Genomic DNA, 117,136 nt, shown 5'->3' on the forward strand with positions numbered 1-117,136 from the left:
GCCTCAAGCTCATTATTCTCTTGACTTCTGGGCACACAGGCGTGTGCCACTACACCTCAACAAACTCACTGTGTTTTGATGCAAACTAAAGGCCACCTCCTCTATCTCATTGGAGATCCTGAATATACTTTATAAGAGTGCCCTTGCCTGGATTGTCTACCGTGGGGTGAGAGGCTTCCTTAAATATTTCAGAGCAGGAGTGAGGGAGAGGGTGAGAGGGTGGAGAAGCTGATGAGTCAATCTGCCGTCACACTTTGCATACACTTCATGTAATCCTTGTAGCCTGAACTTTTAAAAATATTTTTATCAGTTCTTTGAGAATTTCATAGTGTTTTGATCATACTCATCCCTACTCCTCCCCCAACTCCTCCCAGATCCACCCATCTCCTCCTCGTCACCTCCTGAGTTCAGTTTGTGCTAGCCATCTACTGCTGCCATCATCACTGGGGTAAGGCAGAGATACCAGGAAAAAACAAAAACAGACTCGCCATTCCCCAGAAGCCGCCAACTGCCAACAGTTCCTCATAGACAGAGACTTCGAACTCCCGCTCCCTCCAGTTCTAATGTTAACTGGGTCAGTGTGGTAGGGCTCTCACGCAGGCAACCACAGCTGCTGTGAGTTCATGAGTTCATGCAGCAGTCCTGCCTCGTCCAGAACACATGGTTTCCACCCAGATCCTCCCTGACTCTGGCTCTGGCGGTCCTCCCCACTGTGATGATCCTGAGCCTTGGTGGGAGATATCCTATGCAATTCCCATTTGTTGCTGAACGTTCCACTGACACTTACTCTCTGCCCTTTGACAAGTTACTGTTTCTTGATTAGTCACAATCCACTGCACAAAGAGACTTCTCTGATAGGGTCTGAGAGATGCGCTAATCTATCGGCATAGACATACAATTTTAGAGGGAACTTTGATCCTGTATCTATTTATCAGAATAACCATCTTAGGTTCATCCTGGAGCCTGTGAGCTCCCTAATATGGGTTCATGGACAGATTTATCATTCCAAGCATATGCTTTCCCTTGTTGAGCAGGCTTTAATTTCAGTCGGAAAGTAGTTGGTTATCCCACAACATGCACGCCACTATTGCACTCACAGGCATATCTTGTCAATATTGTAGTTCACAGGGCTCACAACAGGGCAAGAATATCGATGACTTTTCCCTCCAGAAGCTCACATAGCATCTCTGGAACTATGAAAGCCAACCAGCATGAAGGAAGCATCCTGGTCAATACTAACTTGATTTTTCCCTATCCTATGACCAAAGTGTGTCTTCAGCAGTAGGGTCTTACCAGCAGTTTCTGGAGGGCAAACAAGAGCAATGATGATAATCTGTATTGTTTGGGGCATCTTCTGGTTAGGTTTTGGCCACCTTAACACAAGGTTGGGGGTCATTTGGGAATAGGGAGCCTCAATTGAGAAAATGCCTCCATCATGTTGCATGTAGGCATTTTTAATATGGCATTTTCTTGATTAATGATTGATGTGTGAGGGCCCAGCCCACTGTGTGTGTGGGAATCTCATTCCTGGGCAAGCAGTCCTGAGCTGAATAAAAAAAAAAAAAACAAATTGAGTGAGCCATGAGGAGCAAGCCAGTAAGCAGGATATTTCCATGGCTTCTGCTTCAGTTTCTGCCTTGAGTTTCTTCTCTGACTTTCCTTCATGAAGGACTATAAGCTGTGAATGAAACAAACCCTTTCCTTCCCAGCTTGCTTTTCATCATGGTTTTCATCATAACACAAAAACCACAGAGGCTCTCTGGAAGACACCTGATCAACAACTTGAGTCGGGGGTATCCCACACTGGGCATTAGGCTTTTTATTTGGTCATCTGGGAAGAGCATTATCCCCTATGCATGGTAACTTCAATTACAATTAAACTCTTTTATATAAAGATGATAGGCAGATAGATGATAGATGGATAGATATATAGAGGATAACAGATATAAAGATGGTAGATAGACAGGTAGATTAGATAGATAGATAGATAGATAGACAAAGCTTATAAAATAGGTTTCTATACAGCTTTCTCAAACATCCCTAGTGTTCCTGATCCCACCTCCTCCCCTCTTCTGCCCTGCTCTCTCATCCTTTTTCCCATTGCTATCTCCCTTTTCCTCTTCATATCATGACCCAAGTGTTAATCATCTCAGCTCACTATTTTGGTCCTCTTTCACCCTTCTCCTGAAGACAGCTGGAACTCTACCTCATCAGCATGCCACCTTTGGGATCCATCGAAGTGGAGATGGAGTACAGCAGCTCAGCCTAGGTCAGTTCTGCAGGTGACTGGGCATGCTCCAATTCCTTGTACCTGGCCTTGATGTGCAGTCCACGGCTCAGTGGGTGCAGAAAGACTTCTGTGAGTAACAAAGGCCGTGAGTTTGAAGGCCTCACTTCTCAAGGTAGGCTTTACAACACTAGCCTGTCTGTGACTTTAGTCAAGTAATGTCCTGTCCCCGGGCCTCATATTCTACTTTGTCAAATGAAAACATGAACTATGTTAAGTGTCCTAAAACAAGGTTCCTCAAAACCACCAGAATCTTAGGAACCAAACAAATTGGGGCAAAGGAGAATCTCTCCAATTTCAGCCATCAGTAGAAAGAATTTAGTAGCAGAATAGCTATACAGGGCACACATCCAAAGCACTTGCTGTAGGGGTAACCTTTTTCCTCTATGGGTATCGGTCCAAGCAGCAGTCACAATGTTCTTACAGGGTGGCCTTTAACTGCCTGTTTTCAGATGAGGAAACAGGTTAAGTGACTTATTCTAGGTCATGCATCTAGTAAACAGCAGAGGAAAGATTTGAACCCTTGTAACCTGTACACTTACTTAGCTACACTACTCCCATTTTAGTCACCTACCAGTTTGCTTATCTATCCATCCTCCTACCTGAGTTCCATGTAAGTTTATCTAGCAATGACTAAACATAAAGGAAGGTTGGTAACCATTAGTTTTTACTATGGAAAGTGGAAAAGTCCCTGAGGCGCGGTGCTGGGGCTGCTTCCCACTTCCTAGGTCACCCTTAGGGTGGTTTCTGTGAGTAAGGGTGAGGAAGTGTGGGCAGCACTCAGAACAAGAGAGTATTTTAGAAGAACTTGTCAAACACGCAGCCCACAGAATCTGTGTGCAGACAGATGCGACATGAGAAGCCCAGGCGGCTGGGCTTCTTCTCCCTTCCCTACTTCATACCTCTTCTCAGAAATCAGAGCTAGAGAGGTGGTTTGATGGGCCCTCAGAGGACTGGACTGGGCCCAGCAGAGAACAGAAATGGGAGGGTGATCACAGCTCTATATGCACACACACACACACACACACACACACACACACACACACACACACACACACAATAAGCTTACCATTTGCCAGCCTGAAGTTTGATAATCAGGTGTAAGGGAAATATTTGTTCACCCTGAGAGGTTGTGGGCAGGGTCTGCTAACCAGGGAAATTGAGTGGTTGGCTGAACTGAGGAGGGTGCACAAGAGGACGTGGTTCCTTGCTATTCTGCATGGCTGGATAATGCTGCTCCGGGGAGTCATAGACTTTTTAAAACCTCAGTCCCAGGTCTGGGATAACTTCCTTTTGAGTTGTGACCCGAGTAGTTCCCAAAACAATACACACTATTGCCATTGCTCTTGATTGCCAATCATAACTTGAGTGAAGACCTTACTGCTGAGATCCTACCCACTTGGCTATAGGACACAGAAATCAACCTGGAGCTAAGTTGGGAGTCCCCCCCACCTCCGCTGCTAACATTCTTAGTGCAGGAAAGTACTATCCAGGCTGCTGGAGAGAAAAACTCAACACTTTTACCCAGCCATGGATCCAGCATTCTATAACACTGAGATGCCTGGTGGTGCAATAGTAGCATGGCTATTTAAGGGGTAACCAACCACTTTCTGATTGGATTTGAGGCCCATTCCATGGAAGGGAATACAGGCCTGTAAATTTGGCCAAAGCTCATGGCCAGGGAGGGCATAGTCACTCATGGGGGAACCTACTACTATCATGTTTTGCTAAACATGATGTCAAACTGCCTCCTAAATACTGAGGTTTATCCCAGTGACTAGCACTGCTGTCAGCTTGGGACAGGAAAGCTCCTTTTATCAATGGATGGTGGGTAATGCAGAGACTCATGCCTGGTCAAAGGGAGATGGAGAAGGAAAAACATAAGAACCAGTTGATGGGAAGAAGTGCTATGAAATACTACCCACCAGTTATGCCAAGGCTGTTTCAATCAAGAACACACAGCAGCTGTGGGCACCTGCACAAGACCTACACAAGACTGGGCTCTTCCACATTTCACTATGGTTGGGGGAGAAGCCCATGAGCTCCACACCTTCCTGGGGAGCTATTGGTGGGGTAGGGATTCCTTCAGTAGTTTGGCCATTGGCAAGTTGCCCATGCTCCAGCCCCTTACCCTAACTCATAAACAACCCTAATGAAACTCAGCCAGCAATTAAAAAGATATGAAACTAGGAGGGGGACTAGTTGGGAACCGAGAGGGGTATGGGGTGAGAGGAAGGCAGAAAGGGTAATGGGGATGGCTGATCACAATATGTTGTATATAGGACATTGTAAAAATTAAAGAGGCAATATCTCATGCTTTTTCCCTCTCTGTGACTCACCCACACTGACTCCACAGTGGAACTCCTTAGGCCATGAGAAGGCATACCTTGATTCTAGCACGCATAGCTATGGGGTCAGAGGTCAGGTCTGAGGATTAACTTGGGTTCATTATCCATCTTGTGGCTCTAGCTAGAAGCTTCCTGGATCATATTCAGTGCCATGCCACAGACCCAATGCCACTTCTCCAAGCTCAGCATTAGAGAGGCTGGCAAAGTGTTCCTATACCATCCCACTGCATGGCTCGCTGAGTTTTCAGTGTGTCCTTCTTGGAGGATTCCAGCCTTCTGCAAAGTCAATACAGGCTACCTGCTGGGACAGAAGGTGGGGGTATGGTGGGCAATGGATGTTCCTACCTTTAGCTGATCTGAAGGTTCTGTTAGGATCTGGGTGTACATCCCAAACAATTCATTTGTCATATTCCTGTTCATGTAGAGCAGACACAGATAGGAGCAGAGGGGCTCCCAGATGTGTTCAGAGGCTAGGATGGGTAAACCCCAGATTGTATAACCACAGTAAATTTTCCATTTCAGATCTTTTGTACACTCCCAGCAACCCTGTGACATCAATGGTCCAGGTCAGGACCCTGAGAAAAGTAACATTGTTAGGAAGGGAGGGAGGGAGAATTCCAACTCAGCTGCCTTTCACAGAATTTGTTTCATTTTCCATGATTCTATTCTACCCCCAAATCAAAAAAAAAAAAAAAAAAAAAAAAAAAAAAAAAAAAAAAAAAAAAAAAAAAAAAAACAAGAAATGACAACTTGCACAGAAGAGTATTTTACTCAAGTCAGAGAGCCTGGTTGCTTCAAAATGGACCTGAACCAGGCAACCTGGAGAGTCCCTCCAACTGTGAGATGCATCCTCCAACTGGCACTGGCTGCATGAGATTCAGATCCCTCCCCAGGCTGTGCCTTAGAGAAGCCCCTCCAGGGAAAGGAGGGCACTAGCACAGGTGAGTCACTATTTCCCTCCACCACTCTTCCCTTTTCTGTAAAATGAGATGAATGATAATATTCCATGGACTTTGGGTGAAGAATGAAAGAGGTGCATGCCTGGGAAAGCACTCTACATCAGGACCGCAGTACCCTCTCGGCAGTAAGACAGCTCTCCGCCTGGTACACACTCCATTAGATATTCTTCCAAGTGCTTCACACTCGTGGAATTGCTGATCGCACACACAATTTTGGAGGAATTACTATCCTTCCCCAGGATTCTGTATTAGATTCCCGTTGCTCTAATAAACATCAGAGGTAACCTGGCCGTAAAGGAGACAAGTTTGATCGTTTGTTTGCTTTTGTTTGTTTGTTTATGCACTAAGACCTCCTTCCTACCTTGCCCTCCTGAGTGATGGAATGACAAGTGTGAGCTACACTCTTACTTTATCTTGTGTCAGATCCATAAGCTCCTATCCATGATTGATTGGCTCTGTTGTCTCTGGCCCTGCCCTGTCGCATTGTGGTGGGAACACTTGGTCAAAAGAGCTAGGCACCAGAATAAGGGAGAGTGTCCCGCGCGCTATGTTCTCGCCGGCAAGAATCACACAGGACACTCGGATCCTTCTGCAGGAAAGCTTTAATGCATCTTGAGAGAGGGAGAGCATAAGCTTACCAGAGCGGAGACCCTGAGCCAAGAATCCCGTACCCTAATAAAGGCTGGCTCCCTACAGGAGAGGAAGGTGGCAGGGCCAGTGCTCTAATACCTCTTTCATAGGCATGCCCCAGGCACCTAAGTTCCTCCCACCATGCCCCACTTCTAGAGGTTTCAGGACTAGTGGTGCCATAGGCTGGAGACCAAACACGGGGTGAAATAAATATGCTGACTAGAACCAGTGGCCTTGTTATTATACGCCAGTGAAGCAAATGCCCACAAAAGCAGAGCTAGACATTCCCAGGAAAGGCTGGCTGTTTTATTTCCCCAAAGCTGATAGTCTCATTTATTTCAGCTCAGCCAACAGAATTCATAGGAAGTTGACGAATAACATCAGCCATCGCATGTAAGTATCACAGCTAATGACCTGCTCTCCAGTTTCATTTTTTAAAATTCTTTTAGAATCTCATTCGATCTGTTTATATCATATTCACCCCTACCCCAACTCCTCTCAGGTCCACTCCCCTCCCCTCCCCATCCAACTTTGTGTACCTCCTCCCTGCCCTTTTGATACCCATCAGATTCCATTTGCACTGCCCAAACATTCTTGGATGTGTGACCTTCCACTGGAGCATGGTCAACAACTCACCAGGAGCTACACTCTAGAGGTGTTCCTACCTCTCTCCGAAGTTGCCAATCGCCAATATCTCTCTCTTCTAGGGGAGAGACTTGATGCCAATCTCTCTCTATTATGGGATTTGGCCAGGTTTGAGCATTCACAGGTCATGTGCGTGCATGTGAGTGACTACCAGGGAGAGCCAGAGCAAGCTGATATGGGAATCAGCCAGAAGAAGAGAAATTGGAAGTTACTCATGGCAGAGGGTGCAGAGCCTTGATGGGACAAGATTTGAACATGTAAGGATTTGAGATGAGGAAGAGCACTTTAGAGTATAAAACATCAGAAATATAGAAGATATGTTTGACTTTGGGAAAGAGTAAATGGTCCAATTTGGTTGGAATCATTAGGAGAGATGATAGACTTCTACAATGCTGAAAGTGAAGCTGGCAGAGAAAGACAGAAGAACCACAACACCCAGAGGCCAACGCTCACAGCATGGTCTAGCATGAGGAACCCAAAAATGAGGCTGTCCTTCCAGGCTTCCCTGCTCCTCACAATTGACTGGGGAAGAGTCTGAACATTAGACTCTAAAGCTTTGTGATCCAGTTCCCACAGTGCTGCCTTGCCTGGGGAAGTCAACGCTACATTGAGACTCAAATTTTATGTGGAGGATGATCATGTGGCATGGTGACTGTCTTAGTTAGGGTTTTTGTTGCTGTGAAGAGGCACCACGACCATGGCAACTCATATAAAGGAAAACGTCTTATTGGGGTGGCTCCCAGTTCAGAGATCCAGTCCATTATCATCATGGTGGGACGTGGCAGCCTGCTGGCAGACATGGGGCTGAAGAAGTAGCTGAGAGTCCTACATCTTGCTGGAAACAGGAGTGGACTGAGACACTGGATGGTATCTTGAGCACAGGAAACCTCAAAGCAGGCTCAGCGACACACTTCCTCCAACAACAAAGCCACACCTCCGAATAGTGCCATCCCCCATGAGATTATGGGGCCAATTACATTCAAACTACCACAATGAAAGAACACCTGCTGAGTGTGCATAAAGCCCTGGGTTCTAACCCCAGTACTCTTAAATAAATACATACATAAATAAGTGGGCAGTGCCAACCTGAACAAGTGGTCCTATGTTATATAAGAAAACAGGTTGAGCCAGCCAGTAAATACTATTGCTCCATGGCTTTTGTTTCAGTTCTTGCCTCTAGGTTCCTGCCTTGAGTTCCTGCCTTCATTTTCTTTCTGTCTTAGGGTTTCTATTGCTTTGACAAACACCATAAGCAAAAGGCAAGTTGAGGAGGAAAGGGTTTATTTGACTTATGCTTCAACATTGCTGTTCATTGCTGACAGAAGTCAGGACAGGAATTCAAACAGGACAGGATCCCAGAGGCAGGAGCTGATGTAGAGGCCATAGAGGGGAGCTGCTTACTGTTCCCCATTGTTTGCTCAGCCCACCTTCTTAGAACCCAGGACCAGCAGCCCAGGGATGGAACCATCCACCATGAGCTGGGCCCTCCCCCACTGATCACTAATTGAGAAAATGCCTTACAGCTGGATCTCATGGAGGCATTTCCTCAGCTGAAGCTCCTTCCTTTCTGATGACCCTAACTTGTATCAAGTTGGCACACAAAACCAGCCAGTACACTTTCATAATGTACTATCACTATATTTCCTCCACAAGTTTCTGGTGGTCATGATGTTTATCCCAGCAACAGAAAGAAAACTAGGACAGAAGGTAAGGAAGGACCTCTGGAAACTGAAGCATCCCCTTTGAATCTGCTGCCAAATGTCAAAGGCAGCAGAGACAGAGACACGGCTCCCTGCTGTCACTCATAGCAGCCAGAGGAGGTCATTAGTTGTCTTAGGAAACTCAACTAAAATAAAAACTGATCCTTGTTTTAGATGCAGAAAAGATTTGCAGGACAAAACAGTACAAAGCAGAGTTAGATTTTATTGAAAAGAGCAAGATGCTCAGGGCATACCTGAGAGCATGGGTGTGGTGAGAGCATGGGTGTGGACTTCTTAATGGATGGTTGCAGTTTACTAAAAGACATTTTTACCTTAGATGTTAAGCACAATGGCTAAGAAAGAGAGACATCCAGGTAAAGAATATGATATATTCAAATGGGCATGGGCTATCATCATCATCACCATCATCATTATTGTTATTATTATTATGGTTTTTTGAGACAGGGTTTCTTTGTGTAGGCCTGGAACTTGCACTATAAACCAGGCTGGCCTCAAACTCACAAAGATCCACCTGTCTCTGCCTCCCAAGTGCTGGGATTAAAGGTGTGCACCACAACCACCCATGGGGCATAGACTTTTAAAGGGAAGTAATAGTTAAGTGTCTTAATAGTCACCATATATACCTTGTTGGTAGCTCTCAAGCCACATTTGAAAGGGCTACTCCTTTTGACAAGTGAAATTATAGGGTGGCTCAAGAATTATCTTGGATGGGGCTATAATCTGATAAGGGTGAACCAGGAGTCACTGGGATTGCACAAGGGGATTAGAAGGCACTCCTTAACTATAAAGGGAATTTCTGACAAGATGTCTACAAATGTTCAGGTTTTTATTTGGAAAGAGAGAGGGTACTTTATAAAATGTTGCTCATTGTATTGGAATCCTTGACTCCCAGTTGACAGAAAGCTTCAACATGGTTCCTAGATGAGGGGCCCCTTTCACTGCTTATGTCCCATAATGTTCTGTCTTTCCATTCTGCCTCATGGTTACCAAGCTGAAATGCACAGCATGGATCGCTGTAAGACTAAGCACTGGTGGGCTGTGGGCTAAACTCTTGGGGCTCGTACACTTTGGAGGAAAGAGCGCAGAGATCAGCCCTCATCAGGAAAGATGAGTCAGCCCTAGAGTGGTCACCATCATCCTGCCAAAGTTCAAAACCAAGCCAACCCCCAAGAGACTTTTCTACTGCTAGAACAATGGCCATTAATCTTAAGGGAAAACAACAAAATGTGGACTTAGAGAAATCACAATAAAATGTTAAAAAAAATTACTACACATGCACAGAGACAGGAAAAGGAGAACCCAAAATAGGTGAAAACAAGCATAGTCAACCCAGAACGAAATTGGAAGGGTATTTTTTTAAAAGATGGAATTTATACAGTTGAATCTTCAAACTGTAACATAGAAAATTAAAAAAAAAACTGACGGAAATGACACCAGAGACTCAGTGACCTATAGAGGAGCATGAGCCAATTTAGACAGTTTATGTTAGATCTCACTGACGCTTAAAACTTCCGAATTATCTGTCTGCCAGGAATACCACCCAGAACAAATTTCATTTCAGATATTACATTCTCAGAGGTGAAAACTGCTTAGAAATCCCATTTAGTTATTTTTTAAAATCACATTTCTTGCCTCATTGTGTTCACATATATCCTTAAATCCTTAGACATATTTAGAGCAGCTGTTTCAAAACTCTGCCTGAGAATTCCACGTCCCTGCCATTTACATTGTTTCTATTTTTCTCCATCTTTTGAGTCATAATGGGAATAAGAATGGGTCGTCAGAAAATGCTAGCCAAGGACCCTGGCACAGTGTTTGTAAGAGCTGAAAGAAAATAAAAGTCAACCCAGCACAAAGAAATCCCCAAAAGGAGAAACACCAGAGGCTTCTGCACTGCCACTGAGAACAAAAGCGGCCACTATGAAAAGATCATCAGGAAGTCTCTTCCAAAGCTAAACCTGTATTTCAAACAATCCAGGAATTTCAATTCTAGATTTCTACTCTTGGCAAAACATTCTAAACATGTGTCCACCTGTCCTTTAATAATGTTAGCAACTGATTCTATACCATCAAGGCAAACGTCTACCCAGCTCTTTTCCCTTTGCAGTGCAATCAACAAACTTTTCTTTCTTAAAATGAAAGTGCTAAACAACTAAAATACCCATCAACAGCATCAACAGGTAGATGGGAGAAAGGATTGTGCTATATCTGCTTCTACTCACCCTAAAATAAAAATAAATTAATGGTGCTTGTAGAAGAATGGATGGACCTCAAACACACCAGATGGGAGCAAGTATACATTATGTGATTTCATTAATATTAAATTCCACAACAGGCAAAAACTAATGTGCATTTAGAGGAAGCAGATGAATGCTTAGCTGGGCGGGCGGGGGGAAGGGGGGAAAAGAAGTTGAACAGAGCATAGGGGTGCTTATTACATGTAGCCATTTTGTTTGTAGTGATGAATGATTGGGTATATATTGTCAAAATCCACTGAACTGTGTAGTCAGAATGAGTACAGATTGTTGCATGTGAATTATGACTCCAGGTGCCCTGAGACCTCATTTCTAGAGTAAATCCAGCACTAGCAGCCTCCCTGCTGTAATTTTCCTCCTGGCTGACCTAATATGATGCTACATTCAGTGGGTGTTTTATATGCAAAGACTGAAGAAATGAACAGATCATTGTATGTTGATTCATGTCTCCCGGCTTCCAGGAAAATCCGTCCTTCCTCAGATGTTAACTCTGCCAAGAAACTTCCCAGAAACCCAGACTGGTGGCTCTGACAACACTCTAGTTACAACTCTGTCTTACTGCCACATTTCAATACTAATTATCACCTCTTTTGTCCACTGTTCGTCAGCTATAAGAAGCCAACAAATCCACCCTGGTCTAACCTTGTCATTATACGGTCTCCTAATCCAGCGTTTACTAATTGCATGCACTTCCTAGATGTCTAACGGAATGGTTGCCTCGGAAGGTTCTGGAAGCAGTAGCCACAGAGGCCCTGCTCTATTTAGTTTCTGTTCTAGTACAAAGAGCCATGAGATGTCATTCCAGAGAAAACCCTGTATGAGAGCCTTCCTGCTTTAATTTACACCTGACAGAACTAAGCAACAGCCCACACATGTTTTCCAATCTCTTGACCGTTCATGGACATTCCAGGGCATCCCTAAAAGCATATTGTTGAGCATCAAAGAGGCAGGTGAGTCCCCTCCTCAGAAGGTCTTAAAAATGGTCCCCAGCCTCTGAGATGGCTAGATACAGGAAAACGAGATTGTGACCTTTTAGATGTCTTTCTCTCTTCCTCTGTACCCACCTCCCTTTATTCGTCCTTTCTCTAGTAGTTTCCTTTTTGTCTTTTTCCTGGTCCCATCGCACTTTCCCAGCGCTACTGCTTGGGTTGGCTCTTCCTTCCTAGCCAGTAGGACTGATCTCCATCCTGGGCTCTCATGGAGCATCCCTCATAGTCCAGCCTCTTCCCCACAGCTCCCCACTCTTCCCCCTTCTCTCCTCCCCGCCCTACGGAAAGCAGAGTCCCTCACGAAGCCCAGAGGTGGGAGGTGGGTCCTGGCGCCGGGTCCGCCCCTCAGTGCGTGTGCGAAAGCCTGTGTGGCGGTGACGCGCGCAGGCGGCGGCGGGAAGGGGAGGGAGAGAGCAAGAGAGAGGGAAGGAGGCCGCCGACCGCCGGGGCTGCTGGGCTCCTGCGCGCTCACGCTCCCCGCGCCCGCCGAGGCGCAGGCAGGGTGCAGGCGGCGGCGGCGCGGCGGGCGGGCGGCATGGAGAGCCTGCTGGAGAACCCGGTGCGCGCCGTGCTCTACCTCAAGGAGCTCACGGCCATCGTGCAGAACCAGCAAAGCCTCATCCACACCCAGCGCCAGCGCATCGATGAGCTGGAGCGGCGTCTAGACGAGCTGAGCGCGGAGAACCGCAGCCTGTGGGAACACCAGCAGCTTCTGCAAGCCCAGCCTCCGCCCGGGCTCGTTCCCCCATCGACAGCCCCACTGCCTGCTCCGACAACCACCGCTCCGGCCGCCACTGCGGCCCAGGAGGCTCTTCAGGACCACGGACAGCTCCCACCCGCCACGCCGGAGCCGCCGCTTCAGCACCACGGACAGCTCCTGGCACAGCCCCAGCCGGGCCCCAGCAGCAGGGCTCAGGCTCCCCAGTCGCCCCACCAGCACTCGGTGGTACCCGGGGCGGTAGCCGACAAGGAGAAGGAGCGTCCCCCGAGTTGTTGCGCTGCCGCCGGAGCCCTGCTTCAGCACACATCCCCCGCCGCCCTCGGCAAGGGCGTCCTGAGCAGGAGACCCGAGTGAGTGGGGAAGAGGAGGTGGGAGAGGCAAGAGGGTGTGAGGAGATAGGGGAAATCAGCATGCAAGAGTGAAGGACGGGGCTAATGTGAAGTAAAGCGGATGAAGATGCCTTGGATAGAAATGTGTCAAGGAGATCCCCGCAAAGAAAGGCTTGAGATACACGTTTGAGGGTTTGTGGTGGTTGGAGCAAAAGGAAGTATTTAGACCATCTTTGGGGCAAAAAATTGAGAGACACGAGCTTAAACTGGTTGAGGATATTGGCAACTTCAGGGAATAAAGAGATAAAATTGAGAGGAAATTGGGGGTAAAAATTAATCCAAAGCAGAGGACTACTGAGGGATTTAAGCTAGGAAAAATTCGGAAGGGAGTTTGCATAGTACAACTGTTTAAATAGTGAGACACCAAGAAGACGACTTGATCAGGAGGTTTGTTGAGAGCTTTAAAGGGGCTGGGGTCCAGCACGGAGTTTTAGAGAGGGGGGGATAAAGCTGAAGGACAGGAGGGATGTGAACAGGCAGGGAAGCTGGGTATAGGAAGATGAGGGGTGGGAGACAGCGCTGCCCAGGGGAAAGAGGTGGCTCTTTATCTGAGGCAGGGGGAGTCAAAGCCAGGAGTGGCTCACTTGGGGAAGCTTTCTCCCTGCTGACACAAGTAAGCATCTTCATTCTGAGTCCCTGCAGTGCCCAAGGGGGACACAGGAACAACCTTCCAGACTTGTGGGTGTCTCTGTTACAGCTTGAGGGCTCACCTGGCTCGAGCTCGCCTCTGACTCAGAAGCATAACTGGGTGCAGGGTGGTTGGCAATCACGGGAAGGAAACAATGATGATGGAAACAGTTCCTTGAATGCAATGCCTCTGTAAATTCCTGCTGTAGCTACTTATGGCAAGACCTAGTTCTCTTTGGTTATTTGGAAACCTCATCTTGGATTCCAGGAGAAATGTTAATTGTCGCCGTGCAGTCTAAGGCCTCGAGAATTTTCTTCACTCATGAGGTCCATGGAATAGGAATGTGGGAGGAAGAGTTGAAGGGGGCTGGACTGTGTTCTCTGTGTTGGGGAAGCTTGACAGTCCTGTCAGTATTACTTCTCTCATTAGACAGGGGAGGGAAGAACAGCCCTGTGGCAATTAGTACCTGGTCAATGCGGGCCAGATGATGCGATGCTAAAGGACAGGGAGGGGCCAAGTGGGGAGAGCCGAGCACCTCATCCCTACTCACCTTGTATGTGCTTTACGTCTGGAAGACACTTGCGAAGGTTGGCTGCATTTCTTAAAAAGCTCGCCTCTTCTCTGTCCCCTGCCTCACTGTCTCTCCCATCTCTGTGGAGTTAAGAAGGTGGGTCAGGCATGCTGGATCACAGGGTAGGTATGACCAGAGTCACAGGACTCCAGGGGTGGAGATCTAGGATGACCCAGCTTGATAGACCTAATGCATCTGACTCAACATCTGAGAAAATCCTCCATGGCATATTTGTCTTTCAGTTTTATGGCTGTCTTTTTTTTTTTTTTTTTTGGCATGAAAAGCAGCAAGGCAGTTTTTCCTCAACACCCACATCTCAGATAAGGACAACATTCTTCCCAGGTACTCCACCCCACTTCCTTGGGAGCAGCCATAGCAGCCTGATGTTTAGGATTTTTCACCTGAATTCTCTACTCGTGGCATCTGGCATCTTCCTCCTTACCCACTAATCCCCACTTTCTTTGCATCTCACTGGGAAGCTGTGACCAAGAAGGGTTGGTGACAGAGCTTGGTTCTTGGATGAAGATCTCTCTGCAGCCCCCAGGGGGGTCCTAGAGAGCCCTACCTCTGTACAGATGTTCCTGCTAGGAATTCAGAGATTGAGGTATCACCTGGATTCCTCTTTGGCCTCATATGTCAATACCATGTGACTTCCTTGTCTTCCCTGTCCTGCTTCTGCTTCCTATGGAGCAAAAATAAGAACCAACCATCATGGCGGAGGGGTGTAGAAGCAGCTGGGAACATTTTACCTGGAAAGCTGGCCAGGCACTGAGGGGTTCATCATGTCATTAACTTCTCACTTTCTCTGGACTCTCCAGCTTTCCCCCTTTTCCTCAGGCCTAGATACCCAGAAACGTCAAGAGTGAGAACATACTTACCTCGAAACTTTCTTTCATTCTTTGCAAAATAACTCACACCTTGGGCCCCTGGAATTACATTTCTTTTCCCATGTTTCTGCCTGACTTCAGCCAACATTTCCCCATAGAATTTGGGAATGATTCACTGTTGCTCACTGGGTGTTTAGCCCACTCTAGCCTCTACCGGTGTATCCTCTGTGCATCCTATATTACAGGTCAGGGCTAGATGGAGCCAGCAGGCAGAGAGAGAGAGAGGAGAGAGAGAGAGAGAGAGAGAGAGAGAGAGAGAGAGAGAGAGAGAGAGAGAGAGAGAGCTCCATGTAAAAGGGAAGGGGAGGGGAAGAGAACCAGCACCTGTGCCCCTGGGCCCTACCTGCTCTTTTGCCCATGCAAAAGAGCGAAGTTGGTTCTCTACCATGCAGAGGGGGGAGGGATGCAAGAGAGAGCTTCAGATCATAATTTTGCCGCAAATCTTTGCTTATTCCTCTCTGCCCTCATTACAGAAGAATGTGCCCTAGGTAGGCAGCTACAGATGGGCAAAAAAGTTCAAACAGCCAGGCATTGTTAAATACCATCTACAGCATACACACACACACACACACACACACACACACACACACACACACACACACACACGAATGCGTGCACATGCACAGCACAACACAACAGCCATATAGTGTCTCTCCTCAATTCCTCATCTTGCCCAACACTGGAAGAATCAGGAGCTCAGGGCCTGGGAAATGATGGATCGTTTAGTGGCCATCTGATGGAGATGAGTGTGCAGCCTGGCCTCTCTCACTCCTTCCCCTAGGAGACACACAAAGGGGTTGGTGTTGGGATCCAGGCTAAGAAAGCAGCAATGTGGAGGCGGGTGAGTACAGAAGCGTTACAGAAGCCCTAGGGGTTAACATCCTTTCTCTGCCTGCTTCCTGCTCCTGCAATGCACGAGCCCCCACTGCTTATGCTGCTTAATGAAAGCAGCAAACATAGCTCCTTCCTCTTTTGTTTTTTTTTTTCAATCAAAGCTCACAGCAGCTGCAGAATTGATTATTATCTTTTTCCTGGCTGGAGCCAGGCCTTAGCCTGACTTGGAAAAGACCCCTCTGTGGAAGCACATGACCCTATGCAGCCTTTGTGGCCACAGCTTCTGTTACAGCACACTTGCCCACCTACTCAGTCATGTGTTTAGTTGGGAATCCCTGGGCTTGCCTGCATCTCCAGCCCCAGAGGTAGGTGATTACTCACTTTGAGGTCAGATTTGGGCATTGTGTTTCAAATTCAGCTCTTACTCCAAGCTCCCCAACTCAGAGTAAATGTCCAAGAACCTTAGTATTTACTGTGGCTTTGTTTCTTACTTCCTCACCTTCCTGGAGCACCCTTCACCTTCTTCATTACCTTTCTTCTCTTTTCCCCTCTCTTCTCTCAAATTCTCCCCCCTTCTTCCTCTGGTCCCCATTTCCTTTTCCCAATGGAGATGGAACCCATGACCTTGTACATGCTAAGCTCATGTTCTAGCACTGAGCTCCACCCACTAGCACTACATGAAACAAATCTTGAGTCATCTCTAGTGCTCCGCAGATTAATGCTGGCTAAAGTCTGGGGATGGCTCTTGAGAGGGTGACAGTCTATCAGTGGGCTAAATGCATCAGATGTTCGGTCTGTTGAGAAGCCTGAATTCTGAGGAAGTGGTCCTTCTGTGGCATATAACGAGAAACATCGAGAAGCATTTAAGCAGGTGTGAGAGAGTAGTGCAGCTGCCCAGAGCCATCCTCTCTCCACATTACAGAGTAAAAGAAATGGGCATACACAGAGACTCGGAACCAGACGGAAGAGTTTCTTGGCTAGAGGTGAGAATCTGTGTCAGAAAACAGTAAGAGCCAAGGATAGTCAGAAAGGAAATCGTCTAGCAGATTCAGTCCTGGGAGACATCTGTGTTGAGTGCAGACATTGCTTCCTCTGACAGAACATCCCTGCCTGAGCCACGTCAGTGGGTAGGGACAGTCTCAGCGTGTCCCCAGCCTAGAATGTCTGGTTGCCAAAGTCCACTCATCTGTCTATCCACGTCCACAAACTAGTTAGAAAGTGGGGTCAGAGGAGGGTTCACTTGAGGAGGGAGTGAATTCTGCTCACTCCTGCAAGCTGGCACACAGCAGATCTTTATAAAGATTTGCTGCCCAGACCTTTGCTAAGGCCCAAAACGATCCTCTTTCTGTCCCTTAATACAAGGAGGGGAAAAAAGCACAAAGTTTTAGAGATTGAAGCCATTCCTTAGCCTCTGGGGACCCCCCCCCCATGCATCACATCTCCCTTTCTTCACCCCCAGCCCTTCCCATATCACATAAGCAAAATCACAGGGCCCCCCAGAGGCAACCCAGCTCAGGTTCCTCGTGGCCCCGACCCAAGCAAGAAGCACAGCAGTTGGAGATGGTCATTCAGCAAGTATCTGTGCACCTCAGTTCCAAAGGTCACTTCCTGGGGAGGAGAGGAGCCAGACTGGGTTAGGGCCGGGTGGGGAGGAAGCTAAAAGGTGTACTGAGGAAAAGAAGAGTAAGCAAGGACCCGCAGTTAGACCAAGGTCTAAACGGAGACCCAATTCTTGAGTTTAAATCCCATGTAGAGGTTTTTACACTAACTTCTCTTATTGGGAAGCCAGAACATTTTTTTTTCCCACAGCAGTCTAGACATAAACTCCATGGTCCAGGACACAGAATGGCAGCAGCTTCGTAAGAGGTCCTGGGGACACTCTGGCAGGTTTTCAACCAGGAGAATTCTGGCAGGCTTCCAAGCTCAGGACACTGCAGTCACTTTCTGCTTCACTCTGGAAAAGCACCAAGTACAGGTCCTCTACAGAAGCTGCAAAAAGCTTGTCACCTCCATGCAGGAAGGGGACAGCTGGCTTCATTTCTGGTCCTACCGGCCTTCAAAAAAGAAAAGGACAGGAGTGAAGCGAGCAGACAAGCTGGAGTTCTCAGAAAGAGCTCTGGGAAACCACTGAAGCACAGAACATTTCAGGTCTGAGTGTCCGAGAACCTGGGATCTCAGAAGCACACCCGGGCAGGAGACCTGTCTTAGTGACGACCGGCTGGCCTCACCTTATTCCCATATACAGCCTGCTTTTGCACATAGAAAAAGGAGATGCTTTAAGGAGCTGCTGTGATGTTAGGAACTATGTACTCTCACTTATTTAGCACTATGCTGGGCTCTAATTAAGCACATCATACAACACAGTGCTTCAGTGTGCAAGGAATCCAAGACCAAGTGCATCATCTAGTCTCAGATACCAGCAGCAGACTAGAATCCACTAGGTCTGTTAGGTCCCCTTTGTACATCTGTGCCTTGCTCTTTTGTTCCTCTACACCAGACAGCATGTATCCCAACTATTCCAGAGCTGTGACTTGTAGGCTTGACCTTGTCAAGCGGCCAGGCAGGACAAAGTCACCATGGCCTGTGAGCTCTATGAAATGTGACAACTTCACAGCTGGAAAGCGCATCTCTAACTGCAAGCTCTCCTGCAGCACTTTAAAAGTATTTGCCCTTCTCTTAAGGATATCAAAGACATATGAGTTATCACCCTGCCCTCTGCTGAGAAGAAGGAGCTCTGTGACTTTTTCCCTAAAACGGGAAGCCACAGTGTCCTCAAGGGAAAGGCAAAGTGACCCACAGGGACAACAGTGGCCAGTGAGGCGGATACAGTACCCTGAGAAACAGCTTCCATGTTCATAAAAATCAGGCCCAGTGGTGAGTCCCTTCTGCAGACTGCTCCTCCTGGGGATGAAGGGTGGCCTTTCACTACGCACCACAGGCAGGGGTGGAGGGAATGCAGGGAGAGACCAAAAAGAGAAGAGGTTAAATGATGCTAAATGATGGGAGGGGACTGAGGGGACCCTACTATCTCAGGCCAGCCCTAAAAGATATAAGCCATCTTTCTGATGTTTTTCTTAAACGAGACACTTTTGGGAAAAAGTAAATACATGAAGAGTTTCTCATTCTCACAGGTGCTTGCGGCTACAAAGCCACCATTGGCAAAGACGTGTACAGTGTGTGTGTGTGTGTGTGTGTGTGTGTGTGTATGTGTGTGTAAGTGTGTGTGCCCGAGTGTGTATGTGTGTGCCTGTATGTGTTGGGATTCTGGGAACAGGCTGTTTTGCTGTTGTTCTTTGCTAGAATCAGGAGGGTTATGTAACTAAAAGCAGGGCCGCGCTGAGTGGTACCTGGCCTTTCCCCAGGAAGGCTGCTATGGACAGAGGGTATGCAGGCATCCTTACCAAGTCCCTTCCCAGAGAAGATCCCTGTGCTCAGTGCTGCCATCAGGCTATTCCATCCTGTCCAGAGCTGCAGGGACTAAAGGACTTCATGGATCCCCTGGGAAATCAAGCAAATGTCAGCACTAGAAGGATGCTTTAAGGCCACCTGGTCTGAACTTCTCCTTCTGTGAATGAGAAAATGCAAGTCTGAGGGGGAAGTGACTGAGGCTTCCAAACTAGTTAGTCACAAGACTAGATTTAGAGCTCTAACTCTTCATCCTGTTGCTCTGACTCTCTGTGGTGATGGATTAGAAGATCCCATCAGGATGATTCTACGGTGCTTGAGAGCAAACTGCAGCTACCTACCGGGGTTCAGAGGGCTGGAGAGGGGGAGCCGATCCACAGTCACTCTACGGAGTGTCTTCCCTGTGCCAAAATCCCACAGATTGTTTGGAGCACTTCAGGGTTATCTCTCTTGGTAAAAATGCCACTTTCAGGACTGGATAAAAACCATCCATGCAGCTTTATTAGTCTTTCCCACTTCCCCATAGAAACGTGTTTGTGGACAATCCCCAGGGCAGTGCTCACCAGAAGGGAAGGCTGCCTGACATCACTGGTTGACTGAAGACCAGGGCAGGAGGCGTAGGAGAATAAGGGCTCCAGTAAGGAGGTTGTTGAGAATATTTCCACTAATTTTTTTTAATTGAAACCCCTTGAGAAAAAGAGGAGGGAAAAGACACAAAGCTCACCCACAGGGAGAGTGGGTATGGAAGAACACAAAAGTCACTGTTACTTGGGTTGTAGAAGACAGCCTCCCCAGTGAGCCTCGGCTTTGCTGAAAAGGCCACAAAGGAAGGGCTGAAGAAGCATCAGGGTGCTGGGAAAGCTCTTGCTCTTTTCAATGATCTTGAAATAATGTTTGGGGTGGCAAAATGCCCCATGGCTACATCAGACATTGCTATAAAGCAGCAAGTACAGACTACCAGCAGCAAGGGTTGATGGTCCATGAACTCCAGGATATAGGAGATGAAAGCACAGCTCAGTACTGAGCCAGTACCCGATGAAGGAATGCTAGTTGAGAAATAAATAAATAAATAAATAAATAAATAAATAAATAAATAGATCCGGTGTCTGTGAAGCCAAGAGGGTTCTTAGATTCTGAAGGGGATGGTGTCAGGACTGAGGAAGAGCTGACTAGAAGACAACTCCCTCTCCCTAAGGTTCACCATTAGCTCAACAACACCGAACTTACTTTCTCTCATCGGAGCATATGCAAAGAACAGATGTGGGGGCTCAGCATTTCAGGCTGAATGGTGGACAGTAGAAGAATGTGTCCACCGTAATGGAGCTCACTATGAGCAAGGAGAGTTTGCCTCTACTTCCATTCCCAGCCTCTGACTAATCCCTAGGAAATACACTGATAACAAAGCAGAAAACATTCTAATGAATGTCTTAGTCACACACACACACACTCACACACTCACACACACTCACACACACATACACTCACACACACATACACTCACACACACTCACACACACACACTCACACACACACACACACTCACACACACATACACTCACACACACACATACACTCACACACATACACTCACACACACTCACACACACATACACTCACACACATACACTCACACACACACACACTCACACACACACTCACACACACACTCTCACACACACACACACATACACTCACACACACTCACACACACACACACACACACACACACACACACCCTGGGCAAGTCACAGTAGAAACATGACTACAGGATGGAGCCCTGAATCATGGCCTTATCCCTGGGAGGAGGAAAGGGCTGGCTCATGGCAGAAGGCACACAGGAAGATCTAGGTTCCATCCTTCACCCCAGCAAAAGGGAGGAAGGCAGAGGGAGAACAGAGGTAGGAGATGGGATTGGGATCACCACTCTGCCTGGGAAACAATAGGAACCAGGCTGCCTGCTCTCTAGTCCTGCTTCTTGGCCAGGCATTTCTCAAACTATTCCCTGGGTGATGTTAAGATCCAGGAAATAGTGGAGGGTGGTCGGTGTGCACATGGCATGGGCGTGTTTGTGCCACTAATGTGTTACTGAAATGGGCTTAGAGGTGCATCCAGCTCTATGCAGGCCTGGCAGTGAGGCAGGTCACCTCCCTACCTACCCCACCCGCAGTGAGGCCTGTTTGGTCAATTCATACTATCAGAAGGCCAGTTTTGCTTTTGTTTCTTCCTTCTCTTCATGGCAAGCTTTGTCTCTCTTGGCTAGCTAGTTGTTTCCCATTGCATCTCAGTAATCCTCAGCCAAACTGGATGTCCACACCCACCCTGTTGTCACCAGTATTCTAGCTGAGAAAGGCAGGATTCCTAGGACCTCGGAAAAATGAACCCCTGGGACGAAGCCCCCTAGAAACTGGGTAGAGCTGCAGCTGAGCTGCGCCCCAGGAGTTCTCTGTAGAGATACAGTGCTTCGATGTTACAGTACAACGGCGAAAAATCTGCAGTGGTTTTCTCTGCAGACTCTCCCTGCTTACTGTCCTGTGGCCAGGGCCTGGCACTAGCTGCCTCTCTTTGAACTTGCCAGGTTAAACCAGCCTCCTGCTTCCAGCAGTCAGGAATGCACTCCCATCCCTGGCACAGGCAGGGAACTCCGCAATTTCTTCCGCGATGAATGGTTCCAATCTACCACAATTTTCAATCAGTCCGAAAATGTAACACAATGATTATTTAAAAACAGCAGAAACAAAAACTGCAAAGCAGTTGGGAATTGTTTGGTTGGGTCTAGCTAGCATCAGGATTCCCCTCGCAGAGCCTATGCATATAAGAGGCCCTGCCCTGCAGCCTTGACTATTCCATGCTACCTAGTACACACACACACACACACACACACACACACACACACACACACACACACACACACCAGCAACGTCATCACCTGAACTCTGACCCCCAGGGCTTCTGGAGGCAGGTACAGGCTGACATCATTATCTTTTTAAGCAACTGGATTCTGACCCTACAGCCAAGACTGTGCCCAATTACAGCCTTGGAGCAACCCCTCCCCCGCCCTTGTCTGGACCTCGATTTCCCTCTTACTCCACTGGGCTACTCATTTCCTTCCTTGGCAGCAAGAATAGTGAAGCAGAACCCTTGGTGGGCTGCTTGAAAGACATCTCAAGACCCTGGGAAGTGAGCCTGGGCGAGACTAAACGCTTTCTGGAAGTAGGGCGACAGTGTGACAGTGTGACAGTGAAGCCTCTGAGGGTGGGATGAAGGGGAAATACCGGAAGAGGCTTTTAGAGCTAAGAACCCTGGAAATTTCCACTGGGCCCCCTGTGGCCAGCAAGGAGCTGCAGGAGGGGGCTCTGCAGCCACTCAGTGGCCTCCCTCCCGAGCCTGGGGACTGCTGCCACCGCCTGCATGGGGAAAGTCCTTCCTCTTCCATCCCACTCCAGGGACTCCCGGCTGGGGGCGAGAGCGGAGGACGACGGACTAGGCGTGTGGGCGGCTGGCGAGTTGCTGACGAACAGCACAGGATCTCCCGGCCCACGCGCCCCCTCTGCGCGCCGATGGCGTCACGCTCCCTCGCGGGGGCGGGCACCCCAGGCTCGGGAAAGCCGCGCGCCCCCGCCGCCCCGCGCGCGCCCGCTGCTGAGTCACACGCGTGGGAGAAGCATTGTCCTCCCCTGTGCGCTGTCCCCGCCCAGACCCCCCAGCCTGCAGAGCCTAGATTGCCCCAGGTGTTGGTCCATACTTTCCCCTCTCCCACCTGACAGCCTTCTCTCCCTCCTGCACCCACCTCCACACCCAACCCGGCCCCAGACTCACACTACACCCCTTCACAACCCACACTCACACTACACTCCTTCACAACCCACCCCTTCCACCACTGCATGGTGGCCGCACCTCCTCAGGACTTGCAGTGAGCGTGTGGCCAGGGCTGGGCACCTGATGCTGAGAGCTGTTGAGGTCTGGCCCAGGTTTGCCTGTGGATTCTCTTTGGATGTTGGGGAGTGAAGGAGGGGTTGATAGGGTCTTGGATGAAGATGGTGTCGATTTCTGTTCAACACACACACACACACACACACACACACACACACAGAGTCTTTTTATGCCCAACGTACCTGCAGAGGAGTCCAAGTCTTCTTCCTATACTTGGCTTTGGTAGATTTGCAATCCTAGTATTCCAACGAGCCTCCTGGCTGGGCCTAAAACGTTAAGTGACCGTGGTGCAGAGCCGAATTCGAATCTTGCCTTGGTGATTTACTAACTTTGGGCACAGCCCTGGTATTTCCTTTTGAAGGGGAATGGTGATGTCGTGACAGGCCAGCCGTGCCCTACTGAGGACTCCGAATGTGGTTAGTACCTCCTGTTAACTGGGGACCCTTCTAGTGGCAAGAACAAGTACTTATCCCCACACCTCCTAAATAATCTAGAAGGCTCAGAACAGGACTTCTCCCTTCCTCCCTTTTACATTTGACAGCCCTTCAAATATTTGAGGCCAGCTTCTCCGGGTCCCCGCTGTGCCGTCCAGCCCACCTCACCACTTCATCCACACCGTCACTCATCTTTCAGAATGACTCTATCCTAGGACTTCCTGCTACACGGGACTTTGAGCTGACTCTGACTTGGTTCAGCCCCACTTCTCTACAGAACACTGAGCAAGCCCGGAAACCAGAGTGCATGGGCACACAGCCTAGGCACTAACAGGCCCCTCCTCAGCCTCTGTTCCAAGGGCACACGGTCTGGGAACTGCTAAGCTTGGGCTGTGGGCATGGAACCCACGGACTTTCCCAGCCCTTCCCTGCAGACAATCATCCAACCCCGCTGAAGTGCCAGGGTGCTCACTCTCTAGCTTCGAGTCACCTCTACTTGTGCAAGGCTCCATCACCGCCACCACCACCACCACCAATGCCTGTGGACTCTTCACACAGCCCTGTTGATTTGCATTTCATCAAATCTAATTATGCCCTTTAATTTTTAAAATGTGTTCTCCTCAAATACATAGCACATTGATATAGCAAAAGAAAAAGTCAAGATGCATACACAATGTTTGATGGGGTATCTCCCCCTCCCCCATCACTTTTTAATATAGCCACTTACCCCCACCTCATCTTACCCCCACTCTCCAGCAACCAGTGTGAGCAATTTTCTTATCTTTCAACTGACTTTGTGGGTAAATCCAAGCACTCGGATGTACATCGTTCTTTTTACACAGATTGTAGTAAATAACTGCTGTTCTCTACTTAGATTTTTTTTTTCCACATTTGGTACCAAAAGAGCTGCCTTCTATGGCTGCTCAGCACATTGCATGGCCATGAATCTAGGTTCCTCAGTGCCTCCTGGTAGTTTTGGAAGGCAGGTTCTGGGCAGCCTGCCTCTCTGTAGTCATTTGGGGTATGCTTTCCTGTTAGCAAGAGGGTTGGGAGACAAGCAGACATAATTGAGGGGCTCCATTTGAAATGCCCTCCCATGCTATCATGCTATGAACATTGGTAAATTGCAATTGAAGATCCAGGGAGGATGTTTCTCAGGTGAAAAGAAAACTCTGGCTTAGCATGCCTTTGTTCTCTGGGGCTCCCTTTGCTGTCAAGGTTGCGGAAGCTATGGGTGTTATAATCTCCCAAGCAGGCTGAAGATCCTCCTTCAGGAGGTCTTTCTGAGCTGAGCTGAGCTGAGAAAGCAAACAAAGGTCTCACAGAAAGTAGCTCCCTTCCCTAAAAGTCGCATTTCCACGGTGTCTGCACTCATTTGTTCACACATGTACTGAGTATCTACAAAGTTCCAGTTACTGCTCCAGGCATGGGGATATAGAAGTGAGCCGAAAATTTCCAGACCCCTCCAGGAAGCTTGCAAGTCCCCCAAATAAAATGATGAAAACTCACTGTGTCTGATGGGTTAGCTGAGCTGCTCTGGAGGAAAGACAAGTAGAGAAGAGAGCCTGGCTGGTTAAAAAAAAAAAAGTGGGATACAAACAGATGCTGGGAAGCCCCCACAGGCAAGGTAGTCTCTGACACAGACCTGGAGGAAAGGTTATAGTGTCTGGGCTCCCTGGGGTACAGCTCAGAGCAAGACAGTGTAGTGGTTTCAGCTAGACAAGAGTCTAGGTGCAAAAGGAGCATAGCCTGGGGCAATCAGAGAGCTTGGTGAGTGTCTTAGTCACTGGTGCTGTGATAAAAATACCCTGGCAAAAGCAACTTAGAAGAGCCAGGGTTTTTTGTCAGCTCATAGTTCCAGGTTATGGTCCACCATTGTGGGAAGTCCAGACAGCAAGAAGCAACTCTTAACATTCCATCCACAGTCAAGAAACAGAGAGGAATGAACCAATATATGTGTACTTGTGTTTAGCTTACCTTGTCCAGTCCTACAGAGTGCAAAAATCCTCTGCCTAGGGAATGGCACCACCCAATAGTGGTCTTCCCGCCTTTAACTGAGGTAGGAAATTGTGATGATCCCTTAGTCAGGTTTTTATTGTTGTGAAGATGCACCATGACCATGGAAACTCTTATAAAGGAAAGCATTTAACTGAGGTGGCTTACTTACAGTTTCAGCAGTTCTGCCCATTATCATGGACATGGCGGGGAGCATGGCGGCAGCATGTAGGCAGATGTGGTGCTGAAGCTGAGAGTCCTACATCTTAACTCAGAGGCAACAGGAAGTCAGCTGACAGCCCCACTGAGGGAAGCTTGAGCAGAAGAGACCTCAAGGCCCACCCCCACAGTGACACTTCCTCCATCAAGGCCACACCTCCTAATAGTATGACTCCCTTTGGAGTGGATTTTCTTTCAATCCACCACAGAGGCCAATCTGATCTAAACAATCTGTCACTGAAACTCCCTTCCCAAGTGAACCTAGACTGTGCCAAATTGGCAAAACCAATCATCCAAGTGGGGTGTAGGTAGGGAAGGTGGGAGGGTGCAGGGGTATAGCAGATCTGCTAAGAGAGTCTCAACTGCAATTCTGGTCCACCAGGTAGTTTGGAAATGCATGGGGACATTCCAGAACTCAAAGTGGGTGGCAGACTTGTGGGAAGATGTGTCTCTGCCAACCTTGAGTGGGCCAGGGCCCTGTGGAGAATTCTGCAGTGCCCCGTGCAGCCCACATAATGAAGAGCTCTCCTGCCATCACACCAGTGTTTCTTGTCCAAGGAATTATGGCCTATTGTGAAACGTTAAGAAAAATGGACCCAGAGGATAATTTTGAGTGGAATCCTTGAAAGGGATATTGAATGAGTTGAGTTGAGGATACACTGGGGAGAACACAAGACAGAAGCTGGGAATTTAGGCGGGGGGTTGGCAAAAATATGAGAAGAGCATGGTGGCAGCTAGGACTGGGGCAGCAACATGGCAATGAGCTGAGGAGTGAGTAGACCACCCTCCCTCCCATTCTCCCTCCCTCCCTCCTTACCTCCTGCTTTAGACCAGGAGCCAATGTCCCACAGATGAGCCAAGTCCCCTGCAGCCCCTCTCCAGGCACTGCTGCCATGAGCTGACAGACACTGCTGTGACTCTGGGGTGACAAAGGGTTGCATGAGGTGGGAGGGGAATCACAGGCAACCTTACTGTAGTCACCTAAGTTACTGACTGTGTGGCATTGGATCTTCCCTTTCCTCAGAAACCTCACTTGGTCTGGAGGGACTAAAATCTCTTCAGATCCCCGGCGCTATCAGTCTATGGCATTAGTAACTCTCCCACCCTCTTACGCCAAAATGACATTGCCTTCTTAAACCCAGCCTTACAACATGTGCCTGAGAGAGAGTTTGAGGATGAGTTCAAGGGCTGAGCCAAAGTTATCAGAAGGGCAGGTGTTGAAATTCAAGGTGAAAGTTGAGAGGCCCAGTAGACACTTGCTGGGAATGCTGAGTGGGCCTCTGGGTGAGCTAGAAACACTGAATGACAGTGATGAGAAGGGCAAGGGTAAAAAGGAGGGAGCAGAGCCCTGCCACATGCCAGTGCTGGGAAGTGGGGATAGGAGCTGAGATGCAGTGGCCAAAGGAAGGTGAGAAAACTTGGCAAACCCCAGGAATCGCAGCAGAGGCTATCACCCCAGCAGAGGCTATCACCACAGCAGAGGCTATCACCCCAGCAGAGGCTATCACCCCAGCAGAGGCTATCACCCCAGCAGAGGCTATCACCCCAGCAGAGGCTATCACCCCAGCAGAGGCTATCACCACAGCAGAGGCTATCACCACAGCAGAGGCTATCACCACAGCAGAGGCTATCACCCCAGCAGAGGCTATCACCACAGCAGAGGCTATCACCCCAGCAGAGGCTATCACCCCAGCAGAGGCTATCACCACAGCAGAGGCTATCACCCCAGCAGAGGCTATCACCCCAGCAGAGGCTATCACCCCAGCAGAGGCTATCACCACAGCAGAGGCTATCACCACAGCAGAGGCTATCACCACAGCAGAGGCTATCACCACAGCAGAGGCTATCACCACAGCAGAGGCTATCACTGTGGGCATGCCCATGCCCTCACTCCTGGCATGCCCAGGCATAGTAGGACAATGAGGAACTGCCCAATGCCTTCAGCAATATTTAAGCAATTGTGACCTTGATAAGGGGAGAGTGGTGGAAAGAGTGATTAGGGTGGGCTTGAGGGAGAAAGGAATAGAGCTTAAGAGAAAGTAAACCCAGTGTGTGGACCTGATTTCCTGGTTTAAATTAAGCAACGGGGAAAGACATTTTTAAGGCACCCGGGGAACTTTACATGCAGACAAGGTATTAGGGGAGATTAGAGAATTACTGTTAATTTACGTAGGTGTGATAATGATACTGTTATTATATCTTTTAAAAGTTCCTACCTGTTAGAAATACATGCTGAATAAAGTGATATTATTTCTGGGGTTTGTTTAAAAAATATTCCACAAAAATATAGGGATGTAGATTAGCCGGCGGCAGTGTTTGAAGTTCCCCCAGTGAGAAGTATAAAGGAAGATAGAACGCAGAGGATTGCGTGAAGTGGCTGAAGAAATCTCTTTGATGAATTTTGCCATGAAGAGTGGTGAAAACTGGGGTACTAAGGAGGGGCTGTTCTTTACAATGGAGGGAAAGCATACACTCTATTCAGCAGCATGCCAGCCAAATTCATGTATTGGCCACCCACTGCAGGAAAACTCCTAACCTAAGCACGGCAAGGCAATCAGCAAAGATTCCCGGAGGAAAATAATTGTTTAATCACTTTAAGTGCATGGGAAATGTGAGCATGCACTTACCACGGGGTGGGCACTGTGTAAATGCCCTGCGGCCTTTCTCTCACTATGTCCTAGCAAAGCATAATGAGTAGGCTCCATTCCACAGCCCCAAGCCACAGGGGTTTGCTCCTCAGATGGAAGCCTAGACGGCAGCAGCTGTTCCGTGCTGTTCACAGCTTCTCTTCTCCCTTGCCTCCTATATCGGATGACTGCAGTCACATACATCCAAGGTTCCCAGAGAAGGGAACCTTCCCTTCGCCTGGGTGCCTGGGTGTCTGTCCTGGACAGGATCACCAAGGAGCAGTGGTGGAAGTTGGGGCAGCCATCAGTGCTTCAGACTAAGCCCCCAGATTCTGATGCCCCTCTCTGCTTACAAACCGTTGGGCTGGATCAGTCCGATACATTCATTTGCCAGCACACACCAGCACTTCATGCTCACACTGCACAGAACAAAGCTGGAAACCCAGTGCGTTGCTGCCTAGGTGAGGCTAGTAGAGAGAGAGGGTGGAGAGCGTTTCTGCTGGGGATGGACAATTGTGTTTATGCTCCTCTGGGAGGAGTCAGGGCTCTGTTGACCATATCTGTCGAGCACCTCCCGCATGCCAGGTATTGCTGCCATCATTGGCACTGGGGACTCACAGGCAATCAAAAGCCCCACCATCGTGTATGTGAGGAGATATGCACAATACAATCAGGAAACCTGTGGATGTGCCTTCTAAGCGCTTAAGAACTGAAAGGAAAGTAAAAGGGTGGCTGGGAGGCGAGTTGCGATAGGCGAGACCTCCTCCCTAAGGAGAAGGTATTTGAGCAGAGAAAAATTAAAACCAGTAGGAAAATAGGGGCCGATCCTGGTTGCCAGCGTTGGAATGTCTGGGCTTCAATCTGCACAAACACCTTTCTATAGGTAGATAAGTACATGCAAAGACTCCAGGGCTTTAAGAAAAACCATGTTGCTGCGTGGTGGTGGCGCACACCTTTAAAATCCCATCACTCAGGAGGCACAGACTGGAGGATCTCAGTGAGTTTGAGGCCAGCCTGGTCTACAGACTGAGTTCCAGGACAGTTTCACAGAGAAAACCTGTCTCAAACGCCCCCCCCACACACACACACTGCAAAAAGGAAAATCATGTGTTCTAAGAAAACAAGGAAGGAGGGTAGGGGGACCTACATTGGTGACCGCAAGGAAGGTGGGTGGGGCTGAGGACAGAAAGGGCTTTCCAGAGCAGCTTGTGGGTCTAAGACTGATGGGAAGCCAAGGGTGCCTGAGCAGAGGGATGATGTCATCCACTAGCACATTAAACAGCCCAAGGGCTAAGAGCCAACGAGAGAGGCCTCTCACTGCTATTCCATATTCAGTCGGTATATTTAATTTCTGTTGCGCATGCCAGTTATGGGCATTTATCACCTCGTTTATCCACATAGCCAGGGTGGGAATGATGCATATCCCTACTCCACAGAGGTAGGATTTGATGGACAGAGATTAGGGTGATCTGTCCAACACCATAGAGGAAAAAAAAGAAGAGCCATCTTTTGGCTCGGCACACAAGCTGTAGCCTGCTAAATCCTGACACAGCTGACCCCATCCTAAGCAAGAGTCTCTCTTCCTCAGGCAAAGCCTAGTCTGAGACATAAACCAGTGTTGAGGGACAAAAAAGCTAGCGGCTCCATGCCCATATGATAGTTGTTCATGTTGTCATAGCTGTGAACTTGGCCATTGGCCTGCTCATCTCTAAAATGCCATGCAGGGCTAGACTTCAGGACTAGCAAATGCCACCCAGATGCAGTCACAGGATGGTGGTTTACAGGTCACCACAGAACTTTAAGTCCATGGTCTGTATGGTCAGGAGGGTTCACGTAGTTGATAAAATATCCTTGGTCTGACCTCAGTATACATGCATACAGGTAACGTGTGCACCTACAGTGTTGTGTGTAAAATGTGTACATGTGTGCATGTCCAAGAGTGTATATGTGTGGATATGCTTCTGTGTGCAAGATTGTGCATACATAGGTTTGAGGGGCTAGAAGTTTGGATAAAAACTCTGCATTTTTAAGGGCACTCTGATGTATGTATGAAGTTAGGAATATATTTAAGGACTATGAATATGGATTTTTCTGGACACCAAGAGGTGTGTGTGTGTGTGTGTGTACTTGTGTGTGTGGATATTTGTCTGTTCAAGCAGGTGTGCAAAAGGGTGTTGAATGTTAGGTTTTGGCTGATCCATCAGAAGAAAGTGGGTGTTCTGTGAGCCTACCAGTTGCATGCATACCGTGAGCAGAGTTAGTGCTGGGAGGCTGGTTAAAGCTATGAGACAGGTATTGGCTGGGTGAGGTCCAATGTTTTTGTCTAATTCTAAAGCTTTTGCTATGGAAGGCACAGCCCAGAAGCCACTCACCCCGACCCCTACAGATGCCTGGAGTGGAGGAGTGGAGTATAAGGGACACCAGAGACAGTGTGAAGTAATGCAAGGGTCACAGCTGAAGTCTTAGCCGTGGGTCCTCAGAGGTCATGAGACCTCTCTCAGCTTTAGTTTTCCATCGTCTGAATGACACCAATGCATAGTCATAGTTATTAACATAATGCATTAACCAGGCTGCTCTGTTAAGTATATATAAGCCATGGAGCTCTTTTTAGGGCATTCAGAAATGATTGTGAGGCAGGAGCACTGCACAAATGCAGCACAATTGTCTAGACTTCCTCAGACCATTCTTGGAGACACTGCATGCCCACAACTGAAGAAGGATGAGTTTGTGGTTTGCACTGCTCTGGTTTGAGCTGCAGGGCCGGGGCGGGGGGGGGGGGGGGGCGCAGCCTCTGGAGCTGGCATAGGATTGATGGCCTTGATCCACCCAATTGAGTCGTCTTTGCTCAGCAGCCAGGCTCAAGTCCACCAGGGAATAAAGAGATATCTTCTGAGGGAAGCTGGTGAGACGCACTGAAGGCTCAGCTCTGTAACTAATGTGGTGCTGCCAGCCCGGCACCAGGAGGCCACCTAGCCACTGTCAGATTAAACTAGACTTTGAGCAGGACAACTAACTGGCTGGGCTTGCAAAGCAGAAAAAGAGAAGGCAGCATGATCTCTGCTTGGCCTTTTGGGATTAGGATGGGGGCTGCTAGAGCAGAGAAGGAAAAGGAGCTAAAGCCTTCTGACCCATTCAAGTTGCAAACTGACTTTCTGTTCTAAGTGAATCTCCCCAAAGCCTTTCAGATGGGTGTGAAGTAAGGGTTACACTGAGGTGATATATGGAAAGAGATTGTATGCCTTGCACCTGGGATGGCAGTGATGAATAGATCCGTATGTCTATGGCACGCACCGGTGCCTTTAATTGCATGTATGTGTGTGTTTTGTGTGTGTGCACGCTTGATTCCCCATTGCTTTCCAGCCCCTTAGGAACCAGGATTTATTTATGGATTTGGTGACAGGCAGTGGCTGTTCTATCGTGTGCCACGCCATGTCCTGTACTGGATGTAGAAATGAATTGGCCACAGGAGTGGTTCTGGAAAGCTCATTCTGGTGTAGGGAGCTGTGAGATGCATATAAACACCAGCAATGCACCAGGGAAACTGGATGTTGCAGCCTGTCAGTCATCAGGAAAGCCACTGAGAGCTCACAGGTACGTGCTTCTGGTGTCTCTTTAATGGCTGAGCATCACAGGCTGAAAGAGGTCTGAGAATCTGCTTGCACATCCAAAGCCATGGCAGGAAAAAGACAAGATCTGAAGACAGGTCTCCCCAAATCTACAGCCAACTGCTGTTCTGAGAACCATGCCTTCTGCATGGATTTGAGATGAGGTCTCTGTGAAATCTCTTTCCCCATGAATGGGTGGCTCCTCACAGCGTCACGTAGAGGCACTGGAATGACCAGAAACACACAGCCACACTCATGCTGTGAGAACAGTGTCTTAAAACCCAGCCCCAAACTCAGCATGCAATGAAATGTCTACTTTACTAAGAAATCTGCAACATTCCCAGGCTTATTGGAGACAGTTCTTTTCTGCACTGGAGAGGCCTGGCTGGGGCCCACAAGCCTTGTCTTTAGGATGATTATCAAATGGCTAGCAGATAAGGCTAGTTGGTGGTTCCTTTCTTGGTGGAGCAGCTGCTTGGATTTCCTCCCAGCATGGTGCTGGTTACTTTTTATTGCCACTTTTTCAAGGAGCCACAAGAAAAATGGTTCACTTCTCTACCAAGTGAAGAAACCATGAAGGAAGGATGCCCCTAGGAGTTTTGACCACTAAGTCCTGCCAGAGCTGAATCCACTGGGAACTGGAAAGTTCTCTCATTTGGGCATTAGAATACTTGGAAATCTCCCTGGGGAGATACTGCTGAGGGTCTGAGGAAGACCCCAGAGTCCAGCAGGTAGGCAAGAGAGCAAAGTGGAAGGGGGCTCACCCAGCATTGACTCTTCTGGGAGCTGGCTGAGGAAGGAAGGTGTTAACTCATAGAGAAATCATGGGTTTATGATGGACGACATAAGCAAGTTTAGGTGCCAAATCAGAACAACCTGGGACACTACCAACTTGACGGCACTACCACTTCTTGAAGGCAATCAGGAGATGGGGGCAGAACAGGGGATAGAGGGGACATTACACCTGCTCTTTGAAGACACATGGAGAAGGGAAAGGATGGCCTAAGTCAGGCATATTAATAGCAGCCCCCATTGATGAAGCTAACTCTTATTCAAATGCTTTGTGTTCTAACTCATTTCTTCCTCACGCTACTCTTTAAAGAAGCTCAGTCTTTGCTACAGTTTGGATGTAGTTTGTCCCTGTCCAAATTAATGTTATAGCTTGGTTCCCAATATATAAAATTTGAAGGCGGTGTGACCTCTAACAGGTAGAGCTTAATGGGAAGTGATTGGGTCCTGAGCTTTAAGGGATTATTGCTGGTCTCAGAGCAATAGATTACTCCCCACAAGAGCTGGTTAGGTCCCACGAGGGTGGCCTGTCATAACTTAGCTTGTCCTCTTTCAGTTCTCTGGTCCTCATACCACAGGAGCTCTGTTATACACACACACCTGCCATCTGTGCCAGAAGCCATGACAGTGACATTAGGAAGGACTAATTTCCATAAGGCTTCCCATAGGCCGTGAGAAGGGTGGGCTTCCGAGCTGCACTACAAGCAGCCCCTCTCTGGGAGAGCAGGGCTGAATGAGGTAAGGCTAGGTTCAGCAAAGACAACCAAAAACTTTGGACTAGAATGTTTTTCTCAAGTTTAGGTGTTTGAGACAGTGGGGTTGGCTTTTGAGACAGAGTTTTGAGAGCAAAACTCACTATGTAGGAACTCACTATGTAGTCCAGACTGGCCGTGAACCCATGGCAATCCTCTTACCTCATCCTCAAGAGCAATGGTTCTTAACCTGTGTGTCTTGACCCCTTTGGGAGTTGACTATCAGATACCCTGCGCATCAGATACCCTGCACATCAGATACCCTGCACATCAGATACCCTGCACATCAGATACCCTGCGCATCAGATACCCTGCGCATCAGATACCCTGCACATCAGATACCCTGCACATTAGGATTCTTAACAGTAGCAAAATTACAGTTGTGAAGTAGCAATGAAGTAATTTTATGGTTGGGGGTCACCACAACATGAGGAACTGTATTAAAGGGTCAAAGCATCAGGGAGGTTGGGAACCACTGTTGTGTTCAGATTGCAGGTGTAAGCCTCCCAAATTGCTTTTTATTTGCCCCACGAAGGAAAAACTTTTCCTCAAACTAAACCTAGTAAGCAGCTCTAATGCATAAACAGGCCATGTCATACTTTTGTGAAGTGCAAGTGTTATGATCTTCCTTCCCCACTCTTAACTTTGATGTTCCTGTCCGTGGAGCGGCTGGTGGAGACACACAGCTCTTTAGAGATCAAGAGGAAAACACTGGGTTGCCACAGGACAAACCTCATCGTCATGAGGACATCTGATACACCGCAGTGTGCTTTCAAGAAAGGTCTGGCCAAAGGGGACAGACAGATGCTTCCTACCCAGGACTCAGTCATCCATCTTTCCCCTGGTGGCAGGGGTGGGAAGACCTGAAAAGGCTTCCCCAAAGAAAAGTGAGAAAGCAGTGGAGGCTCCAGGTACAGATGTCAGCTCCTGGCAGGCTCAGGCAGAGCCCTAAACCTGGCTGGGTGGTCACCATTCCCTGAGAATAACCAAATATTGTTTTCTGTGCCGAGAGTGCCAGCTCCGGGAACAGCTGTCATCACTTGCCATGCTGAGGTCTTCCAGAGCCTTCTGTGGAGCTGTGCCTTGTCAGACTGTACAGCCGAGCAGAGGACATCTACATTGACTTCTACAGCACCTGCCGAGTTCCTGGGGCAGAGACTATTAGCTGTAGTCATTTAAAAAGTCCGCCCCTACACAAGGCTTATGTTTCTCTCCTGGTGATTTCCCTTTCAGTCACAACTCATTGAAACAAACAATTCAGGGACAGGAACCTCGCTTACAATGACCAGAATGTCCCAGAGTGAGCTGCAGTGCAAACAGATGTGTATCTGCCACTCAGGTGATCTCTGTCATACATCCCAGGGACTCTCAGCCTGCGGGCCCAGCTCCCAAATTTCTCCCATTCAACTATCCCACCCCAGTTTCCTCAGTGTCCCATTTCCGGCCCTGCACTGCTCTGGCTCAGGAATGAACCATCTGGTCTCTGCAAATGCAATCTAACAGGGGGAAGCAGGACAATACAGCATCTCATCCTACAGCTGGGAAGGAGGTTAATGCTCAAGTGACCCGGGGTAGTGGGCAGAGGGGATTTAAAGATGAAATGGCTTAAAAGCCTTCGGGAAAAATAAGACGGGAGAAGGGAGGAACACAGATTTGGTCTTTTTCTCTTTTACAGTCAGTCCAGTCGGGGTGTGATTATATACAATGAAATCTGCTCAATCTAAGGGCATACATGGTCTGATGTGCTCCGACAGATGTCTGAAGTTGCGTAACTGCTGTCATTAGCAAGATGTAGAGCATTTCCATAGCCCCAGATGACCCATGTTTCCTTCTGTGACAGTCCTTTAGCTCCCCTGTGGCTGACACAGACCCTCCGTCTGGCCCTGTCTCTGCCTCAGTTTACTGGAACATGTTGGAAATCCATCCATGTTGGGGCGTGTGGGCTAGTTCCTCTTTATACAGAGCATGTATCCCATGTATAGATATGTTACAATTTGCTTGTCCCTTTAGCAGATAAATGGTCATTTATACTGTTCCTTTTTGCCCCTACTATGAATATTTGCTGCTATGAATAGTTTTGTGTCCCTCTGTGTTTTTAATCTTAGGTAAGGACAATTGGAGTATGTTTAACAAAATGTCACACTGCCATTTTACCTTCCCACTAGAAATGTAAGAGAGTTCCAAGAGCTGCACAACCATGTCAGCATTTGGCATTGTGGTCAGGAATAAAAGAACCACTGACACGGCCTTCCCTATCGTGGTGTGCCTTTCTATTTACTGTTGTACTTATTCCTCTTAAAAGCCCTCAAATGTCCAGATGTTGATGCTGGCCTAGTGAAACTATTGAGAACATGGAGGCCTTAAAATATAAGTGAGCCATGCATATGGAGGCATGGAGATTGGATCCAGGTGTGGGGACTTACGGTACCTTCAAGCTGTCCTATAAGTCATCCTAGCATAGCACAGTGGCAAGACCTCAGGTCGGGAAGAAAGAATTCATCTGGACAGATGAACTATGCTCACAGACCTTTACCTTTCACACCGGCGGTCCTAGAACAGCCCTGGGCTGGCGCCACCCTAGAAACCCAGGATCCTTCCTCCTGCCTCTCGGATTCCTCACAGCCTCTAGAACACAGTTCCTCCTGGTGGGCACAGTTCTCAGGAAGGGTGGGAAGAGAGGGAGGGAGAGAAAGAGAGGAAGAACCTGTGTCCTACAGATTAGGGAAACAGGCAGAAGTTCTAGGACAATGTCAGGGTAGGTGTCAGACCTGATCAGAAGAGATCGCATGAGGCTGTGATTGTTGGCTTACATGTTCATCGTGACTTCCTTCCCAGCTTCAACTATTCTGGAGTTTCAGTCTTTGTCAATGTACTGGGAGCCAGTCTTGTGCCAGCCATTGATCTCAGTTTCCCAAAAGCCTTGTAAAAAAAAGGGCCAGGCCACGATCCCTCTACCATCCTGTTCAGTTACCATTGTACCTTGGCTACCAGCAGCCTTGTGACTGTAGAAACTACTTTTCCTGTTGTGCTGACCAAAGACTGGTGGAAACTACTTATGAGAGAAAATGCTTAGTTTTACTCGTGCTTTCAGTGTGGGAAGAGCCAGCCCAACATTACAGTGGAAGGATGTAGTGGCAGGACCAGCTCAGTTGGTGTCTATGGGAATGTGTGCTAGAGTTTCTCACATTGCAGCCAGGCCGGGAAGCAGGAAGCAGGGAGTTCTGCTTACAATCAGAACTGAGTAGTCTTCACAGGCCTGCCTGAAGTGACTTCTCTCCACCTGCTGGACTCCATGTCTAAAGGGTCTGCAGATGTCCAAAACAATGGTCAAGCTGACAACAAAGTGATCAAACACATAGCCCCCGGTGGAGGTAAATTACATTCACACTGTAACAACAAGTTTGGGCAAGTCACTTACCTCCTTTCTTTTCTGTACAAAACGGGGCAGACAATGCTCGAGTTGCCACAAGGAGGGAGGTGAACATATAAACTTGATACATCACTGGCAGTTCACCAGCAAAAGGCACCTCAGTTTCCTCTTCTACTGTGGAAGTTGTGTTGGGGTTTTGTAAAAACGAATAATAGTGTTGTAAAATGTTTATAAGTACACACAATAAACAATACAAAGTGATACAGCACAATTATCATTTTCCTTCACATTTTATCATGATTTGTCTGTCATCTGTCACTTGCTTATCATCTACCATCTGTCCTGGTCACCCAACCTTACCCTTTATCTACACTTTCCCAGTTTTTCCACTGATGTCCCTTTTGTGGTCCAGGACACATACCATTATTGTGTCTCCTCAGTGTCCTCTGGCTGTGTCAGATTCCATCTCCTGTGGGTTTTATGTTCTCAGAAGTTTGAGGGAGTATCCCTAATTTGGAACCTAAATTGTCTGCTGTGCTCCTCATGACCACCCTGGGGCTATGAGTTCCAGAGAAAGAAGGGCCACAGAGGAAGAACCTTTCCTGTCACAGATTCCTTCTCATCTCTGACTTTTTTGGTTACTGTCACATCATGAATTGTTTTACCTCTTTTACTTCTGACCTCTTTTTTCCCTGGCTTCATCTGCTGCAGTTGCCGAAGTTAACAGCTTAGTTCGCACTCATCAAACAGGAAGTGCACACATGTAGAATTTACATTCGGGGATGCCCTAGTTTGCATTGTATTGCTGTGGTGAACACCGTGAGCAGAAGCAACTTGAGAAAGAAGGGGTTTGTTTGCCTCATACTTCCACATCACGATCCGCCATTGAGGGAAGTCACAACAGGAACTCAGAAAGGAACCTGGAGGCAGGAACTGAAACAGAGACCATGGAGAAGCAGAGGAGCACTGCGTCCTAGCTTGCTTCTTATGGCTTGCTCAGCTTGCTCTTTTATACAACCCAGCACCCGTCCAAGAGTGGCACTGCCCACAGCATCCTGAGCCCTCCCTCATCGATGATTTTAATTAAGAAAATTCCCCCACAGACTTCCCTACAAGTTAATCAAATGCTAGCATTTTCTCAGTTGAGGCTCCCTCTTCCCAGATGACCCTGGCTTGTGTCAAGTTGACAAAAAACTAAGGAGTCAGTGGGAGAGGTCCCTATTTCCAGATTGTACTCTATGCTGTGTACCCTAAGTGTGAACCTCCATCTACAAACCAAGAGATAAAGTGCTGATTCTTTTGGTCAGGCTTGTAATTATAAGGTATGGATGAAGGTCTCACAGTCTTATCCATTCTTTGCTGCCTGGGGAGTCGTGTTGTTTCTAGCTGTTTTTTCTTCCCAAAAAGCAATGTTTAAACATTTGGAATAAACACCTTTCTGAGAAACACTTGCATTCCTTTAAGTATAAAATCCCACGAGTGGTATTTTTGGATGAGAAGGTATTTCCTTTTTAATTCCCCCAGGCAGCTATAAGAATTCATACCTACTCAGGCAGAGCTGAGGGCCATCCACCCCAATCTCCCACAGACTCACCCACGCTGGGAGTTAGCCATCTTGTTAGTGTTTGCCCATCTATCTCATGGAAGGGCAATGGTATCTCCATGCTACCTTAATCTGCATGGTTACAAGCTATGTGGAATATCTCTTCATATATTTACTGGCTCTTTAGATTTTCTCTTCTGCCCAGGACTGGTTCCACATTTTTTCTCTCTTGGGTTTGTCTTTTCGTGGAGGGTGTACTGGAACTCAGTGTTAGAAGAATATTAACTGACAGAATAGCTGAAAAAAGCAATTTGAAGCCCGAGAGGTTTATCATGGCTCAAAATTATGGAGGTCACAATCCGGCATGGCAGGGAAGACACGGTGGTGAGAACCACTGGTCTGTGGTAGTGTACATTTGCAGTGTGGCTTTAGTCGGACGCTGGAAGCTCTCAGGAAACAGAGATGAGACCAGATGGAGCTCCCAGATACACACCTCCATCAACCATGCCTCCTATCCTAAAGGTTCAACAGCCCTCCCGAACAGCATCACCAGTTAGACCAAGGGTTCAAACACAGAAGACCATGGGGTAACATCATACTCAAGATTTCACACCTTCTGCTCTACACGGTAAAAGACACCTACCTCCCTAGTCTATTGCCTTTGACTTATAATAGTATTGTTTTATAGCAATAGGGTCTCAACTGCATAGCACTGTTATGTAGCCTCACAACGATCCTCCTGCCTCAGCCTCCCATACACCAGCAGTGCCAGCATATCTTTTTCTTAATGGCATTCCTGTTCTCTGTTTTGTTCAAAAACATCTCCCAACTCATAAGCTGTAGTTCCGTTTCCTTCTGATTCGTTTCTTACCTAAACATATTCCCTCTCTGTAATTATGTTTATCTTTTTAAGGTAGGCTCCAGTGTCACTTTCTTTCATGGTCATAGCCAAAATTTGTGCTCTATATAGATCTCTGATGTCAGAAGGTAGGGACTCTTTAGAGGTGACTGGGATTCCAAAACTGGCCCTAGGAGGTCTGTGCAGTAGGACAGTCTCTGCTCCCAGTGACATAACTGTTCCCCCGTTGTTGCCCTACAAAATATGCTTTAAGGAAAGCTTTGGTTTGGACAAGGTACTCTGGACTTGAGGGAATTCTGAAACCCTCTTTCAGATGAGCCAGCATCCTTCTAGAACTGACATTTTCAGACTTAAGAAGGGAGAGTTGGCAAGAGGGCAAGGTAACGTCACCCTGCTGTAAGGGTATCAGAATCACAGTGTGTTAGCAAGGAAGGGACCTTAGCAGCCTGGAGTTTATAAAGAGCTCTTGTGCTTGAACCTCTGCCAGACCAGGTGACTTGGAGTCCCTGGGGCACGGGTGCTAGGCACTGGTATATTCGAAAATCTGGTGGCTCTAACAGGCAGCTAGGGTTGACAGTGGCTCCATCTCCAGCTCAACCCCCTCAGTAAAGTGCAAATTGTCTCAATAGCGCAAATAGATGGAGGCCTACAACGATGAACCGTGAATACAGCTGGCCATCTAGAGTTCCAGCTAGAACCTGTGCTTCCATTTCCTCATTCCCATCAGACATCTTGGTGACATCCCTGAACTTCCAGGAGGTGACCAGGAAAGCTTTGTATGTGACAGGCTTTGTTACCTATGCAGAGTCCTCGTGTCACAGGTATCTAGACCTTGTTCTGCCTCGCAGGACTTCTAAGGAACAGGGTCATAAAGAACTAACTAGGATAAAAGACAGCTCTGTGAACAGAGAATCACAGGTAGGGGCCCCCCTGCAGGGACGCATACTGCAGTACAAGAGCGGGAAACCAGGGGGACTGTGCTCAGGGCCAGCCTTTCAGTTTGTCCCATGAATGATTGAGAAAGCCTGGATGGACAGAAAATGTGTTCTTCACACTCCTCCGGAGCAGTGTTTGGTCGCCTGGGCATTACACTGGGGTTGCAGGCAGGGAAAGGGCAGCCAGGTTTGGGAGCATGAGGGCAGGGGGTGGGAGGGGGTGCTGAGGGGTTTTCGGAGCTGGCTCAGCCTGCCTTACCGTCTCTCCCTCTCTACTTGCAGGAATGAGACTGTGCTGCACCAATTCTGCTGCCCTGCCGCTGACACCGAGCAGAAGCCTGCCTGCTCTGACCTGGCTTCCCAAAGGTGCGATCTGGACCTTCCTCCCTCCCCTGCCGCCCTCCTTCCTCTCTGAGCCCAGCTTCCAACGCCAGCTGCTTTGGCCTCCTGCTAGTAGCCTTGTGTGGTCTGTTTGCTTTTCCTTGCTTCCCATCCTCCTATTCCTCTCTCCTTCCTCTGGTCCTAAGTGAGCGATTCCCACTTGTCAAGGTCATTGTACCCCATTGCTGTAATCCCAGCCATGTTCCGATCAACTTGTGTAAATTATGGAATTGGCAAAGAAGAGAGGTGAATTTGACTTTACATTTATGCGTATTCCTTGGGACAGGGTGGCTGGACTCAGTGGGTGCTCAACCCATGCACACTGCCCGGCCTTCCTGCGGCAGATTCCCTTTTCCTTCCAATCTTTCTCCTTCCAAAAAGGGGGCCAAGGAGACTGTCTTTAATTTTAAGGATTTCTCAGCCCTCTGAGCTGAGCTGGCTGACAAGCAGAGAGGAAGGGCAGTGGTGACACAGCAGGGCTTGGTGTCCCTGCCCTGTGCTGTCCTCATTCTGTCCAGGCCAATCACACTCCCCTCTTGCCTCCCATGGCCTTTCCTTGTGGTCCTTGTGGTCCTTGTCATCATGCTTTCAACACCACCCCCTGCCCCCTCATACTGCCTTGTGCTTGTGTAGTGGCCCTCCTAGTCTACGTGACTGTCACCTCTCTGCCTTTGCTCTTCTCTCAGTCTCTGCTGAGCTCTCTCCTCACATTTCTCTTTCCTTCACATCACGTGTGTTCTGGCCCCATCTCAAATCTCCAGATGCAGGAATTACTTTAAATCTTTAGCACCCCTGGCCCTCGGTTTCCCCGTCTGTCCGTCCGTCCGTTTAGTAAGGGCAGGTCTGTCTAGAAAGTAGCATTTGCATGTAACGTCACTGATCTCTGAGTTGCTCAGTGAGGCCTAATAGGCAGGTGATCTTCCCTGCAGTGGGTGAGTGGTCAGTGAGGTCAGAAGAGTCCCAGACAGTTGTGGAATAAATACCAACACCTGGACTTGAACTTGGGGTCTTGAACTCACCATTTTCACATCTGGGATTCGGTGATTCTATCATTGTGTCCCCGTTCACTCCTTGGGAAGTGATGAGGAATGTAAAAAGGCACGCACACACACACACACATCCCGAAAGGCATTGCTACTCAGGTATCCTCAAGAGCAGGCCACTGGGAAAAGGCAAGACGGAAGCAGAGACGAGGGGAGGTGGGGCCAGGGCAAGTAGGCATAGAGCCCTTAAACCCAAGGCTTAGGAAGAGGTGGGGGAGGGATCCCTGAAGCTGACCAGGCAGGAGAGGGGGTGACAGAAGGGAAGGACCAAGTATACCCTGGTTTGCGTGGTCTCTGCCATGTTTGGGGCTGAGTCCAGGTCATAAGACACACAAGGCTCACTTGGGTGCTTGAGAAGCCTTTGCCTCCATCTAGTAGGGCATTGGGATAAAACCAAAGAGAAAACGGCTCCTCGGGAACTTGGGAAGAAAAGCCGTGGGGGAGACAGGAGCAGGAGAGATGAGGAAAGAGATGAGTGGAGTTCTGGGAGGCACACAGGTGACACTGCTGGAAGAGACAGAGGGCCCTGGCTCCTTCCTGTGGACTGTCACTGTTTGGTCGACAGAGGAGGGGCGGGCCTCCCACCGCAGCAGTCATCTCAGTGTTCGTGAATGTCCTGCTGGCACTGTCTAAGCGCAGGGCCTCTTTGGGGAGGGTGGACAGGGAAGCTGAGGCCCAGGTTGGGCAGATTCTGCCCCTGCCTCCCTTCCACCCTCACACTCTCGGGTGTTCTGCGACATGGCCACCCTGGAGCACCACACCCAACAGCAGCAAGAAGCAGTTCAGTATCCCTCGTTATAAAGGGTGAAGGCTGTTTTCAAGGCTTGGAGTGGATGCTAAGAAAACCCTTTCCTTAGTTCCCAGAAGGTTTTCTGGGTCTTTTCTAGAAGTTCAGGCAATAGACTTAGAGACCGGAAGTGCTGGGGAAGCAGGGCAAGAGGTGGGTGGCTCTCAGGAATGTTCCAGGAGGGCCCTTAGGCCCTGCCCCTTCTGCATGGGACAGACAGTCATCCCAGGCCATCAGTCTGTCTTCAGATTTCAGCTGTACTCCCGTCTGTCTGGTTCATAGTTCCCCATGGTCTGTTTTATCTGTTGGTCTGATGGCAGACAGCTTCTTGAACCCTTTGGGAGGACTGCTCAACGATTCACTTGTCAGTTGGTTACTGCTGCTGGTTTCTGAGAAAACTCCAAATTAAGACAAGTTTTCTCCCACTAGACACCCCCAACAACTATTCCTGACCTTATCACTGACCCCTGTACAGCCCTTTGTCCCTTTCCGGGGACCAGGCATCCCACCTCCACAGACATACTAAACTTCCTGAGAGTTCATAAAGACTGTGTCGGAGAGCCTAGCCCAGGGTGAACAGTCCAGAGCCTCCAGACTACCCCTAAAATCCTTGGCCAGACTGATTTCCTACCAGCTCTGTCAGTCTCCAGGGGACTTCTGGGAGAAAAAGCAACTGGTCTCTACAGAAGACTTGGCATGATAAAGAATCCAAAACCAGCCAGTAAGATCTTTTAGCCAATTCTGAAAGCTTCTCCTCTTCCTCTACTTTTCAGCTGAGGTCAAGGGTCAGCACAAGTTTGTATCGAATCATCACCCCCACCGCCCACCCCCAACCCCATTCCATCCTGCAGGGCTGAGCCAGGGATCAACCTGTTTCTTAATCCCTGGGCTCCTCTCCTACAAATGCCAGAGCAGTTTACCTATCTGCCCAGTTATGTTAGCCTGAGGCTAACACTCTAGAAGGAAAGCCACATGCATCTGGAGGGACCCTGACTGGCTCCCGAATAAGCTAGGAAGCCCAGTCATAGGAAAGGGAGGACAGTCTCCCCAGGTCCCCAGAGAAGCAGCTGGTAGCTGTGTCAGGGGCGACTCTCTCTAGACTTGGAGCCTGCCAGTGGGTGCCTGTTGGAGAGGGGTGACCTGAAAGTGAGGAAATCTTCGAGCTTGTCTGTGAAGGGGAGGCCAGGGTCAGGCACCAGGGAGCCAGGTGCAAAGGGGCAGTTATGGACTGGCAGAGGCTGCTGAAGCAACATGAAGAGGCAGTGTTACAATGGGCACCAACGAGACTGACTCCCACACAGCGCAGGCAGGCAAAAAGCCTGTGCCTGCCAGCGAGGGAAGTGAACCCTCAAGTGGGAGCTTGGGGAGCTAGAGGAGCCCCAACTCAGCATTGCTGTGGCCAGGCAGGAAACAACAGCTCTGTGCCAGGCTCTCTCTCTCCTCCAGCCCTTGGCTGGGGACCTGGTCCTGGCCCCTCCCTCCCTCCCTCCCTCCTCACTACTGTGATGACAGGGCTGTTGTGCTCTGGGAGCTGAATAAGCTTGTAATTGCAGCTACAGGCCCAGTGACATTCAGAACAATGGATGACCCAAGAACTGGCCAGCCGCCTCCCAGCAACTCTCCGAATTGCACTTCTCTCCGTGGGTGGTAATGGGACAAGATGAGGACGATTGGCTTGCATCAGAGTAATGGAAGGTGGGTTGCAGGAGGGGCGGATGGCAGAGGAAACCCAGCAGGAGGAAGAGAGACCCACAGCTGGGGAGCCTGGAGCCCCAACATCCTTAAGGTAGTTCTCTCTTGGTGCCTGCTCCTTCCTCGTGGCTGCACCCTTATTCCAGGCAGTCAACCCTGCATATCAGCATCTGTGAGGCAGAGCGATGTCCAAGGCAGACAAGGACTCTAGCTGTCTTAGCAAAGGGACCCTCCCTGACTAGTGAAATCTGGTAGCTGAGCCAGGTCCAACTCCAAGGCCTAACCTTCTCCCTGGATGCTGACATTGGGATTTTTTCCTTCCTAGAGCTCAAGGAAAATCCATTTAATTTAATCTTAAACAACATATATTTCCTTTTGGAAGTCTAGTGGATTCAGAAGTAAAAAGAAAATTATCCAATCACACAGTATTAATTACTGAGAATAATTGAGTGGACAACCTTTCACTGTTTTGTTTCTCTATGCCTTGGGTTTTACATTTTACTATCATTTTTAAAACAGAAGAAAGAATTTGTAGCCTGCATTCTCCCCTGGTATGCACCATTATAGTGTCCAGAGCTTCCAGCCCTAACCAGGCTCCCCAGGTCCCACCATATATGACTTGGGTCATAACTCACATGCCTTACCTGGTAGCCAGCTGACTAGTGATGCCTACAACATGTTCTAGAGATCTGTAGGATGCTGAACCAGCTTGATACCCTCCAGCAGCATCTTTCTGGAAAAAGTGTCAGGGAGATCCTGCATTGGCCTGGGGAAACCCCTAATCCATCATCTCCATCCTTCACCCAGCTGGCCATAATGGGCCTGAAACAGATGAATGGACCAGCTTGTGTTTACTAGGCAATTACAGTTTTCACATGCCTGTTCCTTGAGTCACTGGGACCCTGAGAGAGGCTTCCTGAAACACCTCCCACCCACTGATTTAGACCAACCAAAGGTTCATCCAGACCACACTGCTGGGACATCTTCCCATGATAACCTTCAAGGTATATGGGGCAGCCCCCTGGCTTGCTAGGCCCCTTGCCATAGGTCCTCAGTGTTCTCACACCAAGGAGCCAATGCATGGCAGAGGAGGCCAAGAAAAATGCTTATCTCTTTCAGGGGTCCTGTGGGTAGGTGGCAGAACCATTTGGGGGTCCCCAGGCTTGTGAAAATCCACCAGTGCCCTACCTAGACATGGCAGAGCTGACCCACTAGTCCTCAGTAGGGATTGAAAGCTCCCACTATGAAATGTGGGTCAGAGTGGCCCCTGCAGAGCAGGGGGTCTAGTCCTGCTCCTCACTGGGGCTTCTGAGTAGCCTAGAGAGAGCATTTATCTGGTCCTGGGAGCCACGTGAAAGCATCAGAAGCACCAGGTCCTAGAGGTGAAGAAATCTGACCCAAGGACCTGTGTGGCCTCTTTCTTTTGGTCCCATAAAAATCCAAGAACTTTCAGAACAGAATGAACAGTGCCCTAAGAGTGCCTTGCTATTCCCACAGTGTTCAACACAGTCTTCCAGTTTTCTGGTGAATCTGTTTAAATTTTATTTGCCAGAACCAATTTGTGCAGATCCTCGGGACACTCTTTTCCGATCCTGCAAGCACCACCCTCTCCTTGAAAGCCTGAAGATTTTCCCACCCACAACTTCTTGAGCTTTGTTTTTATTTTCCCTTCTGAAAGGCTCTCAACTAGTTCATTTATCATTTAACCTATCATAACCCACCCATAAAAATAATTTATAATTTCCACGATGGCACCTAATGTCAGACCAAGAAAAATAAAAATAAAAATAAATTCATTGGTGTGTTTCTTAATCAAACCAACAGTCGGGGAAAGGAGAATAAAAAGAAGAAATAATCTATAGCAAGACCAATTTAGTTGTATCAGGCATCATGAAAGACACCATTGCCTTTATAGAGGCTTGAGATGCCTTAAGATAGGAGGCTTCTGTTGATTTCTTTTGAGATAACTTGAAGGGACAAATAGTAGATGTGGTGGCACATGCCTATAATTCCAACAGAGCAGAGGCTGTGGCAAGGACATCAGTAGTTCAAGGCCAACCTGGGCTACATAGGAAGATGATGTCGAATGAAAAATATAAAAGACAATTGTTGATGAAGAGACCAAGAAGGTCGGTGTGTGTGTGGCTGCCCTTGGTAGGAAGAGGAGCCCAGGGAGTGAAGAAAATGGATCCACCATGTACCAGCACAGGACAGGAGGGGGCGGGACTCTACTGGAAATGCCTTGCCATGTACCTTCCAGCTGGGGAAGTTCTGGCCGATGTACAACTGAGGTCCCCAGAAGCCCAGCACTTTTGCCAGCGCAGTCAGAGAAGGGACATCCCTTCTCTGTGCCTCCGTTTCTCCAGAGGGATGACATGGGGGATGCACTGTCAATCCCAGCCTTTGTCCTGGGCTCGGACACTCTTTCACTCCAGATCCAAGGACACACGCGATTGGAAGATTGGCTCTCACCTTTTACCCTCATGTGAAGTGCCTGGATACATCTTCAGCTACCGCTTCTCAGTACTCACATGAAAGAATCCTGTGTTCCCTCCGAGAAGATAGGCCAGGAGGTAGAAGCTGGCAGAGGTGAAGACCAGGAGTTGTTCAAAGACAGCAGCAGCCACTGGTGGCTGTGAGCCCTGCTTCTTCTGTTCATGTTTGAATATGTTACCTTGGTTGGACCACAGGTACCAGTACCCACAAAGACTGGTAAGCTTTATGTGGCCACCATGCTCTATGGCCATGCCAAAGTTTGGAAAGCATAGGGAGCCAGTCAGGGCTCCTTGGGTCCCCAGGGGAACTATCTTACCAAACATATTTGTAAGAGATTCACGGATCTTGTAGGTATGAGTTGGCTAATTCATGATTTTTAAGATGATTGAGAAGTGTTTAGATCAATAGGAGGGGGTGGACCCAGTGGAAGACAAGCGGGGAACCCATGACCTTATGCTCACTGTGTGAGAAAATCAACTTAAAGGATCAATGGTGTTTTGCTCATAGTCTCAAAGGTTTCAGACCATAGTCATGAGGCTCCATTATTTCTGAGCCCCTAGGTGTACCACATACCATGGAAGGAGCATGTGATGGTGGGAGCCACATGGCAGCCAGGAGGGAGAGAGATAGGAGCAGAGATGAGGTCACAGGGGAGGAAGAGAAAAGAGAAAGGGAGCAAGGGTTGAGATACCATTATCCATCCCTCTAAAGAGCACACCCAGTGCCCTAACTTCCTCCCACCAGACCTCATGTCCTAAACATCCCTCTGCTTCCTAGGGAGGCACAGATTAGCAACAAACACATGGTTTGGGGAGGGCATTTCAGCTCCAAATCGCAACATTCACTGTGCTGGAGTCCTCTGAGAGAGGTCCTCTATTAGGCTTGGCGGGTGACAGGTTCACAAGGAGGAAACCTTATCCAAATAGGTCTGTCCTCACCTGTGGCTAACGGAGTCCTGGCTGAAAAGAATCCATTCACAACAGCCTCTGAATGGAGGACAAATGGAGGCAGAGATCATAAAGGGGGTGTCCCAGATTTACACCAGGCAATTAGAGCAACAGATTGGGGGGTTTTCTAGACCTCGGGCAGGATACGGAGAGGTTAAACCAGACCTGGGATGTCACCACGGAGGCTGGGATGGTAGAGAGAGCCAGGCATTGCATCAGAAAAGTCTGCTTGCCAGCCTGGAGCTTGCCTGTCTGTTCCTCTGAAATGAGAAATCAATTTAATCTCAAGAGTGAAGGGTTTATGGTTCAGTCCAGCCCCACAGCTGCTGAGCAGGCTGGGGTGTCCAAGGCTTCCTCCCAAAGCCAATATGCAGTGAAGAGGCTCTGAACAGTGCTCATTGTCTCAGATTCGCCTGAGGGAAGTAGTGGAGCCAGTCTGATACCTAGCTTGGGAGCAGGAAAGACCGGGCTGGGACACCAGAAAACCTCGAAGGAGGAAAACTAAAAGGAATTCCAGGAACACAGTGGGGAGTCTGGTCCCACAGTTACCGACGGTGCTAAAACCCATGCTCTAGTCTACTGGTGATTGTGCCACATCCAACCCTGAGCCCTGCAGTGATTAATTATCTTGGTGGTGTAACAACCACAGCACCTGATAAAAACGCTTCGGGGAGGGATGATTAATTTTGGCTCACCGTTTCCAGGGTTTTCAGCCCATGGCGGAGGGGACAGCATCGTGGAGCAGCTTAGTTCACCATGGTGGAAACTTGTGGTGGGGGTTGTCTGAATTATGGTGAGCTAGGGAGCAGAGGAGGAGGCAGGAATCAGGGGCCTAAAGCCTGCTCCTAGTGACTCTCCTCTGCAGGACTGCGATTGTAACAAAATACCTGACAACAGCAACACAAAGAAGAAAATTGGCTCCTAATTTGAGGTTTAGGTCTACCATGGTGGGGGAATCACAGCAGCCGAAGATTGAGGCAGCAGGCCACACTGCATCCATAGCTGAGAAGCAGAGAAACATGAAGTGTGCTTGGCTCACCTTCTCCTTTTCATAGTCCAGGAGTCCAGCCCAGAGAATGGTGAGAGAATTCTCGCCTCAGTTGCTCTAATCAAATAATCCCCAATAGGCCTGCACAGAAGTCCATCTCCCAGGTGAGTCCAGATCTCACCACATGGACAACTAAGATCAGCTGGCCATCACAGGTCTACAAGCAGTATCCCGCTGAGGGCTAAGCAGTCAAACCTTGAGTCTGGAGTGTTGTTGGCAAACCAAAGCAGGCACCAGGCTACAGTTTTCAGCAAGTCCCTAAGTCACATCTTCCCTGGTAGGGAGGACTTTCTGTGGCTTGTGGTCATACAGAGCCTGAGAGAAGCTTCCTTCCTTAGAAATAGCTCAAGGACATAGAAGAAGGGGCGAGATGGATGGCCTGTGTTGGAACAGGAAGAAGTCACAAAGAAGGGACTCTACAGGTTGGAGGATACAACCCCTTGCCCTGTCCCATGAACGAGTCATATGCACAAGGTTTGGTAGTCACCCTAACAAGCTCTGTGAGGGCTTCTGATGGGTGGGGCGGTTAAGTCCTCAGCTTCAAAATGCTGGGTTATCACACAGCATGTGCACAGCTGGAAATCTAAGTCTGCTGAACCAGCTGTGGCATAACATCAGGCTGTATGTTCAGGGACAGTTCTGGAGGCTCATAAAGCTCAGGGAGACCAGGGTGTCAGAAGACAGGAACTTCCTCCTCCTGGGATGAGGGAACTAACAGATGAAACGAGACAGAGCCAGGGACGCAGAGTGAGCCTGAGCTGTCCACCAGGCACTGAGAAATATAAGCCTGTGAAGCTGTATTATGTGGTGGCAAAGGGCAGGGGAGGGTCTCAGAAAACCCATCATGTTTATGACACGCTTGGCAGCGTGGAGACTTCAGTGGCAACAAAAAAAGTATGAGACACTGTCCAGAGGAGGCTTCGAAACAAGACACCTGAAGTGTAATGGGACATGGCAGTCACTGCATAGACTAAGCAGGAACTGTCAGCTCACCAGGCTAGCCATTTGCGGCCATCTTGATGAGTGTCCTGGGTATGACAGGCCTGGGTAGGTTGAAGGCTGGAGGCCAGACAAGAAGCTATTACCTTTTTGACAGAAAACCCCAGAGACGAAGCAAACTCACCAACCCCTTGTAGGGCAGGTGTGAGGCCAAAGCTTCCAAGAGGCCAACAGGGAGAGAAAGTAACTTCTCTTTAGGGGCCCTAAGGAGTTGACAGAGGAAGGCTGTCACCACCAGGGGAGTTGTGGCATTCCCTGAAATGGAGGCACCCTCTCTGGGGCTTCTATGGCAGAACTAGCTTCCATCTTGGGTCACGGTGGTCAAGGGGCTATGAGCCAGGGGAGCTTTATTAAATGCTCTAGGGAAGACATAGGAGGCTTCTGCACAGGGATCTGTGGTGAGCTGAGGGTTGGGAGCCTGAGCAGGGATGGAAGATTATGGCCTTTGGTGACACGGTAACTGGGAAGCCAGCCTCTCCTTCCTTCCAGCTATTGAAACACGTTGTCTAAAACACTGCTGCACACTGAGGAAGCAGATTCCACTAAGGGAGGGTGATGTCCCAGTGCCAGAGAACACAGAAGGAAGGGGGAAATCAGCCCTGGCTTTGTTCTGCCCACCTTGGGCAGGATTTCCCAACCTATTCCTGCCTGGGTTCTTGTCTGTCACTAACTCTGGCCTTCCCTTTAATCTCAGGCCTTCCCTGGTCCCATCTGGGGCCAGAGAAGACACTTGGCTTTCTACACTCATTCTGACTGTCTAAAGCAACTCTATTGATTCAGAGAAAGGAGAAAAAAAGATGTGTTTTAGTTAAGGATGAAAAGTCTTGAGGGGATGTGAAGCACATTGTTGGCTTTTGTCTAGAAAATGCTTTGTTTCTTTGTCCCAGAAGAGCTTTGAGGATGAGTGGCAGAGTCGGGAGTAACCTAGTGTGGGTGGCCAGGTTGTCAGGAGGAGCCTCAGCCTGAGGGAGGAGTCCTCCTGCATTCAAAACCCTTCCAGCGAGGTCTCCATAATTACTGATACAGCTACAGCAGTGGTAGAAAAATATCTCGCATCTTGTCCTTCCATAGGCCAACATCTGCTGCCTCCAACCCCTTGAGATCAGCCCTCTTCTCATCACCTTATCCCAACTGTGTGCCAGGCTGCAGGGCAAGCTAGCCTCTAGCTAGCGCGAGGTGGCCCCCTCTCCAAACAGAGCTCCCCTCCCCTCTCCTGTTTTTCAGTTGCCCCTGTTCCCTCCAGCTCCTGACACTGCAAAGTGTGGCATACCAGGGCCCACTAAGGAGGCTAAAGGGGCATACATAACTCCCTGGGAGAGCTATGTGGACACTGTCTGCCAGACTCCCTTTCTTGACTGCTCCCCTATGGAAGGTTTAACTGTGAGGTCACTCCATCTTCAGCTCTCTTGGAAGGGAAGTATTCACAGCCCCACTTTTCAGATGAGAGAATGAGGCACAGAAGCACTAGGCATCTGGCTACTCGGGTGCAGAGGTAGGGGCCTTACCCCTCTCAAGCTCTCTGACCTTTGAATTAGCATTCCACTGGCACCCGAGATAGTAACCAGTCTCTGCAAGCTGTATGGTCCTTCTTCTCCAAGCATCTTCTCTGTGTCTCCAGAGATGCCCACAGCTCTTGACACAAAAATTTCTTCAAGGTCATTGCTCTGAATAAGTGTTCTTCCCTGGGTATGTGCATGAAGTCCCTACAGCATGGATGTAATGGTTAAACACGGCAGGTGTGAGAGTGTAAGCATTTTCCTAGGTAGACAACCAAGAGGTTTTAGCTAAGGCTCTTGGATCTTGGAAATGAGCTATAGGTCTGAGAACAGAAGACAAAGATAACCCTAGCTGTCAAGAAAAGAGGAGGAGCATCAAGCAGGACCTCCACTGTGAGTTTGGTCGGCATACTCTGACCTCAATGTGTGAACTTTTTACTTGCATGCATTGGGTGGTCTCCATGGAAGAGAGATGAGGGACACAGCAGAGGTAAAGTCCTAGTACAAAGCCCGCCAGCCTTGGCCAATTCTCTCATAAACACTGAGTGGGGAGGTTAAAAGGCCATAAAATCTGTCCCAAGGGTTCCAATAGGCTTGTATAACCCTGCTTTAGTTGGTCATGTGGGCACACCTGGGGAGGATGTGACTTGGGGACAGAGAGCTCATGGTAGTGATGAGAGCACCCATAGCCAAAGAGAACCTCCCACACACAGCACTCTCGGCAGATATGCAAGAATACTTCCTCGGGAGACAGTTGGAGGGGTACATACTACCACACACTCCAGTGTTTCACCCTTGGAGAAGCAGTAAAGATTAAGTAATATATATCTATCCACCTGTCCATTCATCCAACCATTTATATTTCTTACACACATCTTAGGACCCAGCCCAATGTAATAAGTACCTGTGATTTAAAAGGGCGTGTGTGTGTGTGTGTGTGTGTAGAAGTCTAGCGGAGAACAGACACACTGATGAATAATTCAAATGTCATTGCTATAAGAGAATCAAGTGTCAAAACTTAGCCATCTAGAGGTAAGTCTCGGGATGTAGAAGGATCAACTCTTCCCACAGTCACTAAATGAGCCCTGAAAGAGTTCACGAGAAAGAGAAAGGTGTGGGTGGAGAAAGAGAGAAGGATCCTGTGAGGTGCACAGTAGTCTAAGAGGGCTCAGCAGACTTGGTGACAATGGGTGGAGTGGAGAGGTCACCCAGTGGGGTGATTGTAAATGAACTTCTTCCTCCAGCCCTGGAATCCTTGAGGAGTTCTGAATAGAGGGTTGGCAGTAAAACACATGCATTTCTGGAAGGTGGCTCTGATAATAGACATGGTGGATGGATGGAGAAGTCACAAAACCCCAAGAAGACTTATATATGCTGTTATATGCCAGGATCAGCATGCACAGCAGGTGTCTAGTGACCCTCAAACCACAGGGCAATTTCCTACCTGAGTGGCCTTCTTCACATATGATGTTTAGTTCCAACATGTGGGTCATCTCCTGTTGGTCATGTGTGATGTCCCTCTGAGCAATTGCCTGTTCCTCAGTCTCTCAAAGACCTTCACTTCCCATATATATATAAATAATGAGCTCTCAAGTATCGGCTAGCCTATTAGTTCCCTGGGCCTTTGTATGCATACGAGCCTAATGGCACATAGGCAGAATTATAATACATACTTCCTGATAGTGAAGGCACATAGGCACTATCAAAACTTTCTCAGAGCCCTTCCTTCGTGTGCTACCCATGTTCTACTCTTTTGCCTTTTCAAGTGGGTGCCCAAGACCAAGGAACAACCTGGTGAGCAGTTCCACTGACATGTTAGCATTGCCCCAGGCAAGTGCATTGTTCCTGGGCTGAAGGGAGCTGAGATCACTTAGACACCTTCTAGACTCTCAGAGACAAGACTGTAATGAAGGGATTTTGTTTGCAGAATGAATGAATGACTCAATTTACAGAACCCCAGTTAAGGCTAGGCTGCCTGACCCGTTAAGGAGCCGCAGAAACACAGCTAGTGTCCTGGAAGAAGCATTACTCTGTGAGCAAGTACAAGGGCTGTGCCCCAAAGATCACGGTCTCTAGGTTAGAGTAGGCAGTCCTCTGCCTTCAATAGTGTAACAGGATGGTTCTAGAATGAAAATTCCAGCATTTGTTAAAATTTTCTGTCTAAACAGGGCACGGAACCCATTCTGTTGCTGCTTAGACACAAAATAAAGGTTCTGAGCATGTAGGACTCTTCTGCTCCCTAACCAAAGGTCCAAAACACAGATTTACACAATGGACTCTGGACAACGCCTATCCAGGGATAGTCACACTGTGATGGGTACAACCAAGGAGTCCTCATGGAGGCAGTGAGCACAGAGAAGCCAACAATCCCATAGGTGACCATACTCAAAACCATGCACAGAACAGGGGTCAGATAAGCCTCAAGGAAGCCATCTGGAGGGCTCACAGAGGCCACGTGTTATATGGGGAACCTTGTTACTCAGTTTTGTGAAGTTTGACAGAAGACCTAATAGGGGAAAATACCTTTTAGTTCAGAATATTTCATGCTGTGTGGTTCTGGCTCAGAAACAAACCATTCCATTTATTTATTTATTTATTTATTTATTTATTTATTTATTTATTAAGGCCCCGGTGTATGCCAGGTGCTGAATATACGCTTTATCTGTTCCTTGTGGCAAGGTACTTATCCATTCTGTAGATGAACAGATAGAGCTACAAAGAAGGTGGCTAAGTGGACCAAGGTCACATAGTGAGGAACAGAGCAGAATTACAATTCATATTTTCTGACAGTGAAGCCATGATCTTCCTCCTCCTCTATCTGATCTTGACCACGTTGGTGAGAGCAGTGCAGGGGACTCATGACCACTTCCCATCATGTTGCTTATCGGTGAGTCCAAGGGAAGGAAGGCAAAGCCAAGACATGCCCATCCACCTACACTGTCATTGGCAGAGCACAGTCAACAGAAGATGGCAGCTTCATGAACATGTGCTTGCCAGGCACACGTCAACAACCAAACCAAGCAAATGGCTCTGTGACCCTGAGAGGTCCTCAGTTCCCTAGAGTCTTGGACACTGGGGATGAAGTGGTGCTGGGTGTCACAGCCAAGACTGAAGCAATGACAGGCTGCAGAAAAGATAATGAGGGAGCCTCAGACCTGGAGGGAAGGTGCCCTATGGGGGAGATGGCCATTTCCATGGATTCGGGAGGAAGGAAAGACATATGCCATAGCAAGAGGAGTTGAAATTGGGTGGTAAGAACTTTCCGGTGACTGTAGTGAGAAAACACATAAGATGTCTAGAGTGCTGTATCCATGGAGCTCGTCTGGCGGCCACACAGGAAGTGGTAAAGCAGAGTGCTATGCTGTAGAGTGAAGCTCCTTTGGGCTGAGACACGCCCGTGAGTTCTTCTTCATCTGTGGGGAGTAAGGAAGGTGGGGTCATCTGGTAGAGATGAGGCCACAAGGGCTCTTCATCCCACCTCTGGGGTTTGGGGCCCTATTAGGAGTATCTCTGCTCCCTAAGGTCAGGGAAAACACAGAAGAGGCCTTCCGACAGGGTTAGGAATACCTTGGCGGTGGGGGGGGGCAGTTTTAAAAGAACTAAGTCCTGAGGTTCCCCAGCTGTCCAGTGCCAGGGACACCTGCCTCACTAACCCCTTGCTCCTCCTCCATAAAAGCTGGGAAGGCTTCTCCGTGGGACCCTCAGGTCTCTTCTAACCCTAACCATCTGTTACAGCCTGCCATACGAGTCATTCCCCAGGCCCTTGGTTCTCTTCAGTAACTACTGGATAGTGAATTTATCATCTGTGCAGTTCTCAGTAGGGAACTAATCAAATAGAATCCAGGCATTGGCCTCTGGGAAGTGACAGTGTAGAAAAAAGTGTATTCAGCACATACCCTGTGCTAAACACCTTATACAGGCAGACTCCTGTGTTCCCTCACTACAACTCGCTGATGTTGTATTGACCCTGGCAGTTGAGGAACCCAAGACTCAGAGGCAAAGCAACATGGCCAGTGCCATGCAGTGGTACGGCCTGAAGCTAGAGCCCAGCTGTTAACTACACTGCTGCTCTCTATTGTTCAGTACACAAGGACTCTCTGAGGATGGCTCTCAGTGTTCTGAGACAGAGCAGGGAAACCACAGTTATCCTGGGGCGGGGGCCTCTTAGAGGAAGGGCTTAGCCCTGGACCTTGAAGTAGGACACAGCTTGGAGGCCAGTGGAGAAAGAAACAGCGCAGGTTACTGATTCCCTGTCTTCTTAGGGTAGGCAAGAGGAAGGCCGTAATAGCTCAACCTGCTGGGGGCTCCCTGGGAGGGTAGGGAAGCCAACCAAGAACAGAGGCCTCTTTGAACCCAACAGTGCAAGCTCCCTCCTCTCCATAGGCCCAGACCCAAAATGAAGATCTGAAGGACCCATAATGGCCACTCCCTCTCCTAGACTCACTAGGGCAGTCTAAAGATGTAGCCAGTTCCATTAAGCCTCCCAACCAGTGGCCATGGAGCCAGACTAGTGACCACTGTAGCGGTTAACACTATATAGCAGTGTCCACAAGCCGGGCAGTTTTAAGATGCCCAGTAACTACACCTCTCCAGTTCCATGAGGCCTGGACAGTTAAGGCGCCCGGGGACGGGTGCCAGGTCATTAAGTAACTTGCCAGGGTAGCATAGCTGCAAAGAGGGCAGATGTGAGGCCAGTCACTCTTTACTGTTCTGCCCCTGTTCTGAGTCCTAGCCCCAGGTGCCCCTTCTACCTGGGTGCCCGCCCCTACTCAGGTTTACCCCTGCCTAGGGCTCTTTCCAGCCCTAAGAGCCTTTCCCTAGAGGGGCAGCAGGAGATATACTTTAGTCCCTCTCATTGGAAAGGACTAGAACCAGGCAGGTCAGGCCACATACACCATGCCCCTCTCCCCCAACCGAGCACCGTTGCCTTCTGTTCACAGTGATGGCTCCTGTGCCCAGGCCGGTGGGGGCATGGAGGACTCCGTGGTGGCAGCCGGCAGACCCAGTGCCCATGCCCCGAAGGCTCAAGCCCAGGAGCTACAGCAGGAGGAGGAGCGGCCGGGGGCGGGGGGCTCCCCACGGGCCGGCCCCCTCCGCGCGGCCTCCCCCGGCCAGCAGCAGCCTGCCCTGGCGACGGCTCTCTGCTCCCACACCCCTGCTGCCTCCGAGTACGAACTCTCCCTTGACCTAAAGAATAAACAGGTACCCAGGGCCTCCTAGGGGGGCGGGGAGGGTGGTGAGGGGCCCTGCCTTTGGGGGCTGTCCACGGTGCCAGGGATCCTCAGGCACACATTCTTTCACTGTTTCTACCCAGCTGAGCTACCTAACTGCCCTTCCCTAGAGCCCAGTTCCTCAGGAGGCCATGCCTAATCCCCATCTGGCCTTTACCTGGCAAGGTTCATGCCCTGTACCACAAGGCCTGTAGCTAGTGTATCCAGGGGCCCTGCCCTTCACAAGGTGCAAGCCTCAGTCCCCACTTGGATTTTATGCAGAGGAAACAGCCTTCTTTCCATTCCTCCCAAGGGTAAGCCCAATGCTAAGGCATACACAAGCAAAATGATGTGCAAAGCCAGTGACTGTGTGTAAATGGGCAGACTTGCCAAGACTGATCCAGATGAAGGCGTTCAGAGCCTCCCTGCTTGAAAAGGGATACCCGTTTAGAGGGAGATGTAATTAGATTCTACCAAGAAACAGATTTGATCTCGGAGAGGTAGATATGGGATCCAATCCTCACTGTTCCTTCAGGAATGCCCGAAAAACACTCTGGGCATTGTTTTCCTCATTAGCAAAATTGGGAATTAGACCTTCATTTACTGCCAATAGCCCTGCTAGCTCCATAATGTGTAGGCCCTAAAGAACCAGTCTTGGCCCGTGAACAAGGCAAATCTCAGGAAGCCAGCAGGACGGAGTAAAGCCAAGCCAAGCTAACCTCATTCCTTTTGGAGGACATTGATGCCAAGCTATCATCCTGGTTTGGGACCAGCAGTGGGCAATGTGTGTGACGTTTAGTGAAGGATTTTGACAAAATCCTTCATGATAGCTATGTGACAAGACAGGATTGTGTGGATTAAATGACTACACAAACAGGTGGGTTTTTCACAAGTAGAATTTGCAAAACAGAAGTAAAACCCGACATCACCAGCGTTTCCTGTCTGGTCTATGGCCAGGGAAAGCTCTGTCCTTGGTTCTGCCCGGTTCCTCATTTTGAGAAGGCACTGGATAAAACCATGGAAGTTATAGGTACCAAACTTTCTCATGAGATAAGGCTGAAGGCAGCATTAAGAACCTTAATAACTGAAGCCAAGATTTGTTTTTTTTTTAAATGCACAGAAAGATGCTTCAAATGAAAATAAGTCAGAGAAAATAGACAGAAAGTAGCTAGAGAAAATTCTGCTTATATAGCTTACAATGCCCAAAGTGGCCATGTTTTGTGTGTTTGATGAGGACACAGCCCTGGAGCAGGAGCCTGGGGCTTTGGTTGAATGTAAGCTCACAGATGTCTGCTGTTAGCGAGGGAGCTGCACACAGCACCCTTGACCTTCAGGATTCTTCAGAGCAGGTCCCATAAAGCCACAGGACAATTGGGTGGCCAGCCAGCCAGCAGTCCTATACCTCACACTCCTCAGGATCTTTGGATCTTCTGCATTCTGGATGGAAAATAAGAACTCTGGGGGTCCCAAAGAAGGAGAACAGAATGGGCTGTGGTCATGTGAAGAAAGCCTAGACCAGAAAGTGAATTTGGAATGTGGAAGGATGGACGAATGGGAAAGTGATGAGCTGCATACTCCCAGGGAAATACAGGGGCACTGATACATGAAAGCTGTGGACGGAGAACATTGTAGCTTAACGATTAAACTGGTAGAAGTGTAGCTGCCTGGCCTGTGTGGTCCTGGGTTCTTTATTACTGGGAGAAGCTCCAGGAGGATCAAGACAGTATAGTCTCTCCACTCCTCTGAGACAGGAATCATCTTTTGCACCTTCCCCCCCCCCCAAATCCAGCAGAGTGTCTTGCATAGAGTGAGTTCTGAGAGTGGGTATTGTTTTTAGTAACTATGATACATGAAGCAACAAGCAGCGGGGCACCGTGGAGAAAAGCCCAGCCTCTTCCCCACCCTGGAGGAGGGATGCGGTCACATCCCATCACCCTAAGAGAACCTGGCTTAAGCAGGAGACGTTAGTAAAGTGCTGACCTGATGGGAAATGGAGATCTGTGATAGACCACTGGTGACCTGTAGTGTTAAGTCCAATTCTAACAGGTTTACATTTCAGGCCATTCAGCCTGAGGAACGCCGCCCTCCCCGAATGTTGTGTCTTTCTAGACTAACCACAGGTAGGGTAGGCAAGAGGAGCAGGGGGCAAAGGAGGACTGAGGCCAGAGCAAGGTGATTGAAACAGCATGGGCTCACAACAGACTGGACTTTCCCCTTCTCTGCTAAGAGCTGTGTGGCCTTGGGCAAGCTGTTTGCCTTCTCTGGGCCTCAGCTACCTCACGGGTGTCTCTGGGTCTTTGCACACTTCCCCTTTGCCTCTGTCTCTGCAGTTCCTCCTCCTCCCAGCACCCCTCCCTTGGCCTCTTACTTTCCAGCTAGTTGGAGGTATTTCCTCCTCTCGGGAAGTTTCTCTGGCCTTTCATCATTACTACCCTCCCCTGTGTCCAGCACAGAGCCTGGTATTAAGATGATGCTCTATGAGAAAATGTTCATGTAGTTTGTGGGGTTCTAGGCTTGGTCCCCAGCACCACAGTGAGGTGGAATTAAACCATGGGGAGGGGGGTCTTCAAATCAATAAAACCATGTTTATTATAGAAGAAAAAAGAAGTATGAAAATTCTACAGTGAAACTCGTTACTTTTTAGGCCAACTTAAAAGTTAATTGAAATGTATGAAAGTATCAGAGATATCAAAAAAAAAACTCAAAAGAAAGAGAAGATGTTCAGAGGATGAAAAGGAGGAAGGCTTTGTGACAAAGAGCAATACGTGAGAGAGAAGCCTCAGCTGCATCCTAACTAGAACTCTTTGAAAGAGGGGGTTTAGTATTCTGACCCGGTGGCCACCCACAATGCTATGGAATCCGCCAGTTCTTAGGCTTGGGGTTGTGGATAACCATGGCCTCCCTGTCCCCCACCTCCCAGGTTTCCCTGTCAGCCAGTCCAAACCCAGAAGCCCTTTTCTGGCTCCTTGTTACCTCATATCATCTCCATCTCCAACCCTTGCTAAGACTGTCCCTAACTTTCCCCAAACCCCGCCCTCTCCACCAGCCCACTTGAAGCCAGGCCTGTCTGCCTCTTGCCAGCACCCCTGGGTCACCTCCTGCCAGCTCCAGCTTCAGCTGTGCCTCTCCCACCTGGCTGCCACAGTGTGGCTGAGTCATCCCTGCAAAGTGCACTTCTAATCACGCAGCTCTCTGCTTGAAACCCTTGATGGCTGCCTTTATGTGCAGTACAAAAGCTTCCCCGGCTCCCCTGCCGTGGGCCCAAGCCCACCCACAACAGGGTCCCCACTGCTCCTATTCACAGCCTTGAGTCCCCTGGCCAGCCTTTTCCTCTGGCCCTTCACACACAATGCTTCCTCTGCTGGAAGCCCTGAGCATGAAGCTGGCTCCACTCTGCTTCTCTGGTGGTTTCAGTTTATACTCAGGGCCCATCCAGAAGCCCCAAGCTGGGCGAGCACTTGTAAAGAGTGCTGTGGCGTATACACTGCCATCTAGTAGCTGCTCCACTCATGCAGACAAGGACCATGTTGTTCTCTGGCTCTTTTAGAGCTGAGCGGATTGTGCTTTGAACACTCGGGGAGGGGGGTTGGGGGGGGGGTGTCAGGGGTTGTACTACATGGTACAATCCACATGGAGAGCTAGTGGCCCCAGAGTGGTTCATAGCTGCCACTCTGCTCTTGGCCATCGCTGTTCTCCTGCACTCAACATGGTCCCTGGATTCCAGGAACTGCTCAGCCTGGCATGAGTGAATGAAAGAAATCTGCCTCAAGCTTCCCTGCATCTCACTGACCCCTTCCCCAAGACCCTGCCTCAGGAAGGCCTCTTACACTCCTCCAACACCCTTTGCCCCATCTTCCCAGGTCTGCTCAGTTCCTCTTGCAATGATCCTTGGGGCTGCAATGTAGGGAGCAGAGAGACAGAAAGTACAAGCATGTATGTTCCATAGGTATTAGGAAAACCGGCCCTTTAGTAAAGCCACTGTGACCAGGATACAGACGCTGTACTATAGAGGGTCCAGTGTGATTCCCAAATCCTCCAGCTCTCCAAAAAACTTATACCCTGCTCTCTCTTGTGGCTGCTGAATAGGCCATCTTGGCTGGCTGTCCAAATTGTAGAACTCCCTAATCAGGCCAAACCTCAGGGCCATAGAGATATGGTCAGCAGCATCCAGGTACTGTTCCCCAATCCAGGATCCATGAATGTCACAGTCTGTCCCCTTTCTTGGCATGTCTTCTAGATTCCAAGCTTCAAAGTTCACCACCTCCCCAGGGGGTGCACCTTGCCAAGAAGCGGTTGAGCCTTTTCTCTCTGAGCCTCAGTTTCAATCATTTGTCAATCTGGGTGCTGTCCTGGAGTGTCCTTAGGCTCCTTCTCACCCCAAAGGTGAGATTCTACCATGAGTAAGAAGGAAACCAGGAGACCAGGCTGATGAGGATGGGAATGAAGACAAGGCTACACAGAAGTGGTACCCCATTTGGCTGAATGCTCTGAGAAGGGTGTCACGCTGTAGTTTTCTGCTCAGTTCTAGTCCTGGTAACACCATAATACAAAACACACAATCATTTTGGTCACAGAATTAGTCTTCCTGTGGTGAACATGTAGGTGCCACCCAGGGCTGTCTGAGCTATCTGTCAGGCATAGTGAAGAGCCTTTGCCATGATGCATTGTTTCCCAGATTTGCATATTGTTACTATACCATACCATGGATGGGAGGGCGAAGACACAGTCCATGGTCTTAACCTGGTACCCTCCCATCTCTGGCCATCACAGTTAACTTTTTGTATTGGTTCCACAGATCAATGCACACAGCCTGGCCTGCTGTGGAGCAGCCCTGCACATGGGGTCTCAAACATCTCAGCCTGATAAGTTTGAGTTTGCTTTGCTAAGTTCCAGAAACGCATAGGATGACTAGCTTTAATGTTCTCAGTTGAGAAACATCAAACCAGAAGAAACCCTCCCTCACTTATGAAAGGCACCCCCACCCAACCGGGACTCCTCAGCATTGTGCCCCTCCCCCATCCACCCTCATATGCTGTCATCTCTAGGGGTCTCATCAGGCTCTGCTGGCCTGGCTCCTGAAAGGGGGGAACATGTTCCAACGACACTGAGAACCCCCAGTGCTGCTCCTGGCAGAAGCTGAGAGATCTCTCTCTTGGGAGCAGTCAGGGCCACAGTTAGTTACCCATGAATCGTAGGACTCAGGGAGAAGTACACAGACTTGCTCCTTGGCTAGTGGGTCCAGCTGCCCCCACTTCCTGGGCACACCAGCCCGTTCGTGCCCCCCAGCTCTCCAGGCCACCTCATCACCTCTCAGCTTTTTACTTGACCCTATTAAGTATTGGGGTGACTGGGTGGGCCTGACCTGGGGCACTGCAGAGCTCCTGAGTCCTTGAAAAATTATCTGGCAATATGGAAGGGGAGGATAGATGGAGAATTTGGCTCCCAGCCTAGATCAGGGAGAAAGTCTGGCTTTTTATTTCCCCCAAGCACAGGAAAGAGTTCATTTTAGCTCATGGCCACAGGCTTTTACTAACCTCCAGCCGTGGGTCTGGCCCAGCACCAGGCATAAGGGATGCCTTTGAGAGGCAGCATGGGAGTGCTGAGAGTTCAGAACAAGCCAGAGGTGTAATCATCGTAGGTGGCTTTAAAGGATGGGAAGGCGGTGCTGGAAACAGCTGGAGCCAGAAGAGATGGCTGTGCAGATGATTGGAGCAGAGGGTGATGAAGTAAAAACTGAATTTCTGTGCTCTCTATGAGCAGCTAGGCCCTGCTTGAGTATTTGGGGTAACTGAGGCATAGCAAATGTCTTGGAATAAATGATATTCCTGTAGAACCTGGGGTGAGAAGAGTAAACAAAGAGAGGGGTGGGTAGTCTAAATATCCCTCCAAATTCATGAAAAAGCAGAGTGTCAAAGACCAGTTTGAACAACATTCTGTGTTGGCTGGCTGGCAGGGAAGACAGCTTTTTGAAAGAGGCACAGTGGAGGCAGGCCTTGAAGAAAGGGAAGACCTAGCACAGAAGACCTAGAAGGGGCTGTTTCTCTATGTGACGTTTGCTCATCAAGCTATTGGAGTGGCTTTCTGATAGTCGGCACAGTATGAAAATAGGCACTGGAGGTTACTTCAGAGTCCTGACAAAGGCTTTCCCTGGGATGCTCCCCTCTTAATTAGTTGCTAATTATCAGCCAGCATAAGTTGCTCTCTTAGGGTTCCAACATGGAAACCACGGAAGAGGCTCTGAAATGGATAGGGAAAAAATTAAAATGTACTCAGGGATTTGGAAATGGTATGCACACAATTCGTGACTGACATGCATAGGGATTCTGCAGCTGGAGTCTAGGGTTGGTAGTCCGACTGGGGACAAGGGTTCTGAGTGTCAAAGAGTTTGACAGGAGGGGCAGCAAGAGTTTCAGAAAGGAGGGGAAAGGACAGGTGAGAGAGGACCAGTAATGGTGGAGCCACATAGCTGGTCTTCTTGAGGATCACTTCAGAGGACCCCAAAGTTGCAGGATGCATTGAAACCAAGAACACAGAGGCAGAGCAGGAAGATGGCTCAGGAGTCTGGCTGTTTGGGAAGGAGGTTGAGAGTTTTCATTAGTCTTCCAAGATGTTCAGTGGAAAATAGAAAGTGAGCTGGTGCCGCATGGGCAGAGGAGTCAAATGAAGTTATATTCAGAGAACCGGGAGAGGGTCTGCAGGCAGGAGATAGAGGGTGGAGTTAGCAATGCAGGTAAGAAACAGAAAGACGAGGGACTGTCCAAAGGAGACAGGTGCTGTGGGATTGATCATTTGCTCTGTGTCAGATGGAGACTTTAAGAGTCACACAGGTAACCTGGGAATTTGTTCTCCCATTTATTCACTACACAGGATGCTGACTGTGTGCTGGAGACTGTCCAAGAACTGGGAACCAGGCAGTGAAAATGGCAAGCAAGGCCTCTGCCTTCACAGCGCTTTGCTTCCCTTTGTTTCCATTATATCTTTGCGTCGCTGTGACCACCCAGCTCTCAGAGACAATTCAGGGGGAAGAAAGAGGTCTGGGGGGGCTCATAGTTCCAATTCCATCATGGCAAGAAAGTCATAGAATGGCAGCTTGCTCCACAGTGGTGAGGTCCTGTGGTAGGGCTCTTCACTACACTGCAGATCAGAGTGTGACACGAACCAGATTCTGGGATAACCTTCAAAGGTCCACCCCTAGTAACTGGCTGGGCTCCACCTCCAAAGAAGGTCCATAATATCCCAAAATGATACCACTGACTCAGAAATAAGCATTTAAAATATGAGCCTGTGGGGGCCACCTTACATTTAAGCCAAACTCTCCATCTATGGTATCTCATAATACAAAATGCATTTAGTTCAAATTTAAACTTATCCAAGTCTTAACAATACCAAAACCATTCACAAGCCCAAGTCTTGGGAGAACAAAAAAGAGGAAGGGAGAGGAAGTGAATACTGCCAAAGTACACAATATATTTGAAAGCAAGCAACTGTCTTTATGAAGCTGAACACTATGATGAATAAATACATGCCCTCAAAAGTTGGGGGAGCTCTAAACTGCAGGGTCTCATTAAGATTAAAAGAAGTCAAAGTATATATGAGTTACATATTTCTGATATGCAATAACACAAAGTAAATATTCCCCTTCCAAAAATGGCTGAGATGAGAATATAGAAAGAAAAGGTTGAACTACAGCAAGACAAAAACTCATTAGAGAATATATCAAGTTTTCTAGCTTTCTGACGATAGTGGCATCATTTGGGCTCCACCAGGCCTGGGCAGACCTGCCATTTGCAATCCACATGACCTCTTTCTTGGGCTGAATCTACCAATGCCTACAGCCTTCCTTAGCAGACAAATATTCCATGTCCCTGGCATCTCTGGCATTCTAAGGTCTTATTGTATCTTGGGTTTTCACCCTCAGAGTTTCATACATTTCCCTTTCAAGGGCTCCCTGAAGTGGGGATAAGATCCCATTGACCTTCCAGCCCCTTCTTAAGAATCTAGGTCCAAGCCTCCATGACTTCATTAACTCTTATATTCTGGATATCTAGAAATCTGGCACCACATAAATGATGTCAAGTTCTGCCAAGAGCACCAGCAGTAGCTAGACCTTTTTAGACCACAGCTACAACAGCCTCGAAGTGCTTGTATGGTTAAACCTGAGAAAATGCTTATCGAGGCAGTCCTTTACAAGTTGAGTGGCCCATGGCATTTTCAAAGGTAAGTCTTTTAAACGAGTTTGCAGTTTTACACCCTGGAGCCTCCAGCCAGTAGCCTTGCCATTTTAAATGTTGGGGTTACTACTGCTGTGATTGAACACCATGACCAAAAGCAACTTGGGGAGTAAAGGGTTTATTTCTCTCTCAGTTCCATATAACAACAGTTCATCATGAACAGTAGGGAGGGCAGGAACTCACACAGGGCAGGAACCCTGAAGTAGGAGCTGATGCAGAGCCCATAGAGTCCTGCTACTTACTGGCTTGCTCCTCAAGGCTTAATCAACCTACTTTCTTATAGAGCCCAGGACCACCAGCCCAGGGATGGTGGTACCTTCAATGAGCTGGGCCCTCCTCCCATCAATCACTAATTAAAAAAATTCTTAACAGACTTGATCTTATGGAGGCATTTGCTTAATTCAGTTTCCCTCTCTTTGGGTGACTTTAGTTTATGGCATTGACATAAAACCAACCAGCACAGCTGCTGTTCTGGACAGTGCTTTTCACATCTTTCTGCATTGTTTTTTGCTCCAAACTGTGACTACATACCTGGCTGAAAGCGCTCAACAATAACCCTATCACAACCTGAGTGCTATGCTGTCTTGAAATTCCCATTACTTTTTAATTCAAGCTCGCTTAAAATTTCAGGGTACAGGCAGGATGAAAACAAACTGTCTGCAGGCTGTATCCAAATGGCTGTAGCCCAGTTCCCAATAGAGTCCTTGTTCCCATCTAAAATCTCATGAGCACAGTCTTTGCTATCCACATCATCACCAGCCTTCCAGCCTCGAAAGCTTCAACCGATTAATCTCTGCTGACAGCGCTCTAGGGATTCACAAACTCATATCTGCAAACTCTTCCAAATTCTTCCTACAAATGAGTTCCAAAGACCTAAGGACCTCATGGTCAGATTTGGTTACAGTGACACGCTCTTCTGTGGCATCCATTTTCTGTACTGGTTAATTGTGTTGCTGTAACCACAATACCTAAGAGAAACAATTTTCAAATCATGTATTTTGGTTCACAGTCTGGGAGGGTTTGGTCCATACCTGCAGAGCAAGCATAGTGTAGCATCTCAGCTCATGGTGGTAGTGGCTGTTCATCAAAAAACAGAGCATGAAGCCAGGTGTTGGTGGCGCACGCCTTTAATCCCAGCACCAGGGAGGCAGAGGCAGGTGGATCTCCGTGAGTTCGAGGCCAGCCTGGTCTCCAGAGCGAGTGCCAGGATAGGCTCAAAAAAAAAAAAAAAAAAAAAAAACAGAGCATGATTTGGGAAGGACTGGCAATCACTTACTATTTCCACCAGATGCTCACCTCCTTAAAAGGCTCTACACTCCCCATCCCACCTCCAAAAAAACCACAGTGCTACAGACTGGAGGCCAAGCATCCAAGTACGAGTCACTAGGAGACACTTCAGATTTGAACCATAGAGGATTAAAGTGTAGGAAGGACTTGGTAGGACAGGAACAGAAATCCAAAGTGTGGCTTTTTTACACAGTGTAGACATTGATCTTGAAGACGTTCCCTCCTGGATTCATCTGGGTGTGATGATAGCTATTGTAGTTTGCTTTTTATTGCTGTGATAAGCATCATGACCAAAGGCAACTTGGGAAAAGGGAGTTTATTTGGCTTAGAAGTCACAGTTCATCACTAAGAGAAGCCAAGGCAGGAAGGAACTCAATGCAGGAACCTAGAGGCAGAAAGTGAAACAGAGGCCTTGATGAATGCTGCTTACTGGCTTTTATTTTTCATGGTTTTCTCAGCTTGCTTTCTTATACAATTCAGGACCATCTACCCAGGGGTGTGACACTATCACACTAGGCTGGACTCTTCCAAATCAAACACTAATCAAGAATATGCACTAAAGAATTGCCTACAGGCCAATCTGATGGAGACTTTTTCTGATTAAGGTTTTCTCTTCCTGGATGACCCTAGATTGTGTCAAATTGACAAAAATCATCAATACAATACCATACCAAGCAGACAGATTCTTCATGTTGGAACTATCTTAGGTAATGGGCTTTGTATCTTCTTTCAGTTGCTTATGGAATCTTATCCCCTGCCAAGATGCTCTTGGGTCTTGGTTTCTCTAGGAAGTAGAAATGGGCCTGTGGGAAAGAGATACAAAGTCTGGATCTTGAGTGAGTTTATCATGGTCCTTGAGAATGGATTAAAAAATGGGGGTCAAAGGGGTATTGTTCATCTAACTCTCCACAACACCGCAGTTTCTCCCTTTGGGTCACACAGGAAATCATCCCCCTTGGGTTTTGTCTTATTTTAAAAGGTTTACCAGCTGCAGCAGGCCCATCAGGACATGAACCAGGCATTTGCTTTTGGGCCACCAACCAACTCCCAAATCACAACACAGAAACTTATTAGTTTTGAATGTTTGGCCCAGCTTAAGCTTGTTTCTGGCTAGCTCTTTTAATTTAAATTAACCTGTTTCTCTTTATCTGCCTTTTGCCTCTGGGATTTTTACCTTTCTTTCCCTATGTCTTACTTTCCTGCTTCCTGCAGTGTTGGGCTGGCTGGTGGCTGCCTGGTTTCTGGCCCCAGGCAAGTCCCTCTCTTTCTCCCTCGTTCTCTTCTTTCTCCTTCCTCTTCTCGTTCTTCCTCCTCTTCTTCTCTCCTATTTATTCTCTCTCCCCAGCCATCCTGCCTATCCCTCATCTGCCTAGCTCTTGGCAATTCAGCTTTTTATTAGACCAATCAGGTGCCTCAGGCAGTCAAGGTGAAACAGATGCAACACATTTTCCCATAATTAAACAAATGCAGCAGAAACAAGTGTGACAACCTTTACACGGTTAAAGTAACATTCCACGGCATAAACAAATGTAACACATCTTTACATAGTTAAATATTCTGCAAGGAGATTTCCCTTTTGTTAACTGACAGTTGATTGGAAATGTGTTTCTAATACACTGGAAACTCATGGGAATAATATCTATAACGTTAATTTAGGCCAGTTCAAACTCAAAGGAAGAGAATTAAGTACAGATAGGTGAGTTCTCATTGGGACATCTTGGAATTCTGCCTACCTCACAGCTGGAGGGCAGCTACTTCATTTCTTTATGTAGTTCCTCATGGGCCTCTAAGAAACCAGGCTCTCTGCCCCAGAGGTTCTGTTCCTGCTCTTGTAGACATCATACTAGACAGAAAAGAATACCATGGCTTCATGGATTCTCAGCGCTGAACTATAGCATATCCACTGAGGCTTAGAGGCTTAGAAGGGTGATGTAGCCTTGCCCCAGATGGAAAAGTCCTCCAATGGTACTGCCCTACACAGAGAACCCAATTGAACTGTGTCCAGACTATTGATGTAAAGAACCTGAGAAAATAAACATGTGTTATTTTAAGCTGCTAAAGTGTTCGGTAATTTGACAGACAACAACATAGGATTCTTTTCAAAGCAGCATCGGGAATGAAGCCCACGGTTTGCACAAATTTGGCAAGGCCTCTGCCTCTGAGCTGTACCTCCATGCTCATCCCGGTTGCTTTTTCATGTCACCTTGAAGACTCCCTTGTAACACAAGAGTCTGATGTCATTGTAGTACTTACTCCTGATGCTTGGAGCCTGTACCAGTCATGTCAGACACGGCCTTTGATGGGCTGAGTAGATCACGAAGCACGTTACAGTGCTTCACAGAACGATGGATTTGCCTTTCCATCTGCTTCCTGGCTATCAAATCTACCGGTGGCGCCCCCATCCGGATTCCTGGAGAACGTGGGACTGTCAGTGCCGTAGTGACTCTCAGTCCACTCAGCCAGATTTGTAGTTACAAAAGGTCAGTGTGTGAGTGGAGGGCAATGATGACTGAAGGGCATGATTTCAGAGTCAAGGTACACATTTTCTTACAGATGAGTCATGATACTAACTAAGCCTATCTTAATAGTTTTAGCCTGACCCTTTGGTTACATTCAAAGCCCTCCAAGGGGCGTGGTTAAATGGTCGGTCACTTCTGGGGGTGTGGTGGGGGATGGACGCAGGAGGTATGTCTCCCTAATCCTTTCTTGAGAAATTTTGATGAAATAGAGAAAGCAATAACAATAGTAACCCAAGCAGGGGGGAGGCAGAGATAAAGGGCAGAGCTGAAGGAAATGAGGCCAAGCCCTGAACACAGGGATGCTGACCAAGCCTGGCCCTTGCTGCACAGCTACTATTGATACAAAGGTGATTTGGATCATGACCTCTGGAGGGGAGCTTACACTCGGGCCATTGTCCATCTCATAATGCTCACGTTTATCGACCGTTTCCCATGTGCTGGAATCTGGACCGGGGACTGATCACACAAAGATGGTCAAACCCAGAGGCCAAGCTGTTGGTGTTCCCAGGGAAACAGAAGCATCCCAGGGCAATGAGAGTTTTGTTTTTTGTTTGATCTTAACATCATTGTTTAATTTTTCATTTTTAATTATGCATCAAGGCAGAAACAATAGTGTAATAAACTCCCCTAAAGCCATCACCAAGCTCCAAACATCTTTATTAATGTTTTATTAATATTAATATCGTGCTAGCTAGTACATTTTACTGTGTTTCAATACAAATTCGGGGTATGTATTTTACTCATAAATACGTCGGCATGCGTTTCTGATGTGTTCTTTAATAATCAAGACATTAGCTAAATGGGACTTCCATTCCAACACCTCTATCCACTGCCACAGGGGACATCACGAATCCCGAGTGTAATCCTCCATCTTGCCTCTAGGAGTCTTGCCAAGGCCTGGGGTCGCTGGATGTGGGCTCCCAGTAAAGCCACTTTGTGCACTGGGGATCCAGAACCTGTGTCCAGTGGTGGCCTGTACTGATCTAATCCACGCTGCCTCCACCCTCCCTAACTGAGCCCTTCTCTGTCCCTGCTGCAGATTGAAATGCTAGAACACAAATACGGAGGCCACCTGGTATCCCGACGCGCTGCGTGCACCATCCAAACCGCTTTCCGCCAGTACCAGCTCAGCAAGAACTTTGAGAAGATCCGTAACTCGCTCCTGGAAAGCCGCCTACCCCGTCGTATCTCGCTGCGCAAAGTGCGGGCGCCCACCGCAGAAAGCCTCGTGGCGGAGAAGGCGCTCCTGGAGGGCTGTGGGCTCTTGGGGCTGCCGCTGGGGCGCTCGCCCACCCTGCCACCCACCTTCGCAGGCTCGCTCACAGAGCTGGAGGACTCCTTCACCGAGCAGGTGCAGTCCCTGGCCAAGTCCATCGACGACGCCCTCAACACCTGGAGCCTCAAGACCATGTGCTCACTGCAGGAGAGTGGCGCGTACCAGCTCCACCAGGCCCTGCACCCTGCTGCAGGACAGCCAGGCCTGGAGGCCGAGGTGCGGGAGCCTGAGAGTGGCCCAGGGTCTGGAGATGAGACAGGCGGCCTGCCTCAGGGTCACAGCAGTACCCTCATGATGGCTTTCCGGGATGTCACGGTGCAGATCGCTAACCAGAACATCTCTGTTTCCTCTTCCACCGCCCTGTCTGTGGCCAACTGTCTGGGCGCACAGACCACCCAGGCCACAACCGAGTCAGAGGCCGGCCAAACCGAGCAGGGGGACGCCGCGGCTCAGCAGGTCTCTGAAACCCCAGCCTCGGAACAGGAACAGGCGGAAGCCCCGGGTGAGAACTCAGAAGCAGCAGCAGAGAGTCGCGCCCAGGGCGCACATGGACCAGTGGTTGCGGAGGCCGTGGTTGAGGAGGCGGTGGCCGTGGAGGCAGAGGAGGAAGAGGAAGAGGCTAGGCAGGCAGGGAAAGGGGCCGAGGCGGGCGACACCTCTGAGCAGTTGAGCAGCAGCAGCGCATCCACCAAGTCCGCCAAATCCGGCTCAGAGGTTTCGGCCGCTGCCTCCAAGGAGGCCCTGCAGGCGGTGATCCTAAGCTTGCCGCGCTATCACTGCGAGAACCCGGCCAGCTGCAGATCCCCCACGCTCTCCACCGACACCCTGCGCAAGAGGCTGTATCGCATCGGCCTCAACCTCTTCAACATGTGAGTGAACTTTGGAAGGTCAGGAGGGAGGGGCCAAGGGGAGACTAGCGGAGTAACCAGTCCTGATAGCATCTTCCCGGGGTCCTTCCAGGCACTTTGTGTTTGCCCTGGTACCCCTCGCCTGAGCTCCCAGGGAATTTAAGAAGTACACATTATATTTTTCCTGATGACCAACAACACATCAAACACAGGTTTTTCACAACAATTGCTTTTTAAGATGAAGTGGTGAGTGGTGATTTGGAAAGTGGAAAATACAGAGGTGAGCACAGGCAATATGAAGACCGAGCAAGATCATTGAGAATAAAAATGAAGTTGGGAACACGGTGTTATTACACTGGAGTCACAAAATGAAATATTGTGGAGACAGCGGAAACTGTAAAAATGAAGTAGAGTCTCGGTTGAGAAGGCTCAGTCAGCAAGGGAAGCTGCCGTGCAAGCCTGGAAACCCGAGTTCTGTCCCCCAGAACAACCATAAAGGTGGAAGGAGAAAGGTGACTCCCCTGAGCTGTCCTCTGACGGCCTGGGTAGACCATTCCCTCTCCCCGCAGCAACAAAGTATTTTTAGATAATTTTAGTGAGATAATAGGTAAGAGGAGAAAAGGGCAGGAAGCAAGTGGATAGAAAAGGAATTAGGAAATGCAAGGAGAGAAATTAATGGCTGTCATAACTCAGAGACCCAAACAAGACTCTGCAACAAGAACACACTGCCCCTTCTCAGTGACACAGAGGAAGTAGACACCTCCCTCCCTGTGAGACACTCATTAACCCTTTCTCGTCCATTCCCTCATAGCTCTCAGAGCAGGGCATGAATCCTTTCCTGGACCCACTTATCCACGCAACTATTATTTATTGCATGCCAGGCCTGTACCTGACAGGTGAGTGAGACACGGCCCCTGGCCTCAAGGTGCTCACTGTCTGCCATTCATAGCTCACCTGCAATACCCTCAACAGTATCTAGAGATAGGGAACATCCTTCTATTTCACAGAATGGCAACCAGGCACATCCAGCCTTTCCCTAGTGAAGAACTGGTTTGGTCACCTCCCCCACATATGGGACAGTACCTTTGCAAAACACAATACAGATGGATTGCTAGGAAAGCAGTCACAGGATAATGTCTTGAAAATGTCAAACACTTGAGGAAAGGTTTCCAGGGCTTATTTATCTCCTCAGAGCCAGTGACCCCCAGCTCCAGGAGCAGCTGGAGCGCAGAGTGGATGAAGTACATCCCCAGACCTCCTGGGGGCGTTTCAGGCTGTCCAGAGCCTTAGGGCAGGGGCAGAGAAGGGAGCCTCTCCTTGCTCTGGATTCTTGTTGAGTCAGACCTTTTCCTGACTCAAGCCCCAAAACTTGCCCCCCACCCCGACTTGGTGTGATGTTCAGGTGAAGGTTGTTCCCATGGGGCGCCCTGGTGGTCCCTGGGAAGTAGATTTCCCAGGTGTGTAGGAGTCAAGACAGCAGCCCTCAACAGCCTTGGCTTCCTCTCTCCTCCCAACTCCAACCCGGCTACAGAAACCCGGACAAGGGCATCCAGTTCCTGATCTCGCGTGGCTTCATCCCTGACACCCCCATCGGTGTGGCCCACTTCCTCCTCCAGCGGAAAGGCCTCAGCCGCCAGATGATTGGAGAGTTCCTGGGCAATAGCAAGAAGCAGTTCAATCGCGATGTGCTGGAGTGAGTGCCCATGACCCATCCATCCCCGCTCTCCCTCCGTCCACACATGCCCTGCACCCAGGAATTCTCAGTATTTCTTGGGTTTCTGGAGGTGGGAATCCTTGGGTTTCTTGGGTTTCTGGAGGTGGGAACCCTTGCTCCAGCTTCCTATAGCCAGCCAAGTGGCCATAGGTGTAGTCATTCATTTGGTGGCAGGATGAGCCTGGAGCCTTTGGACACTCTCAGGACAACCTAGGTCATGAGTGGGGAAGGGATATAAACAATAATTAATGAACTGTGCAGCTCCGGCCCATTTCTGAGAGACAGCCCCTTAACCTACCTTCTCTCTGCACCTGTCCCGGCAGCCCCAGGACACCCCCATGCCAAGGCTCATTTTCATATTGGTAGAGGCAAAATATGGAGAAAATGGGGCTGGGATGAGTATTATTAAAACAGGGAAACACTAAAAGTCCATAAACATGAATGAACCAACAAAATCACCACCGAAGAGCCTATGTTTCAAACTGCTGTAAATGGCTGGGGTGAGGGCTGTGGGGACTGCCTTCGCTGTGCTGGGCTTTGCATTCTCCATCTCGAGAGGACAGGGTGGCACTCCTCTGGCTGAAGATCAGAGCCTTGGAGCTGCCTCTCCCCTGGGAAAGGTGAAAAGTATCCATAAGTTCTACTCTAGGCCATGGGAAAGCCTGTCTGCCTTGTTCTTGCACAATCAAGGGCTATAGAGAGAGGGACAATGGGCTGAGAGGGGGGTCACTGTGACCTTTTCTGGACAATGCTGGGTGGATGGTTAAAGAGTTGACCTCTGTTTATGGAACAGTCATGGCACTCTTGCAAAGTAGACAGCTCTGTGTATTCCATCCTGAGAGAGGGTGAGGGGTTTGGCTACGCCGATGGACCACTTGCTCCCTGAGAATGAGGCAGGGTATCCTGGCATACCTCATGATCTGGGAGAACTTACAGGCCCCGATGGCAGCTCCTTGCACAGTCTGAAGTCACTGATAGTGGTAGGGCAGCAAGGGCTGAGCCGTGCCAGAAGCATCTCAGGCCCCCTGGATAGCATTGGCTAGGCAGAACTAATGTCCTGTCCCCCCTCCCCACCTCTCTGGAAACTGGGGCCGGGGACTGAGATTGCACACCTAAAAGAGTAGTGAGAATTGATAAGCTCCAGCAATTCCCGGTGACTCTCTTTCCTCTCTTTCCTTCTCCTCCCTCCCTCACCCTTTCCTGTTCTGCCAGCCCTGTTAGGTGGTGTGTCCTGAAATGATACCCAGGAAATGATACAGGTACCCAGAGCATACCATGCAATACAGAAGGATGAGCAAGACCACATTGTCCACCTTCCCCACCCCCATGTTCTGTCTCGGGCTTCCTGTCCCTTTCCTTTCCACTAACTCCTTCTGTACAACTGGCCCACACTCCCAGGTGACTCTGATTTGTCTCTCTCCTCTGGGGGGACAAAAGTGACCCTGCTCCCCTTATGGGCTTTGTCTGTTTTCTTCTGCCAACCTATCCCCATGTAACTGGGCCACCATTCTAATACCAAGCCCACAGTTGATCTGGAGCATACAGGACACAGGTTTTGTGCTGAACAACACAGTGAAAACTAATTGTCACCCTTCCCAGGTGACCTGGCATGTTAGGGAATGGATGAGTCACTGTAGGATAAGGGCCTCAGATCTGAGCCTGCTGCTGTAGCCTGCACTGGAGAAGGCCAGGCCAGGGATTAATCTGGCAACTGAAGTATCCAGGCTTGTGCTAGGACTCAGGCATTTGTGAAGTACCCAGGCATTTCTAGTGAGAGGTGGCTGCTGGGTAGATTTTAAGAATCAGCTGCCTCTGCCCCTAGGTGCTAGGTAGCATGCGAAAGGTGTTTGCTTAAGTCCAGTTTTCTTATCTGTAAGATGAGAAATTTGAACTGCATGCTATCACAAGTCCCTCCAAGTCCTGGGAAATATGGGCATCTTTCCCATTCTTCTGTGCATTCAATGGTCAGCAACTGGTTTAGGGCAGAGATTGTCTGCCCTTAATGTGGGGAGCATGCTTTGTCATCCTGCCAGAGACTCTCAGAGCTGCCTTTGGGCTTGAGGGCTGGGGTTTCAGGGAAGAATGAGATGACCATTGTTATTCATTCAACAAACACTAAATGCCATTCTCTGTTAAGAATGGACCTGGACTGTGCATCCTGTGTTTGTATGTGGGAACTAGCATGGCTCATGGTCTCAGGAAATGGTCTCTAACATGCCTGGACATTGATGGGGAGGGATGAGAGCAGAATATAAAAAGGCAATAAGAAGACCAAGACTTTCCTGCTGGCATCGTGGGTGTGGGGAGAAGAGCAGAGGCATGATGCTACCCCCACCAATATCTTATGGCCCATGCTTTATTTTGCAGCACAGAACCCCAGGATCTGCACTCTGACATACTCGGTCCCACAGAACAGAGCTCTATGGTCCAAGTTCAGAACTCCCTAGTTTGTGTACGAGATAGAGTTGCCTCTTCCTGCAAAAAGCCAGGAGGACATAGACAAATAAAGAAAGCCAGGTGTCACCATTAAGAGCCAGTACACTTGGGGCATTGGTCTCTCTCCCTGCCACCATAGCCACCTACCTGGACACATTAATGTGCCCTGGATGGAGAACAGGCAATTACAGCTCTCCAGTGTTGCTTTGCTCAGGCTGGGAAGGCTTTGCCGGGATACTCTACAGGTCCCCTGCTCCTACCTGAAGGCATTCGGCAAATCACGTCCATCCCATACATAGCTGTTTGCCAAACTAAAGGACATAAATCATCCATGCCCTTAGAGACTGAGAAGCAGCAGCAGGAGGGAAGACGGAGGTGGAATGGCTCTCAGAGGGAAATTATTATTTTAGAGACAACATTCAGACGCAGCAAAAGGCTGGGGAACCAGAGCAGAAGTTACCTCAGATGCTTACCCAAGTCTGAGTGTATCATCAAGGGCCCTGATCGAGGAGTGCGATGCTTGGTGCTCTTGGGGGCTGATGGTTGTCTCTGTGCACTGGTCTCCTTTTCACAGAAGGCACACTGAGAAAGGAATGTGTTATGGTTTGAATGTCAAGTGTCACACCCTCATCTGCCTGATCCCCAGCTGCTGGTGGTGTTTTTAGAAGGCTGTAGAACCTTTTGCTATCTGTCCAGTTGGCAGATACAAGGCCAGGCCAGGGAGGGTAGATGATTATAAAGCCCACCCTGGTTCTGACCCAATCTCTCTGCCTTATGACCTGCTGAGATGTGAGCCAAATGCCCAACACTCCCATTGCCTTCAAGCTTCCTGACCAAGCTTTCTCAGCCATGCTGAACTACAGCCCCTGAACTAGAATAAATGCATTCTCATTTAGGTTTCCTTTTGCGAATTTGCTCACAACAATGAGGAAAATAGCTAATACAGAAAATTGGTACTGAGAGGTGGACCATTGCTCTGGTCTGGTAAGACTGACCTTGTGGTTATTGGGTCTTAAGACCTAGTTAAAGGAAGAATATGGAAGGGTTTGGAGCTGTGGGCTAGAGGCATCTTAGAAGGCTTTAAGTAGAGCCTTGTGAGCTGTTAGAGTTTGGAAGAGCAAAATGCTGATTGAAACACAGACAACAAGGGTACAGATCCTGGAGCTGTAAAAGTGATCAAGTACTCTGCAGGGACCTGGACTAGAAGCCATTCGTGTTATATCCTGTCAAAGCATCCATCCTACACAGATTCTAAAGGTATGAGTGTGACTGAATCCAGAAGTAATGGATTCTTGTTTCAAGGCAAAACAGCATTAGAGTGTGGCATTCTTATGACTTCACTGCAAATACAACAAACACAGTCATGACATCATCATGAGCCCTAGATTTGAGATGTGAAGATACAAGGGTTGGTATTTGCCTTGTTGAGCTTCAGTCTTGCTTTCATCTGATCCTTCATTGCCATGCTCCCTTTCCTCCCTTTAGAAACTGGTGTGTTTACTCAATACCATTTAATGCCAGGAATATGAAACTTGTCTTTGGGTTTTGCAGGGTTCCAATTAAGAGACTGTCTTGAATCCCAGAAGTGATTTGGGAGATTTGGGATTTTGAACAGTGTTGGAACCATAAGACTATGGTTGCTTTGGGGATTATGCTGAATGCATTTGGCATTTTGAAAAGGCACCCAAAGGAGGCTGGAGGTGGGGCGTGACGGTCCGAATGTATCGATATGTCTCCTGAAGGCTTACTTGTTTGAACACTTGCTTTGCTCATGGTGCTATTTTGGAATACCATGAAACCTCTTGGACATGCAGCCTAGCTGGAAGACCCAGGTCTCTAAGGGAAGAAATAGTTGGTCATAGCTGATCCTGGTTCCAGCCCAAACTCTCGGCTTCCTAATCCACTAAGATGCGAATATGATGCCCCATGCTCCCATTACCACCAACCTTCCCACTACCATTCCCTACCACAGTGAACTGTGTTCCCTCAAACTGCAAGCCAACATAAATCCTTCCTGCCTTAAATTGCTTCTTGTCAGGTATTTGGTCACAGTGTAAGAAAACAACCTATATAGAATGACTTCTATAGGCTTAGAATCAAATAAGAATAAAAGGTATCAAAGGGCCATGCCCACTCTAGGATGTTGGCTGTCTGTTTGGTGTCCATCTTATTACATATAAGTTGAGGTTTCTACTGAAATACGTATTTTTTTTTCTTGGGACATGGTTTCTCTGTGTAACCTGGCTATCCTGGCACTTACTTTGTAGACCAGGCTGGCCTCAAACTCACAGGGATCCACCTGCCTCTATCTCCCAAGTGCTGGGATTTAAAGGCATGTGCCACCACTGCCTGGTGAATTACATCTTTTTTAAGGTAAAGTTGACTGTGTTGAGCTGCCTGAGACTCAGGAGGGTTTCTATAAATGTTAACTGTTACCATTTTTATTTCTCCTACCTAAAACTGAGAGGCACTGGAACCTCTCTGCTGCTTTTTTTGGTGCAGAAAGCATGAATGTGCCTGTTCTGGTTTGATGTCAGGTCTGCTCACCACATGAGAACTTGCTAGGATTTGTCAGGGAGGGATGGGAAAGAACAGGGAGGGAGGGAGTGGCTCCTTCTGGGGACATCCACAGTCTGGGGCTACCTGAAAACACCCCTTCTGAATGTAGAGAAGAGACCCCTTGCAAGGCCAGGCATATGTAGGAGTCAGGGTTGGGATCTTTTAGAGCTAGTCTCCCCCCCACACACACACACAGTTTTCACATGGCTGGAATTTAGCTCTGCTCTATTTCCTTGCTAAAGTGTTCGCTTCAGCTGGTTTGAAGGCCGGCGAACGGGAGAATGTTCTGCACCGGCTGTAAGCAATCTCTCTTCTAGTGTGGATGATTCTTTCTGTGTGAATCACGTGTGTCATTTCGGTGAAAACGCTGGAAGGGCAGCTTTAGGGTTAAGCCTCCAGCTGGAAACTTTCTGGTTTGTTCCTTCCTTCTTCTAGTTTTCTTGGTCTTTTGTGAAGTTCCAGGACACATTAATTAGCATTTGATGTTGGAGTCAGGTTTTCATGACTTCATTTCCACCAGCATATGTTGACCAGAGTGGAACAGACTTGTTCTTCCTGGGACATTTTGAAATGAAGACAGATTGTCTGTCATACCCAACAGTTTGGAAGGCTGTGTGGCCTTCCTTTCTGGCTAGCAAGAAATCGTTTGAGAACGTTTTGCCCACTGCACATCTTATCCCTGAGGAATTCCCGTGAGAAGAGAAAGGTGAGGCTGGGGTTAGGGAGACCCTGGCAGGGTCTAGAGGAGGAGAGAAAGAACCAAGTAGGAAGAAGACTAGGTGCTATTTCCATGGCTTTGAAAAGTTCTCTGCTACCCCCTAGAGGAGCAAAGATGTCTTGGGGTAATATAGCAATATGGCTAGAATATGGTAAGGCACTTAGCTTGGCATGTGTAAAGCTCCATGGTATCTTTTCGGGTTTACAGCCCTGACCTTCCACCTCAGCAGGTGCTCATCCCTTCCCTAAGGACCCTCTTGAACAGTAAATGGTCACGAAAGCCGAGGAGCCCCTTACTCCCTGACCTGGAGACTTCGGGAGCCTCAAAGATAGGGTGAACATATCCAGGCTTGAGGCTCCCTCTGGCATTACTTGGGGAATTTACACAAATGGACATTTCTCACCCCTGCCCCTTCCTGGTCTCTCAGGGCCCCAGCTCTGGAGGGGTCATTGCCATAACCCGTGTAACATTCAGTTGGGGGCCCCAACCAGCCACTCTACCATGAGACTTCTAGAAGGGACTTCCAGGGAGTCAGCTTGCCCTGAGGTGTTTCTGTGAAGCTTGATAAAGACCAACCCCTGTTTCAAGCATCCAGGAGGTGCCTGAGGGTTGGGCACTGCTCCAGGAATCTCCCATGCAAGGCCTTTTCCATCTCAGCAGCAGCTGTGGGAGTGCTCATTTTAAATAATGACAGAGACATTAGGCTGAGACCAGCAGCCGGGCAGAATGAGCCTGCAGTCCCACGACACACCCGTGCCTGTGCCCCACCCCACGAGAAGCATGATCTGCTGCATTCACGGTTCCCATCCTGTCTGCTTCTGAAACATAGCCCTGGAAAGGCCTGTGGGTGCTCAGCTAGAGCTCGTTCCTCTCACCTTGCTGAGATAGAGCAGGAATCCAGAGAGGAGAAGTGGCTTGTTAACTGGCTGGTGGAATCAGGTACAGCTCCGTCCACCGACTCGCTTTACTGGCTGTGCTCTGATCCTCTCATCTGGGAAAGAGCAGGACAGAGTGAGATTCCCAGGTCTCAAGAGGAACTGCACTGAACTTCTACTTGATGTGCATTTAAAAGCGCTTGCAGATAGCTGGCTGGTGGTGTCATTGGGGCAGTTAGCTGCCCGTGTGGGAACGGGTATTCTCAACACTTCACTTGCGTAGTATGTCAACACGGCTGGATCTCCAGAAATGGTGAAAGCCACTGCTTACTAATCCTACTAATCCAGACCTACCTTTTATGTGCATCATCTTCTTAAAACTCATACCAGCCCTGCCCAGAAGACATGACAGGCATTGTATCCATCCTGTATGAGAGGGAAGTGAGGCACACAAGGGCTTAGTGACTTGAGCCAGACTGCTGCATAGCAGAAAGAAACAAGACTCAAACCCAAAGGCTTGACTTCTTCCCATGCCCTGCATGGCTACCGCACAGTCTTACCTCTCAAACTGTGGTACCCAGCTGGCAACATCAGCATCACCTGGAAACTTACTGGTGATGCTATCTCTGAATGAGAAACTCTGGGGTGAGGCCCAGTAATCCGGGGTCAGTAAGGGCACCAGGGGATTCTGAGACACATTTCAGTTCCATGACCCCTGCCTACCAGGAGGTCACCATGTCAGCAAGAGAAAAAAAAAATGTGTCTGGCATCCACAATGACTTCTAACTTGCATGGGTAGTTAGAACTTAGTACTCGAGTCCTAGGGTCCTTGGTGTGCCTGGCAGGCATCCCTTTGGAGGTGGCCTGAAAGAAGACTTTTTGTGCCCAGGGCCATCACAGGAACCCTAGAAGGTCTCCCTAAGTCAGCATCCTCTCACTCTGTTTCTGGCCCCATTTAGGTTCCTAAAAGGCCTTAACCTTTACAGAGCCTGTTAGTCTAGAGTTCTGACTAGAAAAAAATAACCCTCCAGCGGATGAGGATATTTTTAATTAAATTGTGTAAGCCAAGCACTGCAGAATAAAAGCAGGGTGCCTGCATCCCATGGCCCTTTCCCCTGAGGCGCGGCTACTTGCTTCTTCCCAGGCCTTAGCTGGGCCACGCTGACAATGTCTTTACCATCTCTTCTGGCCAATTAAAAACTCCCTGCTGTTGCTATTACCTATTTTCAGCTCCAGACCAGTTCCTTTGTCTGCCAGACACAGTCTTGCTCTCCTTTCAAAAGAAAAAAAAAAAAAAGAAACTCCCAAGATGACGCAATTCGTTTTGATCACACTTGTGTAGGATGCTTCATTTCCCTGCAACACAAATTGATTGGGCGAACAGATCGGTGTTAACGAGCAATTTGATGCAAGCACATACCTGTTCATACAGATGCAGATGCAGCTGGACCTCGGCCTCCCAACCCTCCTGAGGTGTTTGCTGCAGCCCCCACCCCACCTCACCTCACCCCACCCCCTTGAGACCTGCAGGAAAGGAGGAAGCCCAAGCAAACCCTCTCCTCCCACCCCCACCCTGACTCACTGGCTGACCCATCCACTGTCCTCTTAGGGGCAGGTTCAGGCAGACTCTCTCTGAAAACTGCGCATGTCCTCACACCCTGGCTCTCATCATGCACTCACTCCCTTCTGCAGCTGAAAGAAGCAAGAAGTGTGAGTGACCCATGCTGCTTCAGAACCAGCCAGCATCCGTAGTCCTCCAGGACACTTCCCCGGCAGAGGTCTGGGGTCAGTTTCACATAATTTTGGCAAAGGAGACTCAGTGATCCTAGGCCCCTGGGTGGAGTTTCCGAGGGCTCTTGAGTTTCTTCTCTAGTTGAACTTCAACAGCACAGAGTCTTGTTTCATTCAACCAATCTCTCACTCACTCATTCACTCATCCTACAGTGGGAATTGAAAGTGAGACTAGCTGGCCTATCCTGAAGCAGATGGGGGAAGAAACAGCATGTTCCAACCTTGCAAGGAATTTTTAAAGCAGACAGAAGACAGCTCCAGAGAACCATGGAAGCCAGGGAGGCCAGCAGACCTTCAGGGTTGGGATTAGGTGGCATGAAGGCAAGACTGCAGGAGGGAGCCGGGAAGAAGAGGCAAGAGAATGAGGGTACCAAGGGCCTGCCAGCTTTGCTGGGAACTTGACCTTCGTGTAAGGGATGTGGAAGACTCTGAAGAAAAGCAAACAGGGGAGCCAGCGAAGGCCAGGCAAGCATCCTGGAAAGATGGTTCTCAAAGATGATTTGAAGGCAAAGGGTAAGAAAGGACCAAGCCCAAAGCCCCAGCCCTGGCCGCAGCGGGGAGGGGAGTGGATCCCAGAGCCTGTGGCGGGCGTGGGTGGAGAGCAGAGAACTGTGTCACTGTGAGTGGCCTCCTGAGTGGGTGAGAATTAAGGACACTCATCCTTGCATATAACTAACTGTGCTTGTGTCCTGACTCATTACATTGACGCAGATATCTCCTGATAAATGTGCATATATGTTCAGTTTAAAATGGAGGCCTATGCTGCACCTGAGGACATCTTATCTCTAGAACTGATCAAACTAGACACTGTCAAATGTTCACTTAGGCAAGTCAAACGGTTAACTATCAGGTAAAACAAAAGATGGGCAACAACCTAGCATCTATGCAAGAGAAGTCAGCACATCCTACATTCTCACGGATGTCATCCTAAAAGGACGTTCAGACCTCAGATGACACAAACAGAAAAAAAAAAAAAGTATGCCACTCCAGCTCCAGTGGATGCAGAAGCAATGGTGATACACTCACCCCCAGCTTGGCAGCACTATCATTGACTTTTTATAAGCAATGGAGACCCAGCAATAAGGGGACTCGGTATGAGAGACAACCCTGGCAAACTCTCAGCTACCGTAGCAGTCAGAGCCACTGGAATCAGCGAGGCACCTAAGGAAGGGTTTTTAAGACAGGGAAGAAGGCTTGGGGTCCACCTCTAAGTCAGAGGTCAAGTCTAAGGGGAGCGCCTAGAAAGAGAAAGGGCTCACCCCAGAGAGAGGCAGTGCTCCCCATACCTATTGGGATGACCCCTAGAGTCCATTGAATTTGCTGACATGGTGATCCCGTGGTGGCCTTGACTGAGAACATACACTAGACTGGAACATGAAGAGAAATGAAGAAGCAAGATGGCATGAACAGAGATGCCTTCTTAAAGTCTGGCGCCAAACAGAAGCGGAGACAAAGGAAGTGACTGGAGTAGAGAGGCATCAACACTAGGGTTTTCTTTTGTAAACTAAAGAGACACACGTTGGGTCTTAATTATGGTTTAAGGGGCTGTGGGGTAGAGTTGTTACCCAGTGTGTATAAGGCTGTGTGGTTCTACTCCTGGTTCTGGAAGAGAGAGAGGGGCGGGAGAACAAGTTGGTAAAGGAGAAATAGCAACTCAACGCAACTTCTCACGCAGTGACTCAAGCCACAGCTTCAATCTAGCCTCATGCTCACCTTAAGTACTGGCCCAGGCTCACAATGAGCTGTGGGACTCTTGGGCCATTCTTCTTCATAGCTCCCATCCCCCTCCGTCATTCAGTCCCGATTCCTCTGAGCTGTGTCTCAGGCCCTGCACCTGCATTCACCCTCCTCTACTTCGAACCAGACTCAGCCCAACAGTTCTGGCTTGGACCCCTGCGGTAGTATCTTGACTGGGCTGTCTCCCTGCTCTTGTTCACTGCTCCCTCCCTTTCATTTCTTCTCCCCCAGAAACCAGAGTCATCTTCGAGAAAACTGGACCATATCACTCTACCGTTTCTACCTTGCTGTTGTTTCTTGCTTTGTTCAGGACAAACTCTAGAATCCTCATGACTGGCAAATCTCCAGCAGGTTAAGACCCTATCTACACCAAGCCTCTATGTACTCCAGGCTCCCTTCCTCCTACACTGAAGACTCACCAGCCTTTCTCTAGATCTTTGGAATTCCTGTCTACCACCCAACCTTGACATATACATCAACCTCCCCAGCCTATCTACTTCTCCTCAACAGTAAATTCATTTTTCAGATCTCAGCTGAAATTGCATGTTCCCTAAGAGTTATGGGCACAGCAATACAAAATAAGTCTTCTTCGCCTTTGTATAGAACATGTTCTTTCTCCAGGTAGAACCTGTAATGAACCTGCCCTTGGCCATGTGATCCTCCTGCCCAGCCCCCCAAGTCCTGCGATTATAGGTGTTTGCCACTATACTCCCCTATAACTAAGTAGTTTTGACTCTGCTTTTAGAGCATGGCTCCCTGTCGTTAGGATTTTTATTGCTGTGATAAACACCATAGTCAAAAAAGTTACTTTGCTAGGTGGTGGTGGCACACACCTTAATCCCAGGACTTGGGAGGCAGAGGCAGGTGGATGTCTGTGAGTTTGAGACCATCCTGGTCTACAAGAGCTAGTTCCAGGTAAGGCTCCAGAAGCTATATGGAGAAACCCTGTCTCAAAAAAGATAAAGTAACTTGTGGGGGAAAGGGTTTATTTCAACTTACAGATCCTCATTACAGTCCATCAATGAGAAAAGCCGGAGCAGGAACCCAAACAGGGCAGAAGCCTGGAGGCAAGAGCTGATGCAGGCCATGGAGGGGTGATGCTCACTGACTTGTTCTTCATAGCTTGCTCAGTCTACTTTCTTATAACAACCAGGTTCACCAGCTGTTATAAGTCAAAGGGTGGCACCACCCACAGCCAGCTTGTCTCTCCCATATCAATCAGCAATCAAGAAATGCATTAGAGACTTTCCCACAGGCTAATCTGGTGGGGGCATCTCCTCCATTGAGGGTCCCTCCTTCTAAATGACTCTTGCTCATGTCAAATAGACATAAAACTAGCCAGCCCCTCACCCCAGAATAGAGGCTGTTTGGATTGCTAGTCACTCACAACAGGTCCTTGGCCCAGCCTTGTACTTAGGAGCCATTTAGTGTATGTGTTAAAAGCAAACCAACACAGTCACTCCCAGAGCTCTTGGAAGGCCTCGAAAGGAGAAACTATGAAGCTGGGGATGTGGACTCTCCTATGGGTTTATGCCAGGTGGCCTCTCAGGTGCAAGGACACTGTTGACAATCAAAAGGCTGCTCCAATAGCCATGGTTACTGCCTGTATAAACGTGTCCAAATGTTCTCCAAGGCACTTCCCAGACTCCCACTGTGGATCTGGAGGAGGCAGAATCCCTCAGGGAGGAGAACCACATTGGCACCCATCACTGAGAAGCAGGGAACACTGGGAAGGTGGGGGAAGGTGGCCAGGCTTGCCCAAGAGGTGGTCCTGGAGTGAGGTCTGTGCAGTTCCCATGCAGAACCAGTCTCTTCTATGAACATGTTACAAAACTAGCAGGTGATGGTTAATATCTCATAAAAGCCAGATGATTGGTTTGTTACATAATAGTGAGATACTAGATTAGTTACTTTTCTCATCTCTTGACGAAATACTTGACAGGAGTAACTTAGTAGAGAAGTTTACTTTAGGTCATGGTTTCCAGGGTGCAGCCCATCAAAGCTGGGAAGGCACAGTGATTGGGACAGGACCATCCATCCACAACAGCAGGAGTGTGAGGCATCACCTGCTCGCTTCTTGGGGGAGGGGTGTTATTGGTTGGTTTTTAATCTTAACTCTTTTTAGCTCTTTTGGAGGGCCTGCCACCCAGCTCCCATATAAATCACACAAAGGCTTATTCTTACTTATAAATACCTGGCCTTAGCTTGGCTTATTTCTTGCCAGCTTTTCTTAAATTATCCTGACTACCTTTTGCCTCTGGGCTTTTTCCTTTTCTTACTTCTGCATATCTTACTTTCACTCTTACTCCTTGGCTGGCTGGCTGGCTGGCTGGCTGGCTGGCTGGCTGGCTGGCTGGCCCCTGGCATCCTCGCCTCCTTCTTCTCTTGCTCCTCCTTTCTTCTTGTTTTCCTTTCTCCTTCTGTGTATTCTCTCTGCCTGCCAGCCCCGCCTATCCTTTCTCCTGCCTTGCTCTGGGCTGTTCAGCTCTTTATTAGACCATCAGGCATTTTAGACAGGCAAAGAATCACAGCTTCACAGAGTTAAACAAATGCATCTTTGTTTCATTAAATGTTCTACAGCATAAACAAAAGTAACACACCTTAAAATAATTTTCTACAATGGGGGGGGAGGCGTTTCAGGAAGTATGGGGAGTGAACCAGAAGAAGGTTGCCAGGGGCTTACATCTGCCAGTGAGGTCCTGAGCCCCAAAGGTTTCATAGCCTCCAAAACAGTACCACCATGTGCGGATGCACATGGGATGTGGGAAATGTCCCATACTGAACATGTAACAAGCCCGAAAGTAACCTTCAAAATGCAGGGGTCCAGAGGGAGCCCCTGACTGATGCTCAGAGTCCTGGAGCTGCATGCATACACCAGGAAGCCCCAGAAGAAAGGGGCTTCCCAGAACCAGGACAGGAAAACCCACTCTCCAGGTTGTGGCTGTGTGGGGCAAGTGGCTAGGTGACCCAAGGGGCACTTTGTGTAAAATTGGGAAATGAGAAGACCCAAGAAGACTGTGGGACACTAGTGATGAAAGGGAGGTTACCAACTCTGGGTCCCAGCAGCAGGAAGTTTTGCTAAACTGGTTGACAGTCTGCTCTCTTTAGGGATTCCAGGTGACAAAGAAGATAGGAAGGGGGATTTTAAACACTACCAGATGCTACAAAATAGAAGTATGGAGAAGAAAATGAGGAAAATAAAGGTTGTAGAGATGCCGGTCAAAAGCCATATTGGAGGAACCCATGTTGTTAGGGTCACAGGTGACAATCCTGAAGATGGCTGTCTACTGGAGCACACTGCTGGCAGACAGCACAGTCTGCTGCCTAGTCACCTTCCCCAGGAGGACACAGACCCCACCAGGATAGCAAATAATGGTTCCCAGAGTAGAGGGTGGAATGGCCACTGCTAGTCACAGGGAGATGAATTCCAATGCAGAGAGCTATGACCTTGTCTACCACTGTTGGGGAAATCCGTAGTACCTTTGTAAGACCCCAGAAAGCTCAGGTCTTCAGGATCTCTGCCCAGGACTGAGGTCACCCCTGGTGAGGAGGATTCAAAAACTTGATGCAAACTTCATGAGGCTTTATTGTTGTTTAAGGAGCTAACCCCATGTTAGCTCCAGGCTTCCATCCATCCACCATGGTGGATGGCTAGGAAAAGACCACTCGAACCGGCTGCATAGAGATCTTGTAGGGCAGCGTAAGGGGAGTGTCTAGGGGTACGCACAGGCTCAGGATTGGTGTGCCTCCAGGCTTGGAGGGCTTGCCCTGTGTTGATTGGTCAACTGGTTGTTATGGCCCATAGGCCCTCCCAGGGTGGTTGCTATGCTCTGCGCATCATTGCTGTGCACTTGTCCGTAAAGCACACCAGAGCCGTAAAGCATAGCACCACCAGCTAACTTCTGATTGGTTCCTTGTCATCTGACCTCCTGGTGACCAAGGCAAGGTCAGACAAGCATGTGTTCGGCTGTTATGGCTGCCAAAATGAGGAGCTGGTCCCTTCACCTTCATAGGTGGGCTGTGAGCTCACTCTGCTTCTGTGTCCTGCTTAGGGAATATCAGAGTTGAGATGAGGGTGGGGCAGGTCCTAGGTCTTATATAACCTTGGCTAACCCACAGTTATATAAGAAGTGACTTGCTATTATGGAAGAGTGAGGGCTTTACCATGGCTCAGCCCATTATTTTACCTTCCAGCTGGGGCTTTGTAGCTAGAAAAATATTACGATTCTCTCCAGGATGTCTGGGATTGCACCTGCTATCGAACACTGATGCTGTAGTTGAGAGCACTGACTGCTCTTGCAGAAGACCTGTGTTCAGTTCCCAGCACCCACATGACAGTTCACAACTGCCTGTAACTCCAGGTCCAGGGGATCTGATGCCCTCTTCTGGCTTCTGAGAGAATCGCATAAATATTTTGCCCTTATATACATGCAGGCAAAATACTCGTGCAAATAAAAAAATAAAAATAAAAAATAAACTGCTGATGCCCCAAGGTGCATCCCAGGGAGGCATGTGAGGGGTGGGGGATGCTGCATTTATACATAGTTCCAGCCCTCTGTCCCTTACTACCCAACACAGAGTAACCCTGAATGCCTGGGAGGACAACCCCCCCCCTTCCCAAAGCCTGCTTCCAATGAATGAGCTGAGCTTCCTCCTACCCTTTGCTTCAGCTCAGCCCCCGGTTTCCACATTTCAAGCATCGCTCAGAGAGCTGACAAAAAATGCAGATTCCTAAGCCAGCCTCCAAAAGTTCTAACTCACAGGATCGGGACAGGGTCCAGACAGCTGCATTTTAGCTAACATCCCAGCTCAGGCTGAAAGATGCTGAATGAGAGATTCTCTGGCCCCATGGCTGTCCTCCAACTCCAAACCCTGTCTTCGGATGGGAGCTGTTTCACCTGACTGCTTCCCTGAACTGCTCCTGGTCTCAGGCTCTTGGTTCATTACTGGAGCTCTTAGCCACAGTCCCCAAGCCAGTGAACCGGTGAGCTAGCAGGCTGCATGTCACCTGAGTAGAGGACTCAAAACTAGGCCATTGTGCTTGGCTGGGCAGATCCCATCCCCCCAGCTGCCACTTCCTTCCCTGCCTCCCCCTAGAGCCCTGCTTCCAGCACCCACTTCTTCCGCCATCTAGGAGAGAGACTTGGTCCAGAGCTCTGGGGGGCAGAGGAACATTGAGAGGGGCTTCTGAAGAGACACAGAAAGGGGAAGGGAGTGCTCAGGAGCCCACAGCAGAGGGATGGGGGAGAAGGATAAATGGACTAATGGGCCAGGCCTGGGAAGCCTCCAGATATCAGCCCATTGGGACCAAGGGCCAGCCTGGGCCTTGGAGGAGCCAGGACCTTTTGTCAGTATTGGCCTAGCTGAGCCAACAGCCCTCTTCCTTGACTTTATAAGGCTCCCACTCTGGCATGAGAGGATACACTTTGTTCACCCTCTGCCCCCGCTCGCTCAGGCCCTTTACTGAATACATACAGCCCACTCTGGGGTGAGAGGATACAAAGTGTTCACTCTCTGCTCCCGCCAGCTCAGGCCCTTTACTGAACACATGGTGTCTTCCTCATCCAAGGTCACCTCTACCTGATGTTTCCTGTCTCTATCTCTCTGCCCTCCTCCCTACCCCTTTCTTTTCTTGTCTCTTTTCCTCTTGTTCTCTCCTCTCTTCTCCAACAGTCTCTTCCTTCTTCGTCTCTCTCTTCTGTTCTCTGTTGGCCTTCCCCGGCCCCCTTCTTTGTGGCTCTGGCTACAGGACTCAAACCACACATGCTCTGTCTCCTCGAATCTCTGGCTCTGGCTTGGGTATTGCACGGGCTCTGTCTGTCTGCCTTTGCGCCCCCTGCTGCACAGCTGTCTCCTTCTCCAGGAGAGCAGCACTGTGTGCCTTGATGCCTGGCTACTCTGCCTGGGCTGAGTCATGAGCACCCACAGACACGGACCTCCATGGTGCTCCCTCACAAAGTGCAGGGCAGAAGCTGTTAGACCCCCGAAAACTCAAGTATCCGGGGTCCCAGGCCACGTTCTCGGTCACCCCAATCACCAGGAGGATTCGAGAGCTTGCTGCAAACTGCACGAGGCTTTATTGTAATTTAACGAGCTAACTGGATCTGGCACCCAGGCGTCCTTCACCATCCCAGATCCATGTTAGCTCGGGTCTTTTACCCACCAGCCCTGGCGGATGGCTCGCAAAAGACAGTTTGAAGCCACTGCGCACAGATCTTTATAGGGCAGTGTAAGGGGAGTGGCTAGGGGTACACACAGGCTCACGATTGGTGTGCATCCAGGCTTGGAGGGTTTGCCCTGTGTTGATTGGTCAACTGGTTGTTATGGCCCATAGGCCCTCCCAGGGTGGTTGCTATGCTCTCTACGTCATTGCTGTGTGCTTGTCCGTAAAGCACACCCAGAGTCATAAAGCATAGCGCCACCAGCTAACTTCTGATTGGTTCCTTGTCACGAGACAGACATCTGACTTTCTAGTGTCTAGAACAAGGTCATAGAAGCATGTGTTCGGCCGTTATGGCTGCCAAAAGGGAAGCTGGTCCCTTCAAAGCCACTGAGCAATCTGAGTGCTGCCTGGATATGGTGGACATGGAGGATCTGGCACCCAGGCTTCCTTCACCATCCCAGACTGATTTTCCGGCTTGGCAAGCCTTTTGCCTTCGTGCTCTTCCTGCCCCGTACATGAACCTATTCAGACAAGCTTGAGACAAGCCTTAAAGAGCCCAGTGAACTCAGCTGAGGATGGTTATGGCTTTACCCAGGGCAGGGAGAAAAAAGAGGAAGGGTCCTACTCCCCCTAACCCCTCCCTCCTTCTTAGCACTCTCTGGGGTCTGACCTCTCTTCCTACTCCCCACCTCTCAGAGAGGTGGCAGAGTCCATACACCTCTGTGCCCAGATCACTGCTTTGTGGCACCTCTTTTTGCTTTTGCATGAGAAATGACAATAGAGCTGCAGGGGCGGGGGAGGGGGGTCTCTTGGTCTTCTGAGATCATAGGAGAGGTGGGTCATACTGTTAGACCCCCGAAAACTCAAGTATCCGGGGTCTCAGGCCAGGTTTGCGGTCACCCCAATCACCAGGCAGATTCGAGAGCTTGCTGCAAACTGCACGAGGCTGTATTGTAATTTAACGAGCTAACCCTATGTTAGCTCGGGTCTTTCACCCACCTGCCATGGCGGACGGCTAGAAAAGACGGCTCCTATGGGCTCCCAAAAGATCTTATAGGGCAGCGTAAGGGGAGTGTCTAGGGGTACGCACAGGCTTACGATTGGTGTGCTTCCAGGCTTGGAGGGCTTGCCCTGTGTTGATTGGTCAACTGGTTGTTATGGCCCATAGGCCCTCCCAGGGTGGTTGCTATGCTCTCTACGTCATTGTCGTGCGCTTGTCCGTAAAGCACACCCAGGGTCGTAAAGCATAGCGCCACCAGCTAACTTCTGATTGGTTCCTTGTCACAAGACAGGCATCTGACCTCTAAGTGACTAAGGTTCCTTGTCACGAGACAGGCATCTGACCTCTACGTGACCAAGGCAGGTTTATGGCAAGCACGTGTTCGGCTGTTATGGCTGCCAAAAGGGAAGCCGGTTCCTTCAATACTTAGTGGCCTCAGCTGGCCACTCTGTAGATGTGTGATAAGCCCTTGTTGGGAGTGCTGGGTGCTGAACTATATGAGGGCACCTTTGAAGGGCAAGGTGACTTATGACCACCTGAGGAGACAACAAGGGGCAGGCTGTGAAGGAGCCAATAGGGAGGTAACTAGGATGAGACATGTGATAGAGATGGCAGACTCAGCTCTGAGAGCCTGTGGGCACCCACCAGTCATATCATTGTGGGGGACCAAAATAGTTCTGCTATGGAATATTTTGAGATCCAGCCTTGGGTTTCACTAAACAGGAGCACCCGAAAGCTCCGGCCCACTATTGTATTGCTAATACTAGCAAATCTACTATTGTTTACCATAGCCTCAGTACAGGATGCCTGCGAGTTTGCATCTGGCTTGTGCCTAAGCATCTAAATAGGCCTGTACTTGGGCGGAGGTGTGAGGTGTGTGAGTAACAAGTGAGGAGAGGAGTTCGGGGCAACCAGAGAGGAGAGAAGGACAGAAATGGTTTCCTCTGTGGTCATGGCAGGATGGTTAAGATGGTTAAGAAACAGTCGAAAAGATGGCAAATAAAAAAAAAAAAGACTCTAGTTTTACAACATGGAACTCAGAGCTCTTTAAAGATGACAAGACGCCTGTGTTTGGTCTTTATCGCCGCTGGGTTGCTAGGAGTTTCCAGGTCCACACCCTCCCACTCAGGACAACCTCTTGGGTTAAGACTGAGACATGCCGGGTCACGACGTATCATGATAGGCCTCTCTTGGCAGGAAGGCTTAATGTTGGAAGTGTCAGATCTGATGCATGACCATGCCCAGATTCCCACCACCCCACACAAGACCCTGGGAATAGAGCACCCAAAAAGGAAGTGAGGGGGTGGTCAAACAGGGGGAACACTCTGTGTAGGGTTTGTCCTTTCCAGGCAGCCTGAGGATAAGGGGGTGCTGGAAAGACTCAGCCACTTGGAGACGCCACTGGGTAGAAAGTGACTCCTAAACAGTCTTGATAGGATATATGCTATATAACATTTATCTCCACCCATTTTTTTTCAGAGGTAGGATTATTTATGATCCTTCTGCTTAAACCTTCTAAGGTTTGTCCCATTTACAAGTGCTGTTTGACCTTCAGATCCTACAGGCTGGATCCAGAGCAGAAAGGCTTGAGCTCAGCCTTCCACCACTGATGTGGTACTGGGCACCAGCTCATTGTAGTTGTCATTTTTGGGGGGCTGCTAAGTAGCTCCCAAATAAAGACACAGAGACTTATTATAGAAAGCTTGGCCTTTAGCTTATGTGTGTCCCCTTAGCTCTTATAACTTAATTTAACCTGTTGCTATTCATATACATTTGCCTCCGGGCTTTTTACCTTTCTTTCATTTTGTAGGTCCTGCTTTCCTTCTTCCTCAATGTCTATCTTTCTGGTCCCTGGCATCTCCCTGGTGTCTCCCTCTCTTCCTCTGTCTCCTCTTTTTCCTTCTTTTCTTTCTCCCCAAGCCTAAATTCATCCTCCTATTTGTTCTCCCTGCCTAGAAGCTCTGCTTATATACCTCCCTTGCTATTGGCCATTCTGCTTTTTATTAGACCAATCAGGTAGGTGCCTTTGGCAGGCCAGGTAAAAGAGCAACACATCTTTACATAATTAAGCAAATGCAAGACATCTTTGCATAGTTAAACAAATATTGCACAAAAGCTCATCACTCTAGGCCTCGGGTATTCTGCTGTGAAACAGAATACAGCAGTAGCTTGCCTCCCGAGCTGCTGCATGAGATGAGAGGTGGAAGGAGAATGCTGTCCTCCTGGTGACTTGGAGGAGACCCCAGAGGGATAAGCAAATCTGTAAGACTTCCTCCATTCCTTCCTGGCTAGAAGCCAGCCAGGTCCCCCCACCCCTCCAGGGTGGCTTCACTTCGCCCCTCAGCTCCAGAAGAGTTGAAGGGGACTGGCCTTACTCACAAGCCTCTCCTGCTTGCCCTCAGCTGTGTGGTAGATGAAATGGACTTTTCCAACATGGAGCTGGATGAGGCCCTGAGGAAGTTTCAAGCTCACATCCGCGTGCAGGGAGAAGCCCAGAAGGTAGAGCGACTCATAGAGGCTTTCAGGTGAGAGTCCTTTGCCACCTCATTTCCCCGATGCTCCAAACATCCCCAATTCCTGGGAAGCAGAGGTGGTGAAGAAAAGGTGCCATGATTCTGGGCTCAGAGACACTGAGCTGGGTGAAGCCCTTCTGGGATAGCTGGGAAGGTGAGCTGGAAGAAACAAGAGGAGAATCCTTTAGTGAATCCTCCAAACTGGGAGCCAGATGGGATGCTCCTCACTCAGCTACAGCCAGCCCATTGTACTGAGCATACATGGGAGGTGGGTATTGGGGGGGATGGACAGCCAGTGATCTCCCTGGTACCCAGACTCTTCAAGAGCTGGGGCTGGGGAGCTCATGGTCCTGCCCCATGCCCCCACAGCCAGCGCTATTGCATGTGCAACCCCGAGGTGGTGCAGCAGTTCCACAACCCAGACACTATCTTCATCCTGGCCTTTGCCATCATCCTTCTCAACACTGACATGTACAGCCCCAACATCAAGCCTGACCGGAAGATGATGCTAGAAGACTTTATCCGAAACCTTCGAGGTAAGAAGCTGGGCTGGGTAGGTGGGAGTAAGGATGCTGTTCAATGTGGCCTGGCCTTGTTCATGTTAATTCTGTGAATGTGAGCCCCAACTGTAGACGTTATTTGTTCCTGAGGACCCAGCCACCCCTAGCAGGCTGGGAAAGTCTCCAGGTACCACAGCCCTATTCAAAGCAGCAGGGCCCTACAGCCTTCTGCCTTCTGTCTTCTGTGTACTGTGGACCATCTCCACTGGGTAACCTCCAGGCCATTGGCACTAGACTGGTGTCTGGGTGGGACCAGACCTTCATGACTTAGGAGGAAAGAGACTGGGAATAAGGCTTTCCAGTTCTGAGTTCCTTGAATTCAGCCTTGCATGTCACTTGATAGCACCTGCCAGCGAAACCTTTCAAATTGCTACTATGCACCTCTCACAGGGACTAGATCTAAGCTACCAGCATATAATGTATGTAACATGGATAGCTTTGGGCATTAAAAAAATCCAAGTGCTAGGAGTGATACTGCACACCTATAATCTCAGCACTTGGAAGGATAAAACACGAGGATTGCTGCTTGTTCAAGGCCAGCTTGGGCTACAGAGTGAGTTCAAGGTCAGCCTGGGCTGAGAATGATACCCTGTCTCCAAAAATTAAAACAAAAAATAATCAAAGTTATACACGTATGACCTTAATAAAGTAAAATAATTCTACAAGGTTTGTTGCAAAACAACAGCAAAAAAGAAATAGAACCTGCCCTGTCACCACTGCCATTCCTTCAAGCCACACTTTCAATAGTTTTTAGTTGTTTATTGATTTATTTTATGGTGTTGGGATAGAAACCAGGGACTTCTGAATGCTAGGCCAGCCATCTGCCGCCAAGCTACATCCCCAGCCTGTTGCTATGTGTCTAATGTCCCTTCCATATCAATAAATGACATGCTGTTTCTTTATCCCTATCCCTTGTTATAAACACAGACTATAAAGATGTATAAAAATGACAAGAGTTTATATTCACGGACACACATGTGGTCACCCCTGTGTCTACAAACTGGCCATTTCCATTACTCAGAACCTTCCCTCTCATCCGTCTCACCTTAGACACTTTCCTGAGCTTAGCATCATCTTATCCAATGCTATTGAGGACTCTTATTATCACCCCCTGAGATATAGAAATGGAGTACAAATACTGTGGTATTTTTTTATTTTAAGCATTGTTTAAATTTCAGGTTTTTTTCCATGCACCACCACTAAAAACAGAGCTGGGATAGGAAAGCCCAGTGAACACAGCCCAAAGCTGAATCTTGAGAGTATTATGGCTACAGTTTTTCCAACTTCCTTGGAGTTGGCACTTGCCTTTGCTTTCGATTTGGTTTCCTATGTTTCTACCACTAAAACATCTGACCATATCCTGAGTGTCAGTCTTTCAGATCTTCGTGGTACCCTAGGTGTTTCATCTCCTTCTCAGTGTCACAATGACATCTACCGTGCCACATTCCTGGTTCCTGGACATCACACAGCTTCCACATTTTTAGTTGTTTTCCAAAGAAAGAATACATTGGAGACAAAACCGTAACCTGCATTTTGAATCTACCTTCTTTTGCCTTCCCATGTGCCTGGGAGCTAGATGGGACAGAACCCCAGCCTGGAAATGCATAGGTTAGATGTTAGATGTGGGCATTTGCTCAGCCTTAGCTGAAGTGCTGCTCTGTCATCCAGTTCCTGGCCTTTGGAAGGTTATTTTTCCTCCTTGTCTGAGAGCTTCTGGGATCTTCTGGTTGTCTCTGTGTAGAGAGTTTTCACAATGATATGCTTTTCTTCATCCACTATAGTTTTGAGCCAATCATTGTAGTCTAAAAACACAAGCCCAACTGTGTGAAGTTTTCTGATACGTAGTTATTCTTCCATGTCTGCAAGGAATTGTTTCCAGGACCCTATTGGGTGTTCAAGTTCTCTCTCTCTCTCTCTCTCTCTCTCTCTCTCTCTCTCTGTGTGTGTGTGTGTGTGTGTGTGTGTGTGTGAGAGAGAGAGAGAGAGAGAGTACATATATTGGTATATGTCCTTCACCTTCCTTTATACTCTAAGTTATCTCTAGATGAGTTTTTTAAGGCCCAATACAACTTAAATGCTAGGAAAACAGTTGTTATACTGTATTATTTAGAGAATGAAGACAAGAAAAAACATCTGTACATGTTTGGGACAGATGCAGTTCTCAGAATACTTTGGATTGACAATTGGTTGAAGCAAAGCTTCAGAAGCAGTTCAGTGCATCGCACGGGTCAGTTGCCTTCTCTGTGTTCTTATCACTCTTTCTTGAACTCCTGTAACCTAGGTGTCAGGTTCCTATTTCATTTACTGTGTGTAGGAGTTTTCCATGCAGACATTTTCTTGGCTAGCTTTCTGGAAGACGTTCCTCAGCCTTGCCTCTCACGTCTTCTCCCTCACTCTTTGTTCCCACAATCACACTACTCTTTATTTCCATCCGATAGCCTTTTTGCCCTCCAAATGTTACCACGATGTAACACTGGGGAACAGGCAGAGGGGGTTCACTGTCTGTGCCACCTCAAGGCATCAACCTCCTCTTTGCATCCTGCTCAGCTCTTCCGCTCCCAGTGAGGGAAGACACCTACCGCCAATTCCACCGTTTCACGGTACCCATTCTTGATACCATGTCCCCTGCTGAAGGAGAGGGCAAGTCCCAGAGAGAAAAGACCCCAAAGACGCAAGACAGGTGAACGGCATGCTCGTGGGCGACACTGAGTGAGGTTAAGGTAAATGCACAGAAGACAACAGAAGTGCAGAAACAAGGTTACTCAATGGGAGTGTAGGGACCACAGGAAAGAGGTCTAGGAGGTGAGAACAGAGGACATTAGCAGACATGACTGAAAAATCTATTCCTCCTTTAGTGGGAGGAGGGAACCAACTGTTAAAAGCTTTAGGTCAGAAACAAAACACAACCAATGCCACCTTCCTGGTGCTCCCCTGTAGAGAGAAATCTTGTCCCTCTTGTCTGAGGCTCTGAGCCTTCCTTCCAAATTGGTAGGTGTGGATGATGGTGCTGACATCCCCAGAGAGCTGGTGGTAGGCATCTATGAAAGGATCCAGCAGAAGGAGCTCAAATCCAATGAGGACCACGTCACATATGTCACCAAGGTGGAGAAGTCCATCGTGGGCATGAAGACGGTAAGTACCAATGCAAAGCAGCACTCAGCTCCCCACAGCTCTTAACCTCCTCTCCATGGCAGGCTACCCAACCAGCCATCTCCCGTCTCCTGTCATTTCCTTCTTCCTGACATTTCTCCAATCCTCTTTCTTCCTTTGCATAATCATCTCATCCCTCTTGACACCAGCTGCTATTACTAGGGTGAGGTGTCAGCCAATGATCTAAGGTTGAAGCATGTGGATGACCAGTTAAGAAAGGTTAGGATGCCCCTCATAGGAAGCAGTGGATGGCAGTCATTCCTGGATGGCCCTAGTGGGTAGAAGGCACAAAAATGAGCTACCTAGACTGTAGGTTGTGGCAACCTTGGGTCCAGGCAATGCGTTCTAATGTGCAATGAGTTTTAAAGCTGGCATCTTCTGTGGCACACTGTGCTCCTGGCACCTTACTCTGGGTGTAGGTGAGGCAGGCCGGTTCCTATCCCTCCTACTGGAAAGTGCCTTTGAGCTCTGCTTGTGAACTGTGCAGGAAGGAACTTCACTTCCGAGCCTCTGAAATTGAGGACTCGGCATTTGTCAGCTCTGCAGGCCAGTTGATATCTGAGTTACTAGAGAGGATTCTGGGGTCCTCATAATCCCCTTTCCCTTGCACACTTGTGTTTGGGTGTGCAGTAAAGAAAGGGGTAGTGATTTCACACATGCATGGTCACAGAGGAGGGACAGGCTGACAGATTTTGAAAACTCTGGAGGCCTGTTTCCATTTTGGTTCCCCATCCCGTGATCTCACTACCTAAAAATAATGAATCCCTTCTCTGGATCTGCGGCCCCAGAGTGTGATGAAGGGAACAGAGGCCCCCCGATGAGAGGTTGAGTATCAAGCACTGGCCTTTGCATAGGAGTAGAGCCCATGCCCACTCCCTGGATCTCCATCTCCTCTTCTGGAAAATGGGTGCCATGGGCTGGGAGGAGAGCCCTAGGGTCTCTAGGGCTTCGCTACAGAGCCCTGTCTGGGTTCCAGGTGCTGTCCATGCCACACCGCCGCCTGGTCTGCTGTAGCCGGCTCTTCGAGGTGACCGATGTGAACAAGCTCCAGAAACAGGCTGCACACCAGAGAGAAGTGTTCCTCTTCAATGATCTGCTGGTGGTGAGATACAGGCCCAGGGTTGGGCAGGGGAGAGCTGAGGCTGGTGCTGTCCTGAGTCCCTGTCTACTGGACTGGGCAGGGCAAGGCTAAGCATGGAGGCATTGGGCGGGTAGACCAAGACTGTAGTCATGGGGGATATATTAGTCCCTACTTGATAAGCCATGAATCTGAAGCACAGAGAGAGACAGGTCAAAGTGAAAATGAGCGGGACCCCAGCGACCTGCCTCTCCATGATACAGAAAACTTGGGGCAAGGCACACAGTATTGGCATCACATTCCTATCTGGAAGGTCAGCAGAGGGCCACTGTCCCTGGTCCCAGGGAGAATCTAGAGATAGTGCACATGTATGTATGGTGTATTTCTCTCTGAAAACAAGTGTCCCACAAATAAATCCTTAATCCATCCCACTGTGCCAGGAATTGACCTAAGTGCCAAGAAGCAGGCAGGGTGGTGAGCTCCCACAGGTTTTTACTCTCTGGCCTTCTCTGTAAGTAACATGGAAACCACCGCAGGATCCCCGAGAAGCACCTCTCTCTCCACCTGACATGCTGCCCCAGTGACTCTCAGGTCCTCTTTCTGTAACACAGGAGTACTTGGTGCCTGTCACTGGCAGAGCCAATGAGAAGAGATGGAAAGTGAATCTTAAACCTGCTTTATTCACAGAACTGATAATCTGGAAGACAGTGGATTAGCATCTTAAAAACCTGTCTTCCATCCAGTCTTCTCCCAGCAGGTTATACGGGGAGAGGGGGAACAGAAGAGGCAACAAAGGCAGTGAGTCTTCTTCTGGAGCTCAGTCTTGCCCCCCTGGTCAGGCAGCCCCTGAGGAGGTTGTGGTGTCCCTGCTTCCCCAGTTCCCACCCCTTGGCCCCCTCCCTTACATGGTAAAAGCGCAGGCTCAGGCACTCATTGAAACACTGAGTCTAGTTAGTAACTGTCTGTATAAACCCTGTATTCCTGCAGGTGCATAGGGTTTAGGGGGAGGAGCTTAACTCAGATTCATATATGTGGACAGCCAGTGATAACATGCACATGCTGGCTCCCTTTTGCAGTATGGAGTACAAATGCGTCTGTATAGTACAGGATGTTAAAACGCTAGGTCCCTCCTGTCTCCTGTCATTCCACAGAGCCTCAGTACCTTTCTGGAGTGTGCATCAGGGCCTTCCCTCTACGAGGCTCCAGCCTGATCCTTCGTCACCCAGGCTCCCCCAACCCCAGAGGTCTCTGAGCTCATTTGCTGCACACCCTAGGTTGCTCTAACACCCTGGCCCCAGGAGCTGCCTCCCACTAGCCAGACCTCCTTTCTGGTGGCCTCTTCCCTTCAAAAGCTCCTCTGGGTGTGGTCACCTCCCTCTCTTCAAGCAGGCCTCTAATTGAATGTGGCCTCCCTGGGTGGCCTCTTGTGCAAGCAAGGCAGTCTACCCAAGCACTTTCAATTTCTAATCCTATTTTACTCCCTTCAGAATACTCCCAAGTTTCTGAAATTACCCCATTTGTTCCTTGCCTTGCTTTGATTTTGTTGGGTGGGTAGAAAGGTTGTCTCCTTAGCTGTCTCCCTCCCCTATCACACAACAAAAAGGCTTTCTGTTGCATCTATCCCTCTGCATCTGCGGTGCCCTGCTCGTAAGAGCTACTAAATAAAATATAAGTTTATATATTTGAGCAACTGTTTCTTCCTTTTAGGCTAAAACAAAAACCGAGTAAAAAAAAAAAAAAAAGGAAACAAATGAATGAGACCATACCCAATGGGGGGAATGCTATGAAATCTATGAAGTGCTGATGGAGTCAGCATGGGCAAAGGCTGGATCCGGGAGGACTTGCAAGCCAAGGCTCCTAATGCAGAAGTAATGGTCTCCAGTGGGTTTTAAGCAGGGGTGGCACATGTGTATTGTTCCAAGTGTGTGTGGGGGGGTGACTGTGTCTGATGTGCATAGGTACTGGCATTGCTCACAGTGTCTGTGGGTGTTGGTGCCTGCCTGTGTGCACACGTATTTACAGGAGCCCCTCATCTGTTTCTGTGTCTCCCCTGGGCAGATTCTCAAGCTGTGTCCAAAGAAGAAGAGTTCCTTCACGTACACCTTCTGCAAGGCAGTCGGCCTCTTGGGCATGCGCTTTCACCTCTTTGAAAATGAGTGTGAGTCCAGGGGCCGGGAGGGTGGGAGCTTCTTCCCTGAACCCCGCTGCCCCAGCTTCCCTGCTGTGGTGTACTCACTGCTGGGGTGTGGCTGGGTTCCAGATTACTCCCATGGCATCACGCTGGCAACGCCACTCGCGGGCTCTGAGAAGAAGCAGGTGTTGCATTTCTGCGCCCTCGGCTCCGACGAGATGCAAAAGTTTGTGGAGGACCTGAAGGAGTCCATTGCTGAGGTGACAGAGCTGGAGCAGATCCGGATAGAGTGTAAGGATGGGCCCCAGTTCCTAAGACCGACAGACAGATGGGGTCCAAAAGGTAGAGGAAGCCTGCATACACACCTACCCCTGCCTCGTGAGAACCACCATGCCTGCTGTGCCCCGGCCTGGTCCTCACTCCCACCCACTCCTAACATTGCTGTGGCATCCCATCCCAATGTGGGCTCACTGCTTCACAACTGAACTGAGCCCTGCCTCCCAGGGGACACACATGGATATGCACACCTGCTAGCCATGTGGGATGCACAAGAGCCTCTCTCACCTAGAACACGGCTGCATGGGCCAGAACAGCCCAGGGAGCTGACCCATGAGACCGAGGGGTAAGGTGGTTCAGCTATATTCTGCTTATATTCGCAGTCGCCTGCAAGGTGGCTGTTTTGTCCCCTTTGAGAAGGTATCCAGTGCTAACACAGGCAGGGATGGCATATGCAGTTGAATCTAGTGCTTAGCCTCACGGTCTTTCTACTGTGAGACTGAAATAAGAGGTTCTGTGTATAATCTCCTGAGAAAATAACTCAAAATTGGGCTACAGTGAAACCCAGAACACAGGATGCTGCTTGCCAAGGGGGTGCTAGTCATTGGGTACATGCTGGTTTTGTGTGGTGCTGGTTCATTTGGACTCAGAAATGTTACAGACAGACTCTTTCCAGGGGTTGGACTAGTGGCATAGCGGCCCAGGGCGGCTATTTGTTCTTGAACATTCTCCAAGGTGTGCCTTGAAATGGATTTACTTTTCTCCTGGTCAGAATGTCACAAAGGGCTCCAACTGCTTAGAGAGCCACTGGCCACCTGGTTCAGCTGTACTGAGGGAGAGAACCTTTCTTCTAGCCCCAGGGCATCCTTTCTCAAAGCAGTAGAGGTGCAGATCCGGTCAGAGTCCATTACATTAAGTAAGAGAGAAACCAGCTTCAGTAGCTGCCTGGGAACAAGAAAGCTGAAAGGAACATAGGCAGAGCTGCTGGTTCTCAGTCTTCAGATGACGACAAAATGGAAGAACGGATGACAGAAAGGGCTGCCCATTGAGGCAGACAGGAGAGGAAGTGAGCAGAAGGAGGTAAACAGAGGCCACCAGTAGCCACCGTTTAAGTGCCTGCTACCCACCTGGCACTGGGAGGTGACAGGACCCATCATTTAATCCCTACAACTCCCCATGTGTGCACATTGTTCTCTTCCTCTCAAAAGCAAGGCAACTGAGGCCAGCAGAGCTGTGGAAGGGAGTCCACCGTAAATGGCAATGAGCATCACACCCAGGCTCTCTAGATTCATGTATAATTATGGCACTAAGTCCTCCAAAGCCAGGAGGGACCCTTGGGCCAGTAAGCAAGTAACTCAGTAAGAATGCACTGACGTGATGGATGGTGTGGTTCTGGCAACAAGCACAAACTGCTGGTCTGGACACTTCCTGCTCAGTATCCCTGAATTCTAGACAGCTAGAGAAACAGCAAATGAAACCCAAGTGGATAGTTTTAATAAAGGAAACTTGAGTCATGTCCCACGGAACCAAGAAGCTGAGAGAACACTTTAATAATACCTGTCAAATCTACACGGACAGCAATGAGCAGTTCCCTAGAGCCACTGGGAGAATAAACAGGATAGTGGGTAGTGCAGAGAGGCTCCAGTGGAGGACCAACTGGGGCATCTATTCCAGCCACATGGGCTACGGAATCTACCCCTTGGGGGAACACTGAACACCCTGCAGGAAACTCAGCAGCTGGGGTTGGCAAGGGGACAATCCTGCTAGGATCTCACTAACTGTGCCCAGGGAACTCATGTTGCATTTTCTTGCACACTGTCCTAGTGCTAATGTATGGAACACTTACCCAAGTCAGGCCTTGTTCTGTGTGTCTTACCTCAGATGATCTTCCAAATGGCATTGGGCAGTGGGCCCAGATGTCTCCTCAAGCCAGGCAGAGTATGCTAGGTACCCTACCTAAGAACCATCAGTCTAGGGTGTCAACTCCAGCCATCTGCCTCCCTGTCCCACAGCAGTATCTCAAGGCCCCTCAGGCAGTCAAGCAAATCTTGCCATCACCACTCACAGATACAGCTCCCAGAGAGATTTAACTGGTTCTCAATGCTCGAGCCCAACTTGGAGTCCCTGTCAGCTTGGGCAGGAAAAGGTCCTCCTTTCTCCCTCTTCTGGCTCTCCCCAGGGCTGGGGGTCCATGTGGGGGACACCTCCATTCACAGTTTCTCCCTCCTTTAGGGGAACTGGAGAAGCAGCAGGGAACAAAGGCGCTCTCTGTAAGGTCTGCTGGAGTCCAGGGGGACCCCCAGTCAAAGCAAGGATCACCCACAGGTGAGACTGGGCTCTGTCCTTACCCAGCCCATGCAGAGGCCACCACAGTCCTGCACCTGGCTCTGGGGGCTTTGGGTGGGGCATGCTGTTTTCCAGCTCTTTCTTTCCATGGAGCAGTCCCAGGCTTTCATCTTTAACCTTTAGTCCTTAGCTCAGGGTGGAGATAAGGTGTCAGAGAAATATATCCAGTTTGTAAACTGTCCCAAAGGGCAGGGCTGTCTGTGAAATGTCTCCACTTGCCCCTGGAGTCAGGCCAAGAGCCCTGATGTCCTGGCTTCTATCCAGATGAGCCTCAAACTCTGTTTCCCCACTAGGCGAGTGGAGTCGGAATGAGTTTAGGACTTAGTTTTCCCTCTGCTCAGCCCTGAAAACCTGCTTATGCCAGCCTGACTCTATCCTTTCTGTCAGCTACCTCGGTTTTGCCCACTGATAGGAAGCATGGAAGGTGGGCTTTGTCCCTCCCCTGCCCCCACAGCAACCTTATAAGGAGAAATTAGAAGAACAGGGGATACCCAGAAACCACACACACAGCTCGGGCATTAGCTTATCCATTCAGTCTCACACCCCATACTCAAAGCTATAGCATGAGCACTGAGCATCCCCAGCCACTTGAGCAAGGAAGACAGTGGACTCTGACAGTCCCAAGTACCCCCACTCTTCTACAGCTAGTTATAATGCTAGATTAAGCATAGACAGCATCCCAGGGACTGATTGCACCAACCAAGACATGCCATTCAGGCTCTGTGATGTGGAAAGCATCTCTCGGAGTTGTCATCTATATGCTACTGGAACTCTCCATCCACCTAAACTTTACTTTATAAGGGCTCAGGATGTGGGTCACAGCTCATTTTCAGGGCCGCCTGCATTTTACCACCAGTTCTCAGCTGAGATGTTTATCCTTCCAGTTTCTCTTGTGGGCACTGTGAGTCCCGGTCAAATCTAGATGAGTGTCTCGGGGTCTTGACCACGGTGCCCATGACTGTGCAGTTCCCTTTGCTCCCTGGGAAGCAGAGGGTTGAAAACTGCCACCCTGGGCATGAGGAGTGAGAAATTCAAGGGGCTAAGCTTCAGAAGACTTTAGTCATCAAGGCATTCCTGGGAGTTCATAAGGTCCCTGGTGCACACCAGGTAGCAAGAAGCTGTAGTCCTAATTACAGGCTGTCAGGGGCTCCATGGATGACAAGCACTGTGGTGGGTGTGCTGTGGGACTTTAGATCCTCAAATCTCCTCAGTTCCCCTAAGTCACAGTGACCATGGCAAATGACAGCCCCTCCTTCAAGGGACCTATCGTGGAAGGAGGCAGATTTACATGGTGCCCACAAATCAGGGCCCACTCAAAAGCCAGCTTTCCCAGATCGCATTGGCATGGGAGAAAATGGCTCCACGGTGCAAATTTCAGAAGGAATTCCAGAGGCCTCATAGTCTGTGGAGGCCCAGAGAGGTGCAGCGTACTACCCACAATGACACAGCTACTGAGTGGCCAAATGAGGCTCCTGATAGCCAGCCTGCTATGCCAGGCAGCACCCTAGTGGTCTGTGTGGCACCTGCAGTCTTGCTACACCCACCACTAGGGGCCAGAAATGCTGGATGGGGAGGAGGAGGGCCAAGGGTTCCAGGCAGAACTGGTGGAGAATGAGCTCTGTGCTGTTTGCATTCAAAGCCAAAAGGGAAGCGATGGCAGGCGAGAAAGCGGCGGAGAGCTCGGGGGAGGTAAGTGGAGGCCTGGTGGCATCCAGGTGAGTGATCCTGTGACCCCTTGTCCCTCTTCTCACCGTCTCTGTTGTTTCTCTTCTCAGGTATTAATCAATGCCTCCCCAGCCCGACTCACCATTTTACCAATTTCAAGAGATACAATTAAAAGTTACTGCTAGCATGGGTAACTCCACTCTTCCAGCGCCTAGTTAAGCCGCAAGCACTGCCAAACCGCTCCCTAGCCAGCCAACCCGGCCCACTGCCCTCCAGGGCCAAGCTCCCAGATCAGCCCAGAACCCACAACGTGGCCCCTCCCTTCCATGCTCTTTGCACACCCAACACACTGCTCAATGCCCCCCAAATATGTGCTGTATCAGAAGCTCAATGGTCCATTTCGAAGTCCTCCCACTCCCTTCATAGGGAGCCTGGGCTCCCTCCGAAAGTCCTCCCTAAAGTCAAGTCCTCCATGATCACTCCTAGGGACATTTGGATACCTCCTGGGGAAACCGGAGGAGTGGGGTTGAGACAGTGAGAAGGAATTTCTCCCTGGAGTAGTCTCTGGAAAAGCTGGCTATGTCATGGGATGAGCCCAGAAGAAAGGGAGGCAGAACAGGGCTGAGATGCCACAGTTTTTCCTGGGGGATGAGCTGATAAGCTGAAGACCCTCCTCACTGGAGGAGAGGCTGCCATCTCCAAGCCACAAGGGAACCTAGAAGTAGCAGCTGGCTCCTGCCAGACTCAAAGAGGCCCCTAGAGGCAGCATACACTGCCTCCCATTCAGACCCTCTCCAAGGCTGCCAGGCCTTGAGGACCACCAGCTGCTCATAGACAGTCCTCTCCCACCCACTAGCAGAAGGGATCCCCTAGATGTGAGGGAGAAGCCCACCCAGATGCCTGCCAAGCCCTGGGGAGCCACAAGATACCTGGGAGTTCAGTTTCTCTCTGTCCCTGCACCCCACCCCCCACGTGTTTCTGGAGGAGGCACCTTTACCCGGAGGAGCTTCCCGCCCCAGCAGCTGACCAGCCCCCAGGGTGGGTATTCCATCCCCTGCCCTGCGCCCGCATCTTCCCGCAGCTGCCCATTCTCAGCCTTGCAGATAACCCTAGCCACCAATCCTCCATCGCATCCTCCTGGGGCTACCCAGGGAGGACCAGCCGTATGATGCCCCTCTTCCCTCGTACCTGCCCAAAGGGGTCACGTGGCTATCTGCAAGGCTGCCCCACCCCTCCAGCTAGCTCCAGGGATCCTGCCAGCCTCTGCTTCCCTAAGCAGAGGCTATCTGGCCACCCCACAGCCTCTCGGCTTGGCCCTAGCTCCCTCTTCTCCGGCATTGCTTAGCCAAGCCCCTATGGCAGGCACTCTTTCACCTTCTCTGAGCTATCCTAACTGCTACCCATGTTCATTCTCTCTCTTTCTCTCTCTCTCTCTCTCTCTCTCTCTCTCTCTCTCTCTCTCTCTGTTTCTGGCTTTTAACTTACGGAGTCGTAAAGGATCTGGCTGGGGTGGGACTGGCATGCAGATAGAGGAAAGTGGAGACTGTGTGCCAGCTGAGGGCTACGTAGGAGCCACTTGGGAGGAAGCAGAAGGAAGACTCACTTGCCCCAAATTGGGTAGCCCAGCATTGGTGCACCAGACCTAGGGTGCCTGTAAGATGGGGATTGGAAGGCAGAGAGGGTGAGCCTGGTCAGGCTGTCTCAGGCCACTTGTAGAGAATTGTTCAGAAACAAGTAGGTATGAGGTTAGCCTGGGCCTTGCATTAGCAGTGGTGACATGGGTCTTCTGCCTATGGCATCCCTAGAGAGGACAGAGACATTGGCCATGCCCTCTGTAGCCTGTGTGCATCAACAGCAAAGGACTCTGGACACCTCATCGAGGGTGACCTCAGGCCTGGGCGATGCTGCCCAGATGGAGAGTGAGGGCAGCTGGGGTGGGGGCAGGGAGCCTTGTGGCAGAGAAACTTGAGGGGCAATGTCTGATGGGAGACTGCACAAGTCTAGGAAAGAGATCTGAGATTACACCTTCAGGCAATGAACCGGACTGATAAACGCTGCTCTGGGGCTCTGACACAGTGGGAGCCATTCTGGCCTCGGCCTAGAATAAGGTCCCCTGTGGCCTCAGCATCCTCTTCTGTGCCCTGTGAAGCTGGCCCTACAGGGTGGTACTTGTGAACAGACAGGCCCCATAGAAAACATCTTCAGACACAAGGGTCCCAGTCTCCCCTGGAAGGCCCACGTGTTTGGAGAAGATGGTGGTGTCATTACTACCAGCTAGGAAAATGGGGGGGGGGTGAGTTAGAAGAGGATGAAGAATTAAATCTTTCTCCTTCCCTGTGTCCACTTCCTCTACGTCTTCTGCTAACAAGAGGAGGCTAGATGACTTCTACTCCCAGGCCTATCTATGGGGGCCGCTCAGGAGTGAAATGTACACAGGTTCAAGGGGGACAGATTGTTGTGGGGTAAGGAGTTTATTAGAAGAGTTACTGATACCCTGGGCAGAGACAGATGGACAAGAGCATGGCGGGGCTCTAAAGAAAGGTCCCAGCACCAAGGACAGACAGTGGGAATCTGAAGAGAAGAATCAGGGCCCCACATGGCAGAAGAGTGGGACTCTCTTAGAGCCATCTGAAGGGGCATGGGCCTGCCATCAGGCTCTCTGATTCGCAGGCAGGAGTCAAGGATGTATGACTAATACTCAGAGGTAATGCCCTCTGCGGCACCTCTCAGTGTCTGGGGAAGGGGAAGGCTGCTGCCGCAGGTACTGAGCCCGAGCAGCAACTCTAGTCCAAACTCTAACATTACATCCTTACAGCGAGTCTGTTTGGGTCACCATGCAAGGAATCAAGGTGCGGGCTCTCCATATCTCTGCCCCGTAACATGCAGATCTAACCAGACGGGACAGGAAAATGATGAGGACTTGACCCCATTCTTGGCTGTCTCAGCAGCTCTCAAATGCAAGGGTCTTGGCCTCAGGGAGTATAGAAGGACAGGTTAGGTTCACAGGACCCCTTCCAGGTCCCCTGGCATCCTGGGCTCAGGCACCTTGCTGGCAATTTAAATGATGAGACCTCCTCCTTAATCATACCCCACACCAGGAGGATGGCCCTGTTTCTTAAGCTCAGAGGGTAGAGAGCACACAAGGAGGAGTTTGCCCTGTGGAACCATCTCACAGACAAGAGCCTGGGGTCTGGAGGACCATGGCTGTCATAGGCCATCTCCATATAACCATGGAGTTTAGAAGCAGTTTCCCTGTGGGTGGAGAGACCAGCATGGGGTCTACACCAGGCTAAGAGCGTCCTATGGATGGTAGACAGAAGTCTGAAGGGAGGCTCCGGGAGGCTTGGGTGGCCAGCCCCAGCAGCTGGGAATTAGTGGTAACATGTCACGCTTCTCTGGCTGTTTCTAAACTAGGTGTCAATTCACAACAGGCTTCAAACGTCCCAGCACAGCCCCAGGTTGGGGGTCCAGAGGGGAGAGCCACCACCGCCACCATCAACATCACCACCACCGTTGCTGCCAGACCCACAGCCTAGTCCCCTGAGGGAGCAGCCCCCACCGCTGCCGCAGCTGCCGCCACCCACACCCCCAGGCACCCTGGTGCAGTGCCAGCAAATTGTCAAGGTCATTGTCCTGGACAAACCCTGCTTGGCCCGCATGGAGCCCCTGCTGAGCCAGGCTCTGTCCTGCTATGCCTCATCCTCCTCAGATTCCTGTGGCTCAACACCCTTGCGTGGTCCAGGCTCCCCAGTTAAGGTCATCCACCAGCCCCCACTGCCCCCACCCCCACCCCCATACAACCACCCTCATCAGTTCTGTCCGCCAGGCTCTCTGCTGCTCCGGCGCCGCTATTCCAGTGGCTCAAGGAGCCTGGTGTAGGCTCTACCCCTAGCACCCCGCTATTTCAATGGGCTGTCCTTCAGGAGCCTGGGCTGCCCCTTGCCACTCCTCACATCTTGGCATAATGCCTTCCTGGCCACTGATCACTGTTGTGGAAAGAGAATGCCCTGGCAAGATGGTTTGCCTGACCCAACCATCCTTCACTAATTTACTCAAGTACCTCACCGTAAACATGTAAACACCTTCTTGCTCTTCCAGGGGTCCCATATAAGCCAGATGGGCCATGCCTTCTCCTCTGTGTTCACCATGCTTCCCTAACTGGACTATAGATTGAGGGAAACTGAAGCCGAGGGGCTGTGGGCTGATAGGCTTGCAATCTTGATCCATTAGTATTCATGCTTTGCGCCAGTGGACAAGAGCAAAAGGCTGGACTTGCTAGCAACACAGCCCAGGGCAGAGGCAGACTACCCCAGCATAAGGTGTATCTATAGCCAAGCTAAATAGAGGAAAGCAAGCCCTGGCTCCCTGGAGGGACCTAAGAGTAGCAGGGGAGGGGGACTTTGTCATCCAAGCCTGTAGTTAGGAGACTGGTTCTTAGCTCCCTGGGGACATTGGCTCCCTTTTCACCATGTCAGCTCTTCCTGCCACCACCAGAGAATTCTGAGCTACCCTGACCCAGGAAAGATCCAAGAAAGAGAAGGGGGCAGGGTATTCAGTTCTGTCTGGGTCAATTCAACAGGACCCTGGGGCTGTGAGAGCATGTCTGGAAAGTGCCCTTTTAGAGAACGTTTCTTGGTTCTCTAGTCTCCAACAACACTCAGCCAATCCTGAGTGCACACAGGTAGTTATCCAGAAACACATGTGAGAAGCGGGTTGGTTACTTCCTTGTGGCACCAGAAACAAGGGGATGGGGTACTGGCCTCCCCAGCAGAGGTGTATGACTTGGCCTGGAGTCAGGGCTTCCTCTTGTATGACTCTGCTACCCCTGTATACACAGGCAAGGTGAAACAGTGGAGTTCTAGTGTCACCAAGTCACTCCTGCTGCCCTAGCCTTGAAACAGTCCCTCCCTGGAAAATGTAGGCTGGCTTCCAGCTGGGATGACTAAGAATTCCTGGACCTCCAAAACTGCAGAGCAGAGCCTAGCAGGGCTTATCAACTTTCCAGGCCTACCAGGACCGGAGTCGGCAGGGGTGGCCCTGGCCCTACAGAGCCCCAGACAGATGAGACAGCCTCATAGACTACAGGGGTGATGTCATAGGCTGTCACATGCCAGGCCAGCCACCTTTGTCCTATGCCAGCAGCTATTTCTGACCTTCTTCAAGACACCCTCCTAGTCATAGCCTGTTTTAAAAGTTTCCCGGGAGGTGAGAGGCACAATAGATGCTGCCATGGTTGGAAGTGAATCGGCTTCTCCTGGTCCCCACTCTACAGCCCAAGATTCAGTACTCTGGACCAGATAGGAGGCATCCAGGCTCTTAGAGGGGCCAAATGACCTCATTTCATGTGCACACATGTATGAGCGTGAGTGTGTGTGTGTGTGAGTGTGTGTGTGTGTGTGTGTGTGAGTGTGTGTGTGTGTGTGTGTGTGTGTGTGTGTGTGTGTGTGTGTGTGTGTGTGTGTGTTTTCACCCAGAGGTCATTATGATGTCACCCTGGGAGTTTTTGGCTGTTTCTGTAACTTTTGGCCAATATGCTATCTCCCCTGGGGCTCCCAGCCTGTGTTTTTCTGAATCGGCTGCCTTCGGCCCCTCTGCACCCACATTTCAGAAACTAATCAGACACTGTTGGAGTGGAACAACTAGCATATCGGGTGCACTGCTTAGACACCTCACCCATCTACATTGGGGTAGAAAGGGTTAGGGCCTGGGGAAAGCAGAGCTTTGGATAGGATTGGATGATTGAGAAGGCTGAAAATAGAAGGAAATTTACGACTCCCAGGAGATATGAAGGCAGATGAGTTATGAATGTGTCTAAGTGTGTTTCTGGAATAGGAGTCACAGTGTCAAGGACTGATGAAGAGGGAGGGACATTAGCCCTGGAAGCTCAGTTCCCTTTGTCAAGCCTGCCCCTTGCTCACACCAGGCTTCAAGCTAACAGTCTCCTCTGTCCCTCCTGCCTCCACTGAAGCCTTGCTTTCCTGATGAGCTCCAGCTCCAGCAGAGGTTTTGGGGCTGGCCCACTTGTGTGAGCTCTGAGGACCCCGACTCCCAGGCACCCTGCATCTTTTCTCCAGGAAGAGTTTTACCTGAGGTTGTTAGGATAGCTGACCTAGATGCCGCTGGCAGGAGCAAAATCCAGCACAGGAAGCCACACTGCTTGGGGTCACAACATGGAACAGTCCTGAGCTGGCAGGCTTTGAGCCCCAATACCCCAGGGAGGGGAGAGGTAGGGGGTGGGGAGCTGGCCCACCTTACTGGTTAGGCAGAGTTAGAGACCCTGACTTGTGTTGCTTTCCTCCCATGCTCAGCCAACCTGCTGATGGTAGACTTCATCCATTTGTATCTCAGTCTCCAGAGAATCTGGGAGAAGCCTCCTGCCCCTCCCCATGGCAGTGGCCAGGTCAGGGTCACCAGTCTTCCTGAAGGCCCAGAAAGAGGCTCTTGAGACTCTGGTTGTCTCAAAGTTAAGGGAAAGATAGAGTGCTGGCTGAGCTACCAGACCCAATCACCCCAAAATGATCCCCTCCATCAACTTTCTAGGCCTTACTTTGGGGAGCCTTGGCGCCTCTCCCAATTTATCCATTTGGCCCCAACTCAAATCAAGTGGGAGGTGGGACCAGCTTTCCTACCTATTTTTAGGCAAACCCACCTCCAAATGCAGGTCCTGTCTTGGCAGCCTTTCCTGGAAGCCAGGCCGTCTGCCTTTTCGTCTGCAAAGATGTCTTGCTCCCACAAATATGTATGGGCCCTGGATCTTTGACACCCCCACCCCACCTGTCCAGAGCCTGCCAGGATGTCTCTGTTACCCAGGAGAGGTTCCTGATGGCGTTTGTCTGTCTCTCTGCATCAGCTGTCCATCTTTCAGCAGCACCTCTCCTCCCCTGCTCACCCTTCGCCAGACGGAGTGACAGCTCTCTGGGGACAGGCAGGGTGGCTGCACTCAGCAACTAACCCAAATGGCAAATATTTTGTAACAAAATAGCCCAGAGGTATTTTATCTGTTCAATTCATAGAGTTTTAGAGATTCTATTGAAATGTGTCACTTGAGCAAACCTGTGTCCGTTCTTTCCTTCTCTCTGGTGGGAGGATGGGGGACAGGGATTGGGGATGACACACAACACACACACCGCCTCAAATCAGAGTGTCTCTCCTGCTAGGGTTCAGAAAGAACATATACTGACCATCAGCCCTCGGGGACACCCAGCTTCTCTCTAGCCATAGCAGTCACTCTTTGCCCCCAAGATAGATGATGTCTTATGGTGTAACTCCATAAGGAGGCCCTGTCTTAAGAAACACCTAAGGTCTGGATGCTAGAATAATAAGGACTAGACATCTGATGGGTGGGTACAGGGGCAGAGCTGAGGTAAAAGGTCAGAAAATTGCTCTGCAAGGGCAACCTGCTCCCACCTCCAACTAGTACATGTGTGCGTCCAGTGGAGAGTGAGACCTGAGCATCCATGTCTGATTTTCACCAACGTTCACACCCAAAGTCTGACACCTAATCCAGGGAATGGCTAAACAAAGCCAGGATAACAGGCTTGGGTGAAGGAATTGTGGGACACCGTTGGGGAAAGAGCTACTCCGTGTAAGTGGAACAGTATTTCCAAACCCCTCCCATGTGCTAGGTCTCCTGCTGGGAGCAAACAAGAAATCCAAGGCTCTGGGAAGAGCAAGACACAGTCAAGTGGTTATAAGATGGATTCAGAGATGGTGGACATGCATTACTCCTGTAATCCCAACACACGGGAGGCTGAGGCAGGAGGGTCACTATGAGTTTGAGACCTACCTGGGATACATAGTGAGTTCTGTGCCAGGCAGAAATACAAAGCAAGATGCTGTGTCAAGGACACAAACAAAAGGTATGTCCAGGAGGCCGGAGGCGGAGCTGAGGAGAGAAGAGCCAAAGAGCTCAGCTGGGCTCAGTGGACAAGGCAGGAGGTGGCTAGGCTGCAATGCATCAGAGAATCTCTTTTGAGGAGGAAAATGATTGGCACCTGCAAAGAGGATTCCCAGCTTCCCAGATGCCCAGAATTCTGAAGACCCAGACATCTAAACAGCTCCACAGGCTGGTTCCATGATCTTCTATTAAAACCTTTGGGAACATAAGCTCACCCTTCCCCAGGAAGTGGGAAATTCCAGAAGAAGCAGATACCAGCTTGGACCTGTCCCATCCTGGGAATTCTCTGACCCAGAAAGCTGAAGTCTGGCCCCTTGAGAGCATTCATAAGGGGTTCATCTGGGGCTAGGCTTGGGAGAAGGCCTAAAGCCAAGAGGACCCCAGGACCAATGATGCAAGCAGGCTAGCAGGCAGCTCCACTCTCCCAACATTCTGGCCCTTGCATTGTGGTCCATGAGAAAGGGCACCCTCCAGAAAGAAAGAGAAACCAGAATGTTCTAATGGAGCCTCTGGGTCCATCTGTCATAGGTCAAGCAAAGCCTGTGGTGGCACTTTGTAGATGGAGGAGTCACATATTGGTGATTGGGGGTCCCAGAGTTTATGGGTTTCTGACTGGGAGCAATGGGCCAGAATAAGATCCTGGTGCCAGCACTGGTAGATTAAAACATCAGCTCATACACAGCTGACAGGCCATGGGAGGAGTATGCATTGCTACACACAAAGCTCTGTTCTCAAGACCACACAAGGGAAATCTCACAGAGGAAATGTTCACCTGTATCTACACAGTGTAGTGACAGCCAGGGGTAAGGGGGTCCATGCTAAAGTGAGTATTCAAGGGGAGGCAGGTCACCCTGATGAAGGCCAGAGAAGCCATCTGATACCACATCTCCAGGAGAGGGTAGACATATCTTTTTTGAGGTAGAAGCCAAGGTATGTGCCAAATGATGATGTCCTGATATATAAATTTATCTACACTGGAAAAAAATTCCTCTAAGGTATACCCATGAAACAAACAAACAAACAAAAACAAACAACAACAACAAAACACGAGCCCTCACTATGGAAATCATAAAAATGGTCTTCTAGAATATCCAAGTTAGAGGATTGCCAGAGCCCCACCCCCACCGGGAGAGGTGAGTGTCTGGGTCTCAGGCTGGAAGACCCTACTCTCTAGGCCCGAATCACCTGGAGCATGCCCCATGCCCCACCCCCACCCATCAAAGCCCAGAGACCTGGGAGCAGCCTCCCCACACCCCAAACCCTCCCCCACAGCATCTGCAACCACCAGTGCCTTGGCCCTGCCTACACCTGGAAGAGCCCCACTTAGCATCCACCTGCACCCTGTAGAAGAGTCAACACCTAAGCCACAGGCCCCACCTGCACCCATTGGAGGAAGAGATGGGTGGAAGACAGCAAGGACAACAATATAAAGAGCAATACGGCATCACCAGAAACTGGGGGCTCTACACCAGCAAGACGTGAACATCCCGACACAGATAAAGCAGAAGAAAATTACCTTAAAAATATGAAAAAATATGAAAAAAATTTATGAAAGTGATAGAGGCCCTTAAAGAGGAAATGAAAATCTCCTTTAAAGAAACGGAGGAAAAGACAAACAAAAAATTGGCAGATGATTGCCAGAAACCCAAACCAACAAAAGAAAGGCCTGAGTGTGGGCAGGCAGACAGCTCAAGGGAGGCAAAGCTGGGGAGTGAGTGCACTGCCCCTGTGGCCCAGGAGGAGGACACTGGGCCTGCTGCCCCTGCGGGTTCAGGGGGTGGACACTGTGGGTGAGGCCCAGCCAGAGCAGGATGCATTTGCGTGACCCTGACACCCGATTACAGATTCCTCAGGAAAGCAGCTCTGCCCTGTCTCCCCAGTTCTCTGGGTCACAGATGACCACGGCCATTCTCTCTGGGTAGTCATAGAATTGTGACAGCCCACCAAGTACCATGTCCCCTGAGTCCTTTCATCCACTTCCCACCAACTCCTTCCTCTGACCCACAGGGTCACATGGCCGATGAGGTTGCAGCTGTGGACGAGGAGTGAGGGGACACTATGAGAACAGCCCATTCCGGGGTACACACATATGACTGTCTGAAGCAAGGTTCCTTCCACATTCCTCCAAGCAGACCCTTTGGAGGGTGGAGTGGTACCTCCTCTGGGGGTACTGAGGCCCACTAGAGCCCAGGAACCAAAGCAAGCCCATGTTCTTTACTGTTTCCCTGGTCTTCCAAGTAGGCAACCAGGTCCAGAGCTAGACCCTGAATGCAAGGAGATTAAATTATCAGGGATGGGAGGAGGGGCAGCTCCAGAACTTGTCCCAGCAGGAAAACTCCATCCTGGATTAGGCCAGATGATACCAACAGAGATGGGCAGGAAGGATGGAAACTCTTTCCACCCCTGCTCCCACTCCCCCCTCCAACAGGTCTGTGTGCTTTGCTCCCTAGAGAACCAGCCAGCCCCTGCAACCCAGGGCTTCCTGCTCTCACGACCTCAGAACTGAGTGACCTCCGGGCCAAGCTGTACTCTGGGAAAGCCAAGGCTAGCTGCAGGGAAGGCTAGAGACCTGACTTTCCCCATGTTTCCTAGGCAGACCGGCCTTGCTCCCCTTTCCTAAGAGTCTCATCCCCATCCCTTCAAGACATCTGGACTGTACAGAACTTGCCCTCGGGGCATATAGAAGACAGGGGTGGGAGAAGCCTGGTCCCGTTTCACAGGATGCACAGGACCCTTGGGCTACTTACTCTAACTAGCGAGGTTAACTATCCTTTTTGTGGATATGGAGATACCTGGCTTCAGGAATAGGAGAAAAAACAAAAGAATCACCCAAAATAAACAGAAGGAAGGAAATAAGAAAGACAGAGTAGAGATGAAATAGAAAATATGTATGCAATAGAAATAGAACTGAAAGCTCTATTTGACAAGGCTGACAAACTTCTAAGGCACATCATGAGGAAGCCAGTGAGCAAGCCCTGAAGTCAGAGCTGCAGACACTGCACAGGCTCCTTGTAACTAAACACCACTAAGAAACTGTAAACTCATGGCTATCAAAATGCCTCGCCGAAACGTTAGACCAAATACAGCCAGTTATGGCAGTGTCTGCCTCCAATCCCAGGATCTCTTAGAAGGCAGAAGTATGAGATTTGTGAGTTCAAGGACACCTCAGGCTACATAGTAAGACACTTTCTCAAAAACCAAGTTTTTCCTCACACCACAGCCATCTTGATTGAGGGGCATTCTACCCCAAAGGCAGAAAGATGGTGGCCACAAAGATAACAAAATGTCTCTGGAGATGATCAATTCTAGGCCCCAACTTCCGAAAAGTCCAACAGGCATGCTGGGCTACAAACTGACTCTGAAGATGACCAGAGAAGGCAAAGCATAATGGTTCATCCTCTCCAACTACCCAGCTTTGAGGAAAGCTGAAGTCATACCACAAGAGGCTGGACAAAGCTATTGCCCATCAACACAGTGGCAATAATATTGACTTGGGCCCAGCATGCAGGAAATACTATAGTGTGTACATGCCGACTGCCGTTGATCTGGGGGCTTCTGATGTCATTAGAAGTATGCCATCACAGATTGCAGAAAAGTAAAGTAGGAGAACTTTTTCTTTAATAAAACTTGCCAGAGTTTGTCTTTTTAAAATCCTAAGGAGAGAGAGAGGAAAAAGTAATTTTGAGATATGTGACAATGACAGGCCATTTTTTAAAGTCCACTACGTGACACTAGGTCAGGTGACTACATTCTATGTATATTCAAGGAACAGAGAATGCTAATCTCATATGAACTCCTTCAGAAAAGACAAACTAGTCCTAGCCTTCTCATTTGCAAGTTCAACACAACCTTAAACGCAAAATGATCCTTCTCTTCACTACTGGTAAAGACAATTTGGAGAGGAGAGTGCAAAGGCTAATCTAGCCTTATGAGCCTACATCCAAAAATTATACACAAAACATTAACAGACTGAACATGGCATAGAGTGACCAAAAAATAGCATACCATGGCCAAGTTGGGTTTGTTACAAGAATAAGAAGATGGCTTAGAATTAAAAAAAATCTATTTGAGGGCGTGGGGACTGGGAGGAAAGCAGGGATGGGAAACTGTAGTCAGGGTATAAAATAAATTTAAAAAGAAACATCTATTTGTATGCTTCAGCACATCAACAGAGTGAAACGACAGTCTAACAGATACAGAAAAGAAGTAAGTTAAATTCAACAATCTTCTTCTTTGTTGTTTTGTTTGGTTTTACTTTTTGACTTTTGAGACAGGCTCTCACCATGCAGCCCCACTGGCTTTGAACTCATGGTCCTTCTGCCTCAGCATCCTAATTGCTGCATCCCCACTCCCAGCTCAACACTTATTATTCATTTTAAATAAAACAGACTTGGAGCCAATGAGACTTCATCACTTCATAAATGCCATCCATCAAGCATTTGCACCAACAATCTCACTTAGTGGTGAAATGCTAAGATGCTTTTGGCAAAGCTGGTAAGGAGGCCAGGATTCTGCCTGCCACCACTACCAGTCACCGAGTGATGGAAAAGAAATAAGGGACAGTGATTGGGAAAACATGATGATAGTTCCAGACACCCAACTGGCTGTCTGAAAAGCCCAAAAGAATCAAGGTGAGGCTACAATATGGCAGAGAACTCAGATCTCTTGGTGGCTGGCTGCCCAGCATGTCCTAGCAGTTCTTGTGTCCCCTGTGACCCTTCTCTCCACAGCAGGACAAATGCCACCTCTTCTGTAGACCCCTGACCCAGCCAGGATAAAGTGAGGCCCCTTTGTTTATTCCCACGGATGATATCCTGCCAGAACAGGTCTGCCCCAGTGAAGAGGAGTGTTTATAGGGTCTGGCCCCAGGGTCAGGCCTTGGGTTCTAATACAGTTCCGTCCTCATGCTGCTGAGATGGACAGAGCAAGCCTGTGCCTGTCCTGTCAGTCCCAGCAGACGCTTGTCACAGCAATGGGACTGGACACTGATCCTACAGATAGACCTGGCCTCGGAGGGCTCGGCTTCGACATTCTGTCTGTCTGTGGCAATTCTATGCTTACCTATCTAATCTACACACAGGCTCCTCAGACCAGATGAGAGAGCCAACCCCACTTATCACAAGAGCTGGAATCAAGATGCTGGGCCTGAAGCATCAGCCCACCTCAATCCAACGTGACCTGACGGGCCACGCTCCTGCCAATTGTATTTGTTTCCCAAGCACATATGTCCTTCCTGACCTTTCTCCATGGGTAGTTAACAAGCTTTTCATCCCTGTCAGATCCAATCGGCCCTTGTTACTTCATTGAGCAGCCAAATCAACAAGGAAACCACGTGGATTTGATCACCAGGGAGAGAGACATGTGTGAGCAAAGAGAGTAGCAGAGACAGAGGCAGCTTGTGCCTCAGAGTGAGGAGTGGAGAGCAAGCAAGAGTCAGAGAGCCCTGGAGGTGCCCAAGAAGGTGAAGACAAAGGGGAGGCCAGGGACACACAGGAAGGACACAAATGAGCCAGCTATCTTCCAAGTACTTAGAAGGGAGTGTCCACACAGTTCACCTTCCATGGTCCAGGAGAGTACCAATGAGGCAGCCGGCCTGATTTCTAAGGGTGAGCTCTAGGCTGTACTGCTTTCCTCTGCCACCAGGGGGCGGGAAAGAGCTCCATACTGACCCCGCAGCAGGAGGCTGGACTTAGTGCACAGCTGCAGAGGTTTCTCAGAATCCTCCCTCGGACCTCCTATTTTCTCACTAGCTGCTCCAAGGAGATACACATAGCAGTCTAGAAGGAGACAGAAGGGGCTGCCAGGAGCTGGGGCAGCTGAAGAACTCTGAGTTCACGGATGTTTCTTTCCAAAAAGAGAAGACTTACAGAGATGGGGCAAAGAGGGGATGCTAGGTGGATGGCCTGGTGGCTACCTGAATGGAAGCCACACTGGTCAGGC

At 49.3% G+C, this 117,136-nt stretch overlaps 1 protein-coding gene across 2 annotated transcripts; it reads left to right on the top strand.

Moving 5' to 3' along the window:
• The first annotated feature begins 12,369 nt into the window (after nt 1-12,369).
• On the top strand, nt 12,370-107,178 carry Iqsec3 (IQ motif and Sec7 domain ArfGEF 3). Of its 2 annotated transcripts, XM_027429351.2 has the most exons (14): nt 12,370-12,905; nt 40,610-40,693; nt 56,157-56,418; nt 69,503-70,608; nt 72,119-72,280; nt 91,983-92,105; nt 92,463-92,629; nt 95,646-95,785; nt 96,780-96,905; nt 98,940-99,039; nt 99,142-99,303; nt 101,521-101,613; nt 103,274-103,323; nt 106,714-107,178. In XM_027429351.2, exons 1-14 carry the CDS (start codon nt 12,370-12,372, stop codon nt 107,176-107,178), a joined length of 3,576 nt encoding a protein of 1,191 aa, XP_027285152.1. The 2 variants fall into 2 exon arrangements, with proteins under 2 accessions (XP_027285152.1, XP_035304830.1); XM_035448939.1 differs by lacking the exons at nt 12,370-12,905; nt 40,610-40,693; nt 56,157-56,418; nt 106,714-107,178 and adding an exon at nt 103,410-103,484 and having other exon boundaries at nt 69,509-70,608.
• Nucleotides 107,179-117,136: the final 9,958 nt, after the last annotated feature.

The sequence above is a fragment of the Cricetulus griseus genome, chromosome 8 (genome assembly GCF_003668045.3).
Source record: "Cricetulus griseus strain 17A/GY chromosome 8, alternate assembly CriGri-PICRH-1.0, whole genome shotgun sequence".
Taxonomy (NCBI): Eukaryota; Metazoa; Chordata; class Mammalia; order Rodentia; family Cricetidae; genus Cricetulus; species Cricetulus griseus.

Bases quoted from the DNA above. Each gene is read 5' to 3' on its own strand.
- Iqsec3 (XM_027429351.2), top strand. From the start codon at position 12,370: ATGGAGAGCCTGCTGGAGAACCCGGTGCGCGCCGTGCTCTACCTCAAG. The intron at 99,040-99,141 runs GTGAGTCCAGGG...GCTGGGTTCCAG, and splicing joins TCACCTCTTTGAAAATGAGT to ATTACTCCCATGGCATCACG. The intron at 101,614-103,273 runs GTGAGACTGGGC...TTGCATTCAAAG, and splicing joins AAAGCAAGGATCACCCACAG to CCAAAAGGGAAGCGATGGCA.